At 48.2% G+C, this 144179-nt stretch overlaps 1 protein-coding gene across 1 annotated transcript; it reads left to right on the forward strand.

Annotated features, from left to right (window-relative positions):
* The first annotated feature begins 10703 nt into the window (after nt 1-10703).
* On the forward strand, nt 10704-79991 carry LOC123083811 (V-type proton ATPase subunit C). The gene is made up of 9 exons (XM_044505719.1): nt 10704-10982; nt 76743-76838; nt 76912-77039; nt 77130-77229; nt 77801-77868; nt 77994-78135; nt 78463-78579; nt 78774-78899; nt 79733-79991. The coding sequence occupies exons 1-9, from the start codon at nt 10704-10706 to the stop codon at nt 79925-79927; spliced, it is 1251 nt and encodes a 416-aa protein (XP_044361654.1). The 3' UTR covers nt 79928-79991.
* Nucleotides 79992-144179: the final 64188 nt, after the last annotated feature.

The following is a 144179-nucleotide window of genomic DNA, read 5'->3' on the forward strand; positions in this document are numbered from 1 at the left end:
GGGAGGTGATCATGGGGGTCACCCCTTGCTACAAACAGAGCGTCGGAGAGAGGGGAACGTGTTAGTGGCTACTGCGATTCTAGCTCGAGGCCAAACTAGGGCAGGCGAGGCTTGTACCGTGTGTGCTCTAGTGACCTGAGCCGGCGACGCTCGCCTCGATCCCGAGCACAGAGAGGGAGAGAGGAGCTAGGGCTCTACTGGTGGTTGATTGAAGGCGAGGGAGTGAGTCTGGAGGCCAAAGGAGGGCTCAAGGTGGCTTAAATAAGAGGGGGCGAGGTGCACCGTGAGCCCGTGCGCCGGCGAGGTCCTAGCCATCATGAAAGGCCATGGGAGGGCTCAGTTTCGAGTCAGGGGTATTTGTGGGGGTGGTGTAGGGCGCTACGAAAGGAGAGAGGGAGCAGGGCGAGCTCAAGGCGGGTCCCGAGCAAGGACAATTACTACCGGAGCTAGGCGTAGCTCTGTCGCCCTCGGGACGGCCAGGGGAGAGAGAAAGGAGGGGCCCAACCGCATATCATGTCTCAGACATTGAGGCAGCCTTGGGAGACATGAGAGGGAGGCCCGAGGTCGTCGGAGGCATTGGGCAGGGTGCGGCTACGGTGCAGGAATGCACTGTAGCGCGCCCAGAGCATGGTCTTGGACGGCATGGCCATTTTTGGCACTCTGGGCTTGGCCTCTAGTGTCTAGGGGCTCTAGGGGGAAGTAAATAAGTGGGGTGGAGCTTTGGATGCCCTGGAGGAGCTCTGGTGTGAGAAGGGTGGTGAGAGAGAGGGGTTGTGGCTCTCCAGAGAGGTAAATGGGGGGGGTTACCCCTCAATCATTGTCTATGGATGGGTGGGAGCTATTGGGGGTAGAAGGGGTCTAGGGTATGCTCTGGTAAAAACTTGAGCTCATGGAGAATAGTGGAAGAGGTCAAAATGATTATTTTGGAAAAATGGCAGAAGGTGTTTGATGCAAGTTTGAGCTACTTGCACTTATTTCCTTCTTGTGCCACTTGATGGGGGTGTTTCCCATGACCATTTGGCATTGTGGTAGAAATTTGAGCTCATTTGGATATAGTTGCTAATTTAACTTTTGTAAACCCTAAAAATCAGTAAAAATGGATTTGCTTAGATCTAGCAAAGCCAATCCCTTCTCCTTAATGCACCACTTGGTGTAGTGTCATTATTTGGGTACTTGAGCATGTCAACAAAGTTGGGGATCAAATGGAGATAGTTGACAATGTAAAGTTGTTCAAGTGTGGTTCTGGACAAAGGGGGTTTTGGGGCACTTTTGTGACACAAAATGATTTTGATTGAGATGAAACTTTGCAAGGTCATCACATTATGCATATGTGACTTTCTAGAATTTTCCTGGATTTATTTGAAAATATTTCTTATAGAAATATTTCAAATACTTGAAATGAACAGAAATGGTTTTGGAGGGTTTTGTCCAATATTTTGAACATGACCATGTGTTGAAACTCATATATATGGAAAATATATCTCCACTGAGTTTCCACAAATTTTCTCAAATATTTTTGAAGATTTAATATAATTTTATCCTATTAAAGACCATTTCTGAACTTAAGAAAAAGCCTTTAAATAAAATAGCAAAATAAAATTAAAATTATATTTTTGTGGTTTATGGGGGTCCTATATCTAATAGGAGTTAAATATATCTTTTGAATTTTTTACTGCCCTTAATTAAGTACTTGCAGTGCAATCCTCAATTAAAGGGTGTTTGGAAAACCTAATTTAGGACATTCTTTTTGGCCAAATTCTTTTTGCAAGAAAATTCTATTCTGTCCTATACACATGGTCTGGTCAGTGGGAAAAGTCTTGGGTCAAGGAGATGAAGTATAGGTGGTGGAGCTATAATATGACTTTCATGAGCACTTGAAACCACAGACGGAAAATCCAAATCAAATAGAAAACCAAATAATGAAAAGGTTTTTGTTGGACCAGTTTTTCATGCTATATTAATGCAAGTGACATGTTACAAAACATTGGGTGTGACAAACAATCGCGACTACGTCACCAAGAACCACTTCTTCGTCGCCCAATGAGCTCTACATCAAGAAAGTGAAGCTTCGGGTGAGCACCTTGAGCAACTCGCCATTGGCCTTCGTCAATCGGAAGTAAGGAACCGCGACTACCTCGACGCTAAGCTTACGACACAAATGGAAGAATTCCTCAACTTGATTGTGAGCCGCGCATCTTCCTCAACCTCTTCGCCAGGACGGTACCACTCAAGCCGCCACTCAAGTCATCAATCTTTGGACTACTCTTCTTACGATGCAAGTCCTCCCCGAGCTCGCTTTCATCAACGGGACGATCCACGAGATCGCCAAGCTCAAGAAAATCCATTCCATGGCAATGGTTTGCAAGACCGAGTACGAGCACATGAAAGGGCGAGACGCCAAGCTCAAGTGGCCAAGGACCAAGAGCAACCTCCACAAGTGCAATGTCGAGAATCTCAAGACAGTGATGCAATCTGAGAAGCACAAGAGCGCCATGAAGAACAAGCACTCGAAGCACAATGTGCACTCTGCAAGTCAACTAGAGCCGTCGATGAGCGCAACCGCCAAGTGCTTGAATAAGAAGAAGCACTCCATCAAGCACGACAAGAAGAAGCCGTCCGATGCGAAGAACAACAAGAAAGGCGAAACCAAGCGCATATGCCTCGTCCTCCTCCACGACAAGAGCGACACCAAGTGGAACGAGTGATTGAAGACCCTCCTCCACACCTAGAGATACATCAAGAGGAAAGAGCATTTGAGGTCCTTCCTCCATGGCAAGAACGACATCAAAACCGCCACTATGATGAAGAACTCCGCTACAGCAAGCTCAAGTTCACCATGCCCAAGTTCTCCGAAAGCAATGATCCCAAATAATATCTCTCATGGGCATTGAAGGTGGACAAGATATTCCGTCTTCACAACTACGATGAGGAAAAGAAGATCACCATGGCCTCCCTCGAGTTTCAGGACTACGTCATCATTTGGTGGGAACAAGTGATCGAGCGACGACAAGCAAGAGGCAAACCACCCATCACAAAAAGTGATCGAGCAACGACAAGTGATCAAGCTCGCTTCATGCCTACACACTACACCCGTGATCTTTTCAAGAAGTTGCGACTCCTCAAGCAAGGCACGAAGACGGTGGAAGAATACTACCAATAAATGGAGATTGCCGTGATAAGAGCCAATGTTAAGGAATATGACGAGCAAACGATAGCACGCTTCTTGAACGGCCTCAACCACCCAATCAAGCGGATTGCCAACTTCCAACCCTACTCCAACCTTCTTGAGCTAGTTCATCAAGTGAGCAAGGCCGAGCGACAAGTACAAGATGACTTCAAATATGCCAAGTACTCGTCCAAGACCTACGGCTCCTACACTCAAGCTCCCATGACTTCGGCACCTCCTACATCAACTAGAGCATCACCAAATACCGGCAACAAGTCAAGTTCCAAGCAAGTCACGCCTTCCTCGACTCATCCTCCGGCAAGCAACTACAAATCCAAAACTCCCTCATCTTCGGCACCACAGAATGACCTCGTCAAGACAAGTTCTATCAAGTGCTTCACATGTGGTGGCCGAGGACACAAGTCATTCGAATGCACCAACAAGCGAACCATGGTCTTCAATGATGATGGCACATACGACTCCATGAGTGAAGAAGGAAGGGAAGCCCTTGAGCACAACTTGGCAAGTGAAGAGCTATGTTCCAAGCTGCAATTGGTCAAGAAGAAGCATCTTCGTCCCTACAAGGTCCAATGGTTAAGCGACTCCAACACTATTCAAGTGGAGCATACGGTGCAAGTTTCCTTCAAGATCGGCGCCTATGAGGACACCTTGGAGTGCAATGTGGTTCCAATTTCCGTGTGCCATCTTCTCTTGGGAAGACCTTGGCAACTCGACCGCGGCGTCATCCACAATGGTAGAACAAACCACTATAGCTGCAAGATGAAGGTCAAGGAGTACGTTGTAACACCCACGATGCGGCTATATCTCCCATCTGTCAGAGCACGACTTAGAGGCATAAGCGCATAGTAGGCATGTCGCAAGAGGGGTAATCTTTACACATCCCATGTACTGAATAAGAAAGGGATAAAGAGTTGGCTTACAATCGCCACTTTACACAATACATAAATATATCATTACATCATCCAAAATACAATCAAGGTCCGACTATGGAACCAACATAAATAAAGATAACCCCAAATACATAGATCCCCGATCGCCCCAACTGGGCTCCTCTACTGATCGTCCGGAAAGGAAACATAGTAACGTCCCGAATCCTCGTCGAACTCCCACTTGAGTTTGGTTGCGTCCCTTGCACTGGCATCGTCGGCACCTGCACCTGGTTTTGGAAGTAATCTGTGAGTCACGGGGACTCAGCAATCTCACACCCTCGTGATCAAGACTATTTAAGCTTATGGGTAGGAAAAGGTAGTGAGGTGGAGCTGCAGCAAGCACTAGCATATATGGTGGCTAACTTACGCAAGTGAGAGCGAGAAGAGGAGCAAAGCACGGTCGAGAAGCTATAATGATCAAGAAGTGATCCTGAAACTACTTACGTTCAAGCATAACACGCGACCGTGTTCTCTTCCCGGACTCCGCCAAAAAGAGACCATCGCGGCTACACACGCGGTTGATTCATTTTAAATTAAGTTAAGTGTCAAGTTTTCTACAACCGGACAGTAACCATCTGCCCATAACCACGGGCACGGCTTTCTAAATTTCAAAACCCTGTAGGGGTGTCCCAACTTAGCCCATCACAAGCTCTCATGGTCAACGAAGGATATTCCTTCTCCCAGGACGACCCGATCAGACTCGGAATCCCGGTTACAAGACATTTCGACAATGGTAAAACAAGACCAGCAAAGCCGCCCGAATGTGCCAACAAATCCTGATAGGAGCTGCACATATCTCGTTCTCAGGGCACATCGGATTGTCCAAGATTCCGGTAGGCTAGGCCAGAGTTGCCCCTGGTGGCCACCGGCTGCTGACAGGTTGGACCAACACTCAGAGGAGCACTGGCCCGAGGGTTTAAAATAAAGATGACCCTTGAGTCTGTGGAACCCAAGGGAAAAAGGCTTAGGTGGCAAATGGTAAAACCAAGGTTGGGCCTTGCTGGAGGAATTTTATTCAAGGCGAACTGTCAAGGGGTTCCCATTATAACCCAACCGCGTAAGGAATGCAAAATCAAGGAACATAACACCGGTATGACAGAAACTAGGGCGGCAAGAGTGGAACAAAACACCAGGCATAAGGCCGAGCCTTCCACCCTTTACCAAGTATATAGGTGCATTAAAGTAAACACAATATAATAATAATGATATCCCAACAATATTCATGTTCCAACATGGAACAAACTTCACCTTCACCTGCAACTAGCAACGCTATAAGAGGGCTGAGCAAAGTGATAACATAGCCAAACAACGGTTTGCTAAGAAAGGTGGGTTAGAGGCTTGTCATGGCAATATGGTGGGCATTATATAGCAAGTGGTAGGTATCACGGCATAGCAATAGAGCGAGCAACTAGCAAGCAAAGATAGAAGTGATTTCGAGGGTATGGTCATCTTGCCTACAAAGTTCTCCGAGTTGACGTAAGCTTGATCCTCGTAAGTGTACCCAACGGGTTCCTCGATCACGAACTCGCCTCCCGGCTCTACCCAAGGCAAGAACACAAGCAAAGGAAACCACAATCAACCACGATGCAATGCGCAAGCAACATGATGCAAAACATGGCATGATATGCGGGATGTGATGTGCAATGCGTATGCATGCTTCGGAAGGGAAAGATTGAACCAGGCCTCAACTTGGCAAACCAAGTGTGCCGCTGGAAAGATGAGTTGATTTTGGTCGAAATGGATATAAAGATCACTGGAATCGGATGCACAGTTTGCAAATGGCAAGCAAAACAATAATGGCACAATTCTATGATTAACAGCACGATGCCAACTAGAATGCAACAAGAAACTAAACTACTGCACTCCAACATAGCAACAAAGCACCTGGAAGTGATCTTCTCAAGATGATTGACAAAAGATGAACACTGAGCTATGGCTAAATCACACAATAACAGGTTCAAACAAGCATGGCAAAAGTGCAAAAGATATCAGCATCACAGACAGTGAAAATACTAACATGTCAGGAATAAACATCAGGAAGACATGTTTAGAGCAAGATAACAACATGCTACAGGAATAGAACATAGCAATACAAGGCATGGCATGAATCTACTCAAAGCATATAACAAAAGTCCCTTACTGACCATAAGCCAAAAAGTATCAGAAAATATGATGGAACCCATGTAAACATAGCAAATTTCGTTAACAGATTCAGACTTAGCAGAAAATTGGACATGGCAAAAACAGAGTTATGAAGGCCCCTTTGCGAGCTCGATTCACTCATCACAAAGCCTTGCATGAAAAACTAAGCATACTACCAGCAAGAAGACATGATCATGAAGCTAAAACAAACAAGAACAAGCTCATATCATGCATGGATCAACTACAACAACCTTGGCAAAATTGATTAACACGTAAACAATCTACCAGGAACATTTTATAGAAAAAGTAGAGCAAGATTGAGTCATGCTAGGGCACTCCATAAATGAAAACAGGGGCATGGATGGATAGAGCACAACCATATGCCCAAATCATCCTTACTGAAGATACTCAAAACAAGCATGGATCTAACTGTAACAACATGAATACATGGCATAAAAATAACAGCAGGGAAAATGACAGTGAAATTCTAAGTCTCTGAAATCAGCAATATCACGAGAGCTACTTTGCATGCTTGTGCTAGTCACCACATTGATCACAAAAATACATGGCATTCACCCATGTAAATATGGCATGGCATAGCCCAAAACACATGTAGAGCTCATGCCCATATGCAGCACACAATAAATGTAGAAAAAATGACAAATGCTCATACTCTGCTAAGAATCAGCACCTAACATTTTATAGCACTCTTGCATCAATGATTTGGGCATCAAGATGGACTCAAATGAGCATGTCACAATGGAACAAAGTGAAGACCACATCATGATGAACATTTTGATATATTGCGCGCACAAAACGGAGCTACGGTCACAGAGTTATGATGCAATGAACATGGGCTGAAAATGCAATATAAAATGACTTAGGGGAATTTCGAAGTCAACCCTAGGGTTTTCTAGATCCAGATATGGCGCACGCGGAACCTGAGGTTCACCGGAGCTCTCGCCGGAGAAAAGGGAAGACGGTGGGTGCCGGAGTTGGACTTGCCGGAGGGGGAGTTCGCCGGGTCGGAGCTGGGGCGCGTGGTGGTCGGCGTAGTCGCTGGCGTGGCGCGGTGGCATGGCGGAGGAAGGAGCGGGCCGGTGCGGCGGAGTCCGGAGATGTCGCGCGGCGGCGCCGGCGAGGTCCGGCACGGCGGCGGGGGCGACATGCGGCGTCAGGGCGAACGGGCGGAGGAGCGCGGCGGCTCGGGCCGGGCGGGCCCGCTGCGGGCTCGCCGGGCACGCGAGACACGTGGCGGCTCATGATTGGTGCGGGGCGGCGGCGGAATCTGTCCGGCAGCGCGCGGACATGTCCGGCGAGCAAGAGGGAGGGGGAGCTAGGTGTTCGACCCAGATTTCAGAGGGGGGGTGTTTTTATAGGTAGAGGGAGCTAGGAGAGTCCAAATGGAGTGTGGTTTTCGGCCACGCGATCATGATTGAACGACCGAGAGGATGGAGGGGTTTTGGATTGGTTATTGGGTCACTTTGGAGCGGTGTTGGACTGCAACACACACGAGGCCTTTATGGTTCCCCGGTTAACCGTTGGAGTATCAAACGGACTCCAAATGGCACGAAACTTGATAGGCGGTCTACTGGTGGTGTACCAAGGTTGCTTGGCAAATCTCGGTCCATTCCGAGAAAGTTTAACGCCCGCACATGAAAAGAGACAAAAAAGGGGGCGCCGGAGGACGTAGGAGTGTCGGATTGCAAAATGGACAACGGGGAAAATGCTCGGATGCATGAGACGAACACGTATGCAAATGAGATGCACATGATGACATGATATGAAATGCATGACATGAGCAAAATGCAAAACAAAGACAAGAACCCAACCACGAATCTCATAACTTAGAGCCGAAACTGGCAAGAGTCGGTGTACAAATATGGTAAGTTACATCCGGGGTGTTACATACGTGCTACGGACTATGTCACCTAGCCAAGTGATCGCCGACAAGAAAGCATCCACACATCATGGAGAGACTAGTGAGAGAGTGAACCACCACAAAGAAAGTGAGCGCCACAAGCCCAAATTGAGTAACTCTTCGCCAAGAGAGAAAAACTTAGTCCGCCTAGCCACCAAAAGATAGATGAGAGAAGTGTGTGAGAACCCATCATGTGTCATCCACTATGTCCTACTATGCAAAGATGAGGTGGCAAAAACTAACACTTCTAATCCTCTTCCTCTAGTGTTCTCTAACTTGTTGAAGGAATTCGCGGATGTTTTCCCCGATGAGCTACCTCTGGGTATTCCTCCTATATGTGGCATTGAACACCGGATCGACCTCATCCCCAGAGCACCTCTTTTGAACAAGGCTCCATACCGTCAACCCCGAAGAGACTAAGGAGATCCAACTGCAAGTACAACAAATCATCGACAACTATCATGTACGTGAAAGCTTAAGCCCTTGTGCCATTTAGGTTATCCTTGTGCCTAATAAAGATGGTAGTTTTCAGATGTGTTCCGATTGTAGACCCATTAAGGTTATCACCGTTCGATATAGGCATCCCATTCCACGCCTTGATGATATGCTAGATGAGCTTAGCAGTGCCACAATTTTCTCAAAAATTGATCTTAAAAGTGGCTATTATCAAATCCACACACAAGAAGGTGATGAATGGAAAACCGCTTTTAAAACTAAATTTGGCTTGCACGAGTGGTTAGTCATGCCTATGGGTTTATCGTAAGCCACCGGTACTTTCATGCGTGTTATGCATTTTGTGCTTCGTCCACACATTGGAGTGTGGTCCATTTTGACGACATACTCGTGTTTAGCAAATCCCTCAAAGACCATGTGAATCATCTTAGGGCCGTTTTGAAAACTCTTTGAAAAGAACTTCTTTATGCTAATATGGATAAATGCACTTTTGGTGTTGACAAGCTTGTTTTCTTGGGTTTCGTTGTGTCATCAAAGGGTGTTCATGTTGATGAGTCAAAAATCGAAGGAATTAAAACTTGGCCACAAACCACAAATTTGCAACAAGTGCGTAGTTTCCTTGGTCTAGCGGATTTTTATCATCGCTTTGTGAAAGACTTTAGCACTATTGCCATGTCGTTGCATGCCTTGAGTAAGAAAAATGCACCCTTTTTTGGGGACCCTTGCAATCTACCGCATTTGATGAGCTCAAATCTTTGCTCACTCATGCTCCGATTCTTACTTTGCCTAACTTTGACAAAACTTTTGAGGTTCATTGTGATGCTAGTGGTAATGGAATTGGTGGAGTTTTGATGCAAGAAAAGTGAGCCATTGCATATTTTAGTGAAAAACTTTCTGCTGCTCAAATTAACTATCCCATCTATGACAAAGAATTGTATGCTTTAGTGTGTGTATTACTTGTTTGGGAGCATTATCTTCACCCACATGAGTTTGTAATGCATACCGATCATGAGACACTTAAGTACCGTAAAGGTCAAACCAAGTTGATTAAATGGCATGCTAAATGGAGAGAATTTATTGAATCTTTCCCTTATGTGATCAAGTACATTAAGGGCAAAGAAAATGTTGTGGCAGATGCCCTTTCCCGCAAATGCATGTTAGTTACTCAACTTGAATTGAATTTTGTTGGATTTGACCATATCAAAGACTTGTATGAGCACGATGTTACTTGTGCTAGTCTGTATGCTAAGTGTGTCTCGCATACATCTGGGGAAGGATATTATATCAAAGATGGTTATCTAATTGAGCTAAAAAAATATGCATCCCTAAGTCTTCTCTTCGTTTGTTACTTTTGCAAGAGGCTCATGGAGGAGGACTCATGGGACATTTTGGATGTGACAAGACTTTTGTCACGCTCTCCAAGACCTACTTTTGGCCCAAGATGTTCCGCGATGTCTCACGCTTCATCAACCGGTGCTCTACATGCTGCAAAGCTAGGTCACAATCTCAATCCCATGGTTTACATATGCCACTTCCTATTCTACATCAACCATGGGAAGATATTAGCATGGATTTTGTGCTTGGATTACCTAAGACTCAAAATGGCAAGGATTATATATTTGTTGTTGTGTACCGATTCTCTAAAATGGCACACTTCATCCCATGCAATAAGATAGACGATGCTTCACATGTTGCAAATCTTTTTTGTAGGGAAATCTTGAGGTTGTATGGCGTGCCAAAGACAATTGTGTCGGACCGAGGCGTCAAGTTCTTAAGCTACTTTTGGAAGACGCTATGCGCCAAGCTTGGTATCAAGCTACTATTCTCCATGGCATATCATCCTCAAACCGATGGCCAAATGAAAGTCACCAACCGAACGCTCTCCACTCTCCTACGCGTGTTGATCAAGAAGAACATCAAGGAATGGGAGGAATGCTTACGCATCACCGAGTACGCCTACAATCGCGCAAGACACTCTACTAGCGGCAAGTCCCCCTTCAAGGTTGTCTACAGCTTCAACCCTCTGTCACCATTGGGCATCCTCCCTCTACTGCTAAAAGAATGAGCGAACATGGACGCTAGCACAAGAGCCACCTACCTCAAGAAGATGCATGAAGAAACATGGTCCATGATCAAGCGTGAAGTACACCACCTCGTCTCCAAGCTCAACATCAACAAGTCACCGATGGTGTTCCAACCGGGCAATCTAGTATGGTTACATCACCGCAAGGACCGCTTCCTCAAGGAGCGCAAGTCCAATATACTCTCGAGAGCTGATGGACCCTTCAAGGTGCTCGCACGCTACAACGACAACTCCTACAGGATCGACATTCCACATGAAAAGTATAGTGTAAGCGACATCTTCAACGTCAAGGACTTGGCCAAGTACCATGGTGATGAAGATCACGATCCGTGGACGGATCTCTCCCACAAGCACCAAGGGGACCAATGACAAGAGGACATGCACGCGCCATCGAGAATGAGGTCAATTCTATCCTCTTCGAGTTTCATTCGGATTCACATGTGAATTGGGTCCAACCTCAAGCGGATGTGATATGCTTCCTTAGGTAACAAGAAGAAGCCCATGAAGAAGCAAGGATGGAGACCCAAGCACCCGAGGAGAAGAAGGAAGGAGAAGGGAACAAAGACACGGAGTCACTGGACCTCCAGGATGCCCGACCTCCCCTGGCTTCGGGTGCCCGGTCGGCCGGCTGGGAGCATCCCCTGAGCACCCCGGGTGCCCGGTTGGCCGGCTGGGAGCATTCCCTGAGCACCCCAGGTGCCCGGCCCCTACCTGGCGCTAGCTATGGCCGCCTGGGTGCCCGTCCTCGCCGCTGGGAGCTACCCAGCTCCACCCGGGTGCCCAGGTCACCAATCTCGGGTGCCCGACCCCCCATCGCCGCCCGCCTGGGCGCCCCGGGTGCCCGGCCTCTCCCGCCTGGACGCCAGCCGCAACCCTAGGTGCCCGGCCACCCCCAGCGCCAGCCTCTGTCCGATCCGAGTGCCCGGACCCCTTTACCTGGGTGCCCAGATCCCTCTAGAAATGCCTGTGAGCACAATGGGTAATTGACCCTTGTACCCTCGTTTTACCCCAGTCTCGTCCATAGCCTTTAAGTACTCATCTCCTAGCTCATTGGGAGGACAAAGTATTTGATAGACACTAGAGAGCTTTGCTCCTTGTATCCCCTCCTCTTGGAGATCAAGCCCCCACCTTTGGAAGAATCCTTGTGGATTATCAAGGCTTCCTCTTGGAGAAGATCAACATCAAGACCTCATCTCCTAGGAGTGGGAACAACTTTACCCTAGTGCTATTTCCCTTGAATTGTGCTTGTGTGATTGTGGATCTCTTGTATGCTACTCTAGTGGATGTGTTATTTGGGTTTGTTTGAGTGATTTTCTCCTTATGTTTTTGTGTGTTCTCCCTCTTCCCCCTCCAAGTGTGAAAATATACCATCTAGGGTTTCACCCTACAACACAATATCATCCACCAACACACTTTAATCCCTAGGGTACAGACTTGTAAGTGATGTCCACTCAGTGGTACTTCTTGCTAAAATTAATGCTTGTCTTAGCAAACTTCCGAGTACACAAGAGGCAGCACATCCATCGACACACTTTAATCACCTAGCTAGGGTACAGACTGGTAAGTGATGTTCACTCGGTGGTACTTCTTGCTAAAATTAATGCTTGTCTGAGCAAACTTTTGAGTACATAAGAGGCAGCATAGACCATCTAAACTTTTCTTGTAGGTTTATCCTCATGATAGTGTCCTTTATGCTGTAAGAAGTTTGAGCAACTTGGCCACTACTTTCATCCAACTAGTTTCACTCGGTGGTACTTCTTGCTAAAATTAATGCTTGTCTAAGGGAACTTTCGAGTACATAAGAGGCATCATAGACCATCTGAACCTTGCTTGTAGGTTTATCCTCATGATAGTGGCCTTGATGACGCGAGAGGTTTGAGCCACTTGGCCTCTACTTTCATCCAACTAGTTTACTGGCCCTTCTTTGTCATGTATCTCGCCAAAATTCTACATTGCAGACAACAAACGAGGCGGTTAACAAAATGAACCACCAACGTTTTTGTGTAGTTCAACTAAAATGAATCATCCCAGGCATGCAGACTTGTTTAGTGCCATATGAATATATGCATCTACCAACTTGTCTGGAATCTTTAGAGTCCATGGCATATAGTTCACTACTAGCATACGAGCCGATAACCAAAAGTGCAAGTTAGGACCAAAGAATGGACTGCATTTTTCAGGGCTATGGGGCAAGCAATATTGTTGGTGTTCACTCTGGCACTTCTTCTTGTCAACATCGGTGCTTGTCTAAGTGAACTTGCCATTACATAGCAGCAGCATAAGTATATGTCCATCTAATCTTTTTGTGCAGTTCTATTGAAATTGACCAATGTAACGATTTACCTGCGAATTTAGGCTCACAAGTTACTCCTTTATGAAATCGGCCAATAGTACCACAATACAAAATTACCATTAGATACGACAAGCATAATAATCAGGATGAAGACTGGTACCAACCCGTGTGAGGAAGCATATCAATTAGTGCTTTCTTTGAATGGAAGCTGAGATAAGAGACTGGCATGACAGGAAGGAAGCAGTCGAGGCAATGAACCACCCAAAGATTTTGTGCAGTTCAACTGAAAATGAGGATCCCTGTTGGCGCATATATTGAAAAAGTGAGATTACTGTAATAGTGGCACTAGTTGATGAAACATACACTAACAAATAGAAGCATCATCATTATGTTAATGGGTAAAGTTAGCAACATAGTATCCTTGCTTAAAGAGAGGTACTTCATCCTAAAATAAGTGACTCAACGTTGTACTAACTTTGTACTAAAGTCAGTACAAAGTTGAGTCACTTATTTTGGGACATGGAGTATTATTTTATTTCAGCAGTGACAATTAGCTCAACACTCAAAGCATTGCCATGTATCATAGCTTGCAAAGATTTAACGTGCAAAGATAAAGGACTTTCTCATGACAGTAGAAAAACAATAGCACGTTATAAATAGAGATGACAACACACTAATCTGGATGAAGGCCTTAGGCCGGTACCAACCTGAGCAAGGAAGCTTATTCAACTACTCCTAGAAGAGAATATAAAGCACTGACTAGAACCATTCAATAGTATATATTTTTGTGCACTTCCAATGTACAGTTGACATCGCTCTTGTTTACAATGGTGATATTATATTGAGATATTATCAAGAACTTCCAGTAGAGTTAAAGCACTAGCTGGGATATAGTTCATTGTATCCTCTTGTGTAGTTCCTCTAAAATGTACGATTGACACAACATGATCCCTATTTGCACAAGTATGAAGAAGGTGAAACCTTCATTAGCTTAGTGAGGAAGGATAGAAAGACAATAGCATATTACTTTAACAATAGCATCAAATCATGATTACAATAAATGATAGAGGAAAAGGTGTCATGTCTTTCGATGAGATGGTGGCTTTCGTTTTTGGTGGACTAGACTTTGACAATCCGACTACGAACATGTGAGAGTCGTCGCGCCTTAGAAATCGCTAAACCAACTCTGAGAGGTTATTGACCACGCCGGAGCATGATCAACCTGACTGGTACATCTCAAATGTATCTATAATTTTTGATTGTTCCATGTTGTTATATTATCATTCTTGGATGTTTTATAATCATTTTATAGTCATTTTATATCATTTTTTGGTACAAACCTATTGACATAAAAGTGCCAGTTGTTGTTTTCTGCATGTTTTTTACATCGCAGGAAATCAATACCAAACGGAGTCCAAACACAGCGAAACTTTTTGTGGATTTTTTGGACCAGAAGACATCCAATGGGTCGGAGAAGCACCTGGGGGGGTGCTTTGAGGGGAGCACAACCCACCAGGGCGCACCTGGAGGCCCAGGCGCGCCCTGGTGGGTTGTGCCCACCTCGGGTGCCTCCCAAACTGACTCTTTGTTCTATAAATACCCCAATATTCCAGAAACCCTAGGGGAGTCAACGAAAATAAATTCCAGTCGCCGCAGATTCCAGAAACACGAGACCCAATCTAGAGACCACCATAGAGGGGTTCATCATGCCCATTGGCGCCTCTTTGATGATGCGTGAGTAGTCTTTTGTAGACCTTCGGGTCCGCAATTAGTAACTAGATGGCTTCCTATATCTCATTTGATTCTCAATACAATGGTCTCTTGGAGATCCATATGATGTAACTCTTTTGCGGTGTCTTTATTGGGATCCGATGAACTTTGAGTTTATGATCAGATCTATGTTTTTATCCATGAAAGTTATTTGAGTCTTCTTTGATCTCTTATATGCATGATTGCTTATAGCCTCGTATTTATTCTCTGATATTTGGGGTTTTGTTTGGCGAACTTGATCTATTTATCTTGCAATGGGAAGAGGTGCTTTGTGATGGGTTCGATCTTACGGTGCTTGATCCCAGTGATAGAAGGGGAACTAACACGTGTGTATCATTGCCATTAAGGATAACAAGATGGGGTCTATTTCTACATAAATAGATCTTGTCTACATCATGTCATCGTTCTTATTGCATTATTCCGTTTCTCCATGAACTTAATACACTAGATGCATGTTGGATAGCGGTATATGCGTGGAGTAATAGTAGTAGATGCAGGCAGGAGACGGTCTACTAATCTTGGACGTGATGCCTATATAATGATCATTGCCTAGATATCGCCATGATTATTTGAAGTTTTATCACTTGCCCAACAGTAATTTGTTTACCCACCGTCCGCTATTTTTCTCGAGACAAGCCACTAGTGAAATATACAGCCCCCGGGTCTCTTCTTTAATTTATTTGACTTTGCGATCTATTTCTATTTGCTTTTATTTTCAGATCTATTAAACCGAAAATAAAAAAATACCTAGCTGCAATTTATTTTATCCGAGATCTATTTATCCCATCTATCATATTTTTATCGCGTCCGTTTGCCTATTTCTGGCGCCGTTACTCGAAAGGGATTGACAACCCTTTAACACGTCGGGTTGCGAGTATTTGTTATTTGTGTGCAGGTGCTGTTTACGTAGTGTTTCTTGGTTCTCCTACTGGTTCGATAACCTTGGTCTCATCACTGAGGGAAATACCTACCGTCGTTGTGTTGCATCATCCCTTCCTCTCTGGGGAAATACCGACCTAGTTCTAGCAGACATCAAAAGGAATTTCTGGCACCGTTGCCGGGGAGTCATCATCAACAAGGTTCCTAATCCCAAATCTCATCTCGTCGCAATTTACATTATTTTCCATTTGCCTCTCGTTTTCCTCCCCCCACTTCAAAAAAAATTTGTCGTTTTATTCGCCCCCTTTTTTTCGTTCGCCGTTTTCTTGCCGGATCTGTTTTGTGTGCAATCTTGTTTGCTACTTTTATCGTTATGGATAGTTCTTCCTCTATTGCGTGCACTCCCGAGAACAAGGTTTTCAAATTTAAACAAAGTGGAGGAGAGAATTTAAAAGATGCTTGGTATAGGATTTGCAATGCTCATAATAGATCTAACCGTAAGCAATCTACCGTTGTTCTTCTTGGCTGTTTTTATGTGGGCATCACAAATTGGAATAGATTCGTCTTTGACACGATTACTGGTGAAATTTTTTGGATGTGTCCTTCTCTTGATGCTTTTAATGCTACGGGAAATTTAGTAGGCTCACCACCATTTATGATTAATGAAACAACTTTGATTCTTGAGCATGTTATGGAAAGATTAGATGCTATTGAAAATAAAATGCTCACTGAAGAGCATATTGAAAACTTGGATAAAAATATGCATAATTTTTCTACTAAATTTGGGTCAAAAGCGGGAGAAGTTTTTAAGTTGTTAAAAGAAAAGGGGACCATAATTCATCAAAGAATTGAAGAAAGCCCGTCTCAGATTGATAAACTGGAAGAAATCTTTAGTAATTTGAGCACGGCTTTTGCTTCCGCTTAAACTATTGAAAAACTCCCGTAAAGATTGGCAACATTACTCAAGTCACTAAGAACAAGGGTGCAACTTCTAGTAATAACAGTAAAGAAGATCTTAAGATGATTAGTATTCACCCGGATTTTGTTGAAGTTATGAGAGATCCTTTGGGCAAGAACGAGTTCTTTAAACTCGTTCCTAAGAGTATTGTTATTCAAAATCTATATGCTAAATCTCTGAAAAGTTATAAGTGCTTGATTGAAGAGCTGGAGAACAAAGATTACAAAACTTAGATCTTTAAACTATGCCTAGCTAGGGGCGTAAAAGAATAGCATTTGTAGGGAGGCAACCCAATGAATAAAGTTTATTTTTGCTTTTATGCTTCCTGTTCTTGAGTGTTAGCACAATTATACTACTATTATGATTGTGTTTTTTGTATTTTAATTAGTGTTAGTGTCAAGTAAAGCCTTTAGGATTTTCTTGGGTGATAGTTGCTTGATCTTGCTGAAAAACAGAAACTTTCGTGATCACGAAAATAATTTTCATTCTTAATCAGAGCATGATAAAATACCAATTCTTTTCGCAGAAGATTACTATACAAATTGCCCAGGTCTTCCTAATTTTTCAGAATTTTTGGAGTTACGGAAGTATTCAAAATACACAGATTTATACAGACTGTTCTGTTTTTCACAGATTCTGTTTTCTTTGTGATGTGTGCTTGTTTTGATGATTCTATGGTTTTCTTTGAAGAGTTTTTGCCATAGAAAAGTTGGAATACGGTAGGTATAATGCAAGAATAAAATATGAATTGGTTTGCAACATCACTTATAGTAGTGATTTGTTTTCTTATACTGACGGATCTCACAAAGGTTTTGTTGAGTTTTGTGTGATTAAAGTTTTCATGTTTTGGGTTATCTTATGATAGATGAAGGAATAAGGAGTAAGAAGAGCCTAAGCTTGGGGATGCCCATTTCATCCCAAGCTATTATCCAAAGAGAAGCAATCAACTAAGCTTGGGGATGCCTCGAGTGGCATCCCCTCTTTCTTCTAACGACCATCGGTATTTTACTCGAAGCTATATTTTTATTCATCACATACTATGAGTTTTGCTTGGAGCGTCTTGTATGATATGAGTCTTTGCTTGTTTTGCTTTGTGTTTAAGTCTTGAATCCTTGCTAGACACACCTTTTTGAGAGAGCCCTAATTATGCCATGACTTGTTAGAATTGCTCTCTATGATTCGCTTAAATCTTTATGAGCTATGGAATTGCTCTAGTGCTTCACTTATATCTTTTTGAGCATAGTGTGATTTAGTATTTTGGAAGAAATGCTCTCTTGCTTCACTTAGATTTATTTGAGAGTTAGTATTTTTTTAAAGAAATTCTCTCTTGCTTCACTTAAATTATTTTGAGAGAAAGAAATATTATGCTCATGATCTTCACTTATATTTGTTCGAGCTTATCAAAAGCAACACATGAAAATTAGTTCCAAAGTGATATATATCCAAGGAGGATATAATAAAAACTTTCATGAAGACCATTGGACAAAATAAAGTTGATTCCTTGTAATAGTTTTGAGATATGATGATGTGATATGTGAGTCATGTTGATGAGTAATTATGCTTTAGTAAGAATACTGATGTTAAGGTTTGTGATTCCCTATGCAAGCACAAAAGTCAACAGTCATGCAATGAAATTACATCCTACTTGTGGTGCATTATTCGGTGTTAATTATGCTCAATACTCGCTTACGACATTATTCGTTTCTTGGTTGGTCGTTTCTTAATATTTTGCTAGCCTTCATTTTGTACTAAGTAAGATCACTACTTGTGCATCCAAAATCCTTTAAACCAGTTTTGCCACATGAGTCCACTATACCTACCTATACGCGGTGTTCTTTTGCCGTTCTAAGAAAATTTGTATGTGCCATCTCTAATTTTAAAAATAAATTTATTTTTGTGTGCTCGTACTACTCACGAGGCGGTGAGGGGTGGCCAATATTTTCCATGCTAGATGTGTTATTCTCATGATGAGTGTTTATTCACTTGTCATTGCACAAGAGTAAGGCAAAGATATTGGGGATGCCCAATCCCGAAATGAAAAATGAATTTATTTTATGTTGTCAAATAATAAATTCCTTGGGAAGTGTTGGTAGGGAAGGAACCCGTGGATACAGTTAGCCATGGAAGTGAAAGTATGGTGGAAAAGGAATAAACTTTATTTTTTGTTTGGGAACCGCCTATGATATATCTCAATTCATGTATAAAAAAGGCCAAACGAATCGGAATAATTTCAAAATTTAACCGGGCACTCATGTAGTTCTATGTTGCCTCTGTGAAGAAACTCAAGGGGGGGCAGCGTATATTGTTCCGCACTCAAAGGTGACACATTCCCTCTCAGAACCACATGCCTTCTTGAGAGAAGCTCCGGTTTGCAAGAAGCTTATACCAAAACTTGTTCCTATTCGGCCAATGTTTTTTACCAGAGCATGGTAGTACCATGACATGACACCATGCCAAGTTTCATGATTTTTAGGCGTGTTTTGGATTTATAAGAATTTTAAAAACATGTTTCTCAATGTTCTCGGTCAAGCCACGATGCCCAGATGTTTGAATTTCATTCCCATTTCTTGCATGGGACCTAGAAATTCACCCGAGGACACGCATGTGATTTTTCAACCTACTTTGGTGCATGGGAGCATGTGCTTGTAGTTCAAATTTGAATTATGCACATTAAGTAACCAGAAACTCAATTAATGCATAAAAGGGCAAAAACACGGAATAATTCCAAAATTTAACAGGGCACTCATGTAGTTCTATGTTGCCTCTGTAAAGAAACTCAAGGGGCAGCGTATATCGTTTCACACTCAAAGGTGACACGTTCCCTCTTGGAACCATGAGCCTTCTTGAGAGAAGCTCCGGTATGCAAGAAGCTTATACCAAAACTTGTTCCAAATCGTCCCAATTTCTTACCACATCATGGTAGTGCCATGACATGACACCATGCCAAGTTTCATGATTTCCAGGCGAGTTTTGGATTTACATGAATTTTAAAACCAAGTTTCTCGATGTTCTCGGCCGAGTCACGACGCCAAGATGTTTGAATTTGATTCCCATTTCTTGCATAGGACCTAGAAATTCACCCAAGGACACACATGTGATTTTTCAACCAACTTTGGTGCACCGGAGCATGTGCTTGCTGTTCAAATTTGGATTATGCACATTAAATGTCCAAAAACTCAATTAATGTATAAAAAGGCCAAATGAACCCAGAATAATTCCAAAATTTAACAGTGCACTCATATAGTTCTATGTTGCCTCTGTAAAGAAAATCAAGGGGAAGCGGCATATATCGTTTCACACAAAAAGGTGACACGTTCCCTCTCGGAACCACGAGTCCTGTTGAGAGAATCTCTGGTTTTGCAAGAAGCTTATACCAAAACTTGTCCCAATTCAGCCAAAAAATATACATATGAAAACAGGATTTAGATTATCTCGAACATCTTGCTATCTAGAACAATGTACTCTGATTTGAATTCAACATAAAATGGATAAAAATATTTGAATTGGAGATCGTATGGTACATGTAGTTCATAGTGAAATATGATTACTACTATATGCATGTTTTTTGTTATCAAGATAATATTTAAATTATTGTATAACTTGACAACAACCGTATTCAAAGAAGGAAAATTGATTCAAATTTAGTCCATATGGTAGACGACAATATATATGTTCATAGGGTGGAGTAAAATGTTCATATATGATGGAAGATCAAAATGTAGGACTACATCCATTATAAACCGCAAGGGCACCTAACGATATATTTGAATTCAACATAACATGGATTCAAAAATTGAAATTCGAGATCCTAAAATTTGTAATCATATCAAAAGGGACATGCATTTTTCTTTTGGTGGGAATTGATTTGTTTTTTGTTGTTGTTGAGGGAAGTGCGAATCGATTTGGTACTGTACAGTGTAATCTTGTTCTCCCGATTTTTTTTACATTTTTCTAGTAGTTTTTTTAATGACATCTATAGCAATATAGTAAAAGGGGACATGTGTCAGATTTCGGGTTCCGGCAGACCCTTGAGGTTCGAACACTGGGGTGCGCGCGGAGATCTCTCCCCTACCGATCTACGTCCAATCTCCTCGCGTGATCTAAACTGGAAACAATGAACAACACAAGGGACATGAGGTTTATACTGGTTCGGGCCACCATTGTGGTGTAATACCCTACTCCAGTGTGTGGTGTGCTGGATTGCCTCAGGGGCTAATGATGAACAGCACAAGGGAAGAACAGCCTCGCGAGAGGTGTTCTTGAGCTGGTGCGATGAACTGCTAGGGTGAGTTCAGTCATCTCTCTCTCTCTCTCTACTAGGGTTCTACCAGATCTCTGGCCGTTTTCTAGATGTCTCTACTCTGTGGTGGCTAGCTCTATTTATAGAGGCCCTGGGCCTCTCCCCAAATAATGAGCGGGAAGGGCGCCAACACTTGGCCATTTTGAAGGGGAACATATAGTACAAGTTATCCTGACCAAAGGTGGTCTTCGGCTGCCAAAAGCACTGGTGATGACGCCGTCTTGGGCTCCACGGTGACCTCCGTCCTGCCGCTTTGCTGGTCTTGGTCTTGTTGCACCGGAATGGTAACCTTTGCCCGATGCCTTGGCCTACGCTTGCCACCTTTGCACCAAAGGGGAAACAAGGACACTGCGTAGGCCGGCGCCAGCCTGGCGCCTGCCTCGTCTCGATCGTCATGGCTTGCATCACGGGTTCCTCGCGAGGTATCCCCGCCTTGATCTCTCCACCTCCTCGCGAGCCTGCCAGATGAGGCTGCCTCTGAGGAAGCTTTTCTGTCGTCTGCCCCGCGAGGCTTGGCCCCTCGCGAGGGTCTTGAGCTTGAGCTGATGAAGATGGGCCATGCTGGGCCCCCACTTGAGCCACGCCGCAGGCCGCAGGCAGGCAAGTCTGGGGACCCCCGTTCCCAGAATGCCGACGGTAGCCCCCGGGCCCGAGGCGCGTCCGGGCTTGGCCTAGCAGGAAAACGAAGGGGCAAGCGTGAAGCGCCTGGGCCCTAACAGACTGCGGCCTTGGGTGCCGCGTGGCGATTGATTGGACGTGGGCGTCTGCGCTCCCCATGATGCCTCGGCGACCGCATGACTTGACAAGTCCCTGCATGCAGAGAAAACGGTCATGATTACCTGCGATCGTGGTGCTCGGCGATGGCCTCCTCGAGCTATAAGTACGGGGCTGGGCGAGCCCCTTTAGTCCATCCCTTCCTGCTACTCCTTCGCTTCTTCTTGCTTGTTCTTGCTTCTCCTCACACCAATGGCACCAATCCGCCGGTTCTCTGCAGAAGAGAAAGGAAAGCCCCCCCGAGAGGGTCCTGACCTACTTCCGACGAAGAAGCGGCTGATCCTCCATCACCGAGATGAGGGTGCTCAGCAGGAGGCACCGAGGCCCTGGTACGAGCGGCCGCCGCCTGGGTATCCGCTACCCTTGTACGCCCGCATCATAGGTCCTGCGGGAGAAGGCGTCGAGCAACATCGACGGTGCCACCGTCGACGCCGGTGAGTCACGGTGGTGCGCGTCGTTCCTCCTGGAGTCCACGCCGAACGCTCCTCTTGCGAGCTCGTGTTGCACGCCGCCATGCCTCCAAGCTCTTGGATTCGCCTTCCTCCTTCCTTCGCCTTCAAGATGCCGTCGAGTGGGGCTCTAGAGCTCTGGCTGCAGCACGCTGACTGTAGCACCCTTGCGACTGGAGCGGAGGTCGCGGTCGTCGCTCCAGGCAAGGTCTTCATGACCCAGGGCTGGGGCGAAATCGCCCGGGTCTGCCGGACGGTAGGCGCCCTCGTAATTCATCTTGAATACGACGGCGCCTCCCTGATGTTCTTCAAGGTCTTCGATGCTGAAGGACGCCGGCTGGAGTGCTGCCCCAGGGAGAGCGGCAGGGGCGATGAACCAGCGAGGACCTGGCGTGCCTGTCGGGCCTCCAGCAGCTCCTCAGGCAGCAGCAGAGGAGGTGGTGAATTCAGTGGCTCCCTCGAGCTCCTCGCGACTCTGGAGACGAGCGACGACAGCTACGAGCCCCCGAGCTTGTGCGGTGCTCGGAGTGGGGCAGCTGCGTCCAGCCGCCGGCGCCATTGATCTGGATGGGGTTGGCGTCGATGTTGGGCAGCCCACTGTTGATGATGGCGTCCCTTGCGGCGGTGCGGGCGATTAGTGTTCCTTAGGATTAGAACTCTTGTTCCCTGCGAGTAATCGAAGCAACACCCCGTGGGGGTATGTAAGGGGTCTGCCATGTCTTTTATGAATATTATATCCTTAATATGAATCAATGTGAGGTGCTTGTCCTGTCTTAGATCGGCTCCCCCTTTCTATCCTCGCGAGGACTTGGCGCTCTACGCTGATAGGTCCCAGTCCCCAGGTAGACTTCAGCCGTCGCTGGTATGCCAGGTCATGATGCCGTGGTCAAGGACAGGAGGTGAGCGGCCCGAGGTCCGGTAAGAGCCCCCGAGTCGCGATGCTCGGGAGGTCCCCTTTAGCGCTCAAGCAACCCTCGCTGGGCGAGAAAGGAAGGTAATGTCGCCATGACAGAGCCGCACTGGGCGAGGGTTTTGCGCTGCGTTGGTCCAACTCTTGTAAGGGCGTGACTTATCTCTTGAGTTAGGTGTAGTTCCTTGATGAAGCGCCTGGCCCGAGCCGTGGCAGTTGAGGCGCCGCTGGGTTAGGTCCTCTCGAGCTTCTTCCAACTCCCCCGCACTTTCCTTAATGCTCTACGTCCTCAGGTCCCGGCCCTCGAGCGAGCTCAGTCGCCGCTGGTATGACAGGTCGTGATGCCGTGGGTCAAGGCCAGGGGGTGAGGGCTGGAGAGCCAGTAGGAGCCCATGAGTCACGATGCTCAGGCGCCCCCCTTTTAACGTGCAAGTGGTCCGTGCCGGAGAGAGGGAGAGACAGCTCGCGATGTCCCTAGCGTTGCTCCTGGAGTAGGTCCTGCACACCAGTCATAAAGAGAAATAAGACCTGTTGTTACGGTTGCCAGCCAACCTTTGGTTGCTCCGGGGGAGTGATTGGGGCACTGAGGGCCTGGTGAGGTGGCACCTTGCGGGGCTGCCGCGGCCAGAGCTCGACCACTCAGATTTTTCGGTGTTGCAGGGATGGACCCGTGCACAGATGTCGTGCCAGAGCGAGCGGCTCTATAGGTAGGCGTCAATCGAGCAGGAGATTAGGTTGGGTATGTTAAGCACGCAGGAGGAAATTCATTTTAAGTAGACGCGGAAAAAGCAAATGCCGCAGGGCCAGGCTCGAGCAGCTCGGGGATGATGCAGCCCGAGGGGCGCCCCCGACAAGGTATGTAAAGCGCATAAGCAAAACGCATACATGCCGCAGGGATAGACCCACGCGACCTGGGAATAATGCGGCCCTGTGGGCGCTCCCAGCAAAAAACGGAACTTAGAAAGGTGTCACCTGGTGCCGTTGAAGATGGAGTGATGCTGAAGAAGAGGGCGATGCGCGATGAAGACGCCGACCCTCACGAGCCCCCAAGCCCAAGAACGTCGGGAGGCTCCAGGGGCACAGGTGGGTCTCCGAGAGCCATCTCCATCTCCGCCAGGACCGCATGATGCCTCACCTCCTGAGCCTCCAGAATGCTCCTCAGCAAGCGCTAATGAGCGGCGACCGCATTCGGCAGGCCGAAAGGCATGCGAACGTAGTTGTGAGGTGGACCGTCGCAGCGCCCCACGCGCGAAGGCCAGAGGCGCTCCTGAGACGCGGCTTGGTTGATCCCTGGCACGTCGATGCAGACGCGCAGCCCACCATCCTCGCCTGGATGTGGGGCCATGGCGGGCAAGTGGCGGCTGCTGCGCATGACTCTCAACTCCTGTAGCTCCTGAGTGTTGCTTGCGATGAACTCCTGAGGGTTTGGTCTTCCTTGCCTTGTACCTTCCTGAGGTAAACGTGCCTGGAAGGACCCCTCCAAGTGGTGCCCGAGCGCCTCCCTCGCGACCTTGGCAAAGTCGGTGGCTCTCCAAGAAAGAGCCCCCGAGCCCTGCCTAAGGAGGGCACCGGGCGCGCCTTCCTATGCGAGAGATGGTGGCGCTCCCTGATTGGGCGCAGATCCTGACCCAACACCTCCGGAGGCGCCTGCGTCCTGATGGCTTGGGCCAGGCAAAGCCTTCTTGTTCTTGGGGGTCGCCTCGGGAAGTCTTCCGTTTCTGTGGTCCGGGTCTTCGATTGTTGCGGCTTGGAACGCGCGCTCAAGTGAACACACTGCGTCCCTTTCTTCACAGGGTACGGTGATGACTCCACGCTTCCTGGCATCTTGAGGACATTGTATCCATGGTGAGTCACTGCCATGAACTTGGCCAGGGCTGGGTATCAGAGGATGGCGTTGTATGGCAGACGGATGTGGGCGACGTCGAAGTCGATGAGCTCGGTGCGGTAGTTGTTGCGTTGCCCGAAGGTGCCTGGAAGGCGAACCTGCCCTATCGGAACAGTGGAACCATTAGTGACTCCTGAGAAGGGCTTGGTTGGCTGAAGCTGATCGTACGGCACTTGGAGATTGTTGAACGTCTCGACGGACGGGATGTTGAGTCCTGCTCCACCGTCAATGAGGGTCCTGGTGACCTGCACGTTGCTGATGACTGGGGAGCAAAGCATCGGGAGGACTCCAGCCGTTGCCGCGCACTTGAGCTGATCCGCTGAGCTGAACATGATAACACACGTGGACCACCTGAGAGGGCGCGTGGCCTCAAGTTTGGGGAGGACTGCATTCACCTCGCAAGCAAACTGCTTGATGATACGCTATGAGGCTGGGGCCTGCGCGCCACCCAAGATGCAAGCGATTGCACGCGGCTCCTAGTAGTCCCCAGCCCCCTCGTCCTGATGTTGGTCTTCGTTCCTCCTTGGCGGTGGCGGTAGAGGAGGGAGGCCTGTGTTGCTGCGCGGGCGATCCTCACGAGGCTGATCTCTCCAGCCTCCCTCGCGAGGCTGGTCCTGCCAGTGATCCTCGCGAGGTCGGTCATGCCACCCTTGGCGAGGGCCATGGTCTTTCCATCGTCCGCCACCTCTTCCTCCTCCTCGGACATAGCCCCTGTCATTGCGCTCGGGGCGTCGGCCGACACGTCCATCTCTCACGGCCCTGAGCTCTTGACATTCGCTGGTGTGGTGGGTGTGGAGGTCGTGGTACACGCAGTACCGGCTGCCCTTGGATGACTCGGGCTGATCCCTGCCTCGCTTGGTGTCTGGCTCCGCTGCAAGCACGGCAGCCCCCTTGCGCTTCACGTCCTTGGCTTTGGGCTTCTTCTCTTCTGGGTCGGCAGCCGGGAGTTCGAGGAGTGAAAGGCGCCCTTCCTCAGCCCTGGCGCACTTGGTCGCCAAGTTGAACAACTCCAGGGATTTGCACAGGTCTTCATGGATTGCTAGCTCCTCCTTCATCTTGACGTCACGTACGCCATCGGAGAAGGCCGAGATGATGGCTTCTTCAGTCACCTTGGGGATCTTGAGGCGAGCATTGCTGAAGCGCTGGATGTATTTCTGTAGGGTTTCCCCTTGCTGCTGCTTCATGCGGCGCAGATCGCTCACGGCCGGGGGCTGGTCGCGAGTGCCCTGGAAGTTGGCGATGAAGCGAGTGCGCATCTCGTCCCAGGAGGAGATTGTGCCAGGAGCCAGGTTCAGGAGCCAGGTGCGGGCCCCGTCCTTGAGCGCCATGAGAAACCAGTTCGCCAACATCTCCATTGGCGGCTTCGATGCATAGCTCGTAGAGCTGCAGGAACTCCGCTGGGTCCGCTGTGGCATCGTAGCGAGGGGGCAGGTCAGGCTTGAACTTGTCTGTCCATGCGACACCGCGTAGCTCGAGGGTGAGGGCACGGCAGCCTGCTGTGGCCACCGGTGCCTTTTGCTGATAATGGGCTTGCTCCTGGGGATTACCACGCGCCGCCGCTGGGAGCAGAGCGGGGTCTTGGCGTGAAGGTGCAGGGACGCGATCTTGGCGTGTCGGCGCTAGGAGCGCGCGAGCACCTTCTTGGGGACGAGGGATCTCTTGGCAGCTCCTTTCTTGCTGCGCAGGCACCGGACGCGGGGGGTCTCGCCCTGGGGCTGCGCGCCTTGGAGCCAGGGTGCCTCCTTGGGGAGGAGGTGGTGGAGGCACCTCCTGATCCTCGCCTCCTGCGCGGAATGGAGGGCGAGGCAGCGAGAGGGACAGCAAGGGGGAGCCCCCTGCGGTGCTAACGAGCTCGGTGATGGGGGCAAGCCAGTCTTCGTAGAGGTCGTCGACGGGGCGGTAGTGTAAGAGTTCTCTTGCCAGGAGCAGCGCGGCGCGCGCGTCCGTGGGGGCGCGACGGGCGTGGGACGACGAAGCGGCAGGAGTCAGCGACGGTGTGGCGCTATGGCCTTCCCGCCGTACCAAAGGATGCTGGGAGAGGCCTGCTGCTCGTTCCCCGCTGGGCCGGTGGTGGCATTGGCGGCAGGCGACGGGGAACGACGAGGGCGTCCGCCGACAGGTGCCGTCTGGGTGACGTGGGTGGCGAGAGCAGCCCGGCGCTTAGCGCGAGCCCGACGAGGGTCAGCCATGGACATGACACAAGATCACACGTGAACAGCGGAAGAAATATTCCGGCGCACCCCTACCCGGCGCGCCAAATGTCGGATTTCGGGTTCCGGCAAACCCTTGAGGTTCGAACACTGGGTCCACGCGGAGATCTCTCCCCTACCGATCTACGTCCAATCTCCTCGCGTGATCTAAACTGGAAACAACGAACAACACAAGGGACACGAGGTTTATACTGGTTCGGGCCACCGTTGTGGTGTAATACCCTACTCTAGTGTGTAGTGTGGTGGATTTCCTCAGGGGCTGATGATGAACAGTACAAGGGAAGAACAGCCTCGCGAGAGGTGTTCTTCAGCTGGTGCGATGAACTGCTAGGGTGAGTTCAGTCGCCTCTCTCTCTCTACAAGGGTTCTACCAGATCTCTGGCCATTTTCTAGATGTATCTACTTTGTGGTGGCTAGCTCTATTTATAGAGGCCCTGGGCCTCTCCCCAAATAATGAGCGGGAAGGGCACCAACACTTGGGCATTTTGAACGGGAATATATAGTACAAGTTATCCTGACCAAAGGTGGTCTTTGGCTGCCAAAAGCACTGGTGATGACGCCGTCTTGGGCTCCATGGTGACCTCCGTCCTGCCGCTCTGCTGGTCTTGGTCTTGTTGCACCGGAATGGTAACCTTTGCCCGATGCCTTGGCCTACGCTTGCCACCTTTGCACCAAAGGGGAAACAATGACACTGCGCAGGCCGGCGCCCGCCTGGTCTCGATCGTCATGGCTTGCGTCACGGGTTCCTCGCGAGGTATCCCCGCCTTGATCTCTCCGCCTCCTCGCGTGCCTGTCGGATGAGGCTGCCTCTGAGGAAGCTTTCTGTCGTCCGCCCCGTGAGGCTTGGCCCCTCGCGAGGGTCTTGAGCTTGAGCCGTGCTGGGCCCCCACTTGAGCCATGCCGCAGGCAGGCAAGTCTGGGGACCCCCATTCCCAAAATGCCGACAACATGACTCTCGGGTGTCTTGTATGAATTGTTTTTTTGTACATGTTAAGTTTGTTCTGCCGAACAAGGAATCCACGCCTTGTTATCCCGAGATTTTCAAGCTTGGATATCTGTTGTCTCATCTGCTTTGAAACTCCCGCCTCTTCAACCCACTCTGCACCTTGTTATCTTGAAATTTTGAACCGCGCGAAAACTCCCTTCTCATCTGAAATCGGTCCCGCAGCCCAGACACGCGAAATCCCCCTTCTACCCCTCAGCCGGGAATGCTGGCTCGACATCGTGGTGTAAAAACCGGTGGGGGTACGCTGGTCACTTACCCTACATTTCGGACAAGCGCATACCTAAGCCATGGCTCCCCTACCTTCCCCTTCGTCGCCCCATTCGTACACCGAGGACGCTAAAACCCACGAAACCCCACGCTCCTAGGTTGCCATCCCAACCGCCACCCACTCAGAGACTCTTCCCCGACGACGTCGTCCACCGCAACATCTCGTCGTCCCTCATCGACCGCACCAGATGAGGATCCATCATCGATCTCATCGTCCCGTCGGAAAGCCGCCCCGTCCTCCACCTCCAAGGAGCTGCCTCGACATTCGCCTCGTCTATCGCGCCACCTCCATCCCCTCAGCACCGTCTTGACCTACCCCACCGGAACCACAACATCCTCACCAATTCCTCTGATGAAGCCGACGCCCACTCGGCGCCACCATGGAGGTTCTGCACTAACCACTGCATTGTATCTTTTATTCGATCTCACGGGGCTGACGGTGCTCGATATCGAGCAGCCATGGCGGGTCTCCATCAACGGCGCCGTCGCCAGCCACTTCATCCACGGCGTCTCTCCCCCATGTCATTTCTTCCTCGGTGGCGACTTCCACATCGGCACTAGCTGCAGCTGCTCCGGCTCTCGCTCGCATTGCTACTGTTGTTGCTGCTCCGGCTCTCGCTCGCGCTGTGGCTCTTTTCTTGCTGCCGGTCGCACTGCTGCACTGCTCTTGCTTTCATTTGTGCTGCTGCTCTTCTCTGCTATTGATGTCGGTCGTGCTGCTGCTCCACTTTTACTCTCGTTCGTGCCGCTGCCCTGCTCTTACTCTCGCTCGCGCTGCTGCTGCTGCACGACCTCCGACAGCTACATGAGTTGTTGCTTTAGCACTCGCTCGCGGTGCTACTGCACGACTTGCTCTATGCTAGTGTGTTCCCTGATAGAGCGTCTGCTGATTTAGATCACTGCTTCTCTGCTACTAGTGCTCGAACACCCTAAACATCTATTGCAATGCTCTGCTACTAGTTCAATCATTTTTGACATTAAAATTCAGTTTCAAATGTAAAGTTCAGTTTCTTCAGTTAAGTTCAGAGTGAACAGAATTTACAACATCTGTCGGAGCGGCCGTGGCGCGGCTGATGCGTTTTACATCTAGCTCTTTTTGGTGATGTATTTTACATCATCTATTGCAGATGATATTAGAGTCCCACTTCAGATTAATGTTGTTTGTCTTGTCCTGCTTCAGCCTCCCCGTCGTACACCTCATCGGAGCTGCTCCAATGACGGAACTGTCCATCACAGCGGAGCTGTACCCTCGGTGCCATTTCCAGAGGCCTCAGATCTTCTTTCCCGCCTTCGACAGTCACACCAGCATCACCATCCTCCATGCCCAACCCAATGATGCTTAGGTTGACAAGGCTATGCCAAAGAGGTTGTACACTTATTGCATCACTTTGTTACTCTGCATTCATGTCGATCCCTCAGGGATCCTTTGCTATGGAACTACTATGGTACTACTATTCGTGCATTTGGTTAGAAGGAGTGGAGCAAAGCAAAACTGGAGGATTTTTTTTCCTTTGGTGTCTCTTTCAAAGAAAAAACGTAGGAATTTTAATATCCACTTGGGCGTCCTTTTCAAATTAATATGCATGAAGAACATAACTAATTGCATTACTGACATAATAAGATTCTTATTTTTTCATTTTCACATGGTTTGTATTTAATTTGACCATGTTTCTCCATTCTTGTGTTCTTCCAATTCATGTGAACCAAACACCCGGGTTGACAGAAATCCTATATTCCCAAATGCTCTGTTTTGCACGTGCATTCCTATCATATTCCTGTGTTTTCCCGTCCCTGCGTTTATAGAATCCTCCAATTCTAAGGAGCCCTTATAGATTTACTTCATTTTCATATAGGCGTCAAAGAAAACTCTGTGTGTTATGTCCTGCTCCTGCCGTGCCGTCATCCACCCCACCTGAGATTCCCCCTGCAGACTTTCTTTCACCGCCTCAGATCATCTTCCCCATTGCCGGCAGCCACGCCAACTGCATTACCATCACCGACTGAGCAGTTGAACCTGAGGACTACAGAGTTCGAGAAGAGACGTCACAGTCTTTTGTGTTTGCTTACGTTATACATCGGTTATTATTACCTGCTACTTTATCATTCAAACTTGTGTTTTAAAATGCCCGTGGGTCTCATATCGAGGTAGCAATGAATAGTATCTATCTACTATCTGGTTCATCTGGGGTCTTCTATGTGGTTCATGTTGGGTGGGAAACAAACAGTAGATGATCCATTCTCTATCTTTTTAAAAGTGAAGCTATAATCTACCTGCTATGATTTGTTTTGGATCTATCCACTCGTTTTCTACCATCAGTCTTGGTTTCTGCATGCACCCTTAGGCCTTGCAAAATATAACTATTTTTTAATTATGCATGTCAGTTATTGTACACAATCGTACTGAACATGTAGAGAAAAAGAGAATACCGCTGTGTGGGAATATAATGCCATGCAGACGCCGCTCCATGGTGGGCGAAGTGCCCCTCCCTCCTGCCATTCCAGAGGAAGATAGCTGTTCAGATGGGGATTCGAGGGAGCCAACCACTCCTATTTACCACCTGAGGTGTTTGCTCTAACCTGGCATGCCGATGTTGGTCATATCATGCATATGGTGCCTCACATTGCTTACATTATACATCTTATATGTCATCAGCTTAGTTTAGATTTGCTTTGTGTGAATGCCACCTGTTTGGTTTCTATATCATACTCCCACCGTTCCTAAATATTTATCTTTTTAGAGATTTCAACAAGTGACTACATACGGAGCAAAATGAGTGAATCTACACTCTAAAATATGTCTATATACGTCCATATGTGGTAGTCCATTTGAAATCTCTAAAAAGACAAATATTTAGGAATGGAGGGAGTATATGGGAATTATGCAATGTCATCTTCTTTAGCCAGGCATCATATATGTGAATCAAGCAATGCTATCTTGTTTAGCTAGTCATCGTATATGTGAATTGTATCGTGCCATATTTTTTTCATAATGTATTCCATTTGTCAACAATGTTTATACATTCATCTACTCTTAATGTGCATCAGCCATTTGAGTCGGTCATGGGAAAATCTGGAGTGAAAACAAGGTCTTCTGAGCAGTCAGTGCTATCTGTCGATGCAGATTTCTGGCTGGTTACAGATAGCTCCTTAGAGGAGGATTCAGAGACAGATGACCAGTCGTATTACCCCCCCCCCCCTCGCGAGGTGCATGCTCTAACTTGGCAGGGTTATATTGCTCATATCATGCATATGGTGTCTTGCATTGCCATGCCATCTACTTAGATTAGGCATGCTTTGTGTGAATGCCTCCTGTTTGCTTTCTATATCAAATATGTGAATTATGCAATGCCATGTTTTCTAGCCAGTTATCATATATGTGAATTATGCACCGCCATGTAGCCAGGCATCATATATATGAATTATCTCATGCCATCTTTTTATCATTACATATTCCATTTGTCGACAATCTTTGTATATTGAACTACTCTTCATGTGTATCAGCCATTTGAGCCGGCTATGGAAAAATCAGGAGTGAAAACAAGGTCTTCAGAGCAGGCAATGGTACCTGTTTAAGCATATATCTGGATGGTTACAGGGAGCTCCTCAAAGGAGGATTCAGAGACAGATGACCTGTCCTATATCCCATCTGAGGTGTATGCTCTAAGTTGCAATGTTTATATTTCTCATATCATGCATATGGTGCCTTGCATTGCTTAGTTTAGACATCATATGCACAATATTGAATTCCATCTGCTTAGTTTAGAGATCATACATGCGAGTGCCAGCTGCTTAATATATGAATCAATTATGTCAATTGTATCATGTCATCCTGTATACTTAAACAACATGTATGTGAATTATTTCATCCCAACCTATTTTACAAAGACATCATATAGTTTTGTCATGCCATCCTATTTAGATACTCATCATTTGTTGAATTATGCCATTATATCCTGTTAAGTTATCCATCATATATCTGAAACTATGTCATGCTATTCTGTTTAGTTAGACATCATATATGTGAAATTGTGTCATGTTGTCCTGTTTGGTTAGACAACATATATGCGACTTACCACATCTATCTATCATACAATGTCTGTACGTCCAATTTCTTTTCTTGTTTATCAATCATTTGAATTGGAGGGGGTGATGGCAGTATCTAAGGGAGCAAAAACCCGTTCTTCACAAAAGATAGTGCTACCCGTCGATGCAGATAGAACCATGGTTGTACTGGCCCACAAACTAGCCCCACCACACATAATCGAGACTCTTCCAGATTGCACACTTACACCGTTGGGCAGAGAACCAGCTACAACCCATCTAACCCCAACCCCAGTGGATAGTAACCCACTTCTAGTTGACAAAGCACCATATCCACCACAGAGTACCCCCACATGAGCAGTTTGTAAAGCAACTACAGTGCCCAAAGCACGAAGACCACCACAGCGAACGCAAACTCCACGTTTAAAGCAGAAGAGTAACTATTCTCAGGTCAGATTCTGTAGCTATGGTCCATACTCCTTTGCTATTGCATCAATGTATTTACTCATACCAACTACTTTCAAATTTAAACGATCCAATTGAAACTCCAATGGCGCAATAGGTGTGTTTTAAACCTATTTCTTTAACTGGATTGTTGTTCTAACTTCTTGCTCTATGTTGATTTCAGTTTCAGTTGTACAAATAGGTATGTTCTCATGTGATGCACATTACAAGTGTTGCCAATGTTGTGTAGTTTCTCACACTTATATTCTGTCTATGCTACTGTGTCTTAAAATTAATATGAGTTGAACTGTGTCTCTATCTTGATTTGGAAACATAAACTAGAATGATATGGACAATACAGTGACCATAGTACATAGATATATGTTTGTTTCACGCTGTTATCTTGTCCACCTTACTACTGAATCGGTTTACCAAAATGAGTTTCGTGTACTACACGCTAAACTTGTGATGTGTCTGCTTGTTTCTCTTATAGTATGTGAACAGAATATTGGAGAAGAGCACCCCACTATGCAATGGTAGAGAAAGTAATGTAGATAAGGTTCAAGATAGTGAGACAGCCCTGTTGGTCTCCAAGAAAGGTGATAAAAATTATCTTGTATATAGTGAGAAAACCCCACAGTCCTGCGTTGATGTAGTATTCGAGTTACTGGCCAGTACCACTGGCACAAGCTCTTCAAACTCGCTGCCTGAATCACTTTGGCTTCTTGAGTCTCAGCTACAAGCAGAAAGGCATCAGTCAATTGTGTTGAGGCAAGAAGACGAAGGACTGAGGAAGTCCCTGCAGAATTCAGATGCATACTTTCTTGTGCAACAACAAGTGCTGGAGGATTTAAGCACCAAACAAGAGAAAGTTAATAAACTTTCTAAGAATATTGCCACCATTATGGGTACCTAGGATATTGTTTCTTGAGCTCTTTATAAGTGGTTTCAGTTCTGGACTTGTTTTGTTGCGGCAGTTATTTGCACTAGTTGCCATGTTTGACAACCAGTGTATATGATATGCGGCTTTGTTCCCTATATTTGCACTGCTGGTGAACTTTGATGCCCAGTGGATGTAATATGTGTAATAGCCGTGATAGCCTAGCGTAAGTTGCTTGCTTATTTATTTGCTTGTTGGCTTGTTTATTTGTTTGCTTGTAGTTAGTGCAGTTCTTTTCCACGGTTTCCTAGTGGCCGCAATAACCTATTTTTTAAAACTAGTCCACAATAACCATGGGCTACATATTTACTGTAGATACCATGGGCCTCCTACAGGCGTAGAAACAATGGGTCTTCTAAGGGCCGTAGAAATGATGGGCCTTCTACAGGCCGTAGCATCAATGGGACTTCTATGAATCGTTTGATCGATCGGCTAAACATGGGCCAATAACAGACCGCATTATGGGCCGTAAATGGGCTAGATTTGGAATCGTCTGTTCATGGACCGACCATGACGGGCCGTTGTTAATCTGCCGTATTTGATGACGCTAACAAAATGGCCCAACGGATTAACAGGCCGCAAACGGGCCGGTTGTAACCACGGGCTGAATTTGGCCCACAAGAAGAAAAGGCCAGTAACGGGCCGTAAGTAACCGAATGCTGGAAATAAACCCAAGAATAAATGGGCCCTTAGAAGGCCGAAAGATAACACGGGTTGGAAACGACCCAATGGAATAATGGGCCGTTAATGGGTATAAAGCGGTACACTATTGTCGGATCACGGGTTCCGGCAAACCCTTGAGGTTCGAACACTGGGGTGCGCGCGAAGGCTTTCTCCCTATTGATCCATGCCCTAGCTCTCTAAGATCTCGCAGACGAACTCAACGAACACACAACACAGAAAGACACAAGATTTATACTGGTTCGGGCCACCGTTGTGGTGTAATACCCTACTCTAGTGTGGTGGTGGTGGATTGCTTCTTGGGCTGATGAAGAACAGTTACAAGGGGAAGAACTGCATCCCGAGGTTGAGGAGTTCTTGTGTTTTGCGTACTTGTGATGAGGCCGATCCTCACTTGTCTCTCATCCCCTTCCTTGTCATCAGGTCCCCCTCACTATGGTGGCTAGTTCTACTTATATAGGCCCTGGTCCTCTCCCCAAATATTGAACGGGAAGGGAGCCAACAACGGCCAATTCGAAAGGGGACATCTAGTACAAGTTATCCTGACAAAAGGTGGTCTTCGCTTGCCAAAGGCTCTAGTGGTGACGCCGTCTTGGGCTCCATGGTGACCTCCGTCCTGCCGTCCTTCTGGTCTTGGTCTTGTTGAACCAATATGGAAACCTTTGCCTGATGGCTTGGTACTCCGCGCCTGCACTTGCCCCCTTGGCACCAAAGAGGAAACAAGGACACTGCGCGCGTTGGCGCCCGCCTGGTCTCGATCGTTATGGCTCACATCACGAGGACCTCATGAGGTTTGCCTTGTCTTGATCTCTCCGCCCCTTGTGAGCCTTCCTGGCGAGGCCGCCCCGGAGGAGGAATTGCGTCGTCCGCCTCGCGAGGCTTGGCCCCTCGCGTGGGTCTTGAATGCCTTATTGATGAAGATGGGCCGTATAGACCGGCCAGCCCAGCAACATCGCGGGCCACAGGTAGGCAAGTCTGGGGACCCCCATTCCCAGGACACCGACAGTAGCCCCCGGGCCCAAGGCACGCTCGGGCTTGGCTTCGAGGCGAAGCCAAAGGGTTAAGCGAGGAGCGCCACAGGCCCCCAAAGCCCGCGACCTCGGTCGACGCGTGGCGGTTGATTGGACGTGGGCGTCTCTGCTTCCCCACGCCACCTCGGCAACTGCCCGACTTGACAAGTCCCTGCGACATGCAAGGGAAGCCATCATTACCTATGATCGTGGGGGTGCTGGTTGGCCTTCTCCTGCTACAAATGGGGAGGGGGTAGAGCCCCCATCGCTCATCTCTTCCCTTTTCGCTTGCTTCTTCTTCCTCTGCTCCGCCACCGACTCCAATGGAGCCGTCGAAGAGGTTCTCCGCCGCAGAAAAAGGAAAGGCCCCTCGCAAAGGGCCCGGCTCTCCGGTGCCTAAACGGGGATGTGGTCTCCCTCGCAAGAACACCTCGACTCCCGCCGTAGTCCCCTACTCCTGGGGTGGCGCTGCTGTGCATGGCGGGGGTCGATCCAGTCATGGTAGCCCCATCGATGAGGGGAGACGTGCCATGGTCGCACGGCCTCCCCGGCCACGCTTCCACTCGGTAGAGGTGATGCCGAAGTTCGTTGTCTGGTCGGTGGATCCGGCCGGCAACTAGCTCCAGCTTCCGCGCTTCTTCGCCAACGAGCTATCGGCCCCCGTTCCAGGCGGGCTCTGGCTGCAGGCAGACGATTGCTGCAGCAGGGCCTCCCGGGTCGCGGTTGATGTCTCCGCCGCTGGCAACATAGCTCTAGGTCGCGGATGGCAGACGTTTGCCCACGCATGCGGCCTGGGGAAGCGGTGCACCCTCCACTTCAGGTATGACGGTGATGTGACCCTCTACATGAGGCCGTTTGGGGAAGATGGTCGCCGCGCCGGGTACTGCCCCGAGACGAACAACGGCGAGGAGGTTCTCGGTCTCGTCAATGGCCGCGACGAGGGTGAGCCCGCCGGTCGTGCCTCGTCCAGCTACGGTGCCACTTCTCTTGGCGAAAGCTCTAGAAGTGGCGGCTTCGACCAGCCACCCCGCCGCCGCGCCCGCTTCGAAGGTGGTAGCGGGCCGTCTCGTCGCCGTGCCTCCGTGAAGCGCGAGGAGGGGTCCGGCTGAGCTCGGGACGTCGCCGGATGCCGCTTTTGCTTTGTTCCTCTTTCCTGCATCAAAATGAAACCAGTGTGGGCCCGAAGGGGCGAGTATCGAACTGTGATTCCTCAGTTATTATGCTATGCCTGTTATTTCTATGTTGTGTCATTAATTTATGCGGAGATATCTTAGCTTGGCGCGTTCGGGGCAGCCTCTTCTTTGCAAGACACTTGTCTCCTCGTGCCCGTCTTGGCTTATTGGTTGCTCAGGAACTGCAAACACTTGTTAGGAAGCTCGCTAGGAGACTTATCGTTCACCCGAGCCTTGACCTAGCGCTTCATATCACGTTGCCCAGGGGAACGGATTAGGAGAGATGTGTCAGTGGCAGGCTCGAACAAGGGTGCCTCACGAGAAGGTAGACCAGAGGCAGAGAGAAGGACCAACTCAGGAAGAAGAAATCCTCACAAAGGCACTGGCTTAGACCCTTTGCGAGGTATGCGAGAGAGAGAGAGAGAGAGAGAGAGAGAGAGAGCACAAGCGAACTAAATTCAGAAAAGGTGGCAAAAGACGGCGAAACCAAACCAGCAAGGGACACCACAAGCAAACTTTGATTAAGAGAAGGCGAGCCAACTACGGAAAGCAAATGAAAAGCCGTGTCCGGCACCTAGTCTAGTTTTCGATGTCTTCTCACCAGCGTGCAGCAAAGTGCTGCCACTAGGCGTTGGAGGGAGGCCCCGAGGCCCAAGGGAGGCTCTCCGGAGACTCCGGGGTGTGTACAACCCCACTCATTATTACGTGAGAGTGTCATGGGTGGTGATTCTTTAGAGGCACCGGGCCTTCTTCACAGGCACTGGGCCTTTCTTCACAGGCACCGGACTTTGCCTCTCAGGCACTGGGCCTTGCTTCACAGGCACTGGGCCTTGCTTTATGGGTAGAATTTCCGGAGGTGCTGGATGTTCCAGGCGTTCTGGACGGGCACCCCATCCTTCGTCTCTAGGCGCGCGGCACCAGGCCTAGAGATATGGACGACCCTAAACGGGCCCTCCCACATGGGTGAGAGCTTGTGCAACCCTTCCCTGGAGAGGACTCGCCTCAGGACGAGGTAGCCTACCTCGAGCTTCCTGGAGAGGATGTTGGGGCAGTGGTACCACCGCAACGCCTGCTGGTACATTGCCGCCCTTAGTGCTGCTTCGCGGTGTCGTTCCTCCCCCAGTACCTGGTCCATCCCCGCGTGGCGTCCTGCTGCGTTTCATCAAACGTCAGGACCTGTGTAGAGCGATGCTTGACCTCGTGAGGAAGGACCGCTTCGGCTCCGTAGACAAGGAAGAATGGGGTCTCGCCCATTGACTTCATGGCGGTGGTACGGATGGACAACAACACGGACTGGAGCTCGTTGTGCCAGCCTCTGCCGCAGGCCTCGAGCTTCTTCTTGAAGGTCCTGGTCTTGAGGCTTCTCAGGACCTCCCCGTTGGCGTGCTCAGCCTGGCCATTGCTCCTGGGGTGCACCACCGAAGCATAGCAGATCTGCGTTCCAAGGTTAGCACAATATGTTTTGAAGAGGTTACTGGTGAACTGTGAGCCGTTGTCAGTGATGATGTGGTTGGGCACCCCAAAACGGCTCACGAGGCCCTTGATGGATTTAACCGCGGAACCAGTTGGGATGGTGCGGACGGCTTCCACTTCCGCCCACTTGGTGAACTTGTCAATGGCGACGTAGAGGTAGCGGTAGCCCCCTGGCGCTCGAGGGAATGGGCCCAAGATATCCAGCCCCCAGACCACGAATGGCCACGTGAGCAGTATTGTCTGGAGGCCCTGAGCGGGCTGATGAATCTGCTTGGCGTGGAACTGGCAAGCTTCGCAGGACCTCATCAGCTCAACCGCGTCGTTGAGCACCGTAGGCCAGTAGAATCCACTGTGGAACACCTTGCCTACATGAGTCCGTGACGACGAGTGGTGTCCGCAGTCCCCGCCATGTATGTCAATCAACAACTCCTTCCCCTGGTCCCTGGAAATGCAACGCAACGAAACAACATTTGGTCGCTTCCTGTACAACTCACCGTCCTGGATGTAGTACGTCGTGGCTTGCCAGGCTACGCGCTCTACGTCCTCCTCCTTCTCTGGTAGCACCCCTTGCATCAGATATTCCTTGAATTCTTTGGTCCAACATCCCTCTTGGGGCTCGAGCGCCAAGAGCAAGCGAGCCCCTGAAGTTGGGCCGCAAGCTAGGGCTCCCGTGGCTGGCGGTTGTGGGAGCTCCTCCCGAGGCCGTGTCGTGCTTGAAAGTGGTGGCGTTGCTGACGGCTTGAAGAGCCGCTCCTCGAAGATGCTAGGCTCTTGGGGCTGCCGCTTGGATGCCCTCCTGGCGATGTCGTCGGCTTCCTTGTTGGTGCCACGGGGCACATGCTACACCTCCATGCCTAGGAACTGCTTTTCCATCTTACGTACTTCCACGAGGTACGCCTCCATGTGCTCGTCCTTTGGCTCGTACACTTTGTTGGCGAAGTTGACGAGGAGCTGTGAGTAGCCCCTAACAGTGAGGCGCTTCACCCGTAGAGCTGCCGCGGCCTTCAGGCCAGCTATGAGGCCTTCGTATTCCACGATGTTATTGGAGACCTTCTTGCCCTGCTGAAAGCAGAGCTGCACAGCGTAATAGAGCTTGTCCTGCGTGGGTGAGATGAGCACTGCTCCAGCCCCCACGCCCTGGTGCGTGAAGGCACCATCGAAATACATGACCCATCCGTCTGGCGCCTCACTTCCTGGCGAGGTGGACTAGTCCTAGCCTGCCTCCAGCTCCGGGGCATCCGTCCATTCTGCCACGAAGTCAGCAAGCGCGGCTCCCTTGGTGACCCTGGTGGTGCTGAACTCCAACTGGAATGCATGTAGCTCAATGTTCCACTCGGCGACCCTTCCAACAGAGTTGGGGCTCCTGAGCACCCTCTCCAATGGGTAGGCCAAGACGACCTTGATGGGGTGGCCCTGGAAGTAGTGTTGTAGCTTGCGCGAGGCCACCAGGAGGGCGAGCAGGAGCTTCTGAGGCATGGGATAACGTGCCCTTGCCTCCCGTAGCACCGTGCTGACGAAGTACACCGGGTGCTCAACGAGGACCGGCGTGTTGGTGAGGCTCGCATCTTGCGCAAGCTGGGGTGCCTCCTGAGGTGATGGGACCTCTGGCTCCTAGTCGCTTGCGGGGGTCTCTACGGTGTCATCCGGCCGAGCTTGGTCTTTTGTTGCTGCCGCTACGGCTCTTGATGCGCCCTTCCTGATCTTGCGTCATCTCAGCTGGCGACGTAGCTTGCCGTGGCGCACTCTTGGCCTGGTGCTCTTCCCGAACCGCCACTAGCGCGGCGCTGGCGGAGTATGGGGTGGCAGCGAGATAGAGCACCAGGGGCTCGAGAGGCCCGGGCGCCACCAATACCGGTGGGCTGGTCAGGTATCTCTTGAGGTCTTGGAAGGCCCGGTCGGCCTCTGGAGTGCACTCGAACGGGCCCTTCTTCTTCATCAGCTTGAAAAAGGGCAAGGTGCGCTCTCCCAGCTTGGAGATGAAGCGCCCTAATGCGGTCACCTGACCAGTCAGCTTCTGCATTTCCTTGAGGGTCTGCGGCAGGCTCATGCCTTCAATGGCCTTGATCTTCTTCGGGTTCGCCTCGATCCCTCTGTGCGACACGAGGAACGCCAGCAGCTTGCCGGAAGGAACAACGAACACACATTTCTCCGGGTTAAGCCGCAGGTTCACCTGGCGCAGGCTCCGGAAGGTCTCCTCCAGGTCTTGGATCAAGGTCATTGCCTCCCAAGATTTCACCACAATGTCATCGACGTAGGCCCCGTGTTCCTCCCGAGCCGTCGCCCTAAAGCGATGTGCATCAGCCGCTGAAAGGTTGCTCCCGCGTTGCGCAGTCCGAAGAGCATACAGGTGTAGCAGTACACCCCACATGGGGTCAGGAAGGCTGTCTTCTCTACATCTTCCACCGCCATGTTGATTTGGTGATACCCTGAGAACGCATCCAGGAAGCACAGTAGGTCGCACTCGGTGGTGGAGTCGACGATCTGGTCGATGCGCGGGAGAGGGAACGGATCCTGAGGGCACGCCTTGTTGAGGTTGGTGAAGTCGACACACATTCGCTCATTCCCACCTTTCTTCGGCACCATGACTGGGTTCGCTAGCCATTCGGGGTACCTGACCTCACGAACGGCGCCCGCCGCCTCCAACTTGCGGGTCTCTTGGACGATGAAGGCTTGCTTCTCCGTGGACTGCCGCCTTGCTCGCTACTTCACAGGGCGCGCATCGGGACACACCCTCAGGTGGTGCTGAATCACCTCCCTCGGGACCCCTACCAGTTGATTGGGCTCCCACGCGAATATGTCCTTGTTCGCGCGCAAGAACTTCACCAATGCTTCCTCTTGGTTGGGGTTAATGCCGGCACCTATGGTGAAGGTGGCTCCTGAGGAGTCGTCCTCGTCGACCGGCACCTGCTTTGTCTCTGCCTTGTCTTGGGTGAACAACTACTTCTTCTTGGTCGGCGCGGCCTCCTTGGCCTCAGGGGTACCGATGCCGCCGGGCTGCGCTGCCGCAGTGGTCCTGAAGGCAAGTTTGTGCGCCGTCACGGCCTCCTTAGTGTCCCCTTTGATGGTGAGGACACCCTTGCTCCCTGGCATTTTCATGAGATTGTAGGCTGGATGAGTTGCCTCCATGAACTGCGCCAGGGCCGGGTACCCGAGGAAGGCGTTCTACGGGAGGCCGATACGGGCGATGTCGAAGTCGACCGGCTCGGTGCGGTAGTTGTCGTGCATGCCAAAGGTGACGGGAAGGCGGATCTGCCCCAAGGAGCGGGCAGGGCCACCACCAACTCCAAAGAAAGGCTTGCTGGGGCTGAGTCGTTCGAGCGGCACATGAAGCAGGCTGAAGGCCTCCATGGAGAGCAAGTTGAGGCCTGTGCCACCGTCGATGAGGGTCTTGGTGATGGCCACATTGCAGATGGTGGGCGTGCAGAGCATCGCAAGCATGCCCGAGTCGGTGGTGTTGACAGGGTGGTCTTCTGAGCTGAAGGCGAGGCCAGCCTCCCAGCCTAGCGGAGCCCTCGAGCGCGTGGAAGCGGCGCCGATCTGGCGGAGGAACGTCTTGATGTGGCGCACTGAAGGCGGCGCTTGTGAGCCGCCTAGCAGGGCCGCGACCGCGTGATGCATTGGTGCAGCGTAGCACACAGTGAAGAGGTCGCGGAGCTCCTCCCAAGACGCCAGCGTGGTTCCAGGGAGGTTGAGCAGCCAGGCGCGTGGCTCGCCGGCAAGGGCCATGGGAAACCAGTTGGCCATGACCTTGTCGCCTCCTCCGGCTTCGAGGACGGCCCCCTCGTATGCCAGCAGGAAGGCTGATGGGTCCGCCGCGCCGTCGTAGCACAGCGGCATCTCCGGCTTGAACTTGGGCGGCCACTGCACCCGCCGCAGGGCGGGGGCCAGGGCTTGGAGCCCCTTGGGCCCGCTGTCAACACTGGCCATCGGAGTCAGCGGTAGGGTGCCTGCCATGCGGGCGGAGCGCGTTGTCGACGGAGCGTAGATCGACTAAAGAGAAGCTACAGTGCACCCCTACCTGGTGCACCAAATGTAGGATCACGAGTTTCGGCAAACCCTTGAGGTTCGTACACTGGGGTGCGCTCGAAGGCTTTCTCCCTATCGATCCACGCCCTAGCTCTCTAAGATCTCACAGACGAACTCAACGAACCCACAACACAGAAAGACACAAGATTTATACTGGTTTGGGCCACCGTTGTGGTGTAATACCCTACTCTAGTGTGGTGGTGGTGGATTGCCTCTTGGGCTGATGAAGAACAGTTACAAGGGGAAGAACTGCCTCCTGAGGTTGAGGAGTTCTTGTGTTTTGCGGACTTGTGATGAGGCCGATCCTCACTTGTCTCTCATCCCCTTCCTTGTCATTAGGTCCCCCTCATTGTGGTGGCTAGTTCTACTTATATAGGCCCTGGTCCTCTCCCCAAATATTGAGCGGAAAGAGAGTCAACAACAGCTAATTCGAAAGGGGACAACTAGTACAAGTTATCCTGACAAAAGGTGATCTTCGCCTGCCAAAGGCTCTGGTGGTGGCGCCGTCTTGGGCTCCATGGTGACCTCCGTCCTGCCGTCCTTTTGGTCTTGGTCTTGTTGAACCAATATGGAAACCTTTTCCTGTTGGCTCAGTACTTGTCGGATCACGGGTTCCGGCAAACCCTTGAGGTTCGAACTCTGGTGTGCGTGCGAAGTTCATTCCCTCCTTCCGATCTACGCCCTAGCTTGCTAAGGTCTCACGGACAAATTCAGCGCACTTGGAACACAAAGACACAAGGTTTATACTAGTTCGGGACACCGATGTGGTGTAATACCCTACTCGAGTGCGGTGGTGGTGGATTGCCTCTTGGGCTGATGATGAACAATACAAAGGGAAGAACAGCCTCCTGAGGTTGAGGTGTTCTTGTGCTTGGTGTGGCTAAGGGTTGGCCTTTTATCCGATCGGATCTACTCTTTGGTGGTGGCTAGTCCTACTTATATAGGCCCTGGTCCTCTCCCCAAATATTGAGCGGGAAGGGAGCCAACAACGGAGGCCAATTTGAAAGGGGACAGCTAGTACGAGCTATCCTCACAAAAGGTGGTCTTCGCCTGCCAAAGGTTCTGGTGGTGACGCCGTCTTGGGCTCCATGGTGACCTCCGTCCCGCCGTCCCTCTGGTCTTGGTCTTGTTGCACTAATATGGAAACCTTTGCCTGATGCCTCGGTACTCCGCGCATGTGCTTGCCTCCTTAGCACTAAAGATGAAACAAGGACGCTGCGCGCGCTGGCGCCCGCCTGGTGTCGATCGTCATGGCTCACGTCACGAGAGCCTCGCAAGGTTCGTCCCGCCTTGATACCTCCGCTCCTCGCGAGGCAGCCTGGTGAGGCCGCTCCTGAGGAGGTCTTGCATCGTCCCCCTCGTGAGGCTTAGCCCCTCGTGAGGGTCTTGAATGCCTTGTTGATGATGATGGTCCGTATAGACCTGCCAGCACAGCCACGCCATGGGCCACAGGCAGGCAAGTCTGGGGACCCCCGTTCCTAGAACGCCGACAGTAGCCACCGGGCCAAAGGCGCGCTCGGGCTTGGCTTTGAGGCGAAGCCAAAGGATCAAGCGTGCAGCGCCGCGGGCCCCAAAAGCCACCGGCCTCAGTTGACGCGTGGTGGTTGATTGGTCGTGGGCGTCTCCGCTTTCCCACGCTGCCTCGGCAACTGCTCGACTTGACAAGTCCCTGCGACATGTAAGGAAAATCATCATTACGTGTGATCGTGGGAGGCGCCGCTTGGCCTTCTTCCGCTATAAATGGGGAGGGGGGCGGACCCCCTGTCGCCCATTTCTTCTTGGTTCACTTGCTTCTTCCTCCTTACTCCACTGCTAGCAGCAATGGCACCGTCGAAGAGGTTCTCCGCCATGGAGAAGGGCAAGGCCCCTTGGGAGGGACCCGGCTCCCCGGCGCCCAAGCGAGTACGTGGCCATCCCCGCAAGCATGCCGCGACCCCCGCCATGGCCCCCAGCTCTCGGGGTGGCGCCGCGGTGCGTGACAGGTGTCGCTCTGGTCGCGGCAATCCTGTCTACGAGAGGAGACGCGCCGTGGTTGCGCGACCTCCCCGCCCGCGGTTACATGCGTCAGAGGTGCTGCCGGAGTTCGTTGTCTGGTCGGAGGATCCGGTCGGCAGCTGGCTCCAGCTCCCCTGCTTCTTTGCAGACGAGCTGCCGCCCTCCGGTCCAGGCGGGCTCTGGCTGCAAGCAGACAATTGCTGTAGCCGAGCTTCTTGGGTCACGGACGAGGTCTCCGTCGCGGGCAACATTGCTCTGGCCTGCGGTTGGCGGACGTTCGCCCTCGCGCGCGGCCTGGGCAGGCAGTGCACCCTCCACTTCAAGTTCGACGGCGACGCGACCCTCTTCATGAGGGTGTTTGGGGAAGATGGCCGCCGCGCCAGATGCTGCCCCGAGGAGAACGACGGCAAGGAGGTGTGTCGGTGTCAAAACCGGCGGATCTCGGGTAGGGGGTCCCGAATTGTGCGTCTAAAGCGGATGGTAACAGGAGGCAGGGGACACGATGTTTTACCCAGGTTCGGGCCCTCTTGATGGAGGTAAAACCCTACGCCCTGCTTGATTATTCTTGATAATATTAGTAGTACAAGAGTAAATCTACCACGAGATCTGAGAGGCTAAACCCTAGAAGCTAGCCTATGGTATGATTGTATGTTGTCCTACAGACTAAAACCCTCCGGTTTATATAGACACCGGAGGGGGCTAGGGTTTACACAAGGTCGGTTACAAAGTAGGAGATATACATATCCGTGTTGCCTAGCTTGCCTTCTACGCCAAGTAAAAATCCCATCCGGACACGAGACGAAGTCTTCAATCTTGTATCTTCATAGTCCAACAGTCCGGCCAAAGGATATAGTCCGGTTGTCCGGAGACCCCCTAATCCATGACTCCCTCAGTAGCCCCCAAACCAGGCTTCAATGACGTCAAGTCTGACACGCAGTATTGTCTTCGGCATTGCAAGGCAGGTTCTTCTCCAAATTTTGAATGTTTGTCAAGTAGTGTCCGACACCATAAATGTTGGACTTCTTGGCTTGTGTGCCCAATAAGGGCTATCTTCCACGCGTCGAATAAATACGAGGAGCCAGGGCGTTTTTACATTCGCCCCCCTAGCCAGATAAATAAATTGTCTATTAAAGGGATGGGGATTCTTAGATCCAATCCATACCATCCTCCCAGAGCGAGAATCCATCGGAGCGCGCTTTAGAAAAATCAACTCCAACATGGCCGACCACCGCAGCTCCTCCTCTCGCCCCCGTAGCTCTAAGCCCAGTGATTGGGAGAGGTGTTCTGTCTCACACAGTCGATTAGTCGAACTGCAGACTCAGGGATTTCTCCCTCCAGTGTATATGGTCCCCGTCCGAGCCGGGCTCGCCACCTACAATGGCGGGGAGCAAGCGGAGAGCTTCCCCAGCCCCTCTATAGGGGAGCTGGTGTGTCTTGTTCCTTACTTATTAAGGGGACTTGGATTTCCAATTCATCCGTTCCTCCGCGAGCTCCTAGAGTTTTACGGCCTCCAACTACATAATTTCACCCCTGCTTCTATATTACACATCGTCGGCTATGTTGCCCTTTGCGAGTTATTGCTGGGCTACGAGGCTCATTTCGAGCTGTGGAAAAGGTTATTTTGCCTCGTCCCCCGCACACAGAAGGGGTCACTTTATCAAGTGAGCGGAACCAAAATATGGTGCATCGTCGAAACCGGATACCTGTCCGGTACTTCGAAGAAGGTGTCCGAAGAATGGCCTTTCGAATGGTTTTATATGGAGGACGTCCCCCTTCCGGACCCCGTTCGGCGGGGTCTTCCTGAGTTCAACAATGCTCCTCTAAAGAAACACCAAAGTTGGCGCCCATGGAGCCCCCAGGAGGAAGACAACGGAGAAGTCCTTTACCTGATGAACCGGATTAAAGCGCTGGCTCAATCAGGATTGACAGTAATCGAGGTTATGTAAATATGCATAATACGGGGAGTGCAGCCACTTCAATATCGAGGGCACCCCCTGTGGTGTTTTAACAGGGAAGATGATGTCACCCGTTGCGGGCGTAAGGGTCCGGACAACACTGCTGCTTTAGCAAAAATTCTGTCCGAGTTGTTCAAGGGAGAGGAAGAGGAGTTCATCCGCATCAAGCCACGGGATGGATTCTCCATGTACAACCCTCCAAGCTGGGTGAGTTATATCTCCTTGCTCCCATTCTTCCCGCATTCTTTGTCGTAGGTACTTACCTTGCCATTTTGCGGCAGGAACTACGGAAAGCCATAAGGGAGGTCAACAGCCCATCTCCACAACTAGAGGACCCTGACCAGGCCCTTGGTCCCGGACTCGAAGAAGATCCGGACATATTCGTGGAGCTGATAGACCGGCAGTTCTATCAATTAAGCTGTGATGACGCCATGGTGGCCATTACGACCGACTATCCCGGACTGCTTCCTGCGTTGCACATAAGAAAAAACAAAAATCCCAACTCCAAAAACTAGGATCCCCTTTTAGACACTTCACCTACCATATACACATGGTGTTTTAGAGGGAAGACATTCGGGACACCGTGCCGAACCCGCAACAACTCGCCAACAAGAGGCACCGAGGCCGGGCAGGCCAAAAAGGAAGGCGGTCAGGACAGAGACGCCGGCGCAGAGGTATGACAAAAACCCCGCTCCGTGGTTGTCGTCTTTCTCAAAATTTAATGACGTCCATGTTTCTTTAGCAGAAAAAACGCTCACCGGAATATGTCCGGTGAGGCTGCCGATCATGGTTCCACCAGTCGAGCTCCAGGACCGGACATAGAGGCGGAAGCCGACATGGGGCGGGCGCCGGATACTCCCCCTACAGAGGATGCGGATAGACTATCCACTACAAATTCAGAAGTGGAGAGCGCCATGAATCATAGGCGTCGCCGGGCCGTACTCCGTGACACTTGCTTCTCACCAGAGGCATTTGATGCCTTCAATTCTGGAGACGCTTACCTCCATGTTGCTCAAAATGGTCTAGCCAGAGCCACAGACCAGTATGTAAGGGATGTACGGGTAAGCAAATCTGACGATTATATGTATCAGTAGCCCCTGAGACTTGAAACAGTTAGCAGAACTGATTTAAGGATCATCTATTGTGCAGGTTCTTGCAGAGAAGAATACTCGAGTGTCACAGGAGCTGGAGGAATGCAAGACCCAACTTCGGGCCGCCGTTGCCGCATTGAAGGAACCTAAAAAGTCCCCAGCTGGTAACATTTCTTTCAAAGAATGATAGGTACCATATAGCATGCGGTTGTGGCTGCAGATCTAACAATAGATATTGCAGATGAATCTAGAGAGAATCCGGACGACCGACATCTCGTACGACAGCTAAAGGATGGCGAACGCGTGCTGACTCAGGTCAGGCGGGAGAAAAACAATCTCCAAGACGCCAATACCAAGCTGAGCGTGGAACTTAAGGATGTTCGAGCCCAGCTTGCGGACTCCGAGAAGGAGAATAAGCGGCTTCGACGCGGCATTTTCAGTAAGTGCTTGGATGAACCCTTAAAAGGGGGCGGCGGAGAAGCTGGCTAACAGAATTATGTATGCAGGTATGCTGACGGGTTGTCCCGCAGAGGAGATGCCCGGGTCTGCGGGTGATATTCTACCCGAGCTCTCACAACTGCACGAACAAGTTCGGCAGGTGATGCAAGGTATTGCCCAGGCCTTGTGGCCATCCGTCTCCCTGCCAGAAGGCATTGGAGAGCTTGCAGAGAAGCTCAAGGGAGCACGGCGGCGCTTCCGATTATGGAAGATATCGGCCTGCCGTCAAGGTGCCAGGGAAGCCTGGGCCATGGTGAAGACGCAGTATACCAAGGCTGACCCAAACCACATGGCCGAGGTCGGACCTGTGGGGCCCGATGGGAAAGAGATCCCCGTTAGCTTAGTTTATGGGCAAGTAGAATTAGCCACAAAGTATTCCCAACAGGATTGTAGGCTAGACCGCCTGTTGGATGGTATAGAAGAGGAATTTAGTCAGTCTACATGACTATGTAATTAAAGTGACATGTATAATGCCTTCTAGCCGGGTTGTAAGTCATTTGTCATGGCAGACCTTTTCGCTTCAACCTCGGGACCCGATAGTCCGGAGTGTGTCCGAATACCCGCTCAGTTATATAAGAACCGGGGTATGCGTGGAAACCAGGCGTAGGGGTCATTATTGCTTGAACAGAGAAGTACCCAACTAGTTATGTTATATTGCATGGGTAGTAAGAAACATCTTCCAGGGAGAATAGTTCCGTTAGGGGTTCCTTTCCCTGGGTACGCATTCCCTAAAGTGCATGTCCGGACTGCGAGCGGAGACGCAGGCAAAAACATCTGGGGGCATATATGGAAAATAAATAAAAATCATCTTTTGTTCGCCGACCAAATATTCCCTTAAGAATGCTAGCTTTCGGCTTCACCCAGTCTGAGGTACACATCCGGCTGGCCCGGCAGTAACAATCGCAGAGGTGCTCCCCTTATGCCCTAGCCGAATTAACGGGAACGTAGGGCATAAATACAAGAGCCAGGCAACCCAGCTTGGCCAAAACTTAAGTCATATCGATGCATATAATGGCGAAGAAAAGGTACATGCGGAAGAATAACACATGTGCGGGGCATGAAGCCCAGATAGATAATTAAGCTTCTGTGTAAGAAGCCCCTAGGTATAATGAGCGCGGTTAGCGCGTCTATAGTGTGCAAGCGAGGCACAAGTTGGCCCTTGAAGGCCTTGAGAAAGAATAAAAGAAAGAAAGAGAAAAAAGATAGATAATGTATATGCAAAAAATGGACAGAGGAAGGAGACGAACATAGAGTCCGGCGCTAGGCGTAGAATCTTCGGAGCCAGGCTGCGTTCCATGGGTTCGGCTCAAGTCGATTATTCGATGCATCCCACAGACGGTACACTCCACCGGTCAGAACTTGGTCAATAATGAAGGGACCTTCCCATTTGGGCTCGAGCTTGGTCTTTTTCTTGTCCGGCAGGCGTACAACTAACTCGCCAACGTTATAAGTTTTGGCCCATACTTCTTTGCTTTGGTATCTGCGAGCCTGTTGCTGATAGAATGCGGAACGGGCTTTTGCCCCGTCGCGCTCCTCCTCCAGGGTGTCCAGAATGTCCTGCCGATCGAGCTCGGCTTCTCTTCTTCATACATGCGCACTCGAGGTGAGTCATGAATTATGTCGCAGGGTAGCACTGCCTCTGCGCCGTACACCAAAAAGAAGGGTGTATATCCGGTAGTACGATTCAGCGTGGTTTGCAGCCCCCAGAGTATGGAGTGAGCTCATCTACCCAGTTCGTGTTAGACTCCTTTAAGGACCGCACTAATCTGGGTTTAATGCCGCTCATGATAAGACATTTGCTCGCTCAACTTAGCCGTTGGTTTGTGGGTGATAGAGGGAAGCATAATCGAGCTTGATGCCCATGTTGCTGCACCAGAGTTTTACCTCATCGGCCGTGAAGTTCGTGCCGTTGTCAGTGATGATACTGTGGGGGACGCCATAATGGTATACAACCCCGGATATGAAGTCTATCACCGGTCCGGATTCGGCTGTTTTAATAGGTTTGGCTTCTATCCATTTGGTGAATTTATCCACCATGACCAGTAAGTATTTTTTCTTATGGGTTCCCCCTTTAAGGGGTCCAACCATGTCAAGCCCCTAGACCGCGAAGGGCCAGGTAATGGGGATTGTTTGGAGGGCGGTGGGTGGCATGTGGCTTTGGTTTGCAAAAAGCTGGCAACCGACGCAGCGTTGGACCAAGTCATGTGCGTCTGCCCGGGCCGTCGACCAATAAAAACCTGTACGGAAGGCCTTGCTTACAAGGGCCCGGGCTGTGGTGTGGTGGCCGCTGAGTCCGGCGTGAATTTATGCCAAAAGCTTCCGCCCTTCCTCTTCGAAGATGCACCTTTGAAGGACTCCGGTAGTGCTTTTTTATACATCTCTCCCTCATGGACCCTGTAGGCTTTAGATCGCCGTACTATGCAGCGTGCCTCATTTTGGTCCTCGGGAAGTTCCTGCCTAGTAAGGTAGGCCAGGAATGGTTCTGTCCATGGGGCAATGATGGCCATTATTACCTGGGCTGAAGGTGTTATTTCGGTGGTAGAGCCTCCGATTATGTCAGAGTGTTCGGTATCGGGCATTTTGGCCGGGTCCGGACTGTTGTTACCGGTGTCCCCTTCCCATACCACGGATGGCTTAAACAACCTCTCCAAAAAGATGTTGGGGGGGGGGCACCGCATCGCGTTTTGCGCCGATGCGGGCAAGGATATCTGTCGCCTAATTGTTTTCCCGAGCCACATGGTGAAATTCGAGCCCCTCGAACCGAGCTAACATCTTTAGGACGACGTTTCGATAGGCTAACATCTTCAGATCCTTGGCATCGAAGTCTCCATTTATTTGGGATATTGCGAGCTTCGAATCCCCACGCACCTCGAGGCGTTGAATGCCCATGGAAACTGCCATCCGAAGACCATGTAACAGGGCTTCATATTCGGCTGCGTTGTTGGAGTCTGTATACAGTATCTGCAGTACGTATTGAACAGTATCTCCGGTTGGGGACGTCAGGACGACGCCAGGCCTCAGACCAGCCAGCATTTTGGAGCCGTCGAAGTGCACGATCCAATTGGAGTATGCGTCATACTCTTTAGGGAGTTCGGCTTCCGTCCATTCGGCGACAAAGTCGGCCAATACTTGCGATTTAATAGATCGCCGAGGTTTGTATGTTATGTCGAACGGGAGGAGCTCAATGGCCCATTTGGCAATCCGGCCCATGGCGTCGCGGTTGTTTATAATATCATTAAGTGGCACTTCCGAGGCTACTGTAATCAAACGCTCTTGAAAGTAGTGTCGCAGCTTCCGGGATGCCAGGAATACCGCATAGGCTACCTTTTGATAATGTGGATACCGTGATTTGCATGGAGTGAGGACAGTGGATACATAATATACCGGCTTTTGAAGAGGGAATTTATGTCGGTCCGCTTCTTGTTCGAGGACAAGCACTGCGCTTACAACCTGATGAGTTTCCGCAATGTACAACAGCATTGGTTCGCCAATGTTTGGCGCGGCCAGGATTGGGTTGGTTGATAGTATGGCTTTTATTTCTTCCAATCCAGCTGTGGCAGCGTCCATCCACTCGAAGTGTTCGGTGCGCCGAAGGAGGCGATAAAGGGGTAATGCCTTTTCTCCTAAGCGGGAGATAAAGCGGCTTAGAGCCGCCACACATCCAGTTAATTTCTGGATTTGTTTGAGGTCCGTTGGGATAGCCAACTGTGACAGAGCTCGGATTTTGGCCGGATAAGCTTCAATTCCTCTACTGGAGACAATGAAGCCCAGGAGCCTTCCGGCTGGTACACTGAAAATGCATTTTTCCGGATTGAGCTTGATGTCGTATGTTCGGAGGTTGTTGAATGTGAGCCTCAAGTCGTCTATTAGAGAGTCGACGTGTTTGGTTTTAACGACCACATCATCTACGTATGCCTCTACTATTTTGCCGATCTGTTTCTCCAGACATGTCTGAATCATGCGCTGATATGTTGCGCCGGCGTTTTTGAGCCCAAAAGGCATTGTGTTGAAACAGAAGGGCCGTATGGTGTGATAAATGCCGTTGCGGCTTGGTCGGACTCCTCCATCTTGATTTGGTGGTAGCCGGAGTATGCGTCGAGGAAACACAATGACTCGTGTCCTGCGGTAGGATCGATAATTTGATCAATGCGGGGAGGGGGAAGGGATCCTTTGGGCAAGCCTTGTTGAGGTCCTTGAAGTCGACACATAGGTGCCAGGATTTGTCCTTCTTTGGTACCATCATCAGGTTTGCTAGCCAGTCCGGGTGTTTTATTTCTCTAATGAATCTGGCCTCCAATAACTTGGCTAGTTCCTCTCCCATAGCTTGTCTCTTAGGTTCAGAGAAACGCCGAAGAGTCTGCTTGACCGGCTTGAATCCCTTTAGGATATTGAGGCTGTGCTCGGCCAGCCTGCATGGGATTCTTGGCATGTCTCAGGGGTGCCAGGCGAATATGTCCCAATTCTCGCGCAGGAACTCTCATAGTGCGGAATCCACGACGGGGTTTAACTGTGCCCCGATGGAGGCTATTTTTGTAGGGTCCGTTTGGTGGACTTGGAATTTGACTATTTCATCCGCTGGTTTAAAAGAGGTGGACTTGGATCTCTTGTCAAGTATCACGTCGTCCCTGTCCACTGTGGAGCATGGCGCAGTTAATTCCTCGGCAAAAGGGCTTCGGATAATGCCTCGAGGGCCAATGCGGCCGTTTTGTTTTCGACGCGGAGTGCTATGTCCGGATCACTAGCGAGAGTGATGATTCTGTTGGGCCCGGGCATTTTGAGCTTCATGTACCCATAATGGGGTATGGGTTGGAAGATCGTGAACGCCTCCCGTCCTAAAAGGGCGTGGTATCCACTACTGAACGGGGCCACTTGGAATGTAATTTCTTCGGACCTATAGTTATCGGGCATGCCGAATACCGCATCTAGTGTGATTTTCCCAGCACAGCGTGCTTCCCGACTGGGGATGATTTCTCTGAAGGTTGTGCTGCTTTGCTCAATGCGGTTCCAGTCTATTTCCATTTTTTGAAGAGTTTCCTCATAGATGAGGTTCAATCCATTGCCCCCGTCCATGAGTACTTTGGTGAGTCGAAATCCGTCCACAATTGGACTGAGGACCAGTGTAGCTGGTGCTCGGGCTGTTTGGAATTTAGGTTCGTCACTGACATTGAAGGTAATAGTCGTGTCACTCCATGGATTCATTGCTGCCACATGGCAGATTTCGGCGAGGCTGTGGAGTGTTCGCTTGCGCCTATTATTTGATGCGAAGGTTTCAAAGACTGCTAAAACCGTATTGTTATCCATGGGATGGTGCTCTGTGGCATTTGGGATGAGAAGATCCTCACCACTTTTGGTGTAACACCCCGGATGTAACTTTCCCAATTTGTACTCCAAATCTTGCTGTTTCCGGCATTAAGTTATATTTATTTCCTCGGGTTCAGGTTTTGTCTCCGTGTGTTGTTGTCGTTGTCATGCATCTCTTATCATGTCATCATGTGCATTGCATTTGCATACGTGTTCGTCTCATGCATTCGAGCATTTTCCCCATTGTCCGTTTTGCATTACGGCGCTTCGTTCTCCTCCGGTGGTCATTTCGAGCTTTCTTTCGTGTGTGGGGATTAAACATTTCCGGATTGGACCGAGACTTGCCAAGCGGCCTTGGTTTACTACCGGTAGACCGCCTGTCAAGTTTCGTATCATTTGGACTTCGTTTGATACTCCAACGGTTAACCGAGGGACCGAAAAGGCCTCGTGTGTGTTGCAGCCCAACACCCCTCCAATTTGGCCAAAAACCCACCTAACTCTGCTCCATCATCTAGAGCATTCGATCACGATCGCGTGGCCGAAAACCGCACCTCATTTGGACTCCCCTAGCTCCCTCTACCTATAAAATTTGACCCCTTCCCCGAAATCCGGATCCCCCCTCGTCCAAACCCTAGATCCAACCCCTCGCGCCGCCGGACGAAAACTGTCGGGCCGGACATGTCCGGACGCTCCGCCGCCGACGCCCCGGGCCAATAGGCGCCCGCCACGTGGCGCCGCCGCACCGCCCCCGCAGCCGGCCCGAGCAGCCTGCGTTGGGCCCCCGCGGCCCACTCCATCCGCCGCCGCGCGCCCGCGCCCTTCTCCTCTCCTCCCCGCACTCCGGCCGCCGAGCCGCCATAGCCGCCCCGCCGCAGCTCCTCACCGGCCCCGCCGCCTCCGGCCGCCATACCGTCCTCGACCGCGTCGCCCCGCCGCCGCCACCTCGTCGCGCGCCGCCTCCCGGCCCGGATCCGGCGAGATCCGGCCGGCCCTCGCTTCCCCGACTTCTCCGGCGACCCCGAGCACTATTCCGGCGAAGATCCGGTGAACTCCTCGATCCGCGTGCAAACCCTAGATCGGAGGTCGAAAATCTACTAAGTCCCTGATATTTTCCATTTCAAGTGCTCTTGTTCGTAGCTCCGTAACTTTGCATCCGTAGCTCCGATTCATGCATATAGCATATCAAAATGTTCATCTCAGAGAGTACATCATTTCGTTCCATTGCATTATTTTTATTTGAGTTCATCTTGATGCCCGAAATGCCGTTAGAAGAGGGCTACTTGAGATAACTGTCAGATCTGCTAATCCGTTTAGGTTTTTGTCATTTTTGCCAAGATTAATGTGTGCAAGATATGCCCTGATGCTCTACATGTGTTTTGTTAAGGGTTTTGTCATCTTTCCAGAGGTGCAACCCATGTATTTTTGTGATGTGTGTGGTGACTTGTGCAAGCTTGCAAAGTGGTGCACTTGCTAATTCTGTTTTCAAGGACTTAGCAATTCCACTAAGTCCTGGAGCTATTTATCTCTTGATGCCATATGTTCATGTTGTTTCCTAGTGATCCGTGCCTCTTTTGCGGATGATCAGTAAGGATGTTTTGTTAATATTGTAGTGCTCTATCTATCCATGTCTTTGTTTGCAATTATGGAGCACCCTAGCTTGAGTCAATCGAGCTCTACTTTTGCTACTTCGTGAATCTGGGCAGATTGTCAACTTGTTTGCAATTTTGCCGATGATGTTGTAGTTGATCCGTGCATGCTATGCTATTGTTCTTGCCATGTCTAGATTGAATTTTGTGCCTTCTTGATGGATGTATGCTTGTCTTGCCATGACTTGCACCGTAGTGAGTGCATCGAGCTCGTGAACATGCCTACTTGAGTTATATTTCAGCATGTGTCAGTTTTTCACTAAGTCTGAAAACTGATTATGTTTTTGCTATGTTCACATGCTTGCAATTGTATTTTCTGATCTCTTTTGGCTCAAGGTCACTAAGAGAATTTTGTTAAGCTCTTTGAGTAGCTCCATGCCATGCTTTACTTTTCCATGATCAGGTCCTGTAGCATGTAGTTTTGTTGCTCCGAAGAGGGCTACCTGATCTGAAATTCCAGACAAGTGTTAATTTCACTAAGTCTGAGATATGTTTGCCATATGCATTTTTGCCAGGCTTGTTTGAACCTGTTAATGGATGAATTGGCCGTAGCTCAGTGCTAGACTTTTGTTAAGCATCTTGAATGCATCCCTGCCATGTATTTTGTTGTCATGTTTGGTTGCTATAGCATGTTCATCTCATTGCATTTAGTTGGCTACTTGCTGTAAATCGCAGACCGGTGTCATATTTGAATCGCTTGCCATTTCCAAACCGTAACTCCGATTCCGGCGTTCTTTATATCATTTTCAAGCGATTTCGTCTTATCTTTCTAGTGGCACACTTGGATTTCCAAGTTGAGGCTAGGTTCATGCATTTCCTGTCATATCTTGCATTTTGCATCCCGCATAGCATATCACCTTTGCATTGTGTTGTTTGAGCTTGCACGTGGTCGATTGTGCCCTTGTTGCTTGTTTGTCTTGGCTGGGTAGAGCCGGGAGACGAGTTCGCTAACGAGGAGCCCGTTGAGTTTGCTTTCGACGATCTAGTCAACTCTGACAACTGTGCAGGCAAGATGATCATACCCTCGAAATCACTACTATCTTTGCTATGCTAGTCTGCTTGCTCTTTTGTTATGCCATTGCTACGATGCCTACCACTTGATTTCAAGCCTCCCAAATTGCCATGTCAAACCTCTAACCTACCATGTCCTAGCAAACCATTGATTGGCTATGTTACCGCTTTGCTCAGCCCCTCTTATAGCGTTGCTAGTTGCAGGTGAAGATTGAAGGCCGTTCCTTGTGGGAACATTTATTTACTTGTTGGGACATCATTATATTGTCATGTTATCTTAATGCATCTATATACTTGGTAAAGGGTGGAAGTCTCGGCCTCTCGCCTAGTGTTTTGTTCCACTCTTGCCACCCTAGTTTCCGTCATATCGGTGTTATGTTCCCGGATTTTGCGTTCCTTATGCGGTTGGGTTATAATGGGAACCCCTTGATAGTTCGCCTTGATTAAAGCTTTTCCAGCAATGCCCAACCTTGGTTTTACCACTTGCCACCTAGCCTTTTCTTTCCCTTGGGTTCTGCAGACTCAAGGGTCATCTTATTTTAACCCCCCCCCCCGGGCCAGTGCTCCTCTGAGTGTTGGTCCGAACTGAGCTACCTGCGGGGCCACCTGGGGGAAACATGAGGGTTGGTTTTACTCGTAGCTAGTCTCATCTGAGTGTGCCCTGAGAACGAGATATGTGCAGCTCCTATCGGGATTTGTCGGCACATTCGGGCAGTGTTGCTGGTCTTGTTTTAACCTGTCGAAGTGTCGTGAATTACTGAGATACCGAGTCTGATCGGAACGTCTTGGGAGGAGGTCTATTCCTTCGTTGACCGTGAGAACTTGTCATGGGCTAAGTTGGGACTCCCCTGCAGGGATTGAACTTTCGAAAGCCGTGCCCGCGGTTATGGGCAGATGGGAATTTGTTAATGTCCGGTTGTAGATAACTTGAACCTTAACTTAATTAAAATGAATCAACTGAGTGCGTTACCGTGATGGTCTCTTCTCGGCGGAGTCCGGGAAGCGGACACGGTGTTGGAGTAATGTCTGCGCAGGTTTCTCTCTAGTTTCTTGCTCGCGCTTTGCCTCCTCTTCTCGCTCTCTTTTGCGAATAAGTTAGCCACCATACTTGCTAGTCACTTGCTGCAGCTCCACATATATTTACCTTGCCTTACCTATAAGCTTAAATAGTCTTGATCGCGAGGGTGCGAGATTGCTGAGTCCCTGTGGCTCACAGATTACTATTACACCAGATGCAGGGCCTGATGATTCTGCTCCAGGAGACGCACTTGAGCTCGGTGGGAGTTCGATGAGGACTCTCAATGTTACTATGTTTCCTTTCCCGATGATCAGTAGTGGTGCCCAGTTGGGGGTGAACGGGACCGTATCGAATGTTGGGTTCTCTTTTATTTTGGCGCCGTAGTCGGGCCATGAGTGTTTGGATGATGTAATGTTATTTACGTACTTGATTGACATGGCGAGTGTAAGCCAACTATGTTATCTCCCCTTTATTATTCATATTACATGGGATGTTGTGAAGATTGCCTAACTTGCGACATATGCCTTCAATGCGATTATGCCTCTAAGTCGTGCCTCAACACGTGGGAGATATAGTCGCATCGAGGGTGTTACAAGTTGGTAATCAGAGCCTGCTCCGACCTTAGGAGCCCCATTGCTTGATCGTTTTTAGCGGCCGAGTTGTCTCTAGAAAAAAATGTTTTGAGTCTTTTAGGAATTATATATCGGAGAGATTAGGAATTCTTTTTACTTCCCAGTCTCCTCATCGCTCTGGTAAGGCATCCTGACATAGAGTTTTGACCCTTCTCTTCTCAAATTTCACTAAAAAAATTTTAGGATCACGCGGGTATCTTGGAATCGTTCCGATGGTTTTATGATGAGAACATTGTCTTGGTGCCTCCTGTCAGGGGTTTAGTGGAAGTGTCCCGGGGAGTTGAGCTCTGAGGTGTTGTCATCATAATTTTATCGTTGCAGTTCTGGAATACCTGAGTCTAGTACGCCGACATCGAAAATCTCTTTTATGCAGTTCGTTGGTGAGATAACCTCGACGCCACCCAGTACTGGGGCGGGAGTTCGGGAGTATCGCCATAACTTGTATAACGGATGCTTTTCGAAGGTTGAGGTAGATGGTTTCCGAAGGTTTCTTGGTTATGTGTTGAAGGATGGATACAACTGGATGTAGGATTTGCTAGTTTGGGTGAGATATTATGCTTCCCCTGTATCCCCAACACCTGATTGCATAACCGGAAAGGTTCGGGAGTTTCATAGGTGGGAATTCTAGTAGCTCTAGTTCTTCTTCCACGGATATTGGTTTGAGATTGGGATTTCTTACCGATTATTCGTTCTTGATCCGTACCTTGTTGATTTATTTCTCTACCTTAATTCTACGTGGCTTCTCAATTTATGGATATGTGACCATTTCAAGAGGAATGCATTCGTTCATTTTGTTCGGATGTGAAGACTATATGTTGCAATTTTCATTCCGTTGGATTCAGCTTCAATATTTGTCTATCATTGTGCTAATGGTGGTCAACCTCTTCAGGATGGCTCCTCCAACGCGCACGACTCCGAATCCTGATCCGCCACCACCTCCACCTCCTCCGGAGGCATGGCAAGCTGTGATGGCCGCAACCAATGCAAACACACAGTTGATCATGCAAATTCTTCAAGAGCGCAATCAAGGCAACCAAGGGAATCAAGGCAGCAATCAGAATCACTTTGCTACACTCAACCAGTTCCTTGCTAACGGGCCAAAGACTTTCAGCAATTGTGTTGAGGCAACCGATGCTGACGATTGGCTTGTGGATCTGTGTAAGCATTTCGAGTGCAGTAACGTCAGGCCTGAGGACTTTGTTAAGTTCGCTTCCTTCCAACTCAAAGATCAAGCTGCAGAATGGTTCCAGTAGTACAAGGATTCCAGAGGTGGACGTGTTATCACTTGGGATGATTTCCGTCGAGATTTCAGAGCTCATCATATTCCTCAAAGCGTGGTTGAAAGCAAGCATGAGGAATTCCGCAACCTGAAGCAAGGCTCTTTGTCTGTCTATGACTACAACAAGTTGTTCCAGAAGCTCGCCCGCTTTGCCAAGTAGGACGTCCCCGATGAGAAGAGCATGCTATATCAGTTCAGGGGTGGTCTCAGAGAAGAAATTCAGCTAGCTCTTGTTCTCTTCGAGCCCTTGAGGTACGATGAGTTCTACAACATGGCATTGAAGCAGGAGGCTGCTCAGTTGAGGTGTAATGCTTCCAAGAAGCGAGTCAGAGATGTTACTCCTTCTTCCTCTACTCAAGTGGCCAAGCAGCAGAAGTTTTGGCTTCCTCCTCCTCCGTTTCGTCAACCGTATCAGCAGAAGAGCAAAGGTGGTAGTGGTTCTTCCCACCCACCCAACCCTGGCTTTCAGAACAAGACTTCGTCTCAAGCTCCAAGATCGAGTGCTCCGTATCACCGTCCGCTTTCAGAGGTCATGTGCAACAAGTGCCAACAGAAGGGTCACTATGCCAACAAGTGTTTCAACCAGAGGCGTCCTCCTCCTCCTCCTCCTGTCAGATTGGCAAGTACAGCTGTGGTCAAGCATAACCCCAATTCCGCCAAGGTCAACTTGATGAATGCATCTCAGGCAGAGGACTCGTCAGATGTGATCATGGGTAACCTTCCTGTTAATGATATTCCTGCAAAAGTTCTTTTTGACACGGGTGCATCGCATTGTTTCATCTCGAGACCATTTGTTTCTAAGCATGAGTTGCCTTTGCAAGATTTGCCTAGACAGTTATCTGTTGTTTCTCCAGGTAAATTCATGAATGCAAGCGCTATTGCCCCAGATGTTTCTATCACATTGGGCGATTACAAGTTTCTCTCTTCTCCGGTGGTTCTTGGCAACTCGGATATTGATCTTATTCTCGGGATGGATTGGCTTTCTAAGCACAAGGCTCAGCTTGATTGTGCAGCCAGGCAGATTCAATTGACTCATTCGTCTGAGGATGTGATTGTCTTTGCCGCTCGTGATGATACCATCCGTCTGTTTTCTCTCAATGAGAGGGGTGAATTGGATTCCATCTCTCAAATTCCAGTCATTTGCGAATATCAAGACGTCTTTCCAGAAGAGCTTCCAGGAATGCCTCTGCACCGGCCAGTTGAATTCGTTATTGATCTTGAGCCTGGCACGGAACCTGTGTGCAAACGTCCTTACAAGCTCGGACCTGAAGAGTTGAAGGAGCTGAAGAAGCAACTCGATATTCAAGAGAAAATGGGTCTTATCCGGCCTAGTTCTTCTCCGTGGGGTTGTGGTGTTCTTTTTGTGAAGAAGAAGGATGGAACGGACCGACTTTGTGTTGATTACCGTCGAGTGAACAAGAAGACCATCAAGAACAAATACCCACTTCCCAACATCAATGAGCTGTTCGAACAACTCAAAGGTGCCCAAGTATTCTCCAAGCTTGATCTCCGTATGGGTTATCATCAGATTCGTATCCGTGAGCAAGATATTCCCAAGACGGCTTTCAGGACAAGCTTTGGTTCATATGAATACACTGTCATGTCTTTTGGTCTCGTCAACGCTCCTCCGACGTTCTCTCGCATGATGAACTTCATCTTCAACGCCTACACCAATGACTCGTTTTGGTCTATCTCGACGACATTCTGGTTTTCTCGAAGAACAAGGAAGATCATGCCAAGCACTTGCGTTTGGTTCTTGATAAGCTAAGGGAACATCAGTTCTACGCCAAGTTCTCCAAGTGTGAATTTTGGCTCGATGAGGTTCTTTATCTTGGTCATATCATCTCTGCCAAGGGCATTGCCATAAATCCTAAGAAGGTGTCTGTAATTGTGAATTGGGAACCTCCTCAGAACGTGAAGCAACTCCGTAGCTTCCTCGGTCTCGCAAGCTATTGCCGAAGATTCTTTGAAAACTTCTCTAAAATCGCAAAGCCTCTCTCAAATCCTCTCCAGAAGCACGTCAAGTACGTTTGGTCTCCGGAGTGTGATATTGCTTTCAACACTTTGAAAGAGAAACTGATCACTGCTCCAGTTCTCACTCCGCCTGATGAATCCAAGCCATACGAGGTCTTTTGTGATGCCTCTCTCCAAGGTCTTGGCGCAGTATTGATGCAAGAGAAGAAAGTTGTTGCTTATACCTCTCGCTAGTTGAAACCCAATGAGAAGAACTACCCCACTCATGATCTTGAGTTGGCGGCAGTCGTGCATGCTCTTTTGACTTGGAGACATCTCTTATTGGGAAGAAAAGTGGACATCTTCACTGACCACAAGAGTCTCAAGTACATCTTCACTCAGCCTAATCTCAACCTCAGGCAAACTCGATGGGTCGAAATCATTCAAGAGTATAATCCGAGTATCGAGTATACTCCAGGCAAGGCCAATGTGATTGCTGACGCATTGAGCAGAAAGGCTTACTGCAATAGTCTGATTCTCAAGCCTTATCAACCCGAGCTTTGTGAAGCTTTCCGCAAACTTAATCTGCAAGTTGTTCCTCAAGGATTTCCTCGCCAACCTTCAAGTCTCTCCTACCTTGGAAGACCAGATTCGCCAAGCCCAACTTCTTGATGCTATGGTGAAAAAGGTGAAGATTGGGATTGCCAAGAGTCAACCCAAGTACAAGTGCTACCGCCTTGATGACAAGGACACTCTCTTCTTCGAGGATCATATTGTTGTACCCAAAGGTGACCTCCGTGAAGTGATCTTGAACGAGGCTCACAATTCTCTCCTCTCCATCCACCCTGGGAGCACGAAGATGTATCAGGACCTTAAGCAGGCTTATTGGTGGACTCGAATGAAGCGCGAGATTGCTCAATTCGTAAATGAATGTGATGTCCGCAGAAGAGTGAAGGCAGAACACCAAAGGCCAACTGGTCTCCTCCAACCTCTTGCCATTCCAGAATGGAAGTTTGACCACATTGAAATGGACTTCGTGACTGGGTTTCCAAAGTCCAAGCATGGCAATGATGCTATATTCGTTGTCATCGACAAACTCACCAAAGTGGCTCATTTTCTGCCTATCAAAGAGTCGATCACTGCAGCTCAATTGGCAGAACTCTATACCTCTCGAATTGTCTCTCTGCACGGTATTCCACAAGTGATCTCTTCAGACCGTGGCAGCATCTTTACCTCGAAGTTTTGGGATTCTTTTCAGAAGGCCATGGGCACGAACATCCGCTTCAGCACAGCTTTCCATCCTCAAACTAGCGGTCAAGTCGAGCGTGTCAACCAGATTCTTGAAGATATGCTCAGGGCTTGTGTGATCTCCTTCGGCATGAAGTGGGAGGATTGTCTTCCTTATGCTGAATTCTCCTACAACAACAGTTTTCAAGCAAGTTCGGGCAAGGCCCCATTTGAAATTCTGTATGGCAGGAAGTGTCGTACCCCTCTCAACTGGTCTGAAACCGGTGAACGTCAGCTTTTGGGTAATGACTTAATCACAGAGGCAGAAGAAATGTGCAAAGTCATTCGTGATAACCTCAAAGCAGCCCAATCCCGCCAGAAGAGCTACTATGATAGTAAGCACCATGATTTGGCTTTCGAGATCGGAGATCATGTTTACCTCCGCGTCTCTCCTATGAAAGGTACTCGTCGCTTCGGTATCAAAGGGAAGCTTGCCCCCAGATACGTGGGACCTTTCAAGATTGTCAGGAAGAGAGGCGACCTCGCCTATCAACTCGAGCTTCCTTCAAACTTTGCAAATGTTCATGACGTGTTCCATGTCTCTCAGCTTCGAAAGTGCTTCAAGACTCCTGACCGCACCGTCAACTTCGAGGACATTGAGCTCCAAGAAGATCTCTCTTATCGTGAGCACCCAGTTGCTATTCTTGAAGAGACTGAACGCAAGACTCGCAACAAGTCAATCAAATTTCTCAAAGTCAAGTGGTCACACCATTCCGACCATGAAGCTACCTGGGAACGCGAGGATCACCTCCGTTCTGAGTACTCGGCGTTCTTTCAGTCCTAGATCTTGGGATGAGATCCTTTCGTAGTGGTGGAGTGTTGTAACACCCCGGATGTAACTTTCCCAATTTGTACTGCAACTCTTGCCGTTTCCGGCGTTAAGTTATATTTATTTCCTCGGGTTCGGATTTTGTCTCCATGTGTTGTGGTCGTTGTCATGCATCTCTTATCATGTCATCATGTGCATTGCATTTGCATACGTGTTCGTCTCATGCATTCGAGCATTTTCCCCGTTGTCCGTTTTGCATTCCGGTGCTTCGTTCTCCTCCGGTGGTCATTTCTAGCTTTCTTTCGTGTGTGGGGATTAAAGATTTCCGGATTGGACCGAGACTTGCCAAGCGGCCTTGGTTTACTACCGATAGACCGCCTGTCAAGTTTCGTATCATTTGGACTTCGTTTGATACTCCAACGGTTAACCGAGGGACCGAAAAGGCCTCGTGTGTGTTGCAGCCCAACACCCCTCCAATTTGGCCAAAAACCCACCTAACTCTGCTCCATCATCTAGAGCGTTCGATCACGATCGCGTGGCCGAAAACTGCACCTCATTTGGACTCTCCTAGCTCCCTCTACCTATAAAATTTGACCCCTTCCCCGAAATCCGGATCCCCCTCGTCCAAACCCTAGATCTAACCCCTCGCGCCGCCGGACGAAAACTGCCGGGCCGGACATGTCCGGACGCTCCGCTGCCGACGCCCCGGGCCAATAGGCGCCCGCACGTGGCGCCGCCGACCCCACAGCCGGCCCGGGCAGCCCGCGTTGGGCCCCCGCGGCCCACTCCATCCACCGCCGCGCCCGCCCTTCTCCTCTCCTCCCCGCGCTCCGGCCACCGAGCCGCCATCGCCGCCCCGCCGCAGCTCCTCGCCGGCCCGCCGCACCGGCCTCGACCGCGTCGCCGCCGCCGCCACCTCATCGCGCGCCGCCTCCCAGCCCGGATCCGGCGAGATCCGGCCGGCCCTCGCTTCCCCGACTTCTCCGGCGACCCCGAGCACTATTCCGGCGAAGATCCGGCAAACTCCTCGATCCGCGTGCAAACCCTAGATCGGAGGTCGAAAATCTACGAAGTCCCTGATATTTTCCATTTCAAGTGCTCCTGTTCGTAGCTCCGTAACTTTGCATCCGTAGCACCGATTCAAGCATATAGCATATCAAAATGTTCATCTCAGAGAGTACATCATTTTTCCATTGCATCATTTTCATTTGAGTTCATCTTGATGCCCAAAATGCCGTTAGAAGAGGGCTACTTGAGATAATTGTCAGATCTGCTAATCCGTTTAGGTTTTTGTCATTTTTGCCAAGATTAATGTGTGCATGATATGCCCTGATGCTCTACATGTGTTTTGTTAAGGGTTTTGTCATCTTTCCAGAGGTGCAACCCATGTATTTTTGTGATGTGTGTGGTGACTTGTGCAAGCTTGCAAAGTGGTGCACTTGCTAATTCTGTTTTCAAGGACTTAGCAATTCCACTAAGTCCTGGAGCTGTTTATCTCTTGATGCCATATGTTCATGTTGTTTCCTAGTGATCTGTGCCTCTTTTGAGGATGATCAGTAAGGATGTTTTGTTAATATTGTAGTGCTCTATCCATCCATGTCTTTGTTTGCAATTATGGAGCACCCTAGCTTGAGTCAATCGAGCTCTACTTTTGCTACTTCGTGAATCTGGGCAGATTGTCAACTTGTTTGCAATTTTGCCGATGATGTTGTAGTTGATCCGTGCATGCTATGCTATTGTTCTTGCCATGTCTAGATTGAATTTTGTGCCTTATTGATGGATGTATGCTTGTCTTGCTATGACTTGCACCGTAGTGAGTGCATCGAGCTCGTGAACATGCCTACTTGAGTTATATTTCAGCATGTGTCAGTTTTCACTAAGTCTGAAAACTGATTATGTTTTTGCTATGTTCACATGCTTGCAATTGTATTTTCTGATCTCTTTTGGCTCAAGGTCACTAAGGGACTTTTGTTAAGCTCTTTGAGTAGCTCCATGCCATGCTTTACTTTTCCATGTTCAGGTCCTGTAGCATGTAGTTTTGTTGCTCCGAAGAGGGCTACCTGATCTGAAATTCCAGACAAGTGTTAATTTCACTAAGTCTGAGATCTGTTTGCCATATGCATTTTTGCCATGCTTGTTTGAACCTGTTAATGGATGAATTGGCCGTAGCTCAGTGCTAGACTTTTGTTAAGCATCTTGAATGCATCCCTGCCATGTATTTTGTTGTCATGTTTGGGTGCTGTAGCATGTTCATCTCATTGCATTTAGATGGCTACTTGCTGTAAATCGCAGACCGGTGTCATATTTGAATCGCTTGCCATTTCCAAACCGTAACTCCGATTCCGGCGTTCTTTATATCGTTTTCAAGCGATTTCATCTCATATTTCCAGTGGCACACTTGGATTTCCAAGTTGAGGCCAGGTTCATGCATTTCCTGTCATATCTTGCATTGCATCCCGCATCGCATCCCGCATAGCATATCATCTTTGCATCATGTTGTTTGAGTCCTTGCACGTGGTTGATTGTGCCCTTGTTGCTTGTTTGTCTTGTTTGGGTAGAGCCGGGAGATGAGTTCACTAACGAGGAGCCCGTTGAGTTTGCTTTCGAGGATCCAGTCAACTCTGACAACTGTGCAGGCAAGATGATCATACCCTCGAAATCACTACTATCTTTGCTATGCTAGTTGCTCGCTCTTTTGCTATGCCATTGCTACGATGCCTACCACTTGCTTTCAAGCCTCCCAAATTTCCATGTCAAACCTCTAACCCACCATGTCCTAGCAAACCGTTGATTGGCTATGTTACCGCTTTGCTCAGCCCCTCTTATAGCGTTGCTAGTTGCAGGTGAAGATTGAAGGCCGTTTCTTGTGGGAACATTTATTTACTTGTTGGGATATCATTATATTGTCATGTTATCTTAATGCATCTATATACTTGGTAAAGGGTGGAAGGCTCGGCCTCTTGCCTAGTGTTTTGTTCCACTCTTGCCGCCCTAGTTTCCGTCATATTGGTGTTATGTTCCCGGATTTTGCGTTCCTTACGCGGTTGGGTTATAATGGGAACCCCTTGATAGTTCGCCTTGATTAAAGATTTTCCAGCAATGCCCAACCTTGGTTTTACCATTTGCCACCTAGCCTTTTCTTTCCCTTGGGTTCTGCAGACTCAAGGGTCATCTTATTTTAACCCCCCCGGGCCAGTGCTCCTCTGAGTGTTGGTCTGAACTGAGCTGCCTGCGGGGCCACCTCGGGGAAACATGAGGGTTGGTTTTACTCGTAGCTAGTCTCATCTGAGTGTGCCCTGAGAACGAGATATGTGCAGCTCCTATCGGGATTTGTCGGCACATTCGGGCAGTGTTGCTGGTCTTGTTTTAACCTATCGAAGTGTCGTGAATTACCGAGATACCGAGTCTGATCGGAACGTCTTGGGAGGAGGTCTATTCCTTCGTTGACCGTGAGAACTTGTCATGGGCTAAGTTGGGACTCCCCTGCAGGGATTGAACTTTCGAAAGCCGTGCCCGCGGTTATGGGCAGATGGGAATTTGTTAATGTCCGGTTGTAGATAACTTGAACCTTAACTTAATTAAAATGAATCAACTGAGTGTGTTACCGTGATGGTCTCTTCTCGGCGGAGTCCGGGAAGCGGACACGGTGTTGGAGTAATGTTTGCGCAGGTTGCTCTCTAGTTTCTCGCTCGCGCTTTGCCTCCTCTTCTCACTCTCTTTTGCGAATAAGTTAGCCACCATACTTGCTAGTCGCTTGCTACAGCTCCACATATATTTACCTTGCCTTACCTATAAGCTTAAATAGTCTTGATCGCAAGGGTGCAAGATTGTTGAGTCCCTGTGGCTCACAGATTACTATTACACCAGATGCAGGGCCTGATGATTCCGCTCCAGGAGACGCGCTTGAGCTCAAGTGGGAGTTCGATGAGGACTCTCAATGTTACTATGTTTCCTCTCCCGATGATCAGTAGTGGTGCCCAGTTGGGGGTGAACGGGACCGTGTCGCATGTTGGGTTCTCTTTTATTTTGGCGCCGTAGTCGGGCCATGAGTGTTTGGATGATGTAATGTTATTTATGTACTTGATTGACGTGGCGAGTGTAAGCCAACTATGTTATCTCCCCTTTATTATTCATATTACATGGGATGTGGTGAAGATTGCCTAACTTGCGACATATGCCTTCAATGCGATTATGCCTCTAAGTCGTGCCTCGACATGTGGGAGATATAGTCGCATCGAGGGTGTTACATTTGGCCACCTGCCAGAGTATCCAACATGCTCTAAGGCTGTGTGTTGGTATGGTATCCGTTGTACTATGAATTTTGCAGTGTCCGTTAAGCCATCCCTCCAATACGGTTCCATGCGGGTTTTTGTTTCTTTGTAACTAACTCGGGTGCCTTATGATAGTGCACCCTTTTACTTCGGACTGGGTGTATATTCTGAGCCGGATTATCCCAAAGTTTCGTTTCGGTTTTCTAGGCGCTTTCCATCGCACAGTACTTCCTTACTATGGACGCCAAGTCAGCGAAGCGTGATATGTCACGACGACTTAAGGCGTTAAGGATTCCCTTGTCCGTGCAATTATTGCAGAAGAATGAGACTGCGTCTTCCTCGCGACAGTCCTTAACCTTGTTCGTCACAAGGAGGAATCTGGCCCAATAATGATGTACTGTTTCATGGGGCTCTTGCCTGATGTGGGAAAGATCGTTTATGTCTGGGTGGGTGGATGGATTTGAGTCCGAACCCCTACCCAATCTGAGACCCAGGGGCCGAGGAGTTTCCAATCTTGGAAGTTCAGATTCCGGAGTGTTGCCCGATAAGTCTGGCCCGCTGCCTGACTCTAGGTTCAGGGCTTGGCTGATGTCCTCCCGTAAACGGGTATCCGGCTCGGAGAGCTCAGGAATCCGGACATAGTTAGTCCTCAAGATAGAGGAAGAATCACCGCATTGTTCCTCCACCACCGCAATATGATGGGTGACCGATGGAGAGTTAATCTCCCTTTGATCGGGTTTAAGCCCAATCCGGTCATAGTCTGTAGCGACTCCCAAGGCGGCGATATGATCCAAGAGCTCATTTAGGGAAGAGAGCTCCATTGGATCCATCTGCTCGGCGAATTCCGAGCCGACGTGGGGGCTGTTTTTGATGACCCGAGAGGTCATTATCGGTGCAGCGGCCGAACGGGTGGTCATGATGAAACTGCCAAGCTGGAGAGTTTAGCCGACAGCCAGGGCTCCCCGGCGGTAATGTTGTTTTTAACAACGAGACGAGGCATCCTTCCTTAAGGCGACGGCACAGTGGAACTCTCAATGAAAGCACCAATGTCGGTGTCAAAACCGGCGGATCTCGGGTAGGTGGTCCCGAACTATGCGTCTAAGGTGGCTGGTAACAGGAGGTAGGGGACACGATGTTTTACCCAGGTTCGGGCCCTCTTGATGGAGGTAAAACCCTACGTCCTGCTTGATTATTCTTGATAATATGAGTAGTATAAGAGTTGATCTACCACGAGATCTGAGAGGCTAAACCCTAGAAGCTAGCCTATGGTATGATTGTATGTTGTCCTACGGACTAAAACCCTCCGGTTTATATAGACACGAAGGGGGCTAGGGTTTACACAAGGTCGGTTACAAAGGAGGAGATATACATATCCGTGTTGCCTAGCTTGCCTTCTACGCCAAGTAAAAGTCCCATCCGGACATGAGACGAAGTCTTCAATCTTGTATCTTCATAGTCCAACAGTCCGGCCAAAGGATATAGTCCGGCTATCTGGAGACCCCCTAATCCATGACTCCCTCAAGGTGCTCGGCCTCGGCGATGGTCGGGACAAGGAGGAGGATGAACCCGCCGGCCGTGCCTCGTCTGGCTATGATGGTGTAACACCCCGGATGTAATTTACCTAATATGTACTCCAACTCTTGCCGTTTCCGGCGCTAAGTTATTTTATTTCCTCGGGTTCGGGTTTTTGTCTCCGTGTGTTGTTGTCATTGTCATGCATCTCACATCATGTCATCATGTGCATTGCATTCGCATACGTGTTCGTCTCATGTATCCGAGCATTTTCCCCGTTGTCTGTTTCGCGTTCCGGCGCTCCTATCTCCTCCGGTGGTCCTTTCTACTTCTTTTCGTGTGTGGGGGTTAAACATTTCCGGATTGGACCGAGACTTGCCATGCGGCCTTGGCTTACTACCGGTAGACCGCCTGTCAAGTTTCGTACCATTTGGACTTCGTTTGATGCTCCAACGGTTAACCGAGGGACCGAGAAGGCCTCGTGTGTGTTGCAGCCCAACACCCCTCCAATTTGGCCCAAAACCCACCAAAACCCTCTCCATCATCTAGAGCGTTCGATCATGATTGCATGGCCGAAAACCGCACCTCATTTGGACTCTCCTAGCTCCCTCTATGCCCATATATAGACCCTTTCCCGAAATTTTTGGATCTTCTTCCCCAAAACCCTAGCTCCCCTTCCTCTCCGCGCGCCGGACAACGTCCGGACGCGCCGGACAAATCAGCTCCTGCGACATGTCCTTGGCGGGCGCCCACATCGCCGCCGCCGCCCGAGGCCCGCCAGGCCCGCGGGGAGCCCCCGCGGCCCGGTCTGCTCGCCGCCGCCTGGATCGGCCTCCTCCCCGCCCGGTCCGACACCTCGCCGCCCCTTGCCTCCAACTCCGGCGGCCCGAGCCACCGCGCCATCGCCGGCGGCCGCTGCACTCCTCGTCGGCCGGAGCCGCGCTTCGTCCCGCGCCGGCCGCACCTCGCCGCCCGTCCTCTCCTCCTCCGCCGCCCTCACCGGATCCGGCAAGATCCGGCCGGCAAGCTCCTCTCCACGCCAAGTCCAGCGACCACCTCGGCGTCCGCAAACTGCTACAGTGATCTCAGATCTAGATCCGGAGGGTTGACTTTTTATCCCTGAAACCCTAGATATTTTGTGTTTTTCATCATGCCGTAACTCCGCATCCGTAGCTTCGTTTTGGGCGTGTGGCATATCAAAATGTCCGCCTCTGGGAGTACATCATTTCATCTCATTGCATCATTTTCATTTGAGCTTATCTTGATGCCCGAAATGCTGTTGGAAGAGAGCTATTTGAGATAATTGTCAGATCTGCTACACCAAATAGCTATTTGTCATTTTTGCCATGATTAATGTGTGCATGATATGCTCCTGAGCTCTACATGTGTTTTGTTATATGCCATGCCATCTTTCCAGAGGTGCTTACCATGTATTTTTGTGATATGTGTGGTGACTAGCACAAGCTTACAAAGTAGTGCATTCGTTAATGCTGATTTCAGGGACTTAGAGAAATTCTAAGTCCTTGATCTGTTTTTATCAATATGCCATATGTTCATGTTGTTTCCTAGTGATCCGTGCCTCTTTTGAGGATGATCAGTAAGGATGATTTGTTAATATTGTGGTGCTCTATCCGTCCATGTCTTTTTTTTCATTTATGGAGCATCCTAGATTGAGTCAATCGAGCTCTACTTTTGCTATTTCGTGAATCCTGGCAGATTGTCTACTTGTTAGCGATTTTGCCGAGGATGTTGTTGTTGATCTGTGCATTCTATGTTGTTGTTCTTGCCATGGCTAACTTGTATGTTATGTATTATTGATGGGTGTATGCTTAGTTTTTCATGCCTTGCTCTGTAGTGAGTGCATCGAGCTCGTGAACATGCCTACTCGTTAACATATTTGCATGCTCCAGTTTTTCACCAAGTCTGTAACCTGATTATGTTTTTGCCATGTTCACATGCTTGCAATTGTATTTTCTGATCCCTTTTGGCTCAAGGTCCCTAAGGGACTTTTGTTAAGTGCTTTGAGTAGCTTCATGTCATGCCTTGCGTTGCCATGTTAAGTTCCTGTAGCATGTAGTTTTCATGCTCCAAAGTGTGCTACCTGATCTGAAATTCCAGACTTGTGTTAATTTCACTAAGTCTGAAACCTGTTTGTCGTTTGCATTTTTGCCATGCTTGTTTGAACCTGTTAATGGATGAATTGGCCGTAGCTCAGTGTTCATCTTTTGTCAAGAATCATGAGTGGATCCCTGCCATGTATTTTGTTGCCATGTTTGAGTGCGGTAGCATCATTATCTTGATGCATTTAGATGGCTACTTGCTGTTTATCGCAGACCGGTGCCATATTTGTTTTGCTTGCCATTTCCTAACCGTGCATCCGATTCCGGTGATCTTTATATCGATTTCAACCGAAATCACCTCACCTTTCCAGTGGCACTCTTGGATTCCCAAGTTGAGGCCAGGTCCAATCATTTCTTGTCAAATCTTGCATATGCATCACATATCGCATCCCGCGTAGCTTACCATGTTTACATCATGTTGTTCGAGCATTGCACGTGGTTGAGCCGGGAGACGAGTTATCTAACGAGGAGACCGTTGAGTTTGCTTACGAGGATCAAGTCAACTCTGACAACTTTGCAGGCAAGATGATCATACCCTCGAAATCACTTCTATCTTTGCTTGCTAGATGCTCGCTCTTTTCCTCTGCCTATGCTACGATGCCTACCACTTGCTTATCATGCCTCCCAAATTGCCATGTAAAACCTCTAACCCACCATGTCCTAGCAAACCGTTGTTTGGCTATGTTACCGCTTTGCTCAGCCCATCTTATAGCGTTGCTAGTTCCAGGTGAAGATTGGAGATCGTTCCTTGTTGGAACATTGTTTATTTGTTGGGATATCATTATATTACCTTGTTATCTCAATGCATCTATATACTTGGTAAAGGGTGGAAGGCTCGGCTTTTTTGCCTAGTGTTTTGTTCCACTCTTGCCGCTCTAGTTTCCGTCATATCGGTGTTATGTTCCCGAATTTTGCTTTCCTTACGCGGTTGGGTGATAATGGGAACCCCTTGACAGTTCGCCTTGAATAAAACCCCTCCAGCAATGCCCAACCTTGGTTTTACCATTTGCCACCTAGCCTCTTTTTCCCTTGGGTTTCCGGAGCCCGAGGGTCATCTTTATTTAAACCCCCCTGGGCCAGTGCTCCTCTGAGTGTTGGTCCAAACTAGAGTCCTGTGTAGCGCCCCCTCGGGGAAACTTGAGGTTTGGTTTTAGTTGTATGGAGAGCTCATCTAAGTGTGCCCTGAGAACGATATATGTGCAGCTCCTATCGGGATTTTTCGGCACATTCGGGTGGTGTTGCTGGACTTGTTTTATCTTTGTCGAAGTTGTCTTGTAGAACCGAGATGCCGAGTCTGATCGGAATGTCTCGGGAGAAGGTTTATCCTTTGTTGACCATGAGAGCTTGTGATGGGCTAAGTTGGGACTCCCCTGCATGGATTTGAACTTTCGAAAGTCGTGCCCGCGGTTATGGGCAGATGGGAATTTGTTAATGTCTGATTGTATACAACATGAACCTTAACTTAATTAAAATGAATCAACCGCGTGTGTAACCGTGATGGTCTCTTCTCGGTGGAGTCCGGGAAGTGAACACGGTGTTGGAGTAATGTTTGTCGTAGGTTGTTCTATAGTTCTTCGTTCATGCTTTGCCTTCTCCTCTCGCTCTCTTTTGCGAACAGGTTAGCCACCATATATGCTAGTCGCTTGCTGCAGCTCCACATATTACCTTGCCTTACCTATAAGCTTAAATAGTCTTGATCGCGAGGGTGCGAGATTGCTGAGCCCCCGTGGCTCACAGATTACTTCCAAACCAGATGCAGGGCCCGATGACTCCGTTCCAGATGATGCGCTTGAGCTCAAGTGGGAGTTTGATGAAGACTCACGCCGTTACTATGTGTCTTTCCCTGATGATCAGTAGTGGTGCCTAGTTGGGGCGATCGGGACCGTGTCGCATGTTGGGGTTGATCTTTTATTTTGGTACCATAGTCGGACCATGAGTGTATTGGATGATTGTAATGCTATTTATGTACTTTGTGTGACATGGCGAGTGTAAGCCAACTATGTACCTTTCCCCTTATTATCTATTTACATGGGTTGTTGTGAAGATTACCTTACTTGTGACATTGCTTTCAATGCGTTTATGCCTCTAAGTCATGCTTCGACACCTAGGAGATATAGCCGCATCGAGGGCGTTACAGGTGGCGAGCGCCAAGGCCCTGCCCCCATCGGCTGCTGCAGGGGCGAGTGCCGCTTTTGTTATGTTCCCCTTTCCCTTCCTATATCAGAATGAAGTCAGTATGGGCCCGGAGGGGCGTGTATCGAACCATAACTTATTATCCATTATGCTATGCTTGTTGTTTCAGTGTTATGCAGTTATTTTGCGCAAAGATAACCTAGCCTGGTGCATTCGGGGCGCCCTCCTCCTCATGAGGCGTTTACTTCCTCGTGTCCATCTTGACCTTGTGGTCTGCGATTGCTCAGGAACTGCAAAAAAAATCGTTAGGGAGTTTTGCCAGGAGATTTGCCGTTCACCCAAGCCTTGACCCGGTGCCTTGTATCACGGTGTCCGTGGGGCACGGATTAGGGGAGATGCGCCAGCTTTCGGGTTCGAACGAGGGTGGCTCGCGAGGAGGCAGAGAGAAGAAAAATGCTCGCGAGGGCACCTGCCTAGCCCACCTCGCGAGGTATGCGAGAGAGAGAACATGAGCAGACCAGAGCCAAAAAATGCGATAAGAGGCGAGGGAATCGAATCAGCAAGGAACACCAAAGGCAAACTTTGATTAAGGAAAAGCGAGCCAACTACGGAAAGCAAATGAAAAGCCGCGTCCGACACCTAATCTAGTCTTCTAGTCTTCTCAAAAGTGCGGAGCTAAGTGCTGCCACTATGCGTGGGAGGGAGCCCCAGGGCCTGAGGCGGGCGCTCCTGAGACTCCGTGGCGTGTATAGCCCCACTCATTATTACGTGAGAGTGTCATGGGCGGCGATTCTTCACAGGCACTGGGCCTTCTTCACAGGCTCTAGTCCTTTCTTCATAGGCTCTGGGCCTTCTTCACTAGCTTTGGGCCTTTCTTCATGGGCTCTGGGCCTTGCTTCATGGGTAGAACCTCCGGAGGTGCTGGATGTTCCAGGCGTTCTGGATAGGTATCCTGTCCTGCATCTCCAGGCGCGCGGCGCCAGGCCTCGAGACATGGACAACCCTGAACGGGCCCTCCCACACGGGTGAAAGCTTGTGTAGCCCTTCCCTGGAGAGGACCCGCCTCGGGACGAGGTCACCCACCTCAAGCGTCCTAGAGCGGATGTTGCGGCAGTGGTATCGCCGCAGCGTCGGCTGGTACCTTGCCGCCCTCAGTGCAGCTTCGCAACGACGCTCCTCCCCCAGCACAAGGTCCATCCCCCACGTGGCGTCCTGCTGCGTTTCATCGAATGCTAGGACCCGTGTGGAGAGATGCCTAATCTCGTGAGGAAGGACTACTTCAGCTCCGTAGACAAGGAAGAATGGGGTCTCCCCCGTTGGTTTCGTGGCGATGGTGCAGATAGACCATAAAACGGACTGGAGCTCGTCATGCCAACCCCTGCCACATGCCTCGAGCTTCTTCTTGAAGGTCCTGGTCTTGAGGCCTCTCAGGACCTCCGTGTTGGCGCGTTCGACCTGACCATTGCTCCTGGGGTGCGCCACCAAAGCGTGGCAGATATGTGTTCCAAGGTTAGCACAGTAGGTTTTGAAAAGGTTACTAGTGAACTGCGAGCTGTTATTTGTGACAATGCGGTTGGGGACCCCGAAGCGGCTCACGCGGCCCTTGATGAACTTGACAGCGCAGCCAGCTGGGATGGTACGGACAGCTTCCACTTCCGCCCACTTGGTGAACTTGTCGACAACGACGTAGAGGTAACGGTAGCCCCCAGGCACTCGAGTGAACGGGCCCAAGATGTCTAGCCCCCAGACCGCGAATGGCCACGTGAGCGGAATGGTCTGGAGGCCCTGAGCCGGCTGATGAATTTTCTTGGCGTGGAACTGGCAGGCTTCGCAAGACTTCACCAGCTCAGCTGCATCATTGAGCGCAGTGGGCCAGTAGAATCCACTACAGAATACCTTGCTGACGAGGGTCCATGATGACAAGTGGTGCCCGCAGTCCCCATCGTGTATGTCAGTTAGTAGCTCCTTCCCCTGGTCCCTGGAAATGCAGGGCAGGGAAACATCGTTTGGACGCTTCCTGTACAACTCACCATCCTGGATGCAGTACGCCGTGGCTTGCCGAACCACACGCTCTGCATCTTCCTCCTTCTCTGGCAGCGCCCCTTGCATCAGATATTCCTTGAATTCCTTGGTCTAGCATCCCTCCTGAGGTTCGAGCGCCAAGAGTAAGCGAGCTCCTGAGGTCGGGCCGCAGGCCGGGACTCCTGTGGCTGGAGGCTGTGGGAGCTCCTCCCGAGGCTGAGCAGTGCTTGAAGGTGGCGGTGTCACCGATGGCTTGAAGAGCCATTCCTCAAAGACACCGGGCTCTTGTGGCTGCCGCTTGGATGCTCTCTTGGCGATGTCTTCCACTTCCTTGTTGGTGCTCCGGGGCACGTGTTGCAGCTCCAGGCCCGAGAATTGCTTCTCCATCTTACGCACCTCCCGGAGGTATGCCTCCATATGCTCGTCCTTCGGCTCATATACTTTGTTGGAGAAGTTGATGAGGAGATGCGAGTCGCCTCTAACGGTAAGGCGCTTCACCCCTAGAGCTGTCGCGGCCTTCAGGCCAGCTATGAGGCCTTCATATTCCGCGATGTTGTTGGACACCTTCTCGCCCTGCTGAAAGCAAAGATGCACGGTTTAGTAGAGCTTATCCTGAGTGGGCGAGATGTGTACTGCTCCAGCCCCTGTGCCCTGGTGCCCGAAGGCGCCATCAAAGTACAGGACCGAACCATTTGGTGCCTCACTTCCTGGCGAGTTGGACCGGTCTTCGCCTACTTTAGCTGTCGAGACGTCCATCCATTCCGCCACAAAATCAGCGAGCGCGGCTCCCTTGATGACCCTGGTTGTGCTGAATTCTAACTGGAATGCTTGCAGCTAGATATTCCACTCGGCGACCCTTCCAGCAGAATTGGGGCTCCTGAGCACCCTCTCTAATGGGTAGGCTGAGACAACCTTGATGGGGTGCCCCTGGAAGTAGTGTTGTAGCTTGCACGAGGCCACCAAGAGTGCGAGCAGAACTTTCTGAGGCATGGGATATCACGCCCTAGCATCTCGCAACACGGTGCTGACGAAATACACCGGGTGTTCGACGAGGGCTGGTGTGGTGTCTGGGCTCGCGTCTTGCGGAAGTTGAGACGCTTTGTGGGGTGACGGGGCTCCTGACGCCTGATTGTTTGCGGGAATTTTGGCGGCGGCGTCTTGTTGAGCTTGGTCTTCTATCGATGCTGCCACGGCTCTTGCGGTGCCTTCCTGATCTTGCATTGCCTCAGTTGTAGCCCCGCGCAGCGCGCCCTTGGTTTGGTGCTCCTCCCGAACTACCACCAGTGCTGCGCTGGCAGAGTACGGGGTAGCAACGAGGTAGAGTACTAGGGGCTCGAGGGGCCGTGGCGCCACCATCACCGGAGGGCTGGTCTGGTATCTCTTGAGGTCTTGAAAAGCTCGGTCGGCCTCGTGGGTCCACTCGAATGGGCCCTTCTTCATCATCAGCTTGAAGAAGGGTAGGGCACGTTCCCCTAGCTTGGAGATGAAGCGTCCCAACGCAGTTACCCGGCCAGCCAGCTTCTGCATCTCCCTAAGGGTCTGCGACGGGCTCATGTCCTCGATGGCCTTGATCTTCTCTGGATTCGCCTTGATCCCTCTGTGGGACACGAGGACACTACTAGAAAAAGGGATATAGATGGGATTGGCACTAATGGCGCACCAGACAAGTGGTGCGCCATTAGTATATACTAATGGCGCACCACCTTCTGATGCGCCATTAGTGTTGAAACTACTAATGGCGCACCTGGCCCATGGTGCGCCATTAGTATCAATTTTTTTTGAACTAGTGCGCCTGTCCAAACATACTAATGGCGCATCCATAGGAAGTGCGCCATTACTAGTTGTAACTAGTAATGGCGCACCTGTCAGAAAGTGCGCCACTAATGTTGTTTTTTTTATTTTTTTTATTCCTTAGAACAAAAATGCCGGGTCACGCTCGTGGAGCGAGCGTGCACTTGTTAGAAAAAAAACGGATTCTTAAGTACGAACCCATCCCCTCCTCCTCCTCCTCCGCCGCCGCCCTTCAATCGTCCTGCCCCTGACTGACTCGACTCCCCTGGCCTCCGCGCGCAGTTCACCGTCCCGGATCTCCGCCCCGGCACGCTCGACTCCCTGCTCGCCCTCAGCGACGACCTCGTCAAGGTACCTGCTTTCCATCCCGATCTTGCCCCCACCCCTCTTCTTGGCCCCGCCCTGATCCGGCCTCTGGCTGCAGTCCAACATCTTCATCGAGGGCGTCTCCCACAAGATCCGCCGGCAGATCGAGGACCTGGAGCGCGCCGGAGGGGTCGAGCCCGGCACCCTCACCGTCGACGGCGTCCCCGTCGACAGCTACCTCACCAGGTCTGTCTCGGCCTGTGCCCAGTGCTGCTGCTTACATTCCTCATCTGCCTACCACCGCTTGCTTACGCTGTAGAGGATGGATGGATGCAGGTTCGTGTGGGACAAGGGCAAGTACCCCGTCAACGCCCCGCTCAAGGAGACCGTCGCCAGCATCCAGTCCCAGGTCGCCAAGATCGAGGACGACATGAAGGTAACTAACTCTGCTTCTCTCTCTCTCTCTCTCTCTCTCTCTCTCTCTCTCTCTCTCTTCTTTGGTCCAGTTCCTTTCCACACTGACCAAATTACGCATGGATGACAGTAAGATTTTGGAACATTGGCAGCAACTTAACACTGCATTAGCTACGCTAGCTGGGTACTGTATTTTGGACAGTGTTGCTTAACAGTTACATTCTGTCCTCAGCGCTAAATTGGTAGATTTGGATGTAGCTCACTTCCTGTTTTGTCTTGGGTCTGTTTGGTTCCGGCTAGCTACCTATTTGTGCAGCTAGTTACATCAGTATTTATTTAGTCTTCTGTCCCTTTTTCTGGCACTGAATTGCCACATAATGTTCATGATGCAAAAAACTAGGGAATTGGTGCCACATTTTGTCAGGAAAAGGAATTAATTGTTGTAATTATAACTGAAATACCATGTTGATCTTGCCTGCCAAGTGCAGTCTTGGTTTTATGCATACCTTCATTTCATTTTGTGCTCATAGATGCAAATAAGTGTTTTGGTTGGATGTTACATTTACAGAAGGACTGAATATGCCCTTTTCCAGGTTAGAGTTGCTGAATACGGTAATGTTAAGAGCCAGCTTGGCGCAATCAACAGGAAGCAAACTGGGAGGTAAATCGTCTCACCATACTTCCTGACTATCTCTATAGGGAGGGACATGCTTGGTACTAGTATTATGCTACGTTGTTGCTCGCCTTGAGTCCTACTCTGATTGATTTGTTCTTCTTGTATGGCAGTTTAGCAGTTCGTGACCTTTCCAACCTCATAAATCCAGAGGATATGGTCACTTTGGAACATCTAGTGACACTCCTTTCTATTGTGCCAAAGTATTCCCAAAAAGACTGGTTATCAAGCTACGAGTCACTTGATACGTTTGTGGTAAGTTCAGAATCCTTTATATAGTGATAATGTCTCTCATAAACCATCGTTTAAACTATTTTCATGCCGTGCTTCATTTCAGCAAATGTCTATTTTATTTGTGGTTAGTCAATTAAAACCAAGAGTGTTTATTTGGTTCACCATTTCTGGTGTTAATGCTATCATGATAACTTGCAATCACAGAAATCTTTCAGACTCTAGATATATGACTTGGAACTCGTTAACCTGGGTGCTATTTACTTTGCCCTTATGAGGACTTTCAAGTTGTCCTAATTTGTGATTATATCCAGTTGATTTTTTTCTTTGAGCTAATTATTGTTTATATAGGTTCCGAGATCATCAAAAAAGCTTTACAAGGACAATGAGTATGCTCTCTACACTGTAACATTATTTGCCAAGGTTGTTGACAACTTTAAGGTCCATGCTCGTGAGAAAGGTTTCCAGGTAACTTTGTTGCCCTGATCCTTTCTTTTAAACCATTGCTTGCATTTAACCTTAATTTGACACGGTGGCAGTACTCCATGTAGCCTTTGGTATAGCTCCTAATAGCTAGGCAAAAATTTATCTTGTCAGTTGGTACCTACCATTCTAGTAACTATTTTGTCATCCACTAACATCTATTTCGCACTTGATTTCAGATCCGTGACTTTGAGTATAGTCCTGAAGCACAGGAGAGTCGGAAGCAAGAGCTAGAAAAACTGCTGCAAGACCAGGAAGTTATGAGGACCTCTCTATTGCAATGGTGCTATGCAAGCTACAGTGAGGTACATGTCTTCTGCAGTGTATTATGTCCTAATATCGTCTATGAACCGTATGGTGAACAAACCACATGCCCTTAGTTCCTGTACATTTCCAAAGGTACTGTAGAAATAAGTCGGTCAAATATTTCATTTGATTGCACAGATGTTCTTCATCAAAACTCATCCATTATGAACTACTCTCCAGCTCGTGGTTGGTTTCTACAGTAGTTTCCTCATCTATTTACTATGTTAGCCTACACAAACTTTTGATTTTTCTTTCTAGTTCAATCACAAGCCTGAACATGAAGGTTGTGAATTTGTTCATTGTTTAATTGGTTATTTGATCTTCTTCAGTGGTAGTCTGAAAACCAGAACATGGTGTGATCATATCATGCTGAATCTGAATTTCTATTTTGATAGTGCGAACTCACATAGTTGTCACTCTCTGGTAGTTTTCTCTTGTTAAAACTGTAAGGACAATGGTTGAGTTGCAACTTCCATGGCATAATGGAATCTGGGGCATATTTTTGTTAATGCTGTTATTCTCTCACCAGTGCATCCCTTTTTAGGGCGAAATCATATTGCGGTCAACTCATTAAGCAGATTGGGATGCATCCCCTTTTTTCTGATCCGTGATTGTTAGTTCAAAGCTACAAATGATGGCTGCTAATGCTATTCATTCGTTTAAGCTCTGCAGAATTTCAACATGTGCCCATTCTCATAAAATCGTAGTAATAGGCAAAACAGATCGGCTTCTCTATTGATGGAAACACTACTGTGATGTTATTTTTCTGTGTATGGTAGTGCTACTCCTAGTGGTCATCATGGCCGAACTTAACTGATGAGAGTATACCTAGAATATTGGGCTTCAGTTGCTTGGTTGCTGGACATTAGTGGCGTTGATGATGCTCATTCTAACTAGCGGGAGAGGGGAGGGAGCGTTGGAGGAACCGGATGAAGACGAGTTTCATCGTGATGATGCTCATCGTGATGACCGCAGCTCTCTTCTATGTGATGGTAGTTTAGATGATCGATATCGACTTGTAATGTGAAGACAAACTCGCTACTCGCGGTCGACTTGTAATATAATGTTCTATCTTTGTTCGGTCTTTTCAATTCGGAGACTAATATGATGAATTGTATTCGGAGACTAATATGATGAATTGTATTCAAAGACTAATCTTCTATTGTATTCGATGAATCTGTTGTTGATGTGTGCTGTCTATATTTTGTCAAATTATACATTTTGTAACCTGTGCAAAAAACAGAAAAAAAAATAAAAAAAAATCTAATATTCATACTAATGGCGCATCACATGACAGTGCGCCATTAGTATGACAAAGCATACTAATGTCGCATCACTGGACAGTGCGCCATTAGTATGCCGCGGTTACTAGTGGCGCATCCCGTTGTCGTGCGCCATTAGTATGCCAAAGCACCTGGGTATACATGGCCCCTAGGAGGCATACTAATGGCGCACCATGGCCTATACTAATGGCGCACCAGTGGTGCGCCATTAGTATACCAGATACTAATGGCGCACCACTGGTGCGCCATTAGTAAAAATTACTAATGGTGTGCTAGTAATGGCGCACCAGTGATGCGCCATTAATGGCCAAATTAGGTGCGCCATTAGTAGCGGTTTTTCTAGTAGTGGGAAGCCCAGCAGCTTGCCAGAAGGGACACCGAACATGCACTTCTCCGGGTTAAGCCGCAAGTTCACTTGGCGCAGGCTCGCGAAGGACTCCTCCAGGTCTTGAATCAAGGTCCTCGCCTCCCGAGACTTCACCGCAATGTCGTTGACGTAGGCCTCTGTGTTTCTCCTGAGCTGCCGCCCTAAGGCGATCTGCATCAGTCGTTGAAAGGTTGCGCCCGCGTTGCGCAATCCAAAAGGGATGCAGGTGTAGTAGTACACCCCACACGGGGTCAGGAAGGCTGTCTTCTCCACATCTTCTACCGCCATCTTGATCTAGTGGTATCCTGAGAACGCATCCAGGAAGCACAGCAGCTCGCACTCGATGGTGGAGTCGACGACCTGATCGATGTGTGGGAGCAGGAACGGATCTTGGGGGCAGGCCTTGTTAAGGTTGGTGAAGTCAACGCACATCTGTTCCTTCCCGCCTTTCTTCGGTACTACGACGGGGTTGGCCAGGCATTCGGGATACCGAACCTCGCGAATGGCGCCCGCCGCCTCCAGCTTGCGAGTCTCTTAGATGATGAAGGCCTGCTTCTCAGTGGACTGCCATCTCGCCTGCTGCTTCACGGGGCGTACATTGGGGCATACCCTTAAGTGATGTTGAATCACTTCCCTCGGGACTCCTACCAGCTGATTGGGCTCCCACGCGAATATATTCTTGTTTGTGCGCAAGAACTTCATCAATGCTTCCTCTTAACCTTGATTGAGGCTAGCACCTATGGTAAAGGTGGCTCCTGAGGGCCCGTCCTCATTTACTGGCACTTGCTTGGTTTCTGCCTTGTCTTGTGTGAACAACTACTTCTTGGTCGGTACGGCTCCCTTTGGCTCGGAGGTGCCCGTGTCGGCAGGCTGCGCCGCCGCGACGGTTTTGAGGGCGAGCCTGAGCGCTGTCAGAGCCTCCCTGGCATCCCCTTTGATAGTAAGGACACCCTTGCTCCCAGGCATCTTCATGAGGTTGTAGGTCGGATGAGTCGCTGCCATGATCTGGGCCAGAGCCGAGTACCCGAGAATGGCGTTGTACGGGAGGCCGATGCGGGCGATGTCGAAGTCGACCAGCTCGGTGCGGTAGTTATCGCATGTGCCGAAGGTGACGGGAAGGCAGATCTGTCCCAGAGAGCAGGTAGTGCCACCACCAACTCCTGAGAAAGGCTTGCTGAGGCTGAGCCGCTCCAGTGGCATGTGAAGAAGGCTGAAGGCTTCCACGGAGAGCAAGTTGAGGCCAGCACCGCCGTTGATGAGGGTCTTGGTAACAACCACGTTGTAGATGGTGGGCGTGTAGAGCATTGGGAGCATGCCCGAGCCGGCGGTGGAGTCAGGGTGGTCCTCTGAGCCGAAGGTGAGTTCGGCCTCTGGCACAGCCCGGCCTGGCAAAGCCCCCGGGCGCTTGGAAGCGGCACCAATCTGGTGGAGGAACGGCTTGACGTGGCGATCTGAATGCGGTGCTTGAGAGCCACCTAGCAGGGCCGCAACTGCGTGGTGCTCCGGTACCGCGTAGCGAGCAGTGAAGAGGTCGCGGAGTTCCCCCCAGGATGCCACTGTGGATCCAGGGAGGTTGAGCAGCCAGGCACATGGCTCGCCGGCGAGGGCCATGGGGAGCCAGTTGGCCATGACCTTGTCGTCGCCCCCGGCCTTGAGGATGGTCTCCTCGTATGCCAACAGGAAGGCAGACGGGTCCGCCGCGCCGTCGTAGCGCGGTGGCATCTCCGTCCTGAACTTGGGTGGCCATCGCATCTGCCGCAGGGCGGGGGCCAGGGCTCGGAGCCCCCTGGCCCCATCGTCAACACCGGCCGTTGGAGCCGGTGGCGGGGCACCTGCCATGAGGGCGAAGTGCGGTGGCGTGGAGCGCAGGCCGGTGGAGAGGAGCTACGGCGCACCCCTACCTGGCGCGCCAAATGTCGGTTCACAGGTTTCGGCAAACCCTTGAGTTTCGAACTCTGGGGTGCGCGCGAAATTCTTTCCTTCCTTCCGATCTACGCCCTAGCTCGCTAAGGTATCGCGGACAAACTCGACGCACTCGCAACACAAAGACACAAGGTTTATACTGGTTCGGGCCACCGATGTGGTGTAATACCCTAATCCAGTGCGGTGGTGGTGGATTGCCTCTTGGGCTGATGATGAATAGTACAAAGGGAAGGATAGCCTCCTGAGGTTGAGGTGTTCTTGTGCTTGGTGTGGCTAAGGGTTGGCCTTTTATCCGATTGGATCTCCTCTTTGGTGGTGGCTAGTCCTACTTATATAGGCCCTGGTCCTCTACCCAAATATTGAGCGGGAAGGAAGCCAACAACGGCGGCCAATTTGAAAGCGGACAACTAGTACGAGCTATCCTGGCAAAAGGTGGTCTTCGCCTACCAAAGGTTCGGGTGGTGATGCCCATGGTGACCTCCGTCCCGCTATCTTTCTAGTCTTGGTCTCGTTGCACTGATATGGAAACCTTTGCCTGATGCCTCGGTACTCCGCGCCTGCGCTTGCCTCCTCAGAACTAAAGAGGAAACAAGGACGCTGCGTGCGCTGGCACTCGCCTGGTGTCAATCATCATGGCTCATGTCACGAGAGCCTCGCGAGGTTCACCCCGCCTTGATATATCGACTCCTCGCGAGGCGGGCTGGTGAGGCCACTCCTGAGGAGGTATTGCGTCGTCCCCCTCACGAGGCTTGGCCCCTCGCGAGGGTCTTTAATGCCTTGTTGATGATGATAGGCCATACAGACCAGCCAGCACAGCCATGCCATGGGCCGCAGGCAGGCAAGTCTGGGGACCCCCGTTCCCAGAACGCCGATAGTACTCCGCACTTGCGCTTGCCCCCTTGGCACCAAAGAGGAAACAAGGACATTGCACGCGCTGGCGCCCGCCTGGTGTCAATCGTCATGGCTCACGTCACGAGGACCTCGCGACGTGTGCCTTGCCTTGATCTGTCCGCCCCTCGCGAGCCTGCCTGGTGAGGCCGCTCCTGAGGAGGTCTTGTGTCGTCCGCGACGCGAGGCTTGGCCCCTCGCAAGGGTCTTGAATGCCTTGTCGATTAAGATGGGTCGTATAGACCTGCCAGCCCAGCCAGGCCGTGGGCCGCAGGCAGGCAAGTCTGGGGACCCCCGTTCCCAGGACGCCGACAACTATTCGTTGCGGGCTAGATTCACCATGGGCCGTTAATGGGCCAAGAGTTGCAAATGGCCTCGTATGGGCCGAAAGACATCATGGGCCATACATGGGCCGGAAGTTACAACGGGCTGGAATCATATTGGATGGCCCAGATGAAGCTACTGGGCTTAATTCCGGCAGGCCGTAACGGGCCATGAGTTAGTGGGCCGTAAATGGGCTATATACGAACATGCCGTTAACAGGCTTTCGGTGGGCTGACCCATTACCGTTTGACCGAGTCAAACAGGCTGGCCTTTTCACCAGAATGGGCCTTTGTTGGGTCATGCCATGTGTCGACGTATCATAGGCGCCTCCTGCCCAATGAATGGATGACAACTGTCCCAACGGGGAGCCAACACGTGTTTCCTCCGGCGAATGACAATTTTACATGTGGGAAATACTCATTGGTCCGGGCTGTTAACGGGTTATCGGATCCAAAACCGGACCCGATAGCTTAACGACGACCCGTTATGGTGGATGCCACGTGTCGGTCACCCTTGACGAAAGCACTTCTATGACGCGTGATTTATCGTCATGGAAGTGGACACTTCGATCATGATAATTTTGGTAATGTCATGGAACACTTCTACGACAGCACAGGTAAGACTATCTTGATTATCTCATAAAATCGTCATGGATGTACATGCAAGACAAAAAATGTGACCTACTGTGATGAACACGTATCATCAGGGAAGTGAATTTTTTTTTGTAGTGTCTCCCCCTCGCTCGTGCTGCTGCTCTGCTCCGATTTAATTACACTTCAGAAGACTGAATTGACTTTTGGGTCAGTCCATTTTCAGGGGGTGGGGGGGGGGCTCGCCGGAGTTAAGGAAGAACCACCCGCAGTAGGAAGGGGGGCTCACCGGAGAGGTACCCCACTATCTATCTTAGGGTTCAGGGTGGGGGCCGCGCTGGCATGAGGATCACCAGAGAAGAAGCTCGGCGCGGGAGGGGGGGGGGCAGGCTAGAGTGCTAGCCAGGGCGGCAGCGGACCGGCAGTGGGGAGTTGTTTCGGGGCGGCGGGGCTGTGGCGGACCATCGGTGGGAAGTTGTTTCAGCGCGGCAAGGCGGCGCGGGGGGGCGGTGGTGGCTGGCGGCTCAGGGGGGTGCAGGTTGAAGATGAATTGCAGGCCCTCCCTAAACTACATGTCAAGTGCCTCTCTACTACCATTGCGTTCAATTTCGACAGTAACATTCAGATTCACAGTAAATTTCATTTTTGACAGTTAAGTTCAGGGTCAACAATTTTTACCCCATCTATTGTAGTTAGGTGGTTTTTGGTGATGTAAATTTTACATCTATTTTACATCATCTATTGGAGATGCTATTAGAATCCCACTTGAGATTAACGATGTCTGTCTTGTGCTGCTTCAGCCTTGACGTCTTACGGCTCACTGGACCTGCTCCAACGACAGAACGATCCATCACAACAGAGCAGTGCCCTGGACGCCATCTATAGATTCCTCATATCTTCCTCCACACCTGTGACAGCCACCTCTGCCTTAACTTCTTCAGCGACCAACCCAATGATGTTGAGGTTAACACGGCTACGACAAAGAGGTTCTACACTTGTTGCATCACTTATTAATATACATTCATGTCGATCCATTAGGGCTATTTTGGTTCAATGGAAAAACATAGCAATAGGAAATTTTCCTATGGCACTGTACTATTCAATTATTCATGCATTTTGTTTAAAGGAATGGAGCAAAACATCCACCTGTACCTACTTTTCAAAATCCTATGCATGAAAACAAGACCAAGTGCATTTGTGGCAGAATAACATTCTAACTGTACACGCTTTCATATGGTTTCACTTTATTTTGGCCATCTTTCTTTGCATTCCTCTGCTCTTCCAATTCCTGTGAACCAAACACCCAAGTTGATAGAAATCCTGTGTTTACAAATGCTTTGTTTACCATGTGCATTACTATCCTATTCTAGTGTTTGTCCTATCCCTGCATTTTTAGAATCATGCAAGCCAAATGAGCCCTTACAGAATTACTTCAGTTACGGGTAGGTGCCGAAGGAAACTTTGTGTGGTTTGTCCTGCTCCTGCCGTGACGTCGTCCACCTCACCCGAGCTGCTCCATCGACTGAAGCATCCACAAAACTAGACATCACGACTCCTGGCCATCTTTCGCCGCCTCAGATCACCTTCTCGGCCACCGGCACCCACCACAACGACATCACCATCATCGACTCAGTAGATGAACCTGAGGAGTACACGGGTCCACAAGAGAGGTCACACTCTTTTGTTTCTGCTTATGTTATCCATTGCTTAAAATTATCTGCTACTTTGTCGTCCTGTTCACCTCTTAGACTCCAAGTCAGGTTCGAATTAATGTTCAAACTTGAGTTCTAAATTAGTGGTGGGGCACATATTGAGGCATCAATGAATAGTATCTGTGTCTAATATCTGGTTCACCTAGGGTATGCCTATGTTGTTCATCTTGGGTGGGAAACAAATAGTAAAGCAATCATCATCTGTCTTTTTATTAAATGAAAGCAATCATCAGCCTGCTATTATTATTTTTGGATCCATCCATTGGTTGTTACCATCACTCTAGATTTATGCATGTTCTCCTTACATAATCTCACCATATTTTTTTCGTATGCATGTAAGATATTGTACACGGTCATGCTGAACATGTAGAGAAAAAGAGAAGAGTTTTGCACGGCAATACAATGTCATGCAGACATCGCTCCATGGTGGGTTCAATGGCATACCCTCCCCCCCTCTCCAGATTGTACTCTAGAGGAAGATATCTGTTCTGAGGCAGATTCAAACGCAGCTGACCACTTCTATTTACCCCCAAGGTGTTTGCTCTACCTTTGCATGATGATGTTAGTCATATCATGCATATGTTGCCTTCCAATGCGTACTTTTGACATCATCTATGTCATCTTAGTTTAGACATGTTCTGTCATGCCACCTATTTAGTTTCTATATCATATATGGGAATTATGCAGTCTCATGTCTTTTAGCCAGCCATAATATATGTGAAATGTGCAATGCCATCCTATTTAATCATGCATCATGTATTTGAATGATATCTTGTCCATCCTTTTCTTCATTACATTTCCATTTGTCGACAATGTTTGTACATTAAACTACTCTTCCCATGAATCAGCCGATTGGGTTGGAGATAGAAAAATCTGGAGTGAAAACAAGGCCTTCAGAGCAGACAGTGCTACCTGTCGAAGCAGATCTCTTGTTGGGTCCTGATAGCTCCTCAGAGATGGATTCAGAGACAGATGACATGTCCTATTCCCCCACCGAGGTGTATGCTCTAACTTGGCACGATTATACTGCTCATATCATGCATATGGTGTCTTGCATTGCATAGTTTAGACATCACATACACAATATTCAACACCATGTTCTTAGTTCAGACATCATATCGAATGCCCTCTGTTTAGCATATAAATCACATGTGTGAATTAAATAATGCGATCCTGATTGCTTAGATAACATGTACGTGAATTATGTCATGCGATCCTGTTTAGTTATTCATCATATCTTTGAATTATGTTATGCTATCCTGTTTAGATAGACATCATATATGTGAAATTATGTCATGCTATCCGTTTTAGTTAAAATATATACATGTCAACTATTTCATGCCCTCTTTTTTCCACACTATCTATTGCATTTATCTCTCATACAATGTCTGTACATTCAACTATGTTTCCTGTCTATCAGCCATTTGAATTGGAGAGGGTGATGCGAGTATCTAGCGGAGTAAAAACATGGTCTTCAAATAAAACAGTGCTACCTCTTGGTGGAGATAGCACCCCGGTTGTACATGCATGAGAACCAGCCCTACCACACATAACCCAGACTCTCGTTGATTGTACCCCTACTGCGATGGACAGAGAACCAGCTTCACCCAATCTAACCCCAACCCCAGCAGATAGTAACCCAGTTCCTGTTGACACAACACCATCTCCACCACAGAGCTCCCAAACAAGAGCAGTTAGTAAGGCAGCTCCAGTGCCCAAAGGGCCAGTACTACCACGGCGAACACCAGTTAGTACGCCTATTCCCGTGGAGGAAGCACAACCAGCCAGTCATAGTTTAGGATCTATCGCATTTGATGTTGTTAAATCCTATGTGCGTATCTTCCCATCTTGGAAATATTATACTAAAGATGAAGGAAAATGCCACCTGCAGGTGTTTGTCCAGGAGTTATGTGTAAGTAATGTTATTCATGGCAATCGCTTTGCTTTGTCCCATACATTCTACCTCCATGATGGTTATAATAGAGCAAATTTTCCCATTTTTCTCTATAGAGAAGGACCGATTAGGAAACTCAGGATGAGGTAACCTGTGCTAATACCTCTGCCATCTTCAAGAATGCTTGGTGGCAGTATCAGAATTACCTGAAGAAAACATACTTCATTGACAAAGAAACTCATCAAATTCCCTTACGTTCTCCTGAGACACATTTACTGGACGATGACTGGGAACGCCTTGTTTTGTACTGGTCCCGAACCAAGAACGTGGTAAGGTCTATGAGCTCAATTTCTATTTTAAGTACTATATTCTTGCGTCTTACTGTACTCTGTTCATGTAGAACAAGTTCTTAAACCTGAAAAACAACTGTTCTAATTTAAGATTCCATTACTATCGTGCATACTACTTTGCTCTTGTATCGGTTTATTTACTCATACTAACTTATTTTTAAATTAAAGGATCCAATCGAAACTCCAATGGCACAGCAGGTATGTTCATGCATGTTTCTTTAACAGGTTTGCTCTTATTAATAGCTCTGTTGACTTTAATTTCAATTGTGTATACAGTTGACTTCTCATATCATGCACATTACTAGCATCCCAACAGAGTCAATAGTGTTTTTGTACATGTAGACCTGTGGTACCCATCTAAAATCTTGTTGTGCCGTGTAGTTTCCCACGCTTTATATTCTTTCACTGCTACTTTGTCTTGAACTGATATGATTTGAACCGTGTCTCTATTTTGATTTGGCAAGACAATGCAGTGACCATAGGACATAGATATATATTTGTTTGATGCTTTTATTATGTACTAGTACTTGGCAATAGAAGACTTGGTAGTTTAATCCTGTCCACCTTACTAATGAATTGGTTCACCGAAATGAGTTTCATATACTAGTACATGCTAAACCTGTTATGAGTCTGCTTCTTTCTTCTTTTAGAATGCTGACACAATATTGGGGAAGAGTGCCTTATTAAGCAATGGTAAAGGAAGTAATGCAGATAAGGTTCGGGATAGTGAGACATCCTTGTTGGTCTCCAACAAAGCTGATAAAACAGCTAAGGAAGACTATCTTGAAGACAGTGAGACAACCACAAAGTCCTGTCTTGGTTTACTGTTCGAGTAACTTTCCACTACCGCTTGCACAAGCTATTCAAACTCACTGTATGAATCAGTTCAGTTTCTTGAGTCTCAACTACTAGCTGAAAGACATCGATCAGCTGTGCTGCAACAACAAGCGGAAGGACTACAGAAGTCCCTGGAGCATTTAGATGCATACTTTCCGGTGCAACAACAAGCTTTGGAGGATTTTAGCGCCAAACAGGACAAAACTAATAAGCTTGTTAATCTTATTGCCAGCATGGTGGATACCCAGGATAACGTTTCTCGAGCTCTTCTGAAGTTGTTTCAGTTATGCTCTTGTTTTGTTGTCGCGTTTATTTGCACTGGTGGCCAATTTTGATGGCCATGCTGCTTTGTTCCCTATATTTGCACTGGTGGCGAACTTTGATGCCCAGTGGATGTAATATGTGTAATAGATGTAATAGGCTAGCGTTAGTTGCTTGCTTATTTATTTCCTTACTGTCTTGTTTAGTTGTTTCCTTGTAGTCACTGCAGTTCTTTTTCCGCGTTTTTCTAGTGGCCACAATAACCTATTTTTGGTAACTAGGCCACAATAATCATGGCAACACACAAACTATTGTAACGATGGGCCTCCTACGGGCCGTAGGATCCATGGACGTTCTATGGGCCGTATGATCCATGGGCCTTCTACGGGCCGTAGGATCCATTGGTCTTCTACGGGTCGTAGGATCCATGGGCCTTCTATGGGGCGTATAATCATTTCGCCAAACATGGGTCGTACTATTCATGGACCATAAAGGGCCGCTAATAGGCCGTATTTGATAATGCTATGAAAACAGCCCAACGGGTTAACGGGCCACAAACGGGCCGAATGTAACCACAGGCTGAATTTGGCCCACAAACCGAACAGGTCAGTAACGGACCGTAACTAACCGAATTCTAGAAATGAGCCCAAGAATAAATGGGCCCTTATAAGGCCGAAAGTTAACATGGGCTAGAAATGGCCGACGGAATAATGAGCCGTTAATGGGTATAAAGCGATAAATTGTTCATTATGGGCCAGTTGCATCTCGGGCCTTTATTGGGCCCAGAGTTATGAAGGGCCTCATATGGGCCAAAAGACATCATGGGCCATACATGGGCCGGAAGTTACAACGGGCTAGAATCATATTGGACGGCCCAGATGAAGCTACTAGGCTTAATTCCGATAGGCTGTAACGGGTCGGGAGTTAGACGCTGTAAATGGGCAATATACGAACATGCCGTTAACAGGCTTTCCGTGGGCCAGCCCGTTACGTTTTGACCAAGTTAAATGGGACGGACTTTTCACCGGAATGGGCCTCTGTTGGGCCGTGCCACATGTAGACGTATCATAGGTGCCTCCTGTCCAATGAGTGGATGACATCTGTCCCAACGGTGAGCCAACACGTGTTTCCTCTAACCAATGAGAATTTTACATGTGGAAAATCCCCATTGGTCTGGGCTGTTAACGGGTTATCGGATCCAAAACCGGACCCGATAGCTTAATGGCGACCTGTTACGGTGGATGCCACGTGTCAGTCACCCTTGACGAAAACACTTCTATGACGCGCGATTGATCGTCATGGAAGTGGACACTTCTGTCATGATAATTTTGGTAATGTCATGGAACACTTCTATGACATCACAGGTATGACTATCTTGATTCTGTCATAAAATCGTCATGGATGTACATGCATGACAGAAAACGTGACCTACTATGACAAACACGTATCATCACGGAAGTGTATTTTTTTAGTGATCGCCTGCGGACCTAGTTAACGCGTGGCACTTGATGGGACGTGGGCATCTCCACTTCCCCACGCCACCTTGGCAACTGGCCGACTTGACAACTACCTGATGCATGCAGAAAAGCCATCATTTCCCGGGATGTGAGAGGTCGGCGGTTGGCCTTCCTCCGGCTACAAATGGGAGAGGGGGTGGAGGTTGACCCATCTTCATCATCTTGTCTCTTGCTTCTCCTTCTTTGTTCCTCCATCTTGCCAGAGCAACCATGGCAACAGTGAGGAGGTTTTCCGCCGTGAAGAAGGGAAGACCCCCTCAGGTGGGACCTGAGCTGCTCCGGCCGAAGAAGAGGCATGATTGCTCTCGTGACTCCACCACGGCGCCCATGATGACGCGACCTTGGCACGAGCGTGCTCCACCGGGCTTCCTTCTCCGCGTGTATGCTCGTGTGCAAAGCCCTGCCCATGGGAGTGGCCGTAGATGTTGCGAGGAGTGGATCCGTGGAGGAGAGCAAGCAGTGGTCATACAACCACCTCGCCAGCGGACCCATGCCAAAGGCACGACCCGCGATTTTGTGGTGTGGGCGGCAATGCGGACGCGCACGTGGATCCGGCTTCCGCAGTCCCTGGTGGGGGAGATACCGCCGAGAGGGCCCGTCGAGCTGTGGCTGCAGCACGATGGCTGCTGCAGCCAAGCTTCAGAAGCAAAAGTCAAGGTTGTCGACTCTGACGACATCTTCATGACCCGGGGATGTGGCGCAGTCGCCCGCGCGCGCCTCTCTTTGAGTATGACAGGGCTTCAATGCTCCTCTTTAAGGTCTTTGGAGAGGATGGACGACGCATGGAGTGCTGCCCCAGGGGAGGAGATCGCGGCGGTGGGCCCATGCTGGGCCGGCGAGGCAGCAAGGGCACAGCAGCAGTGCCTCTTCTGGGCCAGGCTCGAGTGATGACCACCACTACGAGCCACCGCGCTGCCGCCAAGAGGGAGGAGCAGCACCATCCCAACGTCACTAGCGATGCCGCCAAGACCGTGGTTCTTAGGAGGTTTTTCCTTTTGTTTCATTCCTGCGCGAAAATCATGACGGGCCCTATGGGGGTATGTAAGAAATTGTGACGCTCGCACTTTAATGTTATCATTTCTGATACGATGTCATGTTTGTGTTTCTCGCCTTGGCATGGTTCCCCCTTTCATTCTCACGGTAGCTTAGTGCTCTATGCCGGCAGGACCCAGTCCCCAGGCAAGCTTCAGCCATCGCTGGTATGCCAGGTCGCAATGTCGTGGTCAAGGCCAGGAGGTGAGCGGCCCGAGGTCCGGTAAGAGCCCCTGAGGCACGATGCTTAGGGGGTCCCCTTTGGGACGCAAGTGGCTCCCGAGGGACTGAAAGGGAAGCGTCCTTGCCCAAGCGATATCGCAAGAGACAAAGTGTTGCTCATATGGTTCATGCATGCGCATGTGAGGTGACTTATCTTGACGAGCCTGCATTGATTCTCTCGATGTGAGGACAAGCTTCTCGTGATGGCTGATACGACTCCAACATATCTACTTTTCGAAACACTTTTTCCCTTCTTTTGGACTCTAACTTGCATGATTTGAATGGAACTAACCCGGATTGACGCTGTTTTCAACAGAACTGCTGTCGGTGTCAAAACCGGTGGATCTCGGGTAGGGGGTCCCGAACTGTGCGTCTAGGGTGGATGGTAACAGGAGGCAGGGGACACGATGTTCTACCCAGGTTCGGACCCTCTTGATGGAGGTAAAACCCTATGTCCTGCTTGATTATTCTTGATAATATGAGTAGTACAAGAGTTGATCTACCACGAGATCAGAGAGGCTAAACCCTAGAAGCTAGCATATGGTATGATTTTATGTTTTTCTACCGACTAAAACCCTCCGGTTTATATAGACACCGGAGGGGGCTAGGGTTACACAGAGTTGGTTACAAGGAAGGAGATCTATATATCCGTGTTGCCAAGCTTGCCTTCCACGCCAAGGAGAGTCCCATCTGGACACGGGACGAAGTCTTCAATCTTGTATCTTCATAGTCCAACAGTTCGGCCAAAAGATATAATCCGGCTGTCCGGATACCCCCTAATCCAAGACTCGCTCAACTGCCATGGTGTTATTTTTGTGCAGAAATAAAATTTCTCGGAATGACCTAAAAATCCACGGAGACACATTTTGGAATTAATGAAAAATACTAGCGAAAGAATCAGCATCAGGGGGCCCACACCCTGTCCACGAGGGTGCAAGGCGCCCCCCTGGGGCGCGACCCCTGCCTCGTGGGCCCCCTGGGACTCCACCGACCTCAACCCCAACTTCAAATATTCACCTCCCGAGAGAAAAAAAATCAGAGAGAAGGATTCATCACGTTTTACGATACGGAGCTGCCGCCAAGCCCTAATCTTCCCCGGGAGGGCTGATCTGGAGTCCGTTCGGGGCTCCGGAGAGGGGAATTCGTCGCCATCGTCATCATGAACCATCCTCCATTACCAATTTCATGATGCTCACTGCCGTGCGTGAGTAATCTCATCGTAGGCTTGCTGGATGGTGATGGGTTGGATGAGATTTACCATGTAATCGAGTTTGTTTTGTTAGGGTTTGATCCCTAGTATCCATTATGTTCTAAGATTGATGTTGCTATGACTTTGCTATTCTTAATGCTTGTCACTAAGGCCCAAGTGCCATGATTTTAGATCTAAACCTATTGTGTTTTCATGAATATATTTGAGTTCTTGATCCTATCTTGCAAGTGAATAGTCACCTACTATGTGTTATGATCCGGCAACCCCGAAGTGACAAAAATTAGGACCACTCCCGGTGATGACTGTAGTTTGAGGAGTTCATGTATTCACTAAGTGTTAATGCTTTGGTCCGATACTCTATTAAAAGGAGGCCTTAATAACCCTTAGTTTCCAATAGGACCCCACTGCCACGGGAGGGTAGGACAAAAGGTGTCATGCAAGTTCTTTTCCATAAGCACATCTGACTATATTCGGAATACATGCCTACATTACATTGATGAACTGGAGCTTGTTCTGTGTCACCCTATGCTATAATTGTTGCATGAGGAATCGCATCCGACATAATTATCCATCATTGATCCATTGCCTATGAGCTTTTCACATATTGATCTTTGCTTAGTTACTTTTCCGTTGCCACTATTACGATTGCTACAAAAACTACTACTGTTACTTTTGCCACCATTACCGTTACTTCCATACTACTTAGCTACTAAATACTTTGTTGCATATATTTAGTCATTCAGGTGTGGTTGAATTGACAACTCAACTGTATTACTTGAGAATTTTCTTTGGCTCCCCTTGTGTCGAATCATTAAATTTGGGTTGAATACTCTACCCTCGAAAACTATTGCGATCCCCTATACTTGTGGGTTATCAATGGCACCCCTGGGTAGGGCTCATGCCAACCCCATCTTTCTCGCCCATCTGGGTGCTCTACGTCTTCGGGTCCGGGCCCTCGAGCGAGCCTTAGCCTCCGCTGGTATGCCAGGTCACAATGTCGTAGTCAAGGCTAGGGGTGAGGGCTTGAGAGCCAATAGGAGCCCCTGAGGTGCATTGCTCAAGGGCCCCCCTTTAACATGCAAGCGATTTGCGCGAGGAAAGAGTGGCTAGCTCTAAGGGGATGCCTAGCAGGGGTTGCACCCCAAGATGCTAGCAAAGCCACACCTCATCGAGTTTCCTGCGAGTTAGCCGAAAAAAGCATGCAGCCGTGCTTGCTATCCTGCCCGTGATCTTTCCGCAAGAAGACAAAGGCAGTAAGGACCTAGTGAGGTGATTTGCACGGGGTCGGCCACGAGCCAGAGCTGAGTCTCTTAGGTTTATGAGCGCTGTAGGGACGGACCCAAGCACAGGCACCGTGCCAGCAGCCCCCGTTGGGGGATGAGCAAGAGGCAGATTTAGCAACGCGCAGAGGCCGCGAGAGGTAACTACATAGATATCGAGACGATAGGAGTAATGCCACACAACCATGATAACTCGTGCGTGCATAACTGGTCTGAAGTACATTAATCAAAATGGTGCGGCTGCAAGGGCTGGCACTAATAGCTTGAGGATGATGCAGCTCGAGGGGCGCCCTCAACTGAACAAACCAAAAAGTCACCTGGCACCATTGTTGAAGAAGTGTTGGGGTTCTGAAGATGCACGCTATAGTGGTTGTTCCTGACGAGTCATCTAGCTCCTGAGTCTTGCGGACTCTGGAGGATCCGGCACCTCCTCCGTCAATATTGCCCGGCGCCTGGCCTCATGAGCCGCCAGGATGCCCTTCATGTAGCGCTGGTACGTGGCAGCCATGTTCAGCAAGTCGAACGGCATGCAGATATAGCTGCCAGGCTGGACTCTACTCCAGCCAATGCAGGATGGCCAGAAGAGATCCTGAGAAGTAGCCTTGTTGAGGCTTGGGATGTTGACGCAGACGCGCAGCTCGCCACCCATGTCGGGGGCGGCAGCTGCACTAAGTGGTGTGGGGCGGCACTCACCGGGGATGGCTTGCACCTCCTAAAGCTCTTCGATTGCCTTGGTGACGAACTCCTGAGCGCCTAGCGCCTCACGCCCTTCACCCTGCTCATGGAAGCGCGTGCTGAAGCACGCCTCCACATGGTGCCTGAACGCCTTCCTCGTGACGCTGGTCAGGTCAGAGGTCCTCCAGACAAGAGTCCCCGAGCCTGTCATGAGAGGGGCATCGATCGCACATTCCTATGCGAGAGGGAATGGCGCCCCAGCAGTGGGTGCGGGGCCTAAGGCACGATCGCCGGATGCCCCAGCCTCCTGAGGGCCTCTGAGGAGGAGCTACTTCTTCTTCTTGGGGACTGCCTCATGAGGACGGACGACACCCTCGTCATGTGAGTTCTCGACCACTGTGGCCTGGTAGGCGCGCTCGAGGGAGCACACTGCATCCTTCTCGTCGCAGGCGACCGTGATGATACCGCTACTTCCTCGCATCTTGAGAACATTGTACCCGTGTTGAGTCACTCCCATGAACTTGGCGAGGGCCACATACCCGAGGATGGCGTTGTATGGGAGGCGAATGTGGGCAACATCGAAGTCGATAAGCTTGGTGCGGTAGTTGTCGTGCTTGCCGAAGGTGACAGGGAGACGAATCTCTCCCACGGGAATGGTGGAGCCGTCGGTCACCACCGAGAAGGGTTTGGTGGGGAAGAGCTGGCCATAGGGCACCTCGAGCGTCTCGAACGTCTCAACCGAGAGGACATTGAGCCCCACGCCACCGTCGATGAGTGTCTTGGTGACAAGGACGTTGTTGATGGTTGGTGAACAGAGCATCAGGAGCGCGCCAGCGGCAGCCGAGCACTTGAGCTGGTCTGTAGAGTCAAAGGTGACAGCGTACTTGGACCACCTGAGGGGACGCGACGCCTCGATCTTAGGAAGGCTGCGTTCACCTGCGAGCGAACTGCTTGAAGATGCGATGAGAGGCAGGGGCCTGAGCGCCACCCTTGATAGATTCAAACTCTGAGGTACGTGCGACGAACTCAACCTCCCCAGTCTACCTACTCGCCAATCTGACGGCCTAGCTCGATCAACAGGAAGGAAATGGGACACAACAGTTTACCCAGGTTTTGGCCACCTTGCAGTGTAAAACCCTACTCCTTCTTTCTGGTGGATTGGCCTCGAGGTGGGCTGAGGATGAACTAGTATAGTGGAGGAACAAGCTCAGGAGGTGTGTTCTTGAGCTGTTGGGAGAATGGATGATCTGAGTGATCCGGGTTTCATCCCCTCCTATGGTGGTGGCTAAGCTATATATATAGTGGCCTTGGTCCTCTTCCCCCAAAATGGCGGCGGGAAGGGATCCCACAATAGCCAGATTCGAAGGGCGACAACTAGTACATCTTATCTTGACAAAAGTAGGCTCTAGATGGTGGCACACCATTCATCCATCTGCTCAGCCGCTGGCGGAAACCTCAGTAGCAACTGAGCTCGCGCCATAGCCTCCATGGTTGTGCTTGTCATAGATGTTGATGACATCCACTGCACTATCGCCTGGCTCCTGATGGTGCCAGCGGCGACGCCGGCGGTGGTGCCACGTCCACGCAACTGCGGGACGACCACCTAGGCAGCGGGGGCACGTGACGATGGTTCTCAAGGGTCAGCGGCTCCGTCGAGCGCAGCGGTCTAGTCGGCTCGTCCGGGAGGAGGCACATGGGCCGGGGTCGCTCCTGTGGTGGGGGCGGTCGGAGGGCGATGGCTCATGAAGGAAATATGCCCTAGAGGCAATAATAAATTTATTATTTTATTTCCTTATATCATGATAAATGTTTATTGTTCATGCTAGAGTTGTATTATCCGGAAACATAATACTTGTGTAAATACATAGACAAACTAAACGTCACTAGTATGCCTCTACTTGACTAGCTCGTTAATCAAAGATGGTTATGTTTCCTAACCATAGACATGTGTTGTCATTTGATTAACGGGATCACATTATTAGAAGAATGATGTGATTGACATGACCCATTCCATTAGCTTAGCACCCGATCGTTTAGTATGTTGCTATTGCTTTCTTCATGACTTCTACATGTTCCTATGACTATGAGATTATGCAACTCCCGTTTGCCGGAGGAACACTTTGTGTGCTACCAAACGTCACAACGTAACTGGGTGATTATAAAGGAGCTCTACAGGTGTCTCCAAAGGTACATGTTGGGTTGGCATATTTCGAGATTAGGATTTGTCACTCTGATTGTCGGAGAGGTATCTCTGGGCCCTCTTGGTAATGCACATCACATAAGCCTTGCAAGCATTGCAACTAATGAGTTAGTTGTGAGATGATGTATTACGAAACGAGTAAAGAGACTTGCCGGTAACGAGATTGAACTAGGTATTGAGATACCGACGATCGAATCTCGGGCAAGTAACATACCAATGACAAAGGGAACAAAGTATGTTGTTATGCAGTCTGACCGATAAAAGATCTTCGTAGAATATGTGGGAGTCAATATGAGCATCCAGGTTCCGCTATTGGTTATTGACCGGAGACATGTCTCAGTCATGTCTACATTGTTCTCAAACCCGTAGGGTCCACACGCTTAACGTTACAATGACAATTTCATTATGAGTTTATATATTTTGATGCACTGAAGTTAGTTTGGAGTCCCGGATGTGATCATGGACATGACGAGGAGTCTCAAAATGGTCGATACATAAAGATTGATATATTGGAAGCCTATGTTTGGACATCGGAAGTGTTCCGGATGAAATCGGCATTTTACTGGAATACCGGGAGGTTACCGGAACCCCCCGGTAACCTAATGGGACTTAATGGGCCTAGTGGTGGAAGAGGAGAGGAGGCCTAGGGGCTGCCGCGCGCCCCTCCCCCCCCCCAAGTCCGAATTGGACAAGGAGGGGGGCGGCGCCCCCCCTTTCCTTTCTTCCCTCTCTTCCTTCTTCCCCAAGTCCTAATCCAACTAGGGAAAGGGGGGAGTCCTACTCCCGGTAGGAGTAGCACTCCTCCTGTGTGCCTCCTCCTAGGGCCGGCCGCACCCCGCCCCCCCTTGGCTCCTTTATATACGGGGGCAGGGGGCACCCCTAGACACACAAGTTGATCTCTAAGATCGTTCTCTTAGCCGTGTGCGGTGCCCCCTTCCACCATAGTCCTCGATAATATTGTAGTGGTGCTTAGGCGAAGCCCTGCGACAGTAGAACATCAAGATCATCACCATGCCGTCGTGCTGACGGAACTCTTCCCCGACACTTTGCTGGATCGGAGTCCGGGGATCGTCATCGAGCTGAACGTGTGCTAGAACTCGGAGGTGCCGTAGTTTTGGTGCTTGATCGGTCGGGCCATGAAGACGTACGACTACAACAACCACATTGTCATAACGCTTCCGCTGTCGGTCTAAGAGGGTACGTAGATCACACTCTCCCCTCTCGTTGCTATGCATCACCATGACCTTGCGTGTGCGTAGGAAAATTTTGAAATTACTATGTTCCCCAATAGCTCACCCCGGACCGAGCGCCATTGCTTCGGCTATGCCCTTCATTGGGAGGAGAGGGTGCAGGCGGAGTGACCCCCTCGCCCCCACCTTGTGGAGCGTGACCGCCAAGGCATTGCTGATTCTATTCTCGGCAGACATCTCTAGCCCCCATGTCGGCCGCAGGGGGGGGGGGGGGAGTAGCGATGGCACCACCTGCTCCAATCACGCCCCCAGCAGCGTTCACATCCTCGCTCGCCCCCGCATCCTCCGAGGCACTACAGGCTGCGGGCAGTGGAGCCTTCGAGGTGGACGGATGGGCCGAATTGTGGGACTTCTTCTTTTTAGGCGCCATGGTTGATGGCATCATCGAAGATGAGGATGGTGATGAAGATGACGCGATGTGCATGCTTTCAGGTTCGCGCAAGCGAGCCCCTTACCAGGCACGCCAAAGATGTTGCGGGATATCCACGGCCACCTATGGGACCAGGAGGCCCCTTGCTGGTTCGGCATGGGGGCGTCATGTTGCAAAAAGAGCAGATCAGCGCACGACAGCACGGCAGAGAGCACCCAAGAAATTTACCCTGGTTCAGGCCACCGTGAGGTGTAAGACCCTACTCCTGCTTTAGTGGATTGATGGTGGAATGGGGATGGTGGAGCGCAATACACTTGCCCGGCAGGGGTTGCCGTAGGGCAGTAGCGACTACACGCATATGGGGGTGTGGGTTCGGCAACTTTCCCACACTTCCTACGGGTGCCATGGGCCTCCTTTTATAGATCAAGGGCTCACCACAATGGCAAAGTAGTCATTATCCACTGATATGATAGCGAACAGTGCTATCATACCTAACTCTGCGGGCTAACAGGGTGCATTAAATGCACCACTTAATGTCACATCACTAGTTGCTCGGCAAGGCTCGCCGTGCTATCTTGCCAGCTCCACGCATGTTCTCTTAACACATCGGAGGACGGGTGTCCTTTGTGGGTTTCTTCTGTAGGAAATGGCTGCCATGTGGCGAATGTCTGCCACTTAATCACCCTGCGGCTTGACACCGCACTGATTGACGACGTGGGTCATGCTTGAGTGGTTGGTGGGGTCGTTCTGCCCCCGGGAGCCCCGGCAGAACTTGTCGGGGTGCCTGCTTCTGGTGGTGGCATCGCCCCTTGCCGGGCTTGCCTGCCCGGCAAGGGAGGCCCTTATCTTGCCGATATATTGCTCCATTGGCTTGATCTTGGCCCCTCTTAGTTGTATGTTGGTTCTTCAAATCTCTTGGTCCCTCAATCTCTAACTTAAGATGGTGCTTCAATCTTGTTCTTGTGCTTGTGCACAGTCTGGGCAACAGACCCAGGGTTTGTTGCGCCGACAGTAAGCCTCTCCCGGTAGAGCCTTCCACTCCCGGCAGAGACCTGCCGGAAACAACTCCTCACCACCTGTCGGACCGCCCCCCAGCCGGGCCCATGGTCCCCATGAACGAGGAATGTGCCCCCGCAGTTGAGGAGGTGCCGCTAGTCCTTGTTGCCAAGCCCAAGGCTCCAACTTGGGCAAGGCACATAGTCCACTTTGTCCAAGCTGAAAGAGTATCCCGGAGGGCCAATATGTATCAGTTTGTCGATGACACTCTATACAGAAGGAGGCCCAATGGTGTGAAATTGAAGTGCATCCGCTGAGAAGAAGGAAAGGAACTGCTGGCTGAGATACACAAAGGCGTGTGTGGCTCCCACATTGGATCAAGGGCATTGGTTGGGAAAGCATTTTGGCAAGGATTCTATTGGCCCACAGCCCTCTAAGATGCGGTTGAGCTAGTCAGCAAATGTGAAGCCTGCCAGTTCCATTCCAAGAACATCCTCCTGCCTGCCCAAGCTCTTTAGACGATCCCTTTGTCATGGCCACTTTCGGTCTGGGGGCTCGATATCCTCGGCCCTTTCCCCTGAGAAATCAGGGGCTTTGAATTCTTGTTCGTCGCTATCGAAAAGTTTACAAAGTGGCGGGAAGTACCTGTCATGAGAAAGGTGACTGCTCAGTCAGCTATCAATTTCTTGAAAGAATTCGTGTGTCGTTTTGGAGTCCCGCCAAGGATCATTACCGACAATGCCACCCAGTTCATGAGCCGAGCCTTCATGCAATATGTTCATGCCCTCAGAAGCAAGATCTCATTTGCCTCTGTCGCACATCCCAAAAGAAATGGGCAAGCTGAGAGGGCGAATGTTGTAGTGCTGCAAGGACTCACGACAAGAACCTTTGATACGCTATAGAAGCACGGCGGGCGGTGGATCGATGAGCTGCTGGTAGTTCTCTGGTCCCTCAAAACGACACCAAATCGAGCTACCGGGAAGACTCCTTTCTCCCTAGTCTATGGGGCAGAAGCAGTTATCCCCACAGAACTCATTTATGGGTCACCTCGAGTGCTTGCCTATGATGAAGTAGCGCAAGATCAGCACCGGTTTGATGACGCTACGCTACTCAAGGAGAACCGTCTGCGAGCTGCTACGCGTGCTACATGCTGTGAGCAAGCCCTGCGTCGATACCATAGTCACAAGGTTCATGCCCAGTGTTTTGAGGAAGGCGAGCTTGTCCTTAGGCGCATTCAGTCCACCAAGGGTACAAACAAGTTGACGCCGAAGTGGGATGGCCCTTACCGGGTAGTTCGAGTCACCAGACCTGACGCAGTCCATCTCGAGACCAGAGATGGCATTCAATTGCAAAACTCATGGAATAGGGAGCATCTCCGCAAGTTGTACCTGTAACGCGCGGCTATCGGGCCCTGCCCGGCGGCCACCCTTTTGTACAGGCCTTGCCTCAGTTTCATGTAACCCCTTGTGCAAAGCCAGGCAATGACCCTGAGCACCAGAGAAATAAACGAAGTGTTGGGGGCCCCCAACCAAGTTGCATGCATGCATGAGCATTACAAGAGCATTGCATAAGCATTTCATAAGCATTGCATATGCATATAGATAGGATCGTATCTTGCATCATTCCCATCTGCATGAAGCTGCAGGTTCCTGTCGTGAACTTGGCCTCTACAAGGAGTTGGGGAGATGGATCAACACTGTGATCTCCGGCAAGCCAAACTGATAAGTTCTGCCTCTTGTCCATGAAGTGTTCTATAAGATAAAACTTGTGCATGAGAAAACCTCGCCGCCCTTTGGAATTTAGGTGCTCCCATCCTTTCCTCGAATGTTGCTTCGGTCAGGATGGTTGTAGTAGCCTTTGGTGAAAAATAGGTTGGCGGGCGGCTAGTCCCTCTATTTTTTGCCTAGTAGGCTTAGTTCTCCAGCAAACAAAATAACAAGGGTACCAACAGGATAGCTTGCCGGGGAAGACTCGTTTATTTAAACTAAAGAGGCATCCCACCTCTGCATGGGCATATACATGCACGAGTTACCGGCAAGGTTCATATTTTTCATTAATATGCTGATGATACAAGTACAAGCCTTACAGAACGCAAACATGGGCTCGAGAGATTACATTATTCGAACTAAAATTTGGCAAAAGCTGACAAGTTTAAGATTGAAAAATAAGTGCATCGTAATGCCTTTGTCCTTGTCCATCTCCTTTAGGAAGAGGTCAAGGAGGCCGAAGGAGGACCTGGCTGGGATTCGATGTCTCCCCAGGATCAGGACGGCGCCGCTCCTCGGTAGGGAGGAAGAAACAGGAGGGCAGGCATGAATGGTGACGCTGGCGGAGGACCAGATGGGGGACGCGGAGTCACCAGAAAACACGACTCATCGGAACGGTCGTCCCCGTTCTTGGCGCGTTGTGGGTTGCCACCGCCGTCTGTGTCACTACCACCCGAGGACCTCAGGAGGACAGCCGCACCAGACACCATGCTCTCTGGTTCATCCCACGAAGAGCATGGTCATCCCCAACAGCCCTAACATCAGAAGCCATGACACATTCCACAGACGTGTATGAGAGCAAGAATCCCTCCTACACGGCACGAGGACGATGCCCAGGGGGAATCAGTTTCACCTTTGCTAGCGGCGACCCTTTTTCATGACTCCTCCCAAGCGTCAAGAAGGGAAGAAGAATGGGGAGCGACCGACTACCGGGCGCCCTGCCCACCATAGGCCTCGACATGGTGTCGTTCATGTCCCCTCCCACTAGAGTCATGGCTACAGGCAAACCGGCGATGAGCGTGCCGGAGCTGCCACCTCCTACGTTGTTGCCGCGTCGCCCGAGTACCCCCTCGGACCTGCATGAAGCTCTAGACTGGAGCCCGGGGCCTGGCCCCTGGCTCTTCTCTTCGACGTGACCAGCAGGAAGCAGAAAGCAAAGGAAGGGTAATGCAAGGGTGAGTGGAGCCATGCCCTCCCTTCGCCCCTCCTTTTATAGGCGGGCCGAGGAGGGGAGCCGCTCCCTCAACAAGTGACCACCATCCTCCTCCGCCAATTCAAGAAGATCGGACCCCCGCCTTGATGCTCTCCCATGCCATGTGCCTCCGTTACCTACCACGCTCGATGCATGCAGCATACATGGCTAATGATAAGGGCGTGGTGGGAAGAGTGAATTCTCAGTTTCTACCCCGTGCATTGAAGTCATTCACGGGCCATTACAAGGGCGGCCCCACCACTATTGGCTTTACACGACGGGCGGAGAAACCAGAAACTGGTCAAGACTCAATATTAATGAAGAAGCAAAGAAGACCTCAAGAGACTAGCCTCTTGCATGCCTCTGTCTATGCACTTATTAGGACCTACCCCGATGATGCTCGGCAGCACGATCGGGGCAGGCCCGGGGGGCTTCTGTCGGTGCAACAAACCCTTAGCCTATTTCCAGGACTGTGCGCAGGCACGGGAACGAGATTACGGAACTAGGACATACCAGAGTACAAGAGACCAAGCTCTTCGAAGGACCAACATGCAGATCAAGAGGACCGAGATCAAATGAGAGAAGCAAGATGCCACCAGGAGAAAAGGCCTCCCTTGCTGGGCAGGCGAGCTCGGCGAGGGCGGGGTTGCTCCCGGAAGAGAACGTCCAAGACGCCCCGGCAGATCCCGCCGGGCTCGCGGAGGCGAAACCACCTCAGACCACTACTCCACCACAACCCACGTCATCAATCGATGCAGTGTCAAGCTGCAAAGTGACTAAGTGGCAGCCATTCTACATGGGATACCTACAAACGACACCCATCCTGTGATGTGTCAAGCGAGCAGGTGTGAAGCTGGCAAGATAGCCCGACAAGGGTTGTCGGGCAAGCTACGATGTGACATTGAGAGATGCATTTAGTGCGCCTTGTCAGCCGACAGGGTTAGGTATGATAGCACTGTTTTCTATCTTATCAGTGCATAATGACTACTTTGCCATTGTGGTGACCCCTTAACCTATAAAAGGAGGCCCATGGCAATCGTAAAAATGGTTAGAAAGTTGGATACCCACGCATTCATACGCGTGTAGCCACTACTGCCATGAGGCAACCCTACCAGGAAAGTGTACTATGCTCCACCACCATTCTTCCACCATCAATCCACCAAAGCAGGAGTTAGGTTTTACGCCTCGCGGCGGCCTGAACCTGGGTAAAATTGCTTGTGTGATCTCTGTCGTGCTTTCCCACGCTCCTCTGCTCTTTGTGCAACGTGACATCCCCTTTCCGAACCAGCAAGGGGCCCTTGCTCCCATAGGTGGACGTGGTTTCCCAGGACACCCTTCCTCCCTGGCACCATCATCACCGGCCTCTTCAGGACGATTGTCAGGGAGGGGGTCACTCTCTTGGTGCCTTCGCCTCATCCAGCAGTCTTCCAGCTGAGCTCCGCTGGTTCTCGCCACCGGTGCTCGTGCTTCTTGCTGGCGTTGGGGGAGGTGACCAGGGCACCGCTGAGCTGCTCCCTCCGCCCCCTCCTTCGCAGCCTCGCCACTCCCGATCTTGTTAGGCTGCGCCTCGCAGGTCCTAACAGGATCGGGCTGGGCTTCTGCTCAAGCACTCCTTTTGCCCTCTTCACCTCCCCTATAGCTCCTAGGAGGAGAGGGACAAGAAAGGGATTATGGGGCACTTATCTTTTTTCAGTCTAAAATGTGTAGGCATTTGCCAAACTTTAGTCTAAATTATTTAATCTTCTTTATCCATGTTTGTGTTCTATAAGATATGTACTTGCTTATTAGTATATTAATGAAAAAAATACAAGCCTTGCCGGGTACTTTTGCATGTATCATGTCCATGCAGAGGCGATGTGCCTCTATACATTTAAGTAAACAAGTTTTCTCTAGCAAGCTATCCTGTTGGCGCCTCTCATTTGCTGCTGCGGGGCTAGGCCTACCGGCAAACTATGGAAAGGGACCAGCTCCTCGTCGAACCTTCTCCATCAAAGGCCACTACAACCGCCTGGTCCAAAGCAACGGTTGGGGCACAGGATGGGAGCACCTATGCTTCGAAGGTGACGTGGTTTTCATATGAAGAAGTTTTCACTTTACAGGACATGTATGCATAAGAAAGGAACTTATCTGTCTGGCTTGTCGGGGACTGATATGTAGGCTTGTCTACATTTCTTCTCTTCCCGCGGTAAGAGCCATGCAGCTTACCGAGAGGAAAACAAGGCTGCATATGATCCTATCTACATGCTCATGCTATGCTCATGAGATGCTATGCATGCATGCAAGTTTTTAGGGGCCCCCAACGCCTTGTTCATTTCTCTATTGCTTAAGGTCTGCGCCTAGCTTTGTACAAAGGGTTACATGCAACATGGGCAAGGCTTGTACAAAAGGGTGGCTGCCGGGCAGGGCTCGACAGCTGTGCCTTACGGGTAGAACTTATGGAGATGTTCAATGTTCCATGAGTTTTGCAATTGAATGCCATCTCCGGCCTCTAGATGGACTGCGCTAGGCCTGGTGACTTGTACTACCTGATAAGGGCCTTCCCACTTTGGCGTCAACTTGTTTGCACCCTTGGCGGGCTGAACATGCCTAAGGACAAGGTCGCCTTCCTCAAGGCTCTAGGCATGAACCCTGCGGCTGTGATAGTGATGCAAGGCTTGTTGGTAGCATGCCGCATGCGTAGCACCCCGGAGACGATTCTCCTCAAGTAGCACAACATCGTCACGCTGGTGCTATTCTTGCGCTACTTCATCATAGGCAAGTACTCGAGGTGACCTATATATGAGTTCCGTGGGGATCACTGCTTCTGCCCCATAGATTAGGGAGAAGGGAGTCTAGCCGGTAGCTCGATTTGGTGTTGTACGGAGGGACCAAAGAACCACTGGTAGCTCATTGATCCATCGTCTGCCACACTTTTATAGGCTATCAAATGTTCTTGTGTTGAGACCTCGTGGCACTTCAGCGCTCGCCCTCTCAGCTTGTCTGTTTCTTCTAGGATGGGCAACAGAGGCAAATGAGACTTCGCTTTCGATGGCGTGAACGTATTGCATGAAGGCGCGATTTGTGAATTGGGTTCCATTGCTAGTGATGATTCTGACGGGTACTCCGAAATGGCACACCAACCCTTTCAAGAACTTGATAGCTTACTGAGCAGTCACCTTCCTCATGGGCTCTACTTTCGGCCACTTTGTAAACTTGTCGATGGCAACATACAAGAATTCAAAGGCCCCGGTAGCACGAGGGAAGGGACCCAAGATGTCGAGCCTGCAAACCGAAAAGGACCATGACAAAGGAATTGTTTGGAGAGCTTGAGCAGGCTGATGGATATTCTTGGAGTGGAACTGGCAGGCTTCACACTTGATGACTAGGCAACTTCATCTTGGATGGCAGTGGGTGTTTTCTTTAGTTAACTCATGCATTTTTAAAATCAATTCAGCACGTTCTTTAGCATCAAAATTAACCTTCTCTGAAGATGGAAAAGGCAACAAATCAATAGGTGCACGAGGTAGGAAACCATACACAATTTCAAAAGGGCACATCTTAGTAGTAGAATGCAATGAACGATAATAGGCAAATTAAATATGAGGCAAGCATTCTTCCCACATTTTCTTATTATTCTTCAAAACAGGCCTAAGCATAGTAGATAATGTTCTATTGACTACTTCAATTTGTCCATCAGTTTGGGGTGACAAGTAGTACTAAAAAGCAGTTTAGTCCCCAACTTAGCCCATAAACATCTCCAAAAGTGGCTAAGAAATCTAGTACCATGATCTGAAACAATAGTATTTGGCACACTATGCAAGCGACTAATCTCACAAAAGAACAAATCAGCAACATTAACAGCATCATCGCTTTTCTGACATGGTATAAAGTGTGCCATTTTCGAGAATCTATCCATGACGACAAATGTGCTATCCCTCCCCTTCTTTGTTCGAGGTAAACCTAAAACAAAGTCCATAGATATATGCTCCCAAGGAACACTAGGTACGGGCAAAGGCATATATAAACCATGAGGATCGAGTCATGACTTAGCTTTTTGACATGTAGTGCCGCGAGCAACAAAACGCTCAACATCCCATCTCATCTTTGGCCAAAAGAAATGTGTAGCCAGTACGTCCTCCGTCTTCTTCACGCCAAAGTGTCCCATTAATCGACCTCCGTGCGCCTCCTGCAACAACAAAAGACGAACGCAGCTAGCTGGAATGCATAGCTTGTTAGCACGAAACACAAATCCATCATTAACAAAGATTTTTTTCGCTCTGTTTTCTTGGCACTCTTTTTTTTTGCGCTCCTTTTTTTGCGCACTTATTTTTTGCGAAAAATCACTATAATGGCGAGTGTCTCAAAACTCTTCCCAGGTCAAACTGACAGGATGGGCACAAATTTTTTTTGACTATTTTTTCAGAAATCAGGGCAGCGACGACGAAAAAGTGCGACAAAAAATCACTATGATGGCACGTGGCTCAAAAGACTCAGAAAAAGCCTAAAAATAGGATAGGGAAAAATTATTTTTGGTCACCGAAAATTTGGCCTAAAAACTGCCCGGGGGTCTCGAGACTTATTTTCCGAAACCTACTCAATCAAGGAAACACGAATCGGAAATTAGATGGATCTCGAAAACAAACCTAATATGAAATGAACTCAGATTGGTGGTGGATATATGGTGGTAGGATATGGCAGCGGTGGTGGTATATGGCAGCGGTGATGGTATATGGATATGGATCGGTGGTGGTATATGGATACGGATTCAGAGCGGTGGAGAATAAGTGGTGGTGGTAGATGGCTGGGGTGATGATGATGGTGCAGTGGCGGTGTGAGAACTTATGACCAGAACTCGAAACTCTAAAAGACTAGATGCTAAGACCAGCAAAAAGACACGATGATGCAACCGCAAATTCAACAAAGCAAAAACCATAAAAGATTATGCAAAGGCTCAGATTGGTTCGGATATGATGAACTAACCCTAATTTTTTGTGGCTTTTTCGTGGATTGTAGGTATGAAGAAAAGACTCGATCTAAACTATGAACAACTGCAAAATCTCACCGAGCAACCCGAAGCTATGATACCACTTGATAGAGGCAAAGGTGTCCCGTCTTTCGATGAGATGGTGGCTATCGTTTTGGAGGAAGTCGACTTTGATGATCCGACTACGAACATGCAAGGATGTTGCGCCTTAGCTATCGCTAAACCAACTTCGAGAGGTTATTGACCACGCTGGAGCACGATCAACCTGACCACGAAGGTCTGTTTCCTGTAGGTAAACGAAGAACAAGTAGGAAACTAAGATTGCAATCTGGATATTGCGAATATAAGAGGAAAGCTTTATTGATCAAGGTGGGGTTTTGTGACGCCTTTGTCTCGTCGTTGAACACAAACGAAGTACACGAAGTTGCAGCTATGGCGAACTTTAATCTAAACAAAACCCAAAGTCTAAATGACGCCCTAAGGGCTGTATATATGGAGGAAGAGGGGGGAATTTCGTGGCCCTTGGAGGAGGGGTCCGAAACCAACCCTAACTCTTGTTTCCCCACACGTACGGACTTTAAAAACAGCCTATACCTAAGTATTTCGAAAATACATGGGCCTGGCCCAATAATAAGGTGACACAGCACCTAGAATGGTCTCTGGACGAAAATTATGAAGGGGCATCTTGTATATTTCGTCCAAGGCTTTGTGCACTCATTATGGTGGCTTCAAAGTCCTGAAATCATCACATGAACTTTCTCCAAGGTTCATCTGTCTTGTCCAAGCTAGGCCCTTCATTTGTAAGCAAAACAAACGTATCCAATTTAGGCAGCATCATATTCTCATGAACATTAGAATCGTTACCAAGAAACGAAAGTACCTGGTAATTCAATTGGCGTGCGCGAGCTCTAGTAATTGGTCCAGTATGTATAGAAGCAGCGGTTGTGGGTGTAACAATGGTATTGATGTCCTCATGATAGAAACCTTGCCGGAAACTTTTCCAACCAAGTCCCTTGATCCAATAAGGGAGCTACTCATACCCTTGTGTATTTTTGCCAACAGTTCCTTTCCTTCTTCCTGGCAAATGCACTTCAATTTCACACCATTGGGCCTTCTTCTATATAGCGTGTTGTCAATGAACTGATACATATTGGACCTCTGGGATACTCTTTCAGCTTCTTCTTGCTCTTCCAGAAGTTCTCCTATTTGGAGAAAATGGACTATGTGCCATGCCCAAGTTGGAGCCTGAGGCTCGGTAACAAGGACCAGCGGCACCTCCTCATTCATAGGGGCGCATGCCTCAACCGCAAAGACTGGTAGTTTGGTGGGAGGGTGATGCTCGCCGGGTGAAGTGTAGTTGTTCCCGCGAAGCTCTGTGTTGGGGGCTTCGGGAAGATCTGCCGGGAGAGGCTTGCCGGAGTCTAGTTTCCTCCTCTTTCTTGCCATTGTTGTCGGGGATACGTAGGGTTGTGTCAGATGGAGAACAAAAGTCCCTGGTTCCACAAGGAGTTTTTGCATAGCGCACTTCGACAGATGATCAGCAATGCTATTTTCCGCATGAGGCACATGCTCTATTTGCAATCCATCAAAGCGCTCCTCCAACTTTCTCACTTCCTCTATGTATGCCTCCATCAATGGGCTTTGATAATCCTTCTTCACTTGCCTCACCACAAGTTGTGAATCTTCACAAATGATCAACTTCTTGATTCCCAGTTCCATTGCGATCTTGAGCCCGGCAAGGAGACCTTCAGATTCTGCAGTGTTGTTGGTGGCCTTCTCCCGGGGGAAATGCATTTGTAGCATGTACTTCAGCTGCTCTCTAGTGGGAGCAACAAGAAGCACGCTAGCCCCTGCACCTTGTAGGGAGAAGGCACCGTCAAAGTACATGATCCATTCTTGGGGCGCTTCCTTGGTGGGGAAAACTGTCTCCAATACTTCTTCGTCAGGGGTAGATGTCCATTATGCAATAAACTCCACTAGTGCTCTGCTCTGAATAGTTGACATGCTCTCAAACTTCAAACCAAAGCTGGATAACTCCAAAGCCCATTCCACTATTCTGCCAGTGGCCTCAAGGTTTCTCAGTACGCGTTGCAAGGGAAAGTAGCTGACAACCATGATCTCGTGGGCTTGGAAGTAGGGGCGCAGATTCCTTGAGGCCATAATGAGGCCAAAGATCAAATTTTGCATGCTAGAGTACCTCGATCTAGCCCCCTACAGCAGGGAGCTGACGAAGTACACCGGCCGCTGCACCACCCTCTTCCTTGTCGTGACTTCAGAATTGTCCCCGTTGCCCTACTCCTCCTTATTTTGATCTGCATCTGACCTTGCCAAGACGAGCTCACTTTCCATGCCGAAGGGGACGGTAGTAGCGTCTGCTTCGTCATCTACTTCCCGATGTGCCACCAGCGCTGCACCAACCACTTGATTAGTTTCCGCAAGGTATAACAGCAATGACTCGTGTGGTTTAGGAGCGACTAAGGTGGGAACAAAGGAAAGATAGGTCTTGAAATCTTGCAGGGAAGCGTGTGCCTCCGGGGTCCACTCCACGGGTCCTACCTTTTTCAAGATTTTGAAGAATGGCAAGGCGCACTTGGCGGACTTGTAAATGAACCTACTCAGTGCGGCAACACATCCAGCCAAACGCCTCACATCATTAACTATCTTGGGTGCTCGCATCTGCTCAATCGCCTTGATCTTGTCAGGGTGGGCCTCTATCCCCCGATGGGACACAAAGAAGCCAAGTAGCTTGCCAGGAGGAACACCTTCTCTGGGTTCAGCTTCAAGTTGATATTGTGCAGATTTGCAACAACTCTCTTCCAAGTCCTGAATGAAAGTTGATTTGTCCTTTGTCTTAACCATTATATCGTCCATGTAGGCTTCAATATTCTTGTGCAGCTGGGACTCAAAGCCAATCTGCACTGCTCTTGCGAAAGTGGATCCAGCGCTTTTTAACCCAAAGGGCATCCATACAAAGCAATACATGCCGCATGGGGTTACGAACGCGGTCTACCCTTCATCTTCATTGGACATGATAATCTGGTGGTACCCGGAGTAGGCATCTAAGAAGGAAAGCAGGGCACACCCGGAGGTGGAATCCATGATTTGGTCGATGCACGGCAAGGGGAATGGGTCCTTCGGGCGTGCTTTATTCAGATCTATAAAATCTATGCAAAGCCTCCATTTCCCATTCGCCTTGTGCACTACCACTAGATTTGCCAACCATGTTGGATGCAACACTCCTCTGACCAAACCAGCTGCTTCAAGTTTCTTGATCTCTTCGGCAATAAATTACTGTCGCACCAAAGCTTGCTTTCTAACCTTCTGTTTGACAGGCCGGGCATGTGGATAGACAACAAGGTGGTGCTCGATTACCTCCCTAGGAACACCAGGGATGTCAGATGGTTGCCAAGCAAACACGTCGACATTCGTCTGTAGGAAGGTAACGAGCGTGCTTTCCTATTTGCCGTCGATGGTGGAACTAATAGTGAATGTACCATCAGCGCCAACCAGTCCTATCGGGACCTTCTTCACAGCAGGCGCATCAACCTTTTATCTCTTGCTATTGGAAATCTCCGGCAAGTCATCAACGGGAACAACGCACTCTGAAGAGGCGTGCTTCCCAGATTCTTTGATGGCATCCTTGCTAGCTTTCTTCCCTCTCTTGCTTTCCTTGGTGGGAGTGATAGTTTCCGCGGCCTCAGCAGCAACTGCTTCTCAATACATCTTATCCACGCATGTGATTGCGTCGTTCTTGTCTGATGGAATGGAAATGATGCCCATTGGCCCTGGCATCTTTAGCGTGTTGTAGGCATAGTGGGATGCCTCCATGAAGTTTGCCAGGGCTGGGTAACCAAGGATTCCATTGTACGGCAAGGGAAGGTCAACCACATCAAACACGATCTTCTTAGTACGGTAGTTCAACTCCCCCACGAACGTTATCGGCAGTGTGATCTTTCCCTTAGGACGACTTCGGTCGGGGTTGATCCCTTGGAAAGTAATAGTAACATTGAGCTCTTCATCTGCTATCTGGAGCTTCCTGATGACCTTGGGAGAAATTAGATTTACCCCGGCCTCGTCGTCAACTAACATCTTTGTGACCTTGAGGTTGCGAATCGTTGGTGAAACCAACAATGGCAAACACCTAACGTCGTGGTGCGGTCAGGGCGATCCTCTTGGTCAAAGATGATGGGCATGCGGGACCACTTGAGTGGTTTTCAAGAATCTTCCGCTGGCTCCACGGCATTGACCTCACGCGCCCACTGTTTAAGCTGGTGGTGAGAGGAGTGCAAGGATGCACCTCCGTCAATGCACAGAGTGCTAGTGGCTTTCTCGAACTCCATCTTGTTGGTTTCCAATTCATCTCCTTCAGCACTCCCGTCATCGCATTCCTGCTTCTCATGACCTCTGGCAGGTTTCCCTTGATACTAGGTGGCCTTGCCAGGGTGACCTCCTTTGCCACCTTGGCCCTTCCCGCCAACGCGATCCTGGTCTCCCTCTTTGTCAAGCTTCTCGTACTCGGCCTTTTGCTTCTTGACAAGTTGCTCAACCAGATGACACTCTTGAAGATCATGGCCCTTGGTCTGATGGATCTTGCAGTACGCCCGTCAGCCTTCCCGGCCTTCTCGGCAGTCGCAGCTTCCCGGCAATCAGTGCACGCGGCAACTTCATTGCAGGGAGCCTCGGTCTTGGCCTTCTTGCCAGTACTAGGAGCGCTCAATCCTTTAATGCCTAGCATTGCTTTACCCTTGTGCTTCTTGTTGCATTTCTTGTTCTTCTTCTTTTGATTAGTGGCATCGTCGTTGTCCTCTAAGTCAACGCCGACACCATCTTCTTCGCTGGGGAGTCACCTCCCCTCCTCTATTCGGGCACACTTATCCGCCAAAGTGTACAGCTCATTCACAGTCTTGGGCAATCGAACATTCATCTTGGAACATATCCTGTAGTTGCGGACGTTGGACTTGAATGCAGCTATCACAGCTATCAGGTGGATGTCTGGAATGTTCCTATGCACCCGGCTGAACCTCTGCATGTACTTCCGCAAGCTCTCTCCTTCTTTTTGTGGGAGGAGCTGCAAGACGTTGGGCCGCCCTGGATCTTGATGGCCGCCCCATAGAGGCAAAGGTGTCTCGTCTTTCGATGAGAGGGTGGCTATCGTTTATGGTGGAGTAGACTTTGACGATCCGACTACGACCGTGCGAGGACGTCGCGCATTAACAATCGCTAAACCAACTCCGAGAGGTTATTGACCACGCCGGAGCACGATCAACCTGACCACGAGGGTCTATTTCTTGCAAGCAAACGAAGAACAAGAAAGAAACTGAAATTGCAATCTGGATATTGTGAATAAAAGAGGAAAGCTTTATTGATCAAGTGGGGTTCTATGATGCCTTGGTCTGGTCGTTGAACACAAATGAAGTACATGAAGTTGCAGCTATGGCGAACTTTTTATCTAAACAAAACCCCAAAGTCTAAATGACGCCCTAAGGGATATATATATATATATATATATATATATATATATATATATATATATATATATATATATGGAGGAATAAGGGGAATTTCATGGCCCTTGGGGAAGGGGTTCGAAACCATCCCTATCTCTATTTTCCCCACACATACGGACTCTAAAAACAACCTATATTTATGTATTTTGAAATTACATGGGCCTGGCCCAATAATAAGGTGATGCAGCACCTATAATAGACTTTGGATGAAATTTGTGAAATGGAATCTTGTATATTTCATTCAAGACTTCATGTACTCATCACGGTGGCTTCAAAGTCCTGAAATCATCACTTGAAACTTCGTTCTTGTTTCCCTTGCGCATGCCATCATCTCCATGCATGTTCTTGCTCCAATGTTCATCCTTCTCCAAGCTAGGCCCTTTATTTGTAAGCAATGTATCCAATTTAGGTAGCATCATATTCTCATGAACATTAGAATCATTACCAAGAAACGAAAGTAACTGGTAATTTAATTGGCGTGCACGAGTTGAGCTAGTAATTTGCCCAATATGTATAGTAGCAGGGGCTATGGGTGTAACAATGGTATTGATGTCCTCATCATCCTCCGCTTCTTGAAATGAAGTCGTCCTCGACAGAAGCTCATCTTCCTCACCCAAATAAGGCTTCAAATCTGCAATGTTAAAACTGGGACTAACCCCAAAATCTTCAGGTAGCTCAATTTTTTATGCATTATTATTTATTTTCTCTAACACCTTGAAAGGACCATCAGCATGTGGCATTAGCTTTGATTTGCGCAAATTAGGAAATCTATCCTTACACAAATGTAACCAAACAAGTTCTCCAGGTGCAAACACAACATGTTTTCTACCCTTATCTCCAGCAAGTTTATATTTAGCATTCATACACTCAAATGTTTTCCTTAGTTAACTCATGCATTTTCAAAATTAGTTCATCACATTGTTTAGCATCAAAATTAACTTTATCCAAAGATGGAAGAGGCAACAAATCAATAGGAGCACGAGGTAGGAAACCATGCACAATTTCAAAAGGGCACATCTTAGTAGTAGAATGCAATTAACGATTATAAGAAAATTCAAAATGAGGCAAGAATTCTTCCCACATTTTCTTGTTACTCCTAAAAATATCCCTAAGCATAGTAGACAATGTTCTATTGACTATGTCAGTTTGTCCATCAGTTTGGGGGTGACAAGTGGTACTAAAAAGAAGTATAGTCCCCAACTTAGCCCATAAACATCTCCAAAAGTGGCTAAGAAATTTAGTATGATGATCCGAAACAATAGTATTAGGCACACCATGCAAGCGAATAATTTCACGAAAGAACCAATCAGCAACACTAATAGCATCATCACTTTTATGACATGGTATAAAGTGTGCTATTTTCAAGAATCTATCCACAACTATAGCGACCCGACCCGAATGGATCAAGTGCTCTGTGCTCAGGTGTCATCCCTGGATCAGTAATGCTGACACCACACAGTACATCGAAGGATTTATAGCAGAGTGGCAATCACACACTTATTACATCGTTGCCTCAAAGAGAACTTTTACAATAAATATGGCTTAAGGCCATCTAATAACGATAACAGCGGAAGACTTGGAAGATAAATGGGTCCATCAACTCCAACGGCATCACTGAGTATATAACCACAACCTAAAAACACCTTAATCGTCGTCTGAAAAGTCTGCAACATGAGAAGTTGCAGCCCGAAACGGGTCAGCACATGGAATATGCTGGCAATGTAACACATAGAGAGTAATGGAATGAAACAGCTATACTATATGCATATTTGGCTGGTGGAAAGCTCTATGGTTACTGTTTTGCGTAAAGTCAGTTTTTCCCTACTGCAAAGAAATAAATTTATTTAACTATCATGGTGGTTGTTAAACATTGAGAATGGTTGACAGCATTCTCAATCCCAATTAAGTGAACAATTAACCCAACAATATTAATTAGAGTAACATGTTGAGATTCACACGATATTCAAGTACTAGATACTCAAGTTGTCCATAACCGGGGACACGGCTAATCATGAATAGTTTGTACACTCTGCAGAGGTTTGCGCACTTCTCCCCACAAGACTCGATCGCCTCCGTTTGGTTTCTCGCACTACATGGTGTTTGAGAAGACGGATGACCGAGACACAGTCTTTCAGAAGCGCTAGCACCTTACGTTTGGGATAGACCGGTACACCTACTTTCCCCTACATCTGCTAGTCTACCCCGTAAGAGTTCGCACGACTTAGTCAACTATGCCAGAGCCCATAATGGCTTGTGGCTGCACACATAAGTATTTAGCATGAAAGATCTTATGATCCCTTTGAGCCTCGGTGGCGGTCCGAAAAAAATAGGAAAGTCCTGATAGACATCAGGTGCCTCAATCCACCGAGATGTGTGTTTAAGTTGCCACCTTAGATAAACCATTAAATTATCAATCTCACATCTGTCATGGATATCACTCACCCAATCCACGTCTACTAGCATAGCATGGCATAATATAAGCAAACGTAGAAGTAACTCCCAAAGGTTTCATAATAATACAGGTAATAGGTACTACCTCATCTACTTCCCATCCCACAATTTAATTAGATCCTAATCATGCAATGTGAGAGGATTGATCTAATGCAATAAAACATGGGTTGTAGAAAAGGTATGATCAAAGTGTTACTTGCCTTGCTGACGATCCGTGAGTCCTAGGGTTTCGAAGTAACAAGCGGCACAATCCGGGTAATCTATCGCAGACAAACAACAAGCACACAATAAGAACTCAACTAATGCACAGGTAAAACTCGAACGAGAGAACAAACCAGAAAGTTCAACTTAAGAACTCCGGTTGCAAAGAAAGAAAAGAACCGAACAAACGACGGAAAACAAACATCTAGGTCAAAATTTTACTGTAGCAAAAGCTTTTTCAAGTTGATTAGACGGAACCACGGTTTCGAGACGAAACTCCAGGCGCTTGAATCACCTGATTCCGATAAGCGAGCGAGAAGATAAACTAGTACGAAGATCGGATCTGAGATCGCGATCGCGGAATAAATCCGACGAAAGGAACGAATGAAGAATGGTTAAACGAACGGGCTTCGTTTACCGGGGAATACTCGGTGATCACGTTCGTTGAGACGAACGGTCCGAAAGAAGAACGAAAACCAATCTAGGGTTTTCGGAGAAAAAGACCGAAAAGAAAACGGAAAACCGATCTAGAAAACCGGAATGGTTTAGAAAAGAATCAGAAAGAAAACGAATCGGAAGAGAAGAAAAGAATCGGAACGATTAGAAGAAAACGATCCGATGAAAAGAAGAGATGCAGCACGGGGCTACCTCCGTCGAGGGGCTCCGGCGGCGTGGGCGTGGGGCGGCGGCGGCAAGGTGCGGCGGCGGCGCAGGGCGCGGCTGCGCGGCGTGGGTGAGGGGCGGCGGCGGCGGTGTAGGCGCGGGGTGGGGCGCGGCTATGGAGAGGAGAGGGGCTTTGATTTGATGTTTAGAGGGGGGGTGCTTGGGTATTTATATTGGGGAGGGGGGGTTACTTGGGGTAGGGGACACGAATTAGACTAGGAATAGGAAAGAATAAACGAAAGATGGAAAGGGCAAGGGGCTACCCTAGAATCCTTTTAGGATTCGGTACAGGAAGAGGCGGCGGCCTCCTGCGCCTGTGCCTGGCGCGCAGCTAGCGATGTCCTTGGCCTTGGCCTTGGCCGGCTGGGCCTTAGGCCCAAGGCGCTGGACTTTGATTTTTTTTAACAGATTTCGCGCGCAGAAAAACAAAAATAAAACTAACTAAACGAACTCCAAAAAAACTAAAGCAAATTTTCCCTGACTCCTAAAAATGAGCCGAACAAAATGAACTTTACTCCGGACCTAAAATGCAATTTTTGAAAATGCGCATTTTCCCCTATCCAAAAAAAACGCAAACAAAACTCCGGCAAAAGAAAAAATTGATTTATTCATTAGATCTTCATTTTTCCGAAATTTTGGGAAAGTCATATTATTCCCTCTCATATACTTTGACATCAGAAAAATAATTGAAGATAAAATAAATAAATCAAACGATCCTCTTTTCAAAATTTGAGAGAACTCAAATATGAAAATAACAAAATCTCCAACTCTCTCCGAGGGTCCTTGAGTTGCGTGAAATTTCTAGGATCGACCAAAATGCAAGAAAATATGATATGCATATGATCTAGTGTATAACATTCCAAATTGAAAATTTGGGATGTTACAAACCTACCCCCCTTAAGATGAATCTCGCCCTCGAGATTCGGGTTGGCTAGAAAATAGGTGAGGGTGGTCCTTGAGCAAATCTTCTTCTCTCTCCCAGGTGGCTTCATCCTCTGAGTGGTGGTTCCACTGAACTTTGCAAAACTTGATAACCTTGCTGCGAGTAACTCTGCTGTCAAAATCAAGAATCTTGACTGGTTTCTCCTCATACATTAAGTCGTCCTTCAACAGAATCGCTTCAAGCGGTACGGTATCCCTTAGCGGTATCTCCGCCATCTCGGCGTGACATTTCTTCAGCTGAGAAACATGGAATACATCATGAACTCCTGACAGTCCTTCTGGTAACTCCAACATATAAGCGACTTCTCCCATACGTTGCAAAATCTTATATGGTCCAATGAAACACGGTGCTAACTTTCCCTTAACTCCAAAACGCTTAACTCCTCGAAGTGGGGATACTCGAAGATAAACTCTGTCTCCAATTTCGTAAACTGTCTCCTTGCGTTTAGAATCTGCGTAGCTCTTCTGCCTGGACTGGGCTACCTTGAGCCTATCGCGAATCAACTTAACTTTCCGTTCAGACTCCTTAATCAAATCTGGTCCAAAGAATTGACGGTCTCCAACTTCGTCCCATGACAACGGTGTCCTGCACCTCCTTCCGTATAAAGCTTCGAAAGGTGCCATCTTCAAACTGGTTTGGTAACTGTTGTTATAAGAAAACTCCGCATACGGCAAATTATCGTCCAGCTAGATCCATAATCTAGCGCACAAGCTCTCAGCATATCTTCCAAAATCTGATTGACTCTTTCAGTCTGTCCATCTGTCTGCGGATGAAAAGCTGTGCTGAACTCTAGTCTGGTTCCCAAAGTTTCATGCAACTGATTCCAAAACTTTGAGGTAAATTGGGTTCCTCTATCTGATACGATACTCCTCGGAACTCCATGCAAACAAATGATTCTCGTCATGTATATCTTTGCCAACTTAGCACTGGTGTAAGTGGTCTTAACTGGAATAAAATGTGCTACCTTCGTCAAACGATCAACTACTACCCATATCGAGTCATAGCCTGCTTTCGTCCTGGGTAGTCCTGTGATGAAATCCATGCCTATCTTATCCCACTTCCATTCGGGTATCGGCAATGGTTGTAACAATCCTGCTGGCTTCTGATGTTCTGCCTTTACTCTCTGGCATACGTCACAAACTGCTACATATGCTGCAATATCCTTCTTCATTCCGGTCCACCAGAATGTTTCCTTCAAATCCAAATACATCTTGGTATTTCCAGGGTGAATCGAATACGGTGAATCATGTGCCTCTTGCAAAATCAACTTCCTGATCTCCGGGTCATTGGGCACATAAACACGGTCCTCAAACCATAGGGTATCGTGCTCATCCTCACGAAATCCCTTTGCTTTTCCTTCGCTCAATTTCTCTTTTATAGAAGCAATCTCCTTGTCAGATTTCTGAGCTTCTCTGATTTTATCCATCAATGTTGACTGAATCTCCAATGCTGCTACATAGCCTCTCGGAACTATTTCCAAACATAGCTCACGAAGGTTTTCTGCTAACTCCTTGGGTACTTCTCCTGTCATTAAGGTATTGACATGGCTCTTACGGCTCAATGCGTCAGCTACTACATTAGCTTTTCCGGGATGGTAATGCAATCTCATGTCATAATCCTTGATGAGCTCCAACCATCTCCTTTGTCTGAGGTTCAACTCCTTCTGAGTGAAAATGTACTTCAAACTCTTGTGATCCGTGTACACCTCACAATGATTTCCAATGAGGAAATGTCTCCACGTCTTCAATGCATGCACTACGGCTGCTAACTCCAAATCATGCGTGGCATAATTCAACTCATGAGGCTTCAGTTGTCGTGAAGCATACGAAACAACTCTTCCTTCCTGCATAAGCACTGCTCCAAGTCCTCGACGTGAAGCATCGCAATACACCTCATAATCCTTGGTCTGATCTGGCAAAATCAATACTGGTGAGGTGACCAAGCGTTTCTTCAACTCCTGGAAACTAGCCTCACACTCCTCAGTCCATTTGAACTTAGTATCCTTCTTCAACAATTCAGTCATAGGCGTTGCAATCTTTGAAAAGTTCTTAATGAATCTCCGGTAGTATCCTGCGAGTCCAAGAAAACTCCGGATCTCTCCAACTGTCGTTGGTGATTCCCATTCGGTTACGGTCTCAACCTTTGCGGGGTCAACTGCTATACCTTCTCCGGATATAACGTGTCCGAGGAATCCAACTTCCTTCAACCAAAACTCACATTTGCTGAATTTGGCGTATAACTGATGTTCCCTTAGTTTCTCCAAAACCAAACGCAAATGTTCCTTATGCTCCTCTTCATTCTTTGAATAAACCAGGATGTCATCAATGAACACTACGACGAACTTATCCAAAAACTCCATAAACACTTTGTTCATCAGGTTCATAAAATAGGCAGGTGCGTTAGTCAATCCAAATGACATAACGGTATACTCATACAGTCCATATCTTGTGGTGAATGCTGTCTTAGGTATGTCCTGCTCCCGAATCTTCAATTGATGGTACCCTGATCGCAAATCGATCTTGGAAAACACTTTAGCTCCTTGCAACGATCAAACAGATCGTTGATCATTGGCAGTGGGTAATTATTCTTGATGGTTACTTCATTCAATCCCCGATAATCTACAACCATCCTTAATGATCCATCCTTCTTTTCCACTAGAAGTACGGGTGATCCCCAAGGCGAAGAACTTGGGCGAATGTAACCTTTATCCAATAACTCCTTAATCTGATTCTTAATTTCCACCAAATCCTTTGCTGGCATCCGGTACGGTCGCTTCGATATTGGGCCTGTACCTGGCAATAACTCAATCAAAAACTCAATGTCTCTATCCGGTGGCATGCCTGGTAATTCCTCAGGAAATACATCAGGAAAATCCTTCACCACTGGTACTTCCTCTTGCACAACTCCTGTTAGGCAGTTTACTTGTGTCCTGTTTGGCACATGCCGGGATACATACTTGATCCTTCTTCCTTCTGGTGTGGTAAGCAAAATTGTCTTACTGGCGCAATCGATGTTTCCTCCATACATCGACAGCCAATCCATACCAAGAATCACATCCAACCTTGGGACTCCAGAATAATTAAATCCGTTGGGAAAACATGCCTTCCTATACTTAATGGCACTTGGAAACATCCTTGTCTGGCCATGTACTCTGCTCCTGGCGAGCTTACTAACATGGGTGTCCTAAGAGCTTGGGTTGGAGGCATCTGAGGGTTTAGAAGAGAGAGATTAAGAATAGAGTGAGGTCTAAAGGGAAAACACTACCCCAATGCACATGAGCAAATGCACACAAAATCACTTCATTCAATCAAACAAGGGCTTACAAACGGTCTAACTATCGCAAAAGTGCTCGAACTATTGTGTTTACATGGGGGAATACTACTACTATCTGGTGGTCATCTAGAAATTTGAACCGGTGGAAGACTCCATGATATCTGCTCCAGCTTCGTCTTCAAAGTCGGGTTCACTTGGATCCGAATCGGTGTCGTCGATGATGATGTAGTTGTCCGGACATGCGACGTACTCGTCTTCCTCCTGGGATGCTAACTTCCTCTTGAGTTCTTCAATCTCCTGCTTAAGATCGCCATTGTGTCTTGCTAGAGCTACGATCTCGTCCATGTAGTCCTTGCGTGTAGACTTCAGTTCTCCTTCTAGCTCGATGATCCTTGCCTTTGCATTCTTCAACTCTATCATATCATTGCACATCTGGTTCTCGTGGCGTCGAATGTGCTGGTTTAACTCCTGGATGAAAGATGCAATGGATCTATCCTTCTTGGTGCTGACTAACTCCCATTGTTCATCTCGGCGTCCGCAAATCTGGTAGATAGTGTCCTTGAGGTCTTCTTGATAAACTTCTCCAATGCGTCCTATGGTGATATGAGCTGCCATGCTCCTTCCCAGACTCCAGGTTGGTGCATTGAAAACACTATCTATGGGCTTCGTGATTGGCGCGAATGTTCTTCCTGGAACATGAGCTTGAATCTTCCAGCGCTCCTCTTTAGGCAGAGTGGCGTTGAAGGTTCCCGTGAAGCTTGGTAACCAATGTTCAGGTACTTGGTGACTTCCTTCAAGTGAAATCCAAAAGGTGTGCCTTCATCTGGTTGGGTGTACTTAATCTTCGCGTCCTTCATCCTAAAAGAGTAGAAAAGGTGAGGAGTTAGAAAATGAGGAGAGAATAGTGATCTATGGCTTTAACTTAGTGGTCGTGTCCTACAGTCAGCGTGTGCTCTGATACCATTCTCTGTAGCGACCGACCCGAATGGATCACGTCTCTGTGCTCATGGTGTCATCCCTGGATCAGTAATGCTGACACCACACAGTACATCGAAGGATTTATAGCAGAGTGGCAATCACACACTTATTACATCGTTGGCTCAAAAGAACTTATTACAATAAATATGGCTTAAGGCCATCTAGTAACGATAACAGCGGAAGACTTGGAAGATAAATGGGTCCATCAACTCCAACGGCATCACTGAGTATAGGGCCACGACCTAAAAGCACCTTACTCGTCGTCTGAAAAGTCTGCAACATGAGAAGTTGCAGCCCGGAAACGGGTCAGCACATGGAATATGCTGGCAATGTAACACATAGAGAGTAAGGGAATGAAACAGCTATACTATATGCATATATGGCTGGTGGAAAGCTCTATGGTTACAGTTTTGCATAAAGCCAGTTTTTCCCTACTGCAAAGGAATAAATTTATTTAACTATCATGGTGGTTGTGAAACATTGAGAATGGTTGACAGCATTCTCAATCCCAATTAAAAAATAATTAAACCCAGCAACATTAATTAGAAGTAACATGTTGAGATTCACATGATATTCAAGTACTAGATACTCAAGTTGTCCATAACCGGGGACACGGCTAATCATGATTAGTTTGTACACTCTGCAGAGGTTTGCGCACTTTTCCCCACAAGACTCGATCGCCTCCGTTTGGTTTCTCGCACTACAGGGTGTTTGAGAAGACGGATGACCGAGACACAGTCTTTCAGAAGCACTAGCACCTTACATGTGGGTAGACCGGTACACCTACTTTCCCCTACATCTGCTAGTCTACACGTAAGAGTTCGCACAACTTAGTCAACTATGCAGAGCCCATAATGGCTTGTGGCTGCACACGGAAGTTTCTAGCATGAAAGATCTTATGATCCCTTTGAGCCTGGGTGGCGGTCCAAAATAAAACAGGCAAGTCCTGATAGACATCAGGTGCCTCAATCCACCCAGATGTGTGTTCAAGTTGCCACCTTAGATAACCCATTAGAATTAATAAACTCACATCTGTCATGGATATCACTCACCCAATCCACGTCTACTAGCATAGCATGGCATAATAAGCAAACGTAGAAGTAACTCCCAAAGGTTTCATAATAATACAGGTAATAGGTACTACCTCATCTACTTCCCATCCCACAATTTAATTAGATCCTAATCATGCAAGTGTGAGGATTGATCTAATGCAATAAAACATGGGTTGTAGAAAAGGTATGATCAAAGTGTTACTTGCCTTGCTGACGATCCGCGAGTCCTAGGGTTTCGAAGTAACAAGCGGCGCAATCCAGGTAATCTATCACAGACAAACAACAAGCACACAATAAGAACTCAACTAATGCATAGGAAAAACTCGAACAAGAGAACAAACCAGAAAGTTCAACTTAAGAACTCCGGTTGCAAAGAAAGAAAAGAACCGAACAGACGACGGAAAACAAACAGCTAGGTCAAAATTTTACTGTAGCAAAAGCTTGTTCAAGTTGATTAGACAGAACGGTGGTTTCGAGACGAAACTCCAGGCGCTTGAATCACCTGATTCCGATAAGCGAGCGAGAAGATAAACTAGTACGAAGATCGGATCTGAGATCGCGATCGCGGAATAAATCCGACGAAAGGAACGAACGAAGAACGGTTAAACGAACGGGCGTCGTTAACCGGGGAATAATCGGTGATCACGTTTGTTGAGACGAACGGTCCGAAAGAAGAACGAAAACCATCTAGGGTTTTCGGAGAAAAAGACCGAAAAGAAAACGGAAAACCGATCTAGAAAACCAAAACGGTTTAGAAAAGAATCAGAAAGAAAACGAATCGGAAGAGAAGAAAAGAATCGGAACGATTAGAAGAAAACGATCCGATGAAAAAGAGAGATGCAGGCAACGGGGCTACTCCGGCGAGGGGCTCCGGCGGCGTGGGCGTGGGGCGGCCGGCGGCAAGGTGCCGGGAGGCGGCGCAAGGGCGCGGCTGCGCGGCGTGGGTGAGGGGCGGCGCGGCGGTGTAGGCGCGGGTGGGGCGCGGCTTGGAGAGGAGAGGGGGCTTTTGATTTGATGTTTAGATGGGGGGTGCTTGGTATTTATATTGGGGGAGGCGGGGTTTACTTTGGGTAGGGGACAAGAAATTAGACTAGGAATAGGAAAGAATAACGAAAGAAGGAAAGGGCAAGGGGCTACCCTAGAATCCTTTTTAGGATTCGGTATTTGAGCGAGGCGGCGGCCTGGGCGCTGGCGCCTGGCGCCTAGCGCGCGGCTGGGGAGGCGGTGGCTGGCCTGGGCCTTGGCCCGGCTGGCCTGTTGGAACTTTTTTTTAATCGGTTCCGCGCAGAAAAACAAAAAGAGAACTAAACGAACTCCAAAAAATCTAAAGTAAGTTTTCCCCGACTCCTAAAAATGAGCCGAACAAAATGAACTTTACTCCGGACCTAAAATGCAATTTTTGAAAACGCACATTTTTCCCTATCCAAATAAAAGCAATAAACTCCGGCAAAACCAAAATTTGATTTATTTATTGAATCTTCATTTTTCCTAAATTTGGGAAAGTCATATTATTCCCTCTCTCATATTTTTTTTTTGATATCGGAAAAATTATTGAAGATGAAATAAAATAAATCAAATGATCCTCTTTTCAAAATTTGAGAAAACTCAAATATGAAAATAACGAAATCTCCAACTCTCTCCGAGGGTCCTTGAGTTGCGTGAAATTTCTAGGATCGAGCAAAATGCAAGAAAATATGCCATGCATGATGATCTAGTGTATAACATTCCAAATTGAAAATTTGGAATGTTACAACAACCAAAAATATGCTATCCCTCCCCTTCTTTGTTTGAGGTAAACCTAAAACAAAGTCCATAGATATATCCTCCCAATCAGCAAGTACATCCTCTGTCTTCTTCACACCAAAGTGTCCCATTAATCCTCCTCCATGCGCATCCTGCAACAACAAAAGACGAACGGAGCTAGCTGGAATGCATAGCTTGTTAGCACGGAACACAAATCCATCATTTATGACGAACTTGTTCCACATTCTTCCTTCTTTACAATTCTGCATTACATCTTTAAAAACATCATCATGCACATATTGTTCTTTGATGGTCTCCAAACCAAATATTTTGAGGTTAAGTTGTGAAAGAATAGGATAGCGACGAGATAATGCATCAGCAATAATATTTTCTTTACCCTTCTTGTGTTTAATGACATAAGGGAAAATCTCAATGAATTCAACCCATTTAGCATGTCTATGATTTAGTTTAGCTTGGCTTTTAATATGTTTCAACGATTCATGATTAGAATGTATAACAAATTCTTTAGGCCATAAATAATGTTGTCATGTTTCTAAAGTCCGAACAAGAGCATATAATTCTTTATCATAAGTAGAACAATTCAGACTAGGCCTACTCAATTTTTCAGAAAAGTATGCAACATGTTTGCCATCTTGTAATAAGACACCTCCTAATCCAATTCCTCTAGCATCACATTCAAGATCAAAATCCTATTAAAATCAGGAAGTTGGAGTAAAGGAGCATGTGTCAACTTATCTTTCAATACCGTGAAGGCTTCTTCCTGTGCGGTACCCCAAAAAAAAGGCACATCCTTCTTTGTAAGCTCATTGAGAGGTGCAGCAATGGTGCTGAAGTCTCTCACAAAACGCCCATAGAATCCAGCGAGGCCAAGAAAACTCCTCACTTGTGTGACTGTTTTGGGCCGCGGCCAATGGTCAATAGCTTCAATCTTGGCTTTATCAACTTCAATTCCCTATGGATTAACAACATAGCCAAGAAAAGATACTCGGTCGGTGCAGAAGGTGCACTTCCCAAGGTTACCAAACAAACATGCATCATGTAGAGAAATAAAAATAGTACGTAAATGTTCCAAATGTTCCTCCAAAGATCTGTTATAAATCAATATATCATCAAAATAGACTACCACAAATCGTCCAATGAAAGCACGTAAAACTTCGTTCATTAATCTCATGAAAGTACTAGGTGCATTAGTTAACCCAAAAGGCATGACTAATCACTCATAAAAACTTAGTTTTAAATGTTGTTTTCCATTCATCTCCCAATTTCATACGAATTTGATGGTATCTACTACGCAAATCAACTTTGGAGAATATTGTAGAGACACTCAATTCATCAAGCATGTCATCTAGTATAACGAATAGTAATATTATTAATGCCTCTACAGTCAACAAACATACATGACATACCATCCTTATTTGGCACTAGTATTATAGGAACAACACAAGGACTAAGAGATTCGCGTATATAACCATTATCGAGCAGCTCCTGTACTTTACGCACAATCTCCTTCGACTCCTCTGGTTTGGTATGGTATGGCGCACGGTTAGGCAGTGAAGCACCGGGAATTAAGTCAACCTGATGCTCGATCCCTCGAATAGGTGGTAATCTTGGTGGAAAGACGTCAGTGAACTCCTGCAAAATGTTAGTGACAGCAGGAGGCAAAGATGAAGGTACATCTCGAAAGAAACTAACGCCTTTTTGCACACAAAAGCATAGCAAACATATTTGCTGAAATCTAGATCATCAACATCAGATTTGGTGGCAAGTAAACATGCACTTTTCTATTTAATTTGAGAAGCAACAATAGATGGCTTATTATTAGGCTTCATTTTTTGCTCAAATTCTTTTGCCACATTCTGATTTTCATTCTTATTTTTCTCCTGTTTTTGCTTTATTAGCTCTATTAATATCATCTTTCAAATTGGAATCAGGAGTCATAGGAAGCAAAGAAATATTTTTATCCTGATGAACAAGAGTATACTTATTGTTTCTACCATGGTGTACTATTGTTTTATCAAATTGCCATGGTCTACCAAGTAATAAGGGACATGCTTGCATAGATACCACATCACTATCAGCATAATCAACATATGTAGAGATACTAAAATGCACATGAACAGTACGTGTTATCTTAACCTTGCCGCTGTTGTTGAACCATTGGATGTAGTAAGGATGTGGATGTGGTCTTGTGGTGAGAGATAGCTTCTCCACCATCTTCATGCTAGCCAAGTTGTTGCAGCTCCCTCCATCTATGATGACGCAAACATAACGTTCCTTCACAACTCTCTTTGTATGGAACAAATTATGCCTCTGATTTTGCTCAGCTTGTATGACCTGCACACTCAAAACAGGTTGAGCAACTAAACATTCATACTTGTCAGCGTCTTCAGGAGCCATGTATCATGTCTCATGATCAGAATCATCTCCATCGTGTTCTTCACTTGTAATAAGAGCCAAAGTCTCCTCATCATAGTCACTAGCGGACTCATACCCACCATCCTCAGTAGCAATCATCACACGCTGAGATGTGCATTCTCTCGCATAATGACCTCTTCCCTTACAACGACGACAAATAATATCACTTGTGTTCCCTATTGATGCCATGGAAGAATAAGAGCTCTGTGCAGGCCCGACAGGTGTGCTCTTGAAAAATAGTGGCGGTTGTGCCTGCTTTCTTGTATCACGGCTGGAGGTGGCACCTGATGGAGGTGCTGGTGCAGTGGAAGTAGAAGATGCACGTGGTGTCCACGATGAAGGTCGACCTGCAGAAAAGTTAGTACGCGCCAATGCTTGTCGATCCTGCACTTCACGTTCAGCTTTACAAGCAAGATGGAATAAACGAGTGATATTATTATACTCCTATGACACCCCGATAGTTAAGCTACAGTAAACCCCTGTTAATAATGCCAGGTCATCATAATTAAAATTTGCTAAACTCCACTCATTTCAAACTTAGTTCAAATAAAAATTCAAATAACAAGTCAAGTTATAGTTTCATAAAACAGTGAATTAAAAATGTTCAAAAGGTTACAAATATTCACTAGCTAATTAAAAAACAACATCCAACATTTAACAAAATAATTAGTTGCCCTAAATCAATTAAAACAGTGACCAAAACAACCCCATTAATCCGTTTTCATTTATGCAAAATTCAAATGAATTCAAATGCTCACCAAACCTTTTAGAGGCAATACTAAATAATGTCTAGTATTTGATCTGACAAGTTTCTTATTTTACAAAATACATTTGGTGGCTCAACTTAATACAAAACAGAAATAGGTAGAAAAACATAGGTAATTATATAAACAAAATGAAAGGCCTAGTGGGCTCTACATCCAACAGTGCCCAGCCCACGTCAACCACCCCATCTTTCTGCTGCTACAGGGAGGCAGGGAGCCGTGGCAGGCATCCCCCGGCCATGGCCGCACCATGCCATGTGCCGGCCATCCCCCGTCTTCCCTGGAGCATAAGGCCGACCCCGGCAACCTCGGGACGAACCCTAGCACATTTCCCTTCCTCTCCTCGAGCCGCCTTATTCTCCACAACGCGGACCCGAACATAGCCGTCGCCATGGCCAAGCTCTTCACCGCGACTATGATCGTTCCCGGCACCTGAGGAGGTGTCCAGCAGCTTCCTCGCAGTCGACTACGTCAACTATGCCGTCAGGAACGAGCTCCTCGCCCGGCAGGGCCCGGATCCAGCCCGTCTTTGATCTCCAATCACCGTCGTTCGACGCATCGATCCACTCCGTCCTACTGCTCCTAAGCCCTCAACGGCCTTTCTTGCGCCTCTCAGTGAGCCTTCTCCTTTCCCCAGCTTTCGCCCTTCCTTCCCTTGCCATAGGTCGCCGTTGCCAGAGCTCCACTCGTCGTCCCCCCTTGTCCGCGCTCGCCGTGTTCCGCGACCGCGCCCTGCCTCGTTTGGTTGCGCCCGACCATGGCCAGCTCGTGCCCATTGCACGCCCTACCCCGCCTCTGTCCGCGGCCACCGTGCCCGCGCACCTCACCCGCCGGGCGCCCTGGCCTCGCGCCACGTCGGCGCACTGCCCTTGCGCAGCCCCGCACCCGTGCAAGGCCTTGCCGTGCCCGAACAAGCCCGCACTACTGTGCACCCCGCTGCGCCCTGCCGTGCATCGGTCGCGCTCGCGTAGCCCTGCCACCGCAGCGCCCGCGCCCACCGGCGGCTGCCTCTACCCACCCCACGCCGCCTCCACTACTCGCTGCGCCGCACCACGCTTGGCCGCACCCCGCGCCTGCGTCGCCCAATCTTTGGCCGGCCGCTGCGCCTTTGCTCACATCGTTGTCCCCTGTCGCTACTCATCCTCCTTGTGCTGCTCTGCTTGCCGTTGCCTGCCCTACTGCTGTTACGCTCCTTGACTCCTTCCCCTGCTATGTTGCGTCGGCTGCTGCTTGCCGATGTTGCTGCTGCCTCCCTTTCCCGCCGCCCTCACTGCTGCTACACGCCGCGCTCGGCCACGCCTCAGGCCACTCTCTGGCCGCGGTGACGCGCGCGCCCGCGCCTCCCCAACAGGCTCCCCGCCACTGCATCGCCACTCCACACCACTGCCAATGCTACGGCTGTACTACCCCTGCTAGCTACTGTAGCCGCTAGCTAGCTTTTCAATTTCTACAATAACTAACCCTCTAGACAGCTGCTAAACAGTGCATAAACGACTGTTAACAGAAGCAAAAATATTATGTGAATGTAGTATACTTGACAAACTCCATTTTATCCCACTAGACCAAATTCATTTGATGTATGTATTAAATACTATGAAAATCACAAAATGCTATCTTTTGTTAATAGAAAACAGTTTTAATCTGTAGCACCATGTGTTGCATGCTGTGTGTGTCGTGCGTGTGGTCGAATGGGCTGTGGCTGGCCCTTGTTAGTACTAGGTTTAGCTAGTAGTATTATTTTAGTGCTAAGATTAGTCTAGTGGTAGATGATATGTAGGACCCCCTCTTTAAATAAGTTAGATTTATTTATTTGTTTAGGTAAATAGTCTATGACATGTGGGCCACACATGTCCTTTTGACTAGTCAAATTGACTTGGTCAATTCGAATTAACAATAAATAAGAAAATTTAGAAAATATTTTAAAACTTTGAAAAATCATAGAAAATAAACTGTAGCTCAGATGAAAAGGTTTTCTACATGATAGTTGATCAGAAAAACGAGATGAATCCGAATACGCAGTCCCTTCATCTGCCATACATCCCTAGCATAGCGAACCTGCAACCTTTCACCTCCGGTCCGTCTGTCTGAAAACACGAAACATCGGGAAAACTTTTCCGGTTGTTTTCCCCCTTCGCCGGTAATCACCTATCCCCGCGTTAGCTCACCCTGGCACCGCGTATTGCCTTGTTATATTTTGTGATGCTATAGTTTGCTATATTATTTATTTGTTTCCCCTTCGTTGCTTCTTTTCGGTAGACTCTGATGCCGCGGTAGACCGCGAGACCATTGATGCTTTGGTGTTTGACTACGGCAACGCTTCCGAAGATTCCTTTCGTCTACAGAGCTTCCAGGCAAGCCCCCTTTCATCACCATATATCGCCTACTCTTCTCTCTACTTCTTGCATTAGAGTAGTGTAGCAGTTACTGCTTCCGTTAACCCTATCCTGATGCATAGCATGTCCTTGCTACTACTGTTGTTACCTTTATCTACAATCCTAATGCTTAGTATAGGATGCTAGTTTATCATCAATGGCCCTACATTCTTGTCTGTCTGCCATGCTATACTATCGGGTCGTGATCACTCGGGAGGTGATCACGGGTATATACTTATACATATATACATACTATACAGGTGGTGACTAAAGTCAGCTCGGCTCGTTGAGTACCCGCAAGTGATTCCGATGTTGGGGGCTGAAGGGGCAGGTGGCTCCATCCCGATAGAGGTGGGCCTGAGTTCCTGAAGGCCCCGACTGTTACACTGTGGCGGAGCGACAGGGCAGGTTGAGACCACCTAGTAGAGAGGTGGGCCTGGCCCGGGTCGGCGTCCGTGGTTATTTCAAAATAACACGCTTAACGAGATCTTGGTATTTGATCTGAGCCTGGCTACTAGCCCATACGCACTAACCAACTACGTGGGAACAATTATGGGCACTCGACGTTGGGTATCAGCCGAAGCCTTCATGACGTCAGCGACTGAGCGGCGCACGCTGGGTTGGACCGCGTTGTAACGCCCTCGATGCGGCTATATCTCCCATGTGTCGAGGCACGACTTAGAGGCATAACCGCATTGAAAGCAATGTCGCAAGTTAGGCAATCTTCACAACATCCCATGTAATATAGATAATAAAAGGGAGATAACATAGTTGGCTTACACTCGCCACGTCAGTCAAGTACATAAATAACATTACATCATTCAAACACTCATGGCCCGACTACGGTGCCAAAATGAAAGAACAACCCAACGTGCGACACGGTCCCGATCACCCCCGACTGGGCACCACTACTGATCATCAGGGAAAGACACATAGTATCGTTGAGAGTCCTCGTCGAACTCCCACTTGAGCTCAAGCGCGTCACCTGGAGCGGAATCATCAGGCCCTGCATCTGGTTTGGAAGTAATCTGTGAGCCACAGGGACTCGGCAATCTCGCACCCTCGCGATCAAGACTATTTAAGCTTATAGGTAAGGTAAGGTAAATATGTGGAGCTGCAGCAAGCGACTAGCATATATGGTGGCTAACCTGTTCGCAAAAGAGAGCGAGAAGAGGAGGCAAAGCGCGAGCGAGAAACTAGAGAGCAACCCGTGCAAACATTACTCCAACACCGTGTCCACTTCCCGGACTCCGCCGAGAAGAGGCCATCACGGTAACTCACACTGTTGATTCATTTTAATTAAGTTAAGGTTCAAGTTATCTACAACCGGACATTAACAAATTCCCATCTGCCCATAACCACGGGCACGGCTTTCGAAAGTTCAAATCCCTACAGGGGAGTACCAACTTAGCCCATGACAAGCTCTCACGGTCAACGAAGGAATAGACCTCCTCCCGAGACGTTCTGATCAGACTCGGTATCTCGGTTCTTCAAGACACTTCGATAGGTTAAAACAAATCCAGCAACACCGCCCGAATGTGCCGACAAATCCCGATAGGAGCTGCACATATCTCGTTCTTAGGGCACACTCAGATTGTCTAAACTTCTGGTAGACCAGCCCAGAGTTGCCCCTGGTAGCCACCGGCGGCTGACGAGTTGGACCAACACTCAGAGGAGCACTGGCCCGGGGGGGTTTAAAATAAGATGACCCTCGGGCTCCGGAAACCCAAGGGAAAAAGAGGCTAGGAGGCAAATGGTAAAACCAAGGTTGGGCATTGCTGGAAAAGCTTTAATCAAGGCGAACTATCAAGGGGTTCCCATTACAATTTTTGAAGCAATTCACATTGACAATATGGTGGAACCCAATGAGTACGCATAGCAGTTTTCAAAGCAGCCCAAGTAGCTGGAATATGATATAATCTACAATGTTCAGACCACCAAACAGATGCAAAACTAGTGAAAGCACAAACAACAACAGCAACATGTCTTTCCTCAATATATTGTAAACATATAAAATGTTGTTCAGTTTCTAACTCCCAAGTAATATATATATATATATATATATATATATATATATATATATATATATATATATATATATCAGGAACATATCTACCCTTGAATGGTGGAATATTCAATTTAAATTCAGGAAGATGGTCATGATCTTGTACCAGAGGTGGTGTTGTAGCCCTACCATTGTGATTATATGCCTGAGGTCGACCTGCTGGTGGTGGTGCTGGTGGTTGCACGTAGTTTTGATTTTGCTCAACCTCACCCTCGTAATAGTCCTCCACCTCTGCAGTAGCAGCAGGAGCTACAGAAGCATCAACAACAGTAGCAGCGGCACCAGAATTTTGTCTAGGCTCAAGGGGACCGCGCAGTGCTCGTCCCAGTTGATTTGGAAGGCGACGCTATTGTTGTTGTTGTTGTTGTTGTTGTAGAGGTGCGACAAGTGCAGCCGATGGTGGTGGTGGAAGACACGCGAGCAATTCATTAAACTTGTTATCGAGCTTTGTTTCAAACATCTTCTCAATGCCATCTATCTTCTCCATGGCCTCTTCAAATTTGTTTAGCACATCTTGCACCTGTCCACTCATCATTTGCTGAAATTTATCATGTAGCTATTTGTTCATCATGTTCTCCTAATCAGTCTTATCGGCTTGTGATCCTGCCATGGTTAGCAGCAATAGAAACACACAAGAATATGATCCTACAGACTACTAGGAAGTGGTGGTGGTGGTGGTGTGTCACAAATCCGTCAAGCAAATCTCAAATTCTTACCAGTTCTTACACAGCAGTAGTTGGTGATCGGCAATCGTCGTAGTCAAAATTATCAAAGCTTGGACAGAGCGATTTCCAGGTGGTGTCAAATGCACGAGGTAGATGTATGTGGAGCTGGGAAGGCTTGGGATATTACGTCTCATGATCAGAATCATCTCCACCATGTTCTTCACTTGTAATAAGAGCCAAAGTCTCCTCATCATAGTCACTAATGGACTCATACCCACCATCCTCAGTAACAATCATCACACCTTAGATGGGCATTGTCTCGCATAATGATATCCACCCTTGCAACGACGACAAATAATATCATGTGTTTGCCCTGTTGATGCCATGGATGAAGAAGAACTCTATGCAGGCCTAGAAGGCATGCTCTTGGATGATAGTGGTGGTTGTGCCTGCTTTCTTGTATCATCATTGGAGGTGGCAGCTGACGGAGGCACCGGTGCAGCAGAACGTGTGGAAGTAGAGGATGCGCGCTGTGTCCATGATGAAGGTCAACCTGCAGAAAAGTTAGTTCACGCCAATGCTTGTCGATCCTGCACTTCACGTTCAGCTTTGCAAGCAAGATGGAATAAACGAGTGATATTACTATATTCCTTATACTTGAGAATGGTCTGAATCTCTCTATTTAATCGACCCATAAAATGTCCAAGCATAGCATCATTCTCCTCAACAATACCACATCGAATCATGCCGGTTTGTAATTCTTGATAATATTCTTCTACAAATTTTTCCTTGCCTTGAGCGTTGCAATTTTTGAAGTAATTCACACTGATAATATGGTGGAACCCAACGAGTACGCATAGAAGTTTTCAGAGCAGCCCAAGTAGATGGAATAGGATATAATCTACAATGTTCGGACCACCAAACACATACAAAACTAGTGAAAGCACAAACAGTAGCAGGAACACGTCTCTCCTCAGGATATTGTAAACAAGTAAAACGTTGTTCAGTTTCTAACTCCCAAGTAAGATATATATCAAGAACATATCTACCCTCAAATGGTGGAATAATAAATTTTAGTTTAGGAAGATGGTCATGATCTTGTACCTCATGTGGTTGTGCAGCCCTACCATTGCGATGATATGCATGAGGACGACCTAGTGGCGGTGGTGCTGGTGGTTGCATGTAGTTCTGATTTTGATCAACCTCATCCTCGTAATGGTCCTCTACCTCTGCAGGAGCAGCAGGAGCTACAGAAGCATCAACAGCGGCACCAGAATTTTGACCAGGCTCAAGGGGAATGCGCAGTGCCCGTCCCACTTGATTTGGAAGGTGATGTTGTTGTTGTTGTTGTTGTTGTTGTTGTTGTTGTAGAGGTGCGTTAGGTGCGGCCGGTGGTGGTGGTGGTGGAAGATGCGCGAGCAATTCATTAAACTTGTTATCGAGCTTTGTTTTGAATGTCTTATCAATGCCATCTATCTTCTCCATGGCCTCTTCAAATCTGTTTAGCACATGTTGCACCTCTCCACTCATCATTTGCTGAAATTTATCATGTAGCTGTTTGTTCATCATGTTCTCCCAATCAGTCTCATTGGCTTGTGATCCTGCCATGGTTAGCAGCAATAGAAACACACAAGAAGATGATCCTACAGACTACTAGGAAGTGGTGGTGGTGGTGTATCACAAATCCGTCAAGCGAATCTCAAATTCTTACCAGTTCTTACCCAGCAGTAGGTGGTGATCGACAACCGTTGTAGTCAAAACCCTCAAAGCTTGGACAGAGCGATTGCCAGGTGGTGTCAAACACACGACGTAGATGTATGTGGAGCTGGGAAGGCTTAGGATATGGTATCAAGAATGTCAACAATAATCAATTCAGAGATGCAAAGTTAAATAAACGCTCAACGACTATACTGTGCGGGTCCTAGGCTAGACCATGCTAGAGACGCGGGCTTAGAACACTGACAAAATCATGGTGCTGCACGTAAACTAGGGAGGAGCACACTCTGAATTATTTTTCTCCTTTTTCACATTTTTTCCCTCTTTTTTTTGCTCTGCAACAATTTTTTTCGAGAAAGTCTACAAATGGTCTAAAAACTGCCTTGCCAGAATTTTCCAGACTTAGTTCTTTTAAACTGGAACAATTTTTGTACTACGGGTTGCACGAAAGTTGGGGAGTCTGACTTGGTCACGACTCAGAGTATGGCGTGATCTGGAATTTGAAAACAAAAGAACAAATACTGAACTCGGACTAGGACTGGTGGCGGAGATGAATGTGGTGGAAACTCGGACTAGTGGCGGATATATGTAGGGTGGTGGAACACAGATTGGTGGTGAATCTGTGATGGAGGTGGACTCGGATTATCGTGATGGCGGTGGATATGTGGTATATGGCAGCAGTGATGACGATGCTGGTATATGGCAGCGGTGATGACGATGGTGGTATATGGCAGCGGTGATGATGATGGTGGTATATGGCAGCAGTCATGACGATGCTGGTATATGGCAGCTGTGATGACGATGATGCGGCGGCGGCGTGACAACTTGTGAATAGAACTCGAAACTCTAAAGGACTAGACACTAAGACCAGGAACTAGACACGGCGATGCAACCGCAAATTCAACAATGCAAAACCCTAAAAAGATTATGCAAAGGCTCAGATTGGTTCGGATATGATGAACTAACCCTAATTTTTTTGGCTTTTTCTTGGACAGTAGGTATGATGAACAATCTCGATCTAAACTATGAAAAACTGTAAAATCTCAGTAAGCAACCTAGAAATCTGATACCACTTGATAGAGGCAAAGGTGTCCCATCTTTCGATGAGAGGGTGGCTATCATTTATGGTGGAGTCGATTTTGACGATTCGACTACGATCGTGCGAGGACGTCGCGCCTTAGCAATCGCTAACCCAACTCCGAGAGGTTAAGCACGATCAACCTGACCACGAGGGTCAATTTCCTGGAAGCTAACAAAGAACAAGTAAGAAATTGAAATTGCAATCTACATACTGCGAATAAAAGAGGAAAGCTTTATTGATCAAGTGGGGTTCTGTGACGCCTTGATCTGGTCATTGAACACAAACGAAGTACATGAACTTACAGCTATGGCGAACTTTTTATCTAAACAAAACCCCAAAGTCTAAACGATGCCCTAATGGCTGTATATATGGAGGAATAGGGGAAATTTCGTGGCCCTTGGGGAAGGGGTCTGAAACCAACCCAATCTCTTGTTTCCCCACACACACGGACTCTAAAAACAACCTATACTTATGTATTTCGAAATTACATGGGCCTGTCCCAATAATAAGGTGACGCAACACCTATAATAGATTCTGGACTAAATTTGTGAATTGGCATCTTGTATTGTTCGTCCAAGACTTCATGTACTCATCACGGTGGCTTCAAAGCCCCGAAATCATCACTTGAAACTCCGTTCTTGTTTCCCTTGCGCATGCCATCATCTCCATGCTTGTTCTTGGTCCAATGTTCATCCTTCTCCAAGCTAGGCCCTTCATTTGTAAGCAAAACAAATGTATCCAATTTAGGCAGCATCATATTCTCATGAACATTAGAATCATTACCAAGAAGCAAAAGTACTTGGTAATTTAATTGTCATGCACGAGCTCTAGTAATTGGTCCAGTATGTATAGTAGTAGGGGCTATGGGTGTAACAATGGTATTGATGTCCTCATCATCGCCCGTGAAGGCGCCAACAAACTCATGGCACAGGTTGGCCCAAGTTGAGATGGAGTTCTCCGGCAATTGCATCATCCACGACCTCACGTTTGGCTTGAGTGCCAAAGGGAAGTAGTTAGTGAATACCTTCTCATCTCTTCCTCTGGTGGCTTGAATAGCGATGGTGTAGATGCTCAAGAACTCTGCAGGGTTCAGTCTGCCATCGCACTTTTCTGGTATCCCTGGCTTGAACATACGGGCAGATGGCCAATGGACTTGCCACAGCTCATGAGTGAAGGCAGGGACCCAACCTCGAAAAGTGGTATCCGTCTCCACCGGGCATGGGATCATCGACATCGGGGCCATTGCGCCTGTCAGACTGGCGGAGGGGTTCGCGATGTCTTTCGATGGTGACGCGCACGTCTTCCCTCCACCTATCTTCCAGGACTCGTCACTGGTCTCGACGTGCCCGAGGTTAGATGAAGCCATCGATACGTCGTCAGGTTCTTGGTCGCATAGCTCTGGCTGCGCCCCCTGTGCCGGCTGCCGCGGAGGGGACTGCACCGTGGGGGTGACCCCTTCGATACAGCCAGCGGCTCGGGCCGTTATCGCCGCTTGTCGAGGCAGTGTTGGGCCTGCCCCCTGTGATCCTCCTGTCTCAGGGAAACCAATCAAGCTCTGAATGGTGGCTCTCCACTCATCCATCTGATCGGCTGCCACTGGAAATCTCAACAGGAGTTGGGCCCGCGCCATGGCTTCCGAAGCGGTGCTCGGCGTAGACGACGACGTACATCGCATCATCGCCTGGTTTCTGACGGTACCGGTAGTGATGGTGCCGTGCTCTCGTCACCATGAGCGGGTCGCGAGGGTGGCGTGTGATGTCTACTACATAACTTTATTCTTATAGACCCGTGTTGGGCCTCCAAGTGCAGAGTTTTGTAGGACAGTAGCAACTTTCCCTCAAGTGGATGACCTAAGGTTTATCAATCCGTGGGAGGTGTAGGATGAAGATGGTCTCTCTCAAACAACCCTGTAACCAAATAATAAAAAGTCTCTTGTGTCCTCAACACACCAAATACAATGGTAATTTGTATAGGTGCACTAGTTCAGCGAAGAGATGGTGATAAAAGTGTAATATTGATGGTAGAAATATATTTTTATAATCTGAATAAATAAAAACAGCAAGGTAGCAAATAGTAAATGAGCACAAAAACGGTATTGCAATGGTTGAAAATGCGGCCTAGGGTCTGTACTTTCGTTAATGCAATCTCTCAACAGTGCTAATATAATTGGATCATATAACCACCCCTCAAAGTGCGATTAAGAATCACTCCAAAGTTCCTATCTAGTGGAGAACATAAGAAGAAATCGTTTGTACGGTACGAAACCACCTCGAAGCTATTCTTTCTGATCGATCTATCCAAGACTTCGTACTAAAATAACACCAAATAATTTCAGATTCATAATACTCAATCCAACACAAAGAACCTCAAAGAGTGCCCCAAGATTTCTACCGGACAAACAAAAGACGATAACATGCATCAACCCCTACGCATAGATTACCACAATGTCACTGCGGGAATCTGCGAGTTGAGTGCCAAAACACATATCAAGTGAATCAATATGATACTCCATCGTCACAACATGTATTCATATGCAAGACATATATCAAGTGTTCTCAAATCCATAAAAGTATTCAATCCGATAACAACGAAATCTCAAAGGGAAAACTCAATTCATCACAAAAATATAGAGAGGGAGAAACACCATATGATCCAACTATATTAACAAAGCCTGCAATACATCAAGATCATGGCATCTCAAGAACAAGAGAGAGAGAGAGAGAGAGAGAGAGGGACATTAAACACATAGCTAATGGTACAAACCCTCAGCCCCGAGGGTGGACTACTCCCTCCTCATTGTGGTGGCCGCCAGGATGATGAAGATTTCCACCGGTGATGATTTCCCCCTCCGACGGAGTGCCGGAACAAGTTCTAGATTGGTTTTCGGTGGCTACACAGCCTTGCGGCGGCAGAACTTCTGATCTAGGTTAACCCCGAGGTTTTTTGGAATATTTGGGATTTTATAGGGCAAAGAGGGGGTGCGGGAGGTCACCGAGGTGGGCAGAACCCACCTGGGTGCGCCTGGGGCCCCAGGCGCGCCCTGGTGGGTTGTGCCCCCCTCGGGGCACCACCGCTGCTCTGGCCCACTGGTGGTCTTCTAGTCCATAGAAAATCCACAAAATGTTTCGCGGTGTTTGGAATCTGTTTGATATAGATTTCATGTGATGTAAAAAACAACATCTAACACTGGGCACTGGGTCAATAGGTTAGTCCCAAAAATTATATAAAGTTGCTATAAGATGATTGTAAAACATCAAAGAATGATAATAAAACATAATGAATACTTCATAAATTATAGATACGTTGGACACGTATCAGTATTCCCAAGCTTAATTCCTACTCGTCCTCTAGTAGGTAAATGATAAAAGAGATAATTTATGAAGTGTGAATGCTCGCAAAGTGCACATGTTGGATCAATGATAATTTCAATCACTTTTCCTAGAATCATAATAGCTATTTGTTTTCATTAAATTTCTCATGTTAAAGTAGCAACCAATTCACATGTTAAGGTTCAAACAATGAATTCTCTTGAAACTCAACAACCTATGTTCTCAGTCACCAAGTAATTGCAATTCAACTTATTCAATAGAGTCTAAGTAAGAGCTCCACATACTCAACCATCATATAGTCTTCTATGATTGCTAACACTCACCGCATACACCTGAGAAAAACGTTTCAATCGGACACATAGAAAGATAGGGGCTTATTGTTTTGCCTCCCAATGTATTCACCTCAAGGGTGATGTCAACAATAATAACTCATGCTACCCATATCCAACTAGATATATGTGCCTAGATCTTTCCTCACCACATGATGCTTGCCAAAAGAGAAAAATAAAAAGGAATAGAGAGAAGAACTTTGACTCTTGCATGAAAGTAAATACATACAAGTAAAAGATAGGCCCTTTGCAGAGGGAAGCAGAGGCTGCCATGCACTTATTTGTTTGTATGCTCAACCCCTTAGTGCAAAAGATTGACCTATTATATTGCCCCTTATGATAGCAACCTTTATTATGCAGTCTGTCGCTTTTATTCTTTGCCATCACAAGTTCGGACAACGCTCAATTTTCTGTTACACTAGATGATCTAACACTTTTAGAAGCAATTTTTATTGCCTTATTGAACTGATGAAAACTTACTTGAAGGATCTTGCTCAATCCTTAGGTAGGTATGGTGGATGCTTGAAAATAAGATTTGGGTTTAAGGGTTTTTTGATGCACAAGTAGTATCTCTACTTGGTGCGGAATTTTTAGCTAGCAAGGATGGGGGGCAAGCACCACATGTTGAAGGATCTATGACAATATAACTTCTATATGAATATGAACAAACATAAACCATTACGTTGTCTTTCTTGTCCAACGTCAACAATTTTGGCATATAATATTTTGATGGGGGCTCGCAATCACAAAAGATTTCCAAGATAGTGTATTTGCATGTGAAAGTTCTCTTCCTTATACTAATTATTCATGAATTACTTGTATGACCAATATTGTGATTGTCAAAATTCAAAAGATTTCACTTTCTAAACCCAATGTGAAGCTACCACTAGGCATGATATAATTTAAACTTCATGATATTCAATTCATTCGACAATTTACTCATAGGATATAAGTGAAGCACACGAGTAAATAAGCTACTCCAAAAAGATATAAGTGAAGATCAAGTGAGTAGTTAATTGAATAGGTAGCTATGTGAGGACTCTCTTTTATTTAAAAACTTTCAGATATAAGTATTTTATGAAAACAGCAAGCAAATCAAAATAAAATGACATTTCAAGAATAGCACACATCATGTGAAGAAGCAAGAACTTAGGATCACCGATACTAACCGATAATTATTGATGAAGAAAGGTGGGATGCCTACCAGGGCATCCCCAAGCTTAGATGCTTGAGACTTCTTGAAATATTATCTTGGGGTGCCTTGGGAATCCCCAAGCTTGAGATTTTATGTCTCCTTAATTCCTTTCATATCACGGTTTCCCTAAATCTTAAAACCTTCATCCACACAAAACTCAACAAGAACTCGTGAGATAAGTTACTATAAACCAATGCAAAAACCTTATCATTCTCTACTGTAGAAAATCACTAAAATTATTATTCAACATTGCATACTAAATGCCTCTGCATATTTAATACTCCTATCCTCAAATAGAATCATTAAACAAGCAAACATATGCAAACAATGCAAACATAACAGCAATCTGCCAAAACAGTACAGTCTGTAAAGAATGCAAGAGTATCGATACTTCCCTAACTACAAAAGTTATGAAATTTTCCATGCTGTAGAAAATTTATCAGAGCTCATTTTGCAAATAAATTCAACATTTTATCACATTCTGAATTTTCTAGGGAATTTTTGCAACAATGGTAAACTTTTTGTTTTCAAACTGCAACATGTATACTTGCAAAATAAGCATGGCAAAGACTATCATTGCCACTTTTATTGAAATAAAAGATGCAAAACATTATTATAAATAACAGCAAGCAAATCCTAACAAAATAAAATGATGCTCCAAGTAAAACTCATATCATGTGACGAATGAAAACATAGCTCCAAGTGAGGTTACCGATAATGTTGGAGACAAAATAGGGGATGCCTACCGGGGCATCCCCAAGCTTAGTTGCTTGGATCTTCCTTGAATATTACCTTGGGGTGCCTTGGGAATCCCCAATATTAGGGTCTTGTCACTCCTTATTCTCATCATATCGACATCTCACCCAAAACACGAAAAGTTCAATCACACAAAACTTAATGGAACTATGTGAGATAGGTTAGTATGATAAAGAGCAAACCATTTCACTTTTGGTACTGTCAAAGACGAGATTCATAATTGTTCTCACACAATGCCTACTGTAGCATATCATTTCCTCAATTTTTATTGAGACATATAAGCCATGGAAACTAGAAAACAAGCAAATTATGCATTTAAAACAGAATCTATCAAAAACAGAACAGTCTGTAGTAATCTGTACTCCAACCATACTTCTGCTACTCCAAAAATTCTGAAAAAAACAGGAAAACTTGGGAAATTTGTCTATTAATCGTCCGTAGAAAGAATCAACAATTTATCACGCTTCTTTTAAAAATGAGAATTGTGTTCCTGAGCGCAAAAGTTTTTGTTTTTTAGCAAGATCAAATCAACTATCACCGTAAGCCATCCCAAAGTTCTTACTTGGCACTTTATTAAAACAAAAGCTGTAGAACATGATTACTATAGTAGCCTAATTATGTGACACATAAAACGGTAGGTAAAAGTGTTTGGTTGTCTCCCAACAAGCACTTTTCTTTAATGCCTTTTTAGCTAGGCATGATGATTTCAATTATGCTCACATAAAAGATAAGAATTGAAACATAACAAGAGCATCATGAAACACATGGCAAGCACATTTAAGCCTAACCCACTTTCTATGCATAGGAATTTTGTGAGCAAACAACTTATGGAGCAAGAATCAACTAGCATAGGAAGGCAAAACAAGTATAACTTCAAGATTTTCAACACATAGAGAGGAAACTCGATATTATTGCAATACCTACATGCATATGTTCCTCACTCATAATAATTTTCAGTAGCACCATGAAGAAATTCAACAATATAATCATCACATAAAGCATTCTTTTCATTACACAAAAGCATAGAAAACTTATTACTCTCCACATAAGCAAATTTCTTATCACCAATAGTAGTGGGAGCAAACTCAACAAAGTAACTATCATGAGAGTGAAAATTAAAATCATGATGACAAGTTTCATGCTTATCATTATTCTTTATAGCATACACACTAGTACAGCGAGGTGCTATACAAATGGTTTTTAACCCTTTTCCGCAACGGCATTTGGAACTGTCTCCAAGTGAGTGTGGGCGATAAGGGGGTCCTTCCCACACGACCCAGAAACCATTGGGGATATGTCCTCCTGGCACACACGCCCTGCAAAATGAGGTCGTGTGAAACCGGCGAGCGATCAAATACGGTTATACGTACAGTAGTACTAAAAATACAATTATACAGGCGAAATCGTTTTCGGTCATAAGTGCGTCCCACACAGTCAATCCTCGCTAAACGTTTCCGTTCGTATATACATCCCACATAGTTTCTCCAAGGAAAACGTTTCCATTTGCAGGTACATCACACATGATATTAACAATTTTATCATTTATGTTATTGAATGCATCACACACGGTGCGTGGAAGAAACTGTGTGGCAAATGTTGTCCATCATACACAGTTTTTATGTGGTAAACATTTGCGCAACGTGTCCTAACGCAAACAGTTTTCAAGAGAAGGTCGTGTGTGATTGTTCATTGATCCAACACGGTTTATTCCTAGAAACTATGTGCGTTGCCTGAGGTCATCGCCCACGGTATTTTCTTAATAACCGTTTGCAATAGCAAAACTCAATTTGCAGGCTAATTCAGCGTTAGCAGGAAAATTACCTATTATTAATAATCCATTTATTAATCTAATTAACATTCATATTAAGCACATAATATATTTCATTTCCACTTAAGGAAGCAGGATTTCCTAATTGAAATACATCAGAGTACAACATGATATAGCTGCAGCACTCAACTACCCCATTACTCAACTTCACCAGCACCATGTTTCACATGCAACATGTAGAACATTTTGAAATTAGCATCATAGACGGTACATAGACATATTCATCTCATCTAGAAAACTACTAAAGCGGAAGGCGAATATTGAGCCTTCATTCATGTTGAAGGTCTTTGCAACTTTAGGCCAGCGCCTATGGATGATTGACCGTTCGTCGTTCGTCCTCTTCAGGAACATTTCAATATTGAGCCGTGGGTGTTGTATGAAAACCTTCCTCGCCTCCTCACCATAGAGGTGGTTTGAGAGGTAATCATCAGTGAACTACTTTGGAATGGCGTGAAAACAAGGATGTGCATAAATATCTTCTCTATATTGAAAATGGGGCAAAGGAATAAAAAAAGGCAAGGTATAATAGTTAGTACCATCTTGTAGTGAATTGATGTCTTCTTCATTGTGCAGACAAATATCTTGTTCTTTTTTGTCGCTAATTTCTTTATCCTAACAATCTTTCTTAGTTTCTTGACTTGATTGATATTCATGGACAACTCATTTCCTCATATGCAAAAAGGGTCGAACAATGCGTCAAAACCTCTGACAGCAGGACCTACATGTGCAAGACCAAATTGTTAAAAAACTAAATATTAGAATGGTTCCTGCAATTGCACAATAATGTGCTATTAGACAACGGACCATGCCCATGCTAACCTCGATTGTAA

The sequence above is a fragment of the Triticum aestivum genome, chromosome 4A, assembly GCF_018294505.1.
Source record: "Triticum aestivum cultivar Chinese Spring chromosome 4A, IWGSC CS RefSeq v2.1, whole genome shotgun sequence".
Taxonomy (NCBI): Eukaryota; Viridiplantae; Streptophyta; class Magnoliopsida; order Poales; family Poaceae; genus Triticum; species Triticum aestivum.

What these genes read in the sequence shown, in the direction of transcription:
- LOC123083811 (XM_044505719.1), top strand. Translation starts at nt 10,704, where the DNA reads ATGGACGCTAGCACAAGAGCCACCTACCTCAAGAAGATGCATGAAGAA. An exon ending in TCAGCGACGACCTCGTCAAG is followed by an intron (nt 76,839 to 76,911) that starts GTACCTGCTTTC and finishes CTCTGGCTGCAG; the next exon opens with TCCAACATCTTCATCGAGGG. An exon ending in AGTCACTTGATACGTTTGTG is followed by an intron (nt 78,136 to 78,462) that starts GTAAGTTCAGAA and finishes TTGTTTATATAG; the next exon opens with GTTCCGAGATCATCAAAAAA.